Below are 144179 nucleotides of genomic sequence, written 5' to 3'. Positions count from 1 at the left end.
ATATATCGTACAGTCTTCAGACAATAATTGATCTGTACTCACATCACTTACAGTGGGTAAAATAAGCATTGAACACGTCACCATTTTTCCTCAGTAAACATTTTACTACGGGCTACTGTTGACATGAAATTTTCTACCAGATGTCGGTTGACTACACAAGCTAATCTATATATTCAACGAACAACAAAAACAAATAAGGTCAGAAAATGTTTAAGTAGGATAACACGTGTGTAATTAATAAGATGGAATGGCCCAATGCAGGAAAAGTATAGAAAACACTTTTTCCGAAATGTATTTACTACTTTGTACGTAAAAAGCATTTGTGGTTAAATGAGAGCTTCAAGACGCCCTCCTGTATGGAGAAACTAGTCGTATTGCTTGCTCAGAAACGCTTTTGGCCCCTTCTTGCACAGACACACAACATCTGGAAGGCTTGTGCGGTTCTTGTGGGCCTCTGCGTATGAACTCTGGATCGGCATTTCTTGTACCATAACATGTTCTTATTGATGGTGGCAGGTCAGGTGCTTGGCTGGGCCATTCGAAGCAGCTGTACTTTCTTGCTCTGACAACCAACTGAGAGTTTCCTCGGCCTTGTGTCAGGAATCATTGGATGGCTGAAATGTCACCACGTGTTTCATCTTCTCATCATCCTGGTCGATGGCAGGTAGATTTTTATCACGTATGTCTCGGTGACCTTTTTCCATTCATCCTTCCTTCAATTATATGAATCACACATTGGTCATGAGTCACCTTTTTATAGGCCATCAGTTGGGACTGAAACGAGAATATTAATTTCCACTGACTAGGGGCAGGATTGCTTTAATTACTGATAGATTTCTGCTGGTGTCTTGGCTTTCCATGCCTTTGCCGTCCCTTTCTTCAAGTGTTCAATACTTTTCCTGTGTCGACCACTTTATTGCATGGAACATTTCTGAACTTATTTTTTTTTGCTTTCTTTGAATGTATGGATTACTTGGATTGTTACCGACATCTAGTGAAAATTCCATGTCAACAGCACCTTTAGAAATATTTTCACTGAGAAAAATGGTGACGTGTTCATTACTTATTTTACCTGCTGTAGCTCTTCACTTAACTGTTTTGAAATAATTTATTTTAGTCTGTGATGTAATCATGTTTTCCTCTCCTCACAAATTTCCGTGTGAGGAATGTACTGTTTTTTGGACCCATTTACCTTGGTTAACTGCCTAAACTGACAATGCTGGAGGGGTTCCTTCTGTTGAGAATCTCTAGTATGTGCTGTCTCCACAACTGTCTCTTTATTTAAAACTAGGCATGGTGCCACATTGACAGGATCTCTGGCTTTTATGGCGAAGTTTGGGAATTGTGTTTTAGCTCTGTTCATATGCTGGTCTACTTGTACTGCTTCTTTCACCTAGCATTGCCTTTCTTCAGAATTTTGAATGCAGATGTGATTTTAAGACTATTTACATGATACATATTCTGTGCACATTTGTTTATTCCATTATATTCTAAAATATATTTATATAATCAACATTTTATAACATTTAACTGTTTTAATACTTTCATTTTAATAACGAATGGTGTGAAATTTAAATAAACAAAATAAAAAATTGTATATAATTGTATACATTTTCAATTTGCCATCACTACAAATTTAGTAAAGCAATTTAACATTTCAAACAGAACAGACTAAGAGACTTAAAATGTTAATTTCCATTGTGAAGCCTCTGTGATCAACACTGTCTGCGGGGGAATTTATGTTCCCTAGTAAACTTCATTTCTGTTTATACTTAAGCACTATAAACATGCACAGAAAAAAAAAACAAAAAAAAAAAAACAATGCACTAACTTAACACATCCTCCTAATTTTCTATGGTTTGGCCAAACACCACAATTAAATAATGGCCATTCCCCAGGCATAACATGCAGTTTGTTGGATCAAGAAAGAAGAGACAATGAGTCGGGGGTGAAGATTAATAGTCCTTTTATTAATGTCACCTTACTGGTCAAGTGTCAGATGAGAAGTGGCCCAGATCACAGAAATCACTACCTACATATATCTCCCTCTCTGTCTGCTCAAGCATTAGCATAACTCCCAGTTCCTGGTTGCAACATGTACTTGTTGATCAGTTCTTAACGGAAACATAGGAGGTAGTTCAGCCTTGCATATAAAAATATTACACAGTATGAGAAGAATAAAGACTGAAAATAAAAGTATATATGACCCTACATTTACAATATGCCAATACATAATACAGTACAATACAAAACAATGGCAAAAAGGAAGATGGTAACTGTTAAACAAAAAGCAATAATACTATCCAGACTGCTGACTGTGAAAGCAACAACTTTAAATATGGGGGATTTTGGGTACATACATAGCTTTCAACTGGCAATACTAAAGATTACTTAGTCTGGTTGATGTAGAGAACAGACTCCATCTAATGTCAATCAAAGCACTGTCTTATGTACAGACACAGGCTTTTTCTCATTATGAGACAGAAGGATCATAACAATACAAATTTAAATAAAAATATTTTATATATAAAAATAAGAAAAATAATATATGCAAACAAATATAAAGAAAAGAGATAAAAAATAACATTATAGATTATTTCAATCTGTGTTATGTAGCCCACAAAAATTTAAAATTTTTTTAGTTTAGACTTTCAGTTGTATCTTTGACATCACATTTATAAGCAATTTTCAGTTGCTTCATTAGGATGAGTTAACCCAAAACATCATGAGTAGACTTAAACTGAAACTACACTAACAATAAGCATTCAACATTACCACATGCTTCTTTTAAATACTGCATTATTTCATTTGAAGGTCTGAGCCTTTTCCACCTGTAAACTTTCGATTTGTTAAGCAGCTATTTGAAGTTGTAGTTGCTTTAAGTTTGGTTTTTTTTGTATTCTTAATTGCTTTTTAGTAATATCTCGGCAAATTACCACCACACATATTGATTTATTACAGTACTAAATGGAGAACCTTCTGATAATTTCCCTCATCTAGCGGTGACCTTTTCTTATTCTGTTGATTCCACAGGATCCTCCTGAGCTTTAGTCAAGGATGTTAACCACCCACCAAAGCTACCAATGCTAGTTACACCAGCTCTCCAGCTGAGCAAATGTTCTTTCTCCAAGCTGCTTGGGAGGGCCCAGAGAAGAGAGACCAAAAGAGTTGAGTAGAACAAGTTTGAAATGGTTAATATATTTTAAAATTGTTTTTTGCAAACAAAAGTAGACTTTGTACGCAAAATAATTTCTATAATCATTTTAGTTACTGATTTTAAACTATTTGACACACATTTAAAACAATATATGTTTTGAAATATAATACATTTAAAACAATTTACATGATGTTTGTTTGTTTGTATTGGCCGCAATGTTAGGATGTTTACTCACCTCAGGTTTACAGTTTGAGTCTTGCAGCACATCAATTTCTGCTACTTTGGAGTCTCCTATTTTATTGTTACTCAGATCAAGCTCTTTTAAAAACAGCAGTACTTTTTTTCCGCCAAAGACCTTTAGCCCAACAAGCAACATCTGTATGCCCCACCAGTCATTTAGGCCTAGAAAGGAGAAAGACAAACAACCCGAGGAAGAAAAATAGTTTTTTATCCTTTTCACCCAGAGGGCACAGTTTACCGGTGTGGCACTTGCACTGTTGCTTTCGGCATGCAGTGTCTCCTGTCATTCAACCCGTAGGAGTGAAGAAGACAGACTGAATGAAAATGGAGTTCACTCTCTGACAGAGAGGTGCTCATTGAACAGGGTTTTCCTCCCCCGAAAACCCACAGAAAAAATAGACCTGTGCACTTCTGTTTCTGACATGAAGGTTTCACAGAGGAGAAAGGAAGTCAAACAGTCAATTTATGTGTTTTCAAACATCCACTCAGCTTTTTGTATTCACTATGGTGTTGAACCACTAATACTTAGCATTTTTTCAAACATTTATTTTTGACTTTAACATATTCACATTTCACACTAAAAACATGTCAAAAATATATTTTTTATATTATTTAATTAAGCTGTGTACTTGCACTTTAACCTGTTTGAAACATTTGATTATTTCACCATTTTTGTGTCTGCTATATTGTATTTCACCACAAATCGCTTATGGTTAAAGATTTTGTTTTAATGGAAATTGTTTTTAACCTTTAGACAAAATTCTAAGAAACGTGTTGAGGTTTTTATTGTTTTGTCTGTGTTATGTTCACGCCCTGCTGTTTCTTGCCCCCGGCGGTGCATGAGGAGCTGATGAAGTCATGGATGGCCACTTGTTCACCTGGAAGCCACTCGTCCCGCCTCTTCCATCCGCACTACCCTCGAGGCTGTGCTAGGGGGTACGTTGAACATTCCCCAGGTTCAGAGTGTGGGTGCTGGTTGCACCTGTGCCTGCAACATGCAGACCACTTGGAGGCCGTCTCCGGTCCAAAGTTCGTAAGATGACGGTGGATCTCACCCCAAGCTTACAGTGCGTGCGGGCATGCCACCTCTGTCCTGCATTCACATGGCGTCCGTCTGATCCCCGGGGGAAAGCCAAGACACTCAAACAAATGTAGCGAGGTAAGTACCCCGACCAGGGTTGATGCAGGGAGCTGGCGCTCGGCGGGACCAAAACTACCTCTCTCTTGGCGACACCAAGGTCATGGCAACGGTTCCTCGGGAAGTCAATGTGCCCTATGCGCGCATATATTCTGGCCAGCCATGTACCACTTTTCTTGACGTCTTTTAAGTTCCCAGGCTGGTGGGCTATTCAGCGACACTGTTTGAGGACTTCACCCAGCAGTTCCGGCAGTAAAAGGCAGACTGAGGCTATCCAGCACATCCTGCCCCAGCTTATCCTCGCACCTGCCACCGTTCCCTGCCCCGGGCCCCCCCCCACACCTCAGCCTACCTGTCACCGACGGGCGCCCTCCTGCGGCTCGCTTCCGCCCCGTGCTGAGCCCATGTCGAGCCTGGTCCGTTGATCCTTGCACTGGGAACGCGGCGCCCTCACCCCCTGTGGTCAGCCAGCCCCTAAGTCCATCCCAGGAAGAGGACGAGGCGGCCTGCCCTGACACAACCCGGAGATGCGGGGAACTGTTTTTTCTTCTGGAGATTGGCAAGGAGAGTGGCCACTCCGTCCCCCCTGAGGAGGGCCGGATGAGGAATCTTTTGTTTCATTTGTTCAGTTCCGCTGCTGGGCCCAAGAGCCAGCGGAACCACATTCTCAAAGAAAGAGCAGTTTCCTTTTCCTCTGGGCCGTCAAACTCATGGGTTAACAGTGAGCAACGCAACTGCCTCCTCACTCTCTCACCCACGACGCAACCCTATTGCCAGCGGCCAAGAAATTTGCGGTTCGTGGGACGCAATGCCTTCCCACGCATCTCCAGCTGGCCTCTTCGGGGGACATGGGGGAGTCCTGTTGTGGACGACCCAGAAACACTGTGCTTTCTGGGCCGTCCAGCATGACTTCCCACTGCTGCGCCACTGGGGGTATGTTGATTGTCCCTTTTGGTGCCACTCGCACAGAGTTTAAGGGCGTGGCTCACACTGCCCAACCTGTCCCACTGGCTCATTTGGACAGTCTGACTCGGCGAACTAAGCGATTCGTTCAGTTCGCCAGGCGAACCCCATTCATCCCCCCTGTTTCAGCGACATCCTCGAGACATTGGTGGCAGTCCGAGAACGCCCTCTGTCTTGTGTTGAGGATTGCTGTCCAATGGCAAGGGGACGCAATTGACGCCTGTCCCTCCAGCTGAGATGAGGCAGGGATTTTACCGACCCTACTCCATTGTACCCAAGAAAGATGGTGGCCCTCGGCCAATCCTGGATCTGCGAGTCTTGAATCGGGCCCTTCTAATATTCCATTGAAGATGCTGACGCAGAAGCGCATCATTAGATGCATACAGCCCAGGATTGGGTTGGCAGCGGTCGACCTGAAGGACACTTACATTCATGTCTCGATTCTTCCTCGACACAGCCATTCTTATGGGTTTCATTCGGAGGTCGGGCATGGTTGTACAGGGTCCCTCCTCTTCGAGCTATCCCATGCCTTTTTCGAAAGTCGAGGGGGTGCCCTTGTCTCGTTACAGGAACTGGGCAGCAGGAATCCGGCACCTCAGCCAGTTGGGCCTTCGGATCAACTGAGAAAAGAGCAAGCTCTCCCTCGTGCAGAGAGTCTCTTTTTTCAATATGGAGTTAGCATGAACATCATGCCACATGTTCACTTATCAGAGGTTTCTGATGTTTTTTTGTTGTATGGGTTTTGTTTAAAACAAGTTTCCCTGAGCAATGAATTCTTACTTTGGCTGTCCACAATGAATGCCAACACAGTTGCAAAAACTATACACACACATACACAAACTATACACTATACAAGCTATACACACATACTTTAATACAATGTAAGTAAAATGTTAGAAAGATAATGATGAGGTATTAAGAATATAGACTATGAAAAAATAGAAAATATAGACTATATATTTCTATATATGTGTAGTATAGAGTAGGAATATAGAATGTGAAAAATAGGAAATATAGACTATGTATATGAGATATATATATATATATATATATATATATATATATATATATATATTATATATAATCAGGTGCTGGTCATATAATTAGAATAGCATCAAAAAGTTGATTTCACTAATTCCATTCAAAAAAGTGAAACTTGTATATTATATTTAATTCATTACACACAGACTGATATATTTCAAATGTTTATTACTTTTAATTTTGATGATTATAACTGACAACTAAGGAAAATCCCAAATTCAGTATCTCAGAAAATTAGAATATTACAATACAAAGAAAGGATTTTTAGAAATCTTGGCCAACTGAAAAGTATGACACATGAAAAGTATGAGCATGTACAGCACTCAATACTTAGTTGGGGATCCTTTTGCCTGAATTACTGCAGCAATGCGGTGTGGCATGGAGTCAAATCAGTCTGTGGGCACTGCTCAGGTGTTATGAGAGTCCAGGTTGCTCTGATAGTGGCCTTCAGCTCTTCTGCATTGTTGGGTCTGGCATATCGCATCTTCCTCTTCACAAATACCCAATAGATTTTCTATGGGGTTGGGGATCAGGCGTGTTTGCGGGCCAATTAAGAACAGGGATACCATGATCCTTAAACCAGGTACTGGTAGCTTTGGCACTGTGTGCAGGTGCCAAGTCCTGTTGGAAAATGAAATCTGCAACATCTCCATAAAGTTGGTCACAGCAGGAAGCATGAAGTGCTCTAAAACTTCCTGGTATACGTCTGCGTTGACCTTGGACCTCAGAAAACACAGTGGACCAACCCCAGCAGATGACATGGCACCCCAAACCATCACTGACTGTGGAAACTTTACAACTGGACCTCAAGCAACGTGGATTGTGTGCTCTCCTTTCTTCCTCCAGACTCTGGGACCCTGATTTTCAAAGGAAATGCAAAATTTACTTTCATCAGAGAACATAACTTTGGACCACCACTCAGCACGCAGTCCAGTCCTTTTTTCTTTAGCCAAGGCAAGACGCTTCTGACAATGTCTGTTGTTCAAGAGTGGCTTGACACAAGGAATGCGACAGCTGAAACCCGTGTCTTGCATACGTCTGTGCGTAGTGGTTCTTGAAGCACTGACTCCAGCTGCAGTCCACTCTTTGTGAATCTCCCCCACATTTTTTTGAATGGGTTTTGTTTCACAATCCTCTCCAGGGTGCGGTTATCCCTATTGCTTGTACACTTTTTTTCTACCACATCTTTTCCTTCTCTTCGCCTCTCTATTAATGTGCTGACACAGAGCTCTGTGAACAGCCATTGCCTCTTTTGCAATGAACCTTTTTGTGTCTTGCCCTCCTTGTGCAAGGTGTCAATGGTCGTCTTTTGGACAACTGTCAAGTCAGCAGTCTTCCCCATGATTGTGTAACCTACAGAACTAGACTGAGAGACCATTTAAAGGCCTTTGCAGGAGTTTTGAGTTAATTAGCTGATTAGAGTGTGGCCCAGGTGTCTTCAATATTGAACCTTTTCAATATATTCTAATTTTCTGAGATACTGAATTTGGGAATTTTCCTTAGTTGTCAGTTATAATCATCAAAATAAAAAGAAATAAACATTTGAAAATATATCAGTCTGTGTGTAATGAATGAATATAATATACAAGTTTCACTTTTTGAATGAAATTAGTGAAATAAATTAACTTTTTGATGCTATTCTAATTATATGACCAAGCACCTGTATATGTATATATATATATATATATATATATATATTATATATATATATATATATATATAATATATGAATGTACAGTATTAACTTTGTGTGCAAAAAAATGATAGTGCAAGTGACGTGCAAATTGAGTGCAACTACATGATAACAATAGCAGCAGTAACAGTGAACAGTAACAGATGTGCAAATTGAGATGAGGCTACATGAGTAATATTAACAGATATACAATGGTAGTAATAACAGCAATAACATATGGCCGCTCATTCAGCCCCTTGGACAGACCTCGTCTTTCTACGGGTCGGGGTACCCTTAGAACAAGTCTCTTGGCATGTCGTTGTAACGATTGGATGCCTCCAGTGGTGGGCTGGTGCGATACATGCAGTGGGTAGGCAGCCTCGTGGTTCTGGACAGGCCCTCGACTGCTTTGGCACGTCAACTGCCTCAAGTTGTTTGGCAGTGCTACTATTTTTTTTTACTTGCGGCGGTCCGGCCTCTACTGCGTGGCTAACACGTGTGGTCCTCTTTTGTACATCAACTGGCAGGGTTGTCTACTATCATGTCGCATGTCACAACTCGCCTGCCATCTCCTCCTCTGCAGTCCAGACGCGGCGCAAGTCACTGCCTGCCATCCACATCCGGGGGAGCTCAATCGGTGGTCTGGCTGTTCTGGAGTCAATTCGGGGGAAGCTCAGGTAAACCTGGGTGCCTCCCACGAGTCCTCCCATGGCCAGTTGTATGACTCCTGACCTAGGCCCCCTCGGCACGGACGCACTGGGACACAGCTGGCCTTGGTTTTTAAAGCAAGTATGCGTTTCCCACAGTGAGCCTTCTCGCACAGACACTGTGCAAGGTCAGCGAGGACGAGGGACAGGCCCTGCCAGTTGCGCCATATTGGCCCACCCAGACCTGGTTTTCGGAACTCATGCTCCTCGTGATAGTCCCTCCTGGCGCAATTCCTCTGAGGAAAGCACATCCAGCACCATGTGGCACCCGCGTCCAGATCTCAGAACCTCCATATGTGGCTCCTGGATGAGACGCGGCAGACTTGTCCACCAGCGGTGGAAAACACTATCACTCAGGCCAGAGCCCTCTCTACGAGGCAAACTTTTGCCTTGGAGTGGAGTCTGTTCGCGATCAGGTTTTCTTCTCGCCAAGAAGACCCCCGAAGATGCATGATTGGAGTAGTGCTTTCTTTCCTGCAAGAGAGGTTGGAGCGTAGGCTGTTAGCAGTGCTTAATTTGTAAATTGCGAGGTCCCAGAACAAAGCAGGGTAACTGATCTAGAATGTGATTAGAGGAGGGAGAGGTAACGGAGCATTTGTGCAGTCATTTGGTGGACCATTTTAAGTGATTAACAGCGTGCATCAGTTTATTTTATTAAAGTTTCATATGGTCATGGAAAACCTGGTAAAGCCATGAATCTTTAAACCAGCAAATTACAGACCTTAATTGCCATATGGAGTTATTTTTCATAGTTTGTTGAGCTTAAGCAGCCAAATACACACAAAATTACATAAAAATGGGCCGTCCTGGTGAGTATCCTCGTAAGCAGTCGGTTTTGTCTTAAATGTAAACAGTTTGAGAAAGAAAAACGCATGTGTATCCGTGCATTCGGTCTTATGAAAGCAGCCTTTTGCATGCTCAAGTTCATTTCAAATGTACAGCTAGCAGGCTCATAATATAAGATTTTTTTTAAAGAAACATATCATATGCACGTTATAGATCAGCACACAACCCTGACACGGGTGTGTGAGGAGGGGGATCTGCCAAAATGAGGTGCCGGATCGGATTTTCGTCATGTTATGGCAACATAAAAAAAACTAAAAAACCCTGTCTGTCACCCTCCACCTTGAAAGCATATGTGGCTGCTATCGCAGCACATCGCGATGCAGTGGATGGCCGGTCCCTGGGAAAGCACGATCTCGTCATGAGGTTCCTGAGCCGGTGCCTGGAGGTTACATCCTCCTAGGCCACCCTGGTGCCCTCCTGGGATCTCGCTATTGTCCTGGCTGGACTGCAGAGGGGGTCCCTTTGAGCTGCTGGATTCAATTGAGCTTAAATTCCTGTCTGCTATAAGACAGCTCTCATGACCGCGCTCTCATCCATCAAGAGGTCGGGGACCTCCAAGCATTTTCGATGAGCGAAGAGTAGGGCTGGCCTACTCTCACGTTGTCCCCTGAGACCCGGCCTGGATGTGTGCCCAAGGTTCCCACTATGCCTTTTCATGGTCAGGTGGTGAACCTGCAAGCACTGCCCTCGGAGGAGGCAGATCCAGCCTTGGCTTTGCTGTCCGCCCGTAAGAGCACTGCGCATATACGTGGACCACACCTGGAGCTTCGGAAGCTCAGAGAAGCTCTTTGTCTGATACTGAGTCCAGCAGAAAGGGAAGGTTGTCTCCAAGCAGAGCTTGGCCCACTGGATAGTGGATGGCATCACCTTGGTGTACAAATTCCAAGGCAAGCCATTCCCCCTAGGGGTGAGGGCTCACTCCACGTGGAGTGTTGCCTCCTCCTAGGCGTTGGCGCCTCTTGGCAGACATCTGTAGAGATGCAGGCTGGGGTGACACCGAACATCTTCACGAGATTTACAGGCTCCACATTGAACCAGTTTCTTCCCGTGTGTGGGGTAACAGGTTCTTCACGAGATTTACAGGCTCGTGTCACGCTTACTGTGCCATTCCCCCTCACCCGTGATGCGAGCGCCGCTTTCCTCCTCCAGTAAAGTTCCCCGGACGGCGAACCCTGGTGGAGTATCCTCAAGCACCCGCGGCAGTCAGACTGGGTGGAGCAGTCTGACTGCAGGCCCAGTGTTGGTGTTAGCTTGCCCAGTTCTCCGGTCAGCTCCTGTACTGGGCTAGGTGGCTATATGGATTGATTCCCTTCGGGATATCCCATATGTATGTTCTTCCACAGTAAGGGTTCCCTCTCTGTAAACCCATGTCTTCCCTTTGACAGACCATTCTGCCAGGCTCTGCTGGCAGCCGTTCCTCCCTACTCCTAGGTCCCACCTGCATCAGAGGCTCATTCCATCTGTAGTACTGCCCCAGGCCTGGGTCAGTCCAGATTAGTGTCTCCACGGTGTCACCTGTAGTGCATCTGTAGCGCCCTTATGATGTGAACCCAGACTCATTATGAGATATTGAGTAAAAGTGTTTGTTAAATTGCAACTGTTTGAAACGATTTTGAGCATTTCCTTATGTATGTGAGTGTCACTGACCTCAGTCTCTCCAGTTTACAGTGTGAATATTTCAGTATGTCACACAGGATCTGCACTCCTTTGTTTTCTATTTTATTCCCACTGAGTTCCAGCTCTCTCAGGTGTGAAAGGTTTGAACACAGTTCTGAAGTGAGGATGAGACAATGTTTCTCTGTAATTCTGCACCCACACAGACTGAAGACAGAAAGAGAAAAGACAATGAATCATATCCATGTTAGGTTTGTGTGAGTTAAATGCATCATAACTAAATTTCATATAGCACACTAATACAACAGCAGAACATGAAAACCTAATTAAAGAACCATAAACAAATTCCTAGCTAGGATTTGAGGATACTAGATTCATTCCAAGTTTGGACAATTATCACTCAGTCAAAAAAAAAAAAAAAAAAATTGAATTATAAATGTAGATGTACAAATTTGTGTACTGTAGAACTGATTGAAACATTTCAGTTGACTATTTTCCACATTCTTACTGTGAGAAAATCACAGTTTCAATTTAAAGTCATTTAAGTGTAGTTTACTGTTCTTTCCTATTTAAATGGAATATAAGTATATTTAATCCTACCGTTCACAATGGTGACCGTAAAGAAGGTTTTCATTTATAAAGCTCTAAAAATCTTACTGACTGATGTTTTAGTGCATTCCCTGCAAATATGGAAAAAATAAAGGGTCTCAATTAAATATGTGCATTTTCACATGGTTAGTGCAAATTATCACATGACCAGAGCAGTTCTGCCCTGCAAAGGCAATGTTTTTTTAGTTTTTTTGTTGAAATTATCACATGAATGGATTTGTTGTTTTTTGCTTGTGCAGGAAAATTTAATTGCTAGAGGACACTGGAAATTTAACAGTTAGATGTTTTACTAATGAAAATTGTCTACATTAAAAAAAAAAAATTGAGCTTAAACTTGATTTCTACCCCTATTTTGAAGTTAATGTACTGTACTCTGCCTTTGCATTGTCTGCAAAACGTGAGAAGTCACACCAAGGCAAAAGGCAGTCACTTCAACATTATCATTATTTGGTTGCTGATCACCATTTATCATCATCATAATTATTTACAAAATCGTTATAGTAACACCTGTATAAAATCTAGTGATCATGGGCTGTCTCATATAGGCTATTGCATATAGTAATGTGACTGTATTAATATTTTTGTTGTTTGTTTGTTTTTTGACCATAACAAGCAGACTAAAAATTAAACGTGAGTGGATACCATGGATACCATTTTATTTGCTATGCTCAGTAACGTAAAAGAATGTAGACATAGCATATTTATATGATAATTGCTTTTATATTGACTGCCTAACCTAAAAGAACGACTTGTGGATTGATGTGAATGCCAGCAAGCAGGAATAATGCTCAGAATGCTTGTGTATTAAACACCTCCAATGACGTTCATCACCATGGATTGATTTTAATCGGGTTACAAGAAAAGGTAGGATATGGATTTAATTGAGAACTGTTAGTAGGATACTGATTTTATGATTGATCATGCTAGCTACGGCATTCGAGTCCACACGCGTCCAATGAGAAGTGACTGCCTGGTGAATAATCAGCATTACAAATTTAAGTATTTAATAATAATAATAATAATAATATATATTTAAAATGCAGGTTATTCATGATTACGTATTGCTGCCAATGAATCTAGTCTTTACAGTGCTTTGTTTTATGGAGCTGTTTGGTAGATTGTGATCTATCTATTTGTTTTGTCTGTAATTTAATTGAGGTGGGGTTTAATGGACAGTAAAACAAAGACAGAACACCGTAAAACTGCAAGCCGGCACTGTAACTTCATTTTGACACACGGCTAAACAAAGTCACAATGCTGTAAACTCAATTTTTGAAACAAAGTGAAAGAGCGGGTAACTGGTGTTATACAGTGCTCTGCCTTGGTTTCTCCAGGGCTTTTCGAAGTTATGATTGAGACGAGCCATTATTTTCTCTGAAAAACACAGAAATTGACTCAAGATACTTATAACACATGATAAAGGATGTCTTGAATGTCCCTAAAATATCAATAACTCATTTTCGACAAAAAAAATTTACGGCCTTTTGGTTTTGCACGACAGTGTTTGATATAAGATGATAAGTGTGTTTCAACTACAGGCTATAGATGGCAGAAACGAGATTAGCCAAGAGCAGCCGGGGGCGGAGTTGAGAATGAACACGTCAAGACACTTTCTCCTCCAGGTGTGACACTCACACAGTGTTTGCATATCCTATCACAGATGAAGTGAATTAATTGAATATTTGACAAATACACAGACTTTTCAGACACATTTTCATGAGCAAACAGATATGAGAAAACAGAAACACTTTTTATATACTGCTTAATACAGCGCCATCTGTTCAAAAAAATAAAGTTCAACATAAATATATACTCTTTAAATTCCAAAATGGGGGGAAATATACTTTTATCAGTACTTTATAAAAACGTGATTCAACATTGTGACTATAGTAAAAGAGCATTATTGGAATTGAGGATGTTAGAATAAACCTGAAACACACATGATGGTTGTCATGCAGTGAATTAAGATTTAGGTCTCTGCAGAGCAAAAGTGGGCATTTCTGACTTTGTGGGTGTTTTCAAACTGCTGGGTAGTGATGTCCAGTTTGCAAACTAATCATTCTTTTGAACAGTTTTTTTTTTTTTTTTTTTTTTTTTTTTGTGAACCGATCGAACCAATTCACCAAAATCGGACTGAATCATGAAAAAACAGTTAGCATCTAGAGTCAGCAATGATACACATTTTCTAAAGTTTCTCATTTTCAGACATGCCTTACAAACCCTACGATTTGATATAAACCAATCAAAGTATTCGTATACTCCTGTAACTCCAACAGTACTGCTGTTCACTGCTGTTAATGCACTGCTTCAAGTCAGATTTCGATCAATCTGTGCAGCGCTGCATGAAGTCGAACACACCAAATGACTGCATCAAAGCTCCAAAACAAAAGAATAGTAAAGTGTGTTAACAAAAATATGATAAAGATTTTTGGTCCAAATAATCTTTAAGGTGTCTGGTGTTTAATTTATGAATTTCACAATTATTTCATTTTGTTGAATGTTGTCATAAAATCAGTAAAAATGTTGATGATCAAAATGGTGGCCTGTGGGATAACAGTGAACATAAGTACACATATAAATCCTGTTGCAGTTGTTAGTGAAGGCTGCACTTAAATGTTGCAATGCCAAAATAATGCACTAAATTAAAAGTTCAAATGTTACAAATAAGTTACAATATTGATGTTGTAATACTGGTAGCACTAACATAACAATTTTATGATAAACTGTATGTTACAATAAAGTAAAAATTTTGAAGTATGTTGATGGTTGTATTTTTTTGTTGTTTATCTCAGTATTCCTATCAGTGTTGTATAAGGGTTTTTATGCATAACTGTAACATTAGAATGTGATCAAAAAGTTTTTAAAAGCTGTTTAAAATTTAAAAAATAATTATTGATTATTTAAAATGGTAACTAATGACACATCATCTGAATATTTTCATGCTAGCTACGGCATTCGAGTCCACACACGTCCAACTAGATGTGACTGCCTGGTGAATGGACTAGATGTGACTGAGAGTTTTGTTACTGTTGCTAATTATAAATCACAGTTGTCTGTGTTTCATAAGAAAACCTCCAGAAACATGCATTTCATTACCTCTTAAATTTCACGGAAAAGCTCCATCAGTGTTACAGAAGACATTTAACTCTGTCAGAATAATCTATTGTCATGCAAGTTTTTTGTACTGAGTAATGAAACTAACTGTATTTTTTTCCAGTTTGCATTCTGAACTTCCCAACAGAACACCAAGGTTTTCAACTCCAGAGTCTCCTAGTTGATTCACACTGAGGTTCAGCTCTCTCAGGTGTGATGGGTTTGATTTTAGAGCTGAAGTCAAGATGAGACATTGTTTCTCTGTGATACTGCATCTACACAGACTGAAGACAAGAGAAAAGACCATGTTAAGTTAACATGTGAGTTAAATGCATCGTGAATAAAAACCATAGTCACTAATACACCACCAAAAACCTGAAAACTTAATTAGATGACCATAAACCAAGAAACCATACAAATTTTGCCCAATAAGAACTGATTTAGTGAAAAGTAATATTAGTCCTGTAAAAGCCATGTTACTGTCAACATTTTTTTCTGTCATTCATGTTACATCAGTTTTTTGTCTATTCTTCTTCTTCATTTTATTTATTTTAATTTGTTTTTGCAGATAAGATTTTTCAGACTTCAGCCTGTGAAAATGTTACAGCCAAAAATGTCAAATTTGAGAGGTTTTGGAGGAGTTTGTTTTTATTTTAATAGCGTGCAGTTATTATAAAGTGTTACCAGTCCATCAGCTAATAGCATTATAAACTTTAATCACACTGTAACAGCTGTACAGTACAATGTTACTAACTCTAGTTTTTCCAGCTTGCATTGTGGATTCATCAGTATATCACAGAGGTTTGTTGCTCCCAACTGGCCAAGTTCATTCCCACTCAAGGCCAGCTCTCTCAGGTGTGATGACTTTGATTTCAGAGCGGAAGTCAGAGCTGAACAATCTTCAGGTTTTATAGCACAGTACCTTAACCTGCATTCAGAGAAATAAGATAACCTTTTCATTTTGTTTCTTTAAAATACCAAACACTAAATTGTTTGTTGTATGTGAAAGTTCCTCACCTCAATCTTTCCAGTTTTAATCGTGAATCCTTCAGTATATCATAAAATTTATTCACTCTTGTGTGTTTAAGTACATTTCCACTGAGGTCCAGTTCTCTCAGGTGTGATGGGTTTGATTTCAGAGCTGAAGTCAGGAAGACACACTGCTTCTCTTTAATACTGCATTTACACAGTCTGAAGACAAAAACAGCAAGATCAATGGTTCAGATCCTTGACGACTGTCTTATAAAAACAGCAAAAGTAGACATATAGCCTTCCATATAGTCTATAGTTGAGTTTTTAATGATTTTTTTAAGTTTTGAATACCAAAACCTGCTGTTTTTTTTTTTTTTTTTTTTTTTTTTTCGTTTTTTTTTTAAACTACAGACATTTTTTTGTCTCTTATTTATTGTTGCAGCAAAAGTGAATCTCATAAAATTTCTGCAGTAACATGTACACAACCAGTATATTTTATCAAATACTTTATTTTAATTATTTAGACACCTATTATTAAAGGTGACCTAAATGCAGTTGAATTATAGATGTAGTGCTAGGGTTTAAATACTGTAAACTGGGCCTCTTTGACTAAACAGTGACTTTCAATCAAACTGCTGTACAGTATAATGATACTAACGCTAGTATTTCCAGCTTGCATTCTGGGTTCTTCAGTAGATTGCTAATGTTTTCAAATCCAGAGTCTCCTAGTTTATTCTCACTCAGGTCCAGCTCTCTCAGGTGTGATGGGTTTGATTTCAGAGCTGAAGTCAGAGCAGAACATCCTTCATCTGTCATATCACAGCCTCTTAACTCATTAGGAAAAAGCAGAAAAATAAAACATTTTGTAAAGACAAATGAAGAGGAATCATTTTTATTTCACTAGATCACAAAATACTATCTCACAAAATGCTCTTTACAAGATACTGAGTATAAAGTGTCTCTGTTTAAAAACCTATCAAAGTGATTTTAAGCATTTTGTTTCTTGTATGTGAATGTTACTGACCTCAGTCTCTCCATTTTACAGTGGAAATCAATCAGTAGATCACATAAGTGCTTCACTCCTTTGTTTTCTATTTTATTTCCACTCAGGTCCAGTTCTCTCAGGTGTGATGGGTTTGATTTCAGAGTTGAAGTCAGGATGAAACACTGTTTCTCTGTAATACAGCATCCACACAGACTAAAGACAGAGAGAGAAAGAACAATTAATCAAATCTATGAAGATCATCTAAGGTTTTGGAGGATTTGGATTGTTTGCCTGACTATAATTTGTCATTTGAAAGTCACACTTGAAATTCTCTTGAACAGCAGTTATGAAACAGTAGTTCTATTCCAGGTGCATTCACTTGACATCAATTTTAAGACCAGTTCTTCAATATCAATTTCACCCTTTAGCTCAACACAGCAAATGTGTTTAGGTCTGCTGTTCCCAGCTACATACAGTAAGGTTTCTTTAGTTAATTACATTAGTTAACATGAATTAATGAAGAACAATACTTACTTTAGGTAAGGTTTGTTTATTTGTTTAGGTTTGTTAACATGAATTAATGAAGAACAATACTTCTACAGCATTTTTCAAATAATCATTATAGTATTGTATGTGTGCTTGCTGCCATTTCAAAAACCAAATCAATAAAAATTGAATTTAAGCAGGACTAAAACATTTAGTGTGAACATCAGCCAATAAGGACTGGTGGCCGATTAGTGGTACATCACTACTTTGCTTTGTTCTAAATCGCGCACTAAACTGTTTTGAGGGGTTTGTAAGTTCTGGAAAAAAATTGTCTCGGTTACGTACGTAACCCTCTTCCCTGAAGGAGGGAACAGAGACGTCAGACCAATGAATTGGGATCTCAGATAGAGAGATCAATGTACTTTGATTGTATACTAAATGCGCCAATGCACATTGGCATTCGATAATTGCATCCAGCTGCTGCTGATCGTAACACGAGTATAACTAGGCAGCGGATGCAATGCATAATCAGATTTTTTTGCTGAGGAGCAGAGCCGGTGACCCGGGCCGCTCAGCGGTGGAACGTGATGTCTCCGTTCCCTCCTTCCGGGAACAAGGGTTACATATGTAACCGAGACATTCCCTTTCAATCAGTCACTCCTAGTCACATCGGTGACCGCGACTAATTGGTATCCCTACCAAAACAAAGATAGGACAGGGCTTACGTGTAGCCTATTACTGTTTTTCCACTAGACCCATACAGTAAGACTTATTGGATAGCCCTGGGAAAGCATACCCTTTCCAGGGATGCTGCGGAATCCACATCCTGCCTGCAACCTAGCAACTTTACAGTTGTTAGGTCTGGTGCTGGACGCTCCGCCATGTTCGGCTGCCGAGGGTGACGGAGGAACTCCACAAGGTTCGCCTTGTGGGGGAACTGAACTGGAGAGCAGAATAAGCGCACATATCCAGTCCGTAGAGGGGAATGGCGCAGCAAACTAGACACTGAGCAGTCTCTCTGGTTCACTGGCTACTTGAGGCAAGTTCCCAAGAGGCCACTGGCTTTAAACGAAGGCTATAAAAACGTGTTTGGTGTCGCCCAGACCACAGCTCTACAGATATCTGTCAGTGAGGCGCCGTGCGCTAACGCCAAGAAGAAGCAACACTCCTTGTTAAGTGTGCTCTCAACCTAAGTGGCCATGGCATGCCTTGAGTTTGATACGCCAAGACGATAGGGGTTGCACGACTACTGATTTCTTCTAGTCGATTTCTTATTTTAAAAAAAAAATACTCGAGTTACTCGACTACTCGTGGTTCATGCTACTGTAAATGAATAGACATGAATAGCTCTTATCAATAAACATTAATTAATTAATAGCCTAATGCAACAATTACCTAACATACGTTAATTGTCAAAACTTCATAATTATGACATTACATACAGTATTTAAAATTTTCATGTAACAGCCAGTATTTGTATCTGCTTTGGATAAAACCAGGTGGAACTTCCTACAGTTACATGATAAGACCGTTATGATCATAGTTATTACTGAACAAGTATGGTGCTTTAAAGTAAAATAATTATTAATTTCTAAATATAAATTTATCATATAAGCATCATGTACACCAAGGAGTGGGAGGCCAACGGAGTTGCACTTGCCAGGTTTTCCCCCACTGTAACCCTCAGGCTATGCTGACTATTCACCAAAGTAGCCCTCCTCTGCAGAACAAAAGAGTGGCTAGATCGGGGTATAGGTAAGGAGACTCCATCTATTTTGATGTGTTGGGGAGGTCTCAGCAGCAAAACAGCAATGGCCATACTGCCACAATGATGGCATGACATCTACAATTACATTATCATATTACATTGTAACATATCGTATAGGTCGTTTGTCCAAATCCCTGAAATACGACCCATCAGAGCGTATACTACAATTGCGCCCCTATCGGCAAAAGGTCGTTTTCATATTTATGTTTTGTACTCTTTTATTTGCACTGTGATTTGCGTTTCGTGTAGCTCAGTTGGTAGATTATTGCGTTATACCTTGATATGCAATCATGCTATCATGGGTTCGATCCCAGAGAACGGACGTGCAAGTAAAATGTATATGCTCAATAAATCATAATTTAGCATGATTTCTGTGAGGGTTAGGTTTAGGGGGTGGGGTTAGGTTTGGTCATTCGAACGAATAAGCCACCTAGTAAAATATGTACGAACTACTGTGAGATTGGTGTAATAAGTCCACACATTGCATTTAAATAAATGTGCGTTTTGATTGGTAATGACGTTATACGTCATTTCATGAAGACAGACGCAATGCTATACTGTCATTATTTTGTTGCCCGCTAGAGGCCGCTTAACTTTAAAATGTAAATATAGGTCGTAATAAGGTGCTTGCACAAACGACCTATATGGTAGAGTTTTTTGTTGGAGGACAGGCTCCAACATGCAACATCACACCCGTGTAATGCTCTTTTAGGGAAATTAGCTCTTTCAGAAGTACTGAAGCGCACAGGGGAACAACCACTGCAGAGCCGTCACACCAACACCAGGTGTTGAAGAAGCCTCTTCTAAAGAGCGCTCATTGACTCGTCAGAATTCCTCTCAGATGAAAAGGAAGAGCAGAAAAATAGAATCGCTCTGCTCAGAATTGAAAAGCTGAGTATGCATTGCACCCACTGCCTAAAGATACTCGAGCTGCGATCAGCAGCAGCTGGATGCAATCATCAATGTGCATTGGCTCATTTAGTTTTACACTCAAAATATATTGGTCTCACAATGCAAGATCCCAATACATCGGTCACCAACCTCCCTCGGAGTAACTGACTCAAAGGGAACCATTGTGTTCTTCCCTCTACAGTAAATTAAATAATTACTGACCCAATATCAAACTTACTTGGCCTAAATTTTAAGGCTAAATTCCATTTTATAATTATTTGTGTTTTTAATGGCCTGTTTAATTGTAATACTTCATATTATGACACCTCTGGCTCAAACAAATGAGAAAATAATATTATCAAATACATGTTAAATTATATAAGATACTCACATTAGTGTGTTGAGTTTACAGTGTTTATCCTGCAGTAGAGCAGCGATCTGATTCTCACGTGTGTCTCCTAGTTCATGTTCACTCAGATTCAGTTCTTTCAGGAGTAATGGGTTTTCACCCTGAACTTTAATCACATATTGGCAGGCTTCATCTGCAGCAGGACCCAAAAACCTGAAAAAAGTAGGATTCAGTTATTCTGAACTAAATGTTCATTGCCATACAATACATGTTGTCAAGACAGAATACATTATTGTTTCTAATGACAAGCTCTAGTTACTGTTTTACTTTGAATATAAAAAATGACTTTTTGACGTCCAAATATTTATTTTAAAGAAACAGTGTAACAGAGCAAATGTCCCGAAGAGCAGAAGGACAAAAATATTGATTTTCAGTACAAATATGGACAATGACATTAGCATTCTGATTGGTCTCAATATCATTCTAGACACAGCATGTTTGTGAAGAACCGGAGACTCACAGATCTGCTGCAGAGCGACACGGTGTTGAGAATCTGGGCTTGTTGGAAATGATGTGCGTTCAGAAAAAGTTAATACCAAACTACTGAATATCACCAAATCTATAATGTCTTTTTAACCTGTAGTGTTGCTTGTACCATAACTAAACTGTGCTGACATTTGTCACTAATGGCACAGAACACTTAGATGCACCAAATTGAAGATAATTGTATTACTGAAATAATATCTGCATGAATATTGAGCCTACATAACATTTATATTGTATTATTTTATCACATCTCACCTCAGTGTCTTCAGGTGACAGTTTGGATCCTGTAGTAAATCAGTGAGCTGCTTCACTCCTGATTGTCCAGGATCATTTCCTGTGAGATCCAGCTCTATCAGGTGTGAAGGTTTGATCTAAGAGCTGAAGCCAGAGCTTTATAACCTTCTTCAGTGATACTGCAGTCTAAAAGTCTAGAGGAAGACAAAAGCAATGTCTCAAATGTATTCAGTTACTCATTTAGTAAAAACAAGATTTTATTTTTCAGATTATGGTATTTATAATTATATGTGCCCAAAAAATGCAACATGTGACAATGTTGCCAAAATGTTTTAAGACAAAATCATACTACTAATTTTTACTACTGTAAAATATATTACTGACAGAAATTTTCTGTTCATGTTTAAATTCTCCAAATCCTAACCTGAGTATCTGCAGTGTGCACTGAGAGTTTGCCAGTAGAGTGGAGATTTCAGTCACTCCAGAGTTTCCGAGTTTATTTTCACTCAGATCCAGCTCTATAAGGTTTGAAGGGTTTGAATTAAATGCTGATGCCAGAGCAGCACAAACCTTCTTCTGTAATACTGATGCAATTAAACCTGTAGAAAAGAGAAAAACAAATAAGCTTTACATACAATTGTGCAACTAGTAACTTTGGCTATTACTATTTTAGTCCACCAACATGAGATACTTACATCAGTTTTGCAGACTACATTTTTCATTCTTAAACAGAGTTGAGAAGATTTTCATTCCTGAGTTTCTGAGTTTAGTCCCACTCAGATTCAGTTCTGTCAGATTTGAAGGGTTTGAATTTAAAGCTGAAGTCAGAATACAACAATCTTCTTCTGTGATATCGCTGTTATTCAGACTGTGTTTACAGAAAATACAGATACAAATAAAAAGCAGTTTCAACTAAATATTTATCAAGAGTTAGTTAAAAGTCAACATGCTCTAGTAAACAATACATAAAACACACCCAGCAGCAAGTTCAAATGTATTACAAATTATCATGATAATGTTAAAACTTACATCAGTTTGTTGAGTTTACAGTGTTTATCCTGCAGTACCGCAGGGAGTCCTAAGAGTCCTAGTTCACTCAGATTCAGCTCTCTTAGCAGTAACAGGTTTTTACCCAGAACTCTATTCACATCCTGACAGGCTTTATCTGCAGCAGTACCCAAAAACCTGCAGAACAGATGATGAAGCATGATTCGATTCAACTAAACTTGGTTTAATAAAAATAGCATCTGATTCTGATGGGAAACAATAAGAAATGGTTTATCTTGAATTTACCTTGGCACAAAATATTGCTTTAGTCAAATAATATTTGTATTAAAAATTAAACAGAATGCCATTTATTTTGCATTATTTCATTACATCTCACCTCAGTGTGTTGAGTTGACAGTTTGGATCCTGTAGTAAATCACTGAGTTGCTTCACTCCTGATTGTCCAGGATCATTTTCTGTGAGATCCAGCTCTATCAGGTGTGAAGGGTTTGATCTCAGAGCTGAAGACAGAGCTTTATAACCTTCTTCAGTGATACTGCAGTTTGAAAGTCTGCAGAAAGACAAAAACAAAGATCAAAACATGAATTCATTACTATTAGCATTCCTCACACCAGTTGGATATTTATATTTCCCAGCACCTCAAAAATGCATTCTGTTTATCAATACTTTATAAATATTTCCACACAATCATGTTTTTCACTACTGTAAGTAACATTACTGACTTGTTCCTTGTTACACAATGCCAGTTTGCAGACCAGTTGGAGCTTTAGCTGTACACTGATTCATGTTTACATTAACTAAATTCAGACCTGAGTATCTGTAGTGTGCATTGTGAATTTCTCAGCAGACTGGAGATTTCTGTTACTCCCAAGTTTCCTAGTTGATTCTCGCTCAGATCCAGGTCTCTGAGGTTTGAATTAAATGCTGATGCCAGAGCAGCACAACCTTCACCTGTAATACTGATGAAGTTCAACCTGTAGAAGAGAGAACAAATAAAAAAATAATCTATACACAATTATGCAACTAATGGGTTTAGCTATTACTTTTATCCACCAATATGAGATTTGCGATGATAATCATACTGTAAAGTAAGGCTACTTCCACACAAAGCCAGAGCTTTCCCTATCCAATCTTTTTTTTGTCCCCCTCATCTCAAGAAATATCTACTGTATGTCCACACAAAACCACAAAACCGACACAAAATGATGTAGTATACATGCCAGACCAATATGTGGCGCTGTAATTCTACCACAGAGATACACCAAAACAGAGAAGAAGACTTTGATTGTGCGCATAAACCTTGCACGTGGTATACAAACAAACATGGAACAATAAATTTATTAATCTGTGTTATTGTTAGTTAATAAAAAGACAATCATTCAGTTTTTTTGTTGTGTTTTGTTGCTGTTACATGACATAGTGGTGTCTGACTAAGGTGCGAGATGTGGGCTGATGACGTCATCGTTTCAGAAAATATACGGATTTCTGTCCACACGAAAAACACAAGGGCAGCGTTTTCAGATTTATCCACTCTGGGACCCCGGTTTTAAAAAATATTGGTTTCGCTCTCCCAAAACACCGGATCCGTGTGGACGAAACACCTATACGATACAAAATGTATGCGTATACAGCTAAATGTGTCTCCATGTGGATGGGGCCTCGAAACACCTATACGATACAAAATGTATTTTATGTCAAAATACTTAAGCCTAACCATGTTCACAACCCTACACTGAACAAGCAGTTTGGAGAATGTTTGGAATGATACAGTTATAATAGTAGTATTTACGTCTTATTTCTTTATCTTCGAATGTTAAAGCCTCAAGCTTTTTATTTTGGTGTAAAACTGCACAGTGACCTTTAAATCTTTGTGTTTAGTTCACATCAGGACTATAAAAACTTTGATACAAATCTGGTGAAATGCTGTAAACATTAGTCCACAAAAATTTTGGAAATTCTGCAAATGTAAAATTAAGTGAACCTTCCAAATGCCCATTATAAGCAGTTTAATTAATGGGTTACACTTTTAAAATACTTACTTCAGCTTTTCCAGTCTACACTGTACATTTTCAAACAGAGTCAAAATAATCTTCATTCCTGAGTTTCCTAGATTATTCTTACTCAGATCCAGCTCTTTCAGATTTGATGGATTTGAATTCAGAGCTGCAGCCAGAACATGACAACCTTCTTCTGTGATACCGCTGTTATTCAGACTGCAGATTTGAGAAAACAGATTTAGTTTCATCTTAATATTTCCCAGTATGTATTAGTTGACAGTTGAATATTACATGTGGGGATGATGATGATTATATGCACATTACAGTCCTATATGGTATTTCAGTCAGCACGCTCTTATAAAAGATAGCTAAAACAAACATAGCAGCAAGATTTTAAGTGTCACTGTAACAAATATATATATAAAAAAACTTACATCAGTGTGTTGAGTTTACAGTGTTTATCCTGCAAGTAGCAAGCGATCTGATTCACTCGTGTGTCTTCTAGTTCATGTTCACTCAGATTCAGTTCTCTCAGGAGTAACGGGTTTTTACCCACAATTCCAGTCACATACTGACAGGCTTCATTTGCATCAGGTCCCAAGAACCTAAAGAAAGAAAGATGAAGCAGAATTTCATAAATAATTTACCTGCACATTATTTGTTTTGTAATACTTTATCACATGACGTAAGTATGAGCCTGCATTTCATTTATATTTTGTTATTACACCACATCTCACCTCAGTGTCTTCAGTTTACAATTTGGATCCTGTAGTAAATCACCGAGCTCCTTCACTCCTGATTGTCCAGGATCATTTCCTGTGAGATCCAGCTCTATCAGGTGTGAAGGGTTTGATCTCAGAGCTGAAGCCAGAGCTTTATAACCTTCTTCTGTGATACTGCAGTCTGAAAGTCTAGAGGAAGACAAAAGTAATGTGTTATATAATTAATGTTATTACAAAACATTTTAATATCAAAAAATGTCTAATGTATTTTGTTTATTCTTTCCTCTTCTGTTCAGAGGAGAAAAACATGATTCATCATCTGACACCAAGCATGCCTTTCCCTCTTCTTTGGTTTACTACAGTAATTTTTCTTGATCAAAATAAATAATTATTAAAACTCAAAAGACATAGTTATTGTTATTATTAAAATCAAACACTAGTTCACCCAAGTTTCTCCAGTGTGCAGTTTGTATCTTCTAATCCGTTCTGGAGTTTCTTCACTCCCGAATCCTGCAAATTATTGTTGCTCATGTCAAGTTCTTTCAGAATGGAGTTTGATCTCAGGACTGTAGCGAGAGCTGAACAACTTTCCTCTGTTAGACCACAACCACGCAGCCTAACATTTTAAACAGGAGAGGGAGAATTTACAAACACAAAGTGCTCGATTCCAACATTTCGTGATTACTGAGAACTCTGTTTAGGTCACCTGATTTCTTTAACATAGATTAAATGTGCAATAAAAACTACATTAATAATACTCACTGTAGTGTGTCGAGTTTACAGTGTTTATCCTGCAGTAGAGCAGTGATCTGATTCACTCGTGTGTCTCCTAGTTCATTTTCACTCAGATTCAGTTCTGTCAGGAGTAATGGATTTTACCCACACATCCAGTCACATACTGACAGGCTTCTTCTGCATCAGGACTCAAAAACCTGCAGAAGAGATGAACGTAGGATATAATTTAATTCCCAAATAAACTTGATGAAAAAAAAAAAAACATCCAAATATGATGGACAGAAGTGTGAAATAGTTTTTCTTGAATTTACATTAATACAGCAGGTTTGCATTAGTGATATAATATTTATATAAACAATTCACCTGCATTTAATTTATTTTGTATTATTTCATCACGTCTCACCTCAGTGTCTTCAGTCGACAGTTTGGATCCTGTAGTAAATCATTGAGCTCCTTCACTCCTGATTGTCCAGGATCATTTCCTGTGAGATCCAGCTCTATCAGGTGTGAAGGGTTAGATCTCAGAGCTGAAGCCAGAGCTTTATAACCCTCTTCAGTGATACCACAGTCAGAGAGTCTAGAAAAGGAATGAAAAACGTAAAATTAAACGAATTAATCAGCTTTTCTATAATTTAGCTTAACTCGTTTAACACTGACAGCGTTTTTTAACATTTTCACTAAAATTCCATTGTACCCAGAAATTTTTGTTGTACGACTATCTGAACATGCAATACATAAAAATAAAGAACAGACCCTCTAATTTTAAACAAAATTTTCTTTTTTTTATTAACACTTGAATGTAAGTACATTTTGTAAAAAAGCAACATTTTGAGCAAAAAGCTGAAAAAAAAAAAAAAACTTTTTTTTATCAAAGACTGCATCTGGATCATATCAGTATGATGATCAAAGCATGTATTAAGCAGATTGCATCCATCAGCACTCCAAAAAGCTTTCACAGTCCTTTACCACTTCCTGGATTGACATTTTACTCTATAACATTAGGTAGTTTTTCTTTATATGCTGTTAAAGGGATAGTTCACCCAAAAATCAAAATTATGTCATTAATGACTCACCCTCATGTCGTTCCAAACCCGTGAGACCTCCGTTCATCTTCGGAACACAGTATAAGATATTTTAGATTTAGTCTGAGAGCTTTCTGTCTCTCCATTGAGAATGTATGTACGGTATACTGTCCATGTCCAGAAAGGTAATAAAAACATCTTCAAAGTAGTCGATGTGACATCAGAGGGTCCGTTAGAATTTTTTGAAGCATCGAAAAGTACATTTTGGTCCAAAAATATCAAAAAACTACGACTTTATTCAGCATTGACTTCTCTCCAGGGTCTGTTATGAGCGCGTTCACAGCACATCCGGTTCGCGAACGAATCACTCGATGTAACCGGATCTTCTTGAACCAGTTCACCAAATCGAACTGAATCGTTTGAAACGGTTCGCGTCAACAATAAGCATTAATCCACAAATGACTTAAGCTGTTAACTTTTTTAACATGGCTGACAGTCCCTCTGAGTTCAAATAAACCAATATCCCGGAGTAATTCATTTACTCAAAACAGTACACTGACTGAACCGAGCCAGATAACGAACGAAACATTTACTCGTTCTCGAGTCAAGAACCTTTTCTGTCGGACGCGTCCGATTCGAGAACCGAGGAGCTGATGATACTGCGCATGCGTGAAGCAGACGGACACACAGCGCGTCTGAACTGAACTGGTTCTTTTGGTGATTGATTCTGAACTGATTCTGTGCTAATGTTATGAGCAAGGGTAAACCGAAGGCTTGAATCAAGGGCAATCATCGCCAATGAAGTCATTACGTCGCGCGCAAAAGAACTGGTGAACCATTTTCGGCAACCGGTTTATTGAATCAAACTGTCCGAAAGAACCGGTTCGCGGAGAAGAACAGAACTTCCCCATCACTACCGGTGATCCGAAAACCGATGCAACCGGTTCTTGACTCGAGAAACGAGTCAATGTTTCGTTCGTTATCTGGCTCGGTCATCAGTTCAGTCAGTGTACTGTTTGAGTAAATGAATTACTCCGGGATATTGATTTATTTGAACTCAGAGGGAGTGTCAGCCATGTTAAAGAGTTTATGTTTTTTTGTTTTTTTTGGATTAATGCTTATTGTTGACGCGAACCGTTTCAAACGATTCAGTTCGATTTGGTGAACTGGTTCAAGAAGATCCGGTTACATCGAGTGATTCGTTCGCGAACCGGATGTGCTGTGAACGCGCGCTCATAACAGACCCGGGAGAGAAGTCAATGCTGAATAAAGTCGTAGTTTTTGATATTTTTTGGACCAAAATGTATTTTCGATGCTTCAAAAAATTCTAACGGACCCTCTGATGTCACATGGACTACTTTGAAGATGTTTTTATTACCTTTCTGGACGTGGACAGTATACCGTACATACATTCTAAATGGATGGGACAGAAAGCTCTCGGACTAAATGTAAAATATCTTATACTGTGTTCCGAAGATGAACGGAGGTCTCACGGGTTTTGGAACGACATGAGGGTGAGTCATTAATGACATAATTTTGATTTTTTGGGTGAACTATCCCTTTAACTGTTGATGATTGCATTATTTTTCATATGCATCTGCTTACACATGAGATCGCTCGTTTCTGCGTCTTCATCGTCTGTGCTTTTGATCAGGAAATTCTGGTCTCATTCAATAGATGTATAATAGTGCCACCGAGCATATAACAGTTGAAAATACAGAAAGCCGTAAAATCTCATATTTGGCAGTAAGCGTTTTCTCATGAAAGATGAGATAACTTGTCAGTGGTGGGGAAAGAGTTAACAATATTAATCCCTAAAGACATCTTCTACAATGAATTCTACAATGAAAAGTGTAAACTGATATATACACAAACATCTATGCAGAGTTAAGTAACTTACTGTAAATGAATGACTTTTCCTGGTAATGCAGTAAAGTAATGCGTTAAGTTTAAAATGTATGTAATTTGGTTACTTATGTCAATAAAATTATGTTACTTAAGTTACAAATGCAGTGTTAAAAATTATGAAGTAAAAATCATGTTTTGTGCTTTAGTATGCCCTTTAAAATGCCCCATTATGGATTTTTGAAAATGACATTTCATGAGGTGTGTAACGCAGTTTTAAGCAAAAGCAAAAGTTTTAAATCTGAAAGTGCACAGTGTATAAAGATATTGTTTCTCAAAAGAAAGAGTCGACTCTGAATCATTTTTAAAACGAATCCCAAGTCATTTCACGTTGACGTCAATAGGAAACATTAGCATATTGCCCACCCACTAGTTGGTCTTTTTGCATTGGTATGAATTAAAATGCTAATTCATTCTTTGCCACTAGGTGCCGATTTTGGAGCAGTAAAATAGTGGTCTCCCTGGTAACACTATACACAAAGCAGAACTGTGCTCACAAACACTGCTTTATTGAGACTGAGGTCACTGCAGAGCAAAAGTGGACATTTCTGAATTTATGGGTGTTTTCAAACTCCAGGGGGTTTCTCAATAATGCAATCAAAATGATCCCCCTTACCTAACCCCACCCATAAACCAACGTTTTCATGAGCAACAGAAACACTTTTTTATACTGCTAAATACAGTGCCATCTGTTTAAGAATAAAGTTCAACATAAATATATACTATTTAAATACTAATAAAGTGAGGGTATATATGCTTTCATCAGTGTTTTATGATAAACATGACTCAATATAACATTGCGACTACAGTATAAAAGCTTTAACTGTTTTAAAAACACAGATTTGTGAGCAGTTTTAGATTTGAAGATGTTAGAAACACACGTCATTGTTGTCATGTGGTGAATTTGGCCAATCGTGAAACAGCTGTGTCGTTATCACCACTCCTACAGCTGAGTTAGCTGGCTGCTCTCGAAATGCTATTGTGGTACTTTGATGCCACGCGTGACAGTGACGTGGTGTCGGTTCAAGTCAGACAAAATTTCTAACTGGCATGCACTTCTTCAAGTCAGCCACTGATCGGTCTGCGCAGTGCTGCATGAAGTCGAACACACCTCAATACTTGGCTTTATCAGGCATTACAGGCATGATGAAATAAAAATGAAACCAATCGGACCAATCACTGCAGATTAGCATCAGTTGTTTGGAAAAATGAATCGTTGAACAAATAATTTGTGAGTCGTTGAGCAAGTAAGGTAAAAATAAATGCATATTATAAGACAATGAACGTGTTATTTTGACCATGCATGCATGTCAACCGGTTGTTGGGGACTCACAAAACCAAAATATAAACCTTTCGTTACCCATAATAGGGGCACTTTAATAAATCACCAGAGAATGTGAGCTAAAATGCAGACGAGTCCTACAACATTAAGATGCAATGAAATGTTGTATTTCAATTTGTATGAATCATATTTCAAAATGTTGCACTCAACATATTTTAGTCTGGCATTATAGTTTGGAAAATGTGTAAACAAGTTAATGTGTACAAGTTTATGTCACACAGTAACACTAATATAAGTAAAAATAAATGACTCCATCAGAATGAGATCATCCGAGAGAAGAGGAGAATGATCACATGAGCTCTGTCGTCTTCTTCCAAATTGGCTGTCGCTCCCGAAAGTCGCTCTTCATTTGCATAAAGTTGAAGAATTCTCAACTTTGTCGCATCACTGGACATGCCCCATCCAGTCACCAATAGCCCGCTGCCCCTGTTGTTGCTGGAAATCGCCAGCTCTCCATTGAAATTAATAAGATCGTGTCACTTTGTCGCTTGTAGTGTGAACGTTGTTTTATTCCTCACAGGGTCTTTTTCCAAAAACGTAAAGTAGACGAGATGAACTTGAATTTTTCTTTGTATACGAAGGTGATGTGGACATTTACATATTTGTGCATCTGAACCCCTGGTTTCTCTTGGATGATTATCTTATAGCGCGTGATGTGCGTGGGCGTGATCACATTATATCTGAGCTCAGACGGAAAAGACTGTACCTCGCGTTGGTTTCATATGGATTATTATTCGTTTCAAACGATTAATTCGTTTCAAACGATATTTAATGATAGACACTTCAAGCTTTCTTTAGATATACTGTATTTCTCATGTCATTTTTGTTAATTTTAGTGACTTGTTTCAGCAAGATATTCATGGAGACTGAGAATGCAGAAAGAAGAAAGTGAAGTGACGTGACGTGTGGCCAAATATGGTGTCACTTACAGTACTTGGAATTTGTGCTCTGCATTTAAACCATCCAAGTGCACACACACAGCTGTAAACGCACATATGGAGCAGTGGGCAGCCATATTGCTGCAATGCCCAGGGAGCAGTGGGGGGTTCGGTGCCTTGCTCAAGGGTCTCACCTCAGTCGTGGTACTGAAGGTGCAGAGAGTTCTGGTTTTGCACTCCCGCCACCGACATTTCCTGCTGGACCTGACACTCGGGCCCAAAACCTTTGGGTTAAAAGTCCGACTCTCTATCCAATAGGCCACAACTGCACCCCCTCACCCCTTCCAAAAAAAGAAAGTGCACCCTATTTGTTTTCTGCTTTCAATCGGCCATTGGCCAACGTCGGGCCAACAGAGAGTGACGGTCGGGTTAGTTTGTTTGGTGTGTTCCACTCGTCGTCTCTTTGGGCTCACGATGGCAGCACGTTTGCCGATTCAAAATGTTGAATCAGCGTCGGGGCCATCGGGACCAATGGCGAGAATGAGAGCTCTGATTGGATGTTCAGTTTAGTGAACGAGTCAGTGCCTGAGAATTAATGCGAAAGTGATGAAAACAAGCACGTAAATGAAGGCAGTACAGGTAGAAGGCTGTTTAAATGTTACGAGATCTTTCCCAATCATTCTAATACGCGTTGTTTGTTAATTAATGTATGCCTCTAGTTTGAGCTCCGTCACGTTATTCTCTATCTTCTATTTTTTTATTGTTGAAATCTATTTTTTATACACCATCATTTTCGTTTCTATAACGTGTGAATATATCCTCTATCGTATTCTACAACAAAAACAATCAGAGCGCCTTGTTATCACTAGTTTTATTTTGATTTCCCGAGTCCGCTAGTAGCTTATAGCTCATTAGCATCACCAGCGTGGTTGTCGCTAAACCCGCGTGCATCGCTAATACTCTATTCACACACATTACAATTGCTTTACTAACTGTTACTTGCTTTAATGGCGGATGTTTGTCTACCTTTGAGTGCAGGTGACGACACGTTCGAGCTGCATTCGGTGCAGCTCGAGCTGGAGGCCGTGGAGAAGCAAATTCGGGTCCTGGAGCAGAGGGCAGTCCCAGCTGAGAGAGCGGAGAGCCGCGCTGGAAACCTCCCGGGCTGACGCTCACAAGTCCAGGGTAAGTATACAGCGCGCTGCTAACAGTCCCACCACCTCCACCCCGTGTGTTTCTCTGCACAGGCCCGGTGCACCCAGGACGCGATCTGCCCAGTTGTCCTTTACGCCGGCGCGGGGACACCACGGACCCTGGGTGCATCCGCAGCGGAGGACGCGAGCCCAGGCCCCGGGCGACGACTTCTCCCCCTCCGGTCTTCGAGATCTCCACACGGAACCGCTTCTCTCCCCTCCGCGAGACGGAACGCGACGCTGTGATCGTCGGAGACTCCATCGTCCGACACGTCCCTGCTACGTTAGCCGAAGGTAAAGTGCACACTCACTGTCTCCCTGGTGCTCGTGTTCTCGATGTTTCTGCGCAGATACCCGCGATCCTGAAGGCCGACGAGAGCCCCAGAGCGGTCGTGCTTCACGCCGGGGTTAACGACACCACGCAGCGGCAGACGGAGACGCTGAAGAGGGACTTCAGGAGCCTGATCGAGACTGTTCGCAGCACGACGCCCGCGGCGACGATCATCGTGTCAGGACCGCTGCCCACGTATCGACAAGGACACGAAAGGTTCAGTAGACTTTTTGCTTTAAATGAATGGTTATTGTCATGGTGTAAAGAACAGAAACTGCTCTTTGTTAATAATTGGAATCTTTTCTGGGAGCGACCTAGGCTTTTTCGCGCTGATGGCCTGCACCCCAGCAGAGTCGGAGCAGGACTGCTGTCGGACAACATCTCCAGGACTCTACGCTCCATTTGACTAGTAAGCCAATTCTCAAATAACTGCTATGATGGATTTTGTTCTACACACTTAAATAGAAGTACTTGCGCTGTCCAATCTATTAAGACTGTGTCTGTTCCCCGAATAGTGAGGTCAAAATATAAATTTAATGTAGGATCTAGAAAAAAATCTTATCGTGATTAAACCAGAAAAAAAATAAAAAATGAACAAAAACAATTTTTAAAGTTTGGGCTCATAAACATTAGATCACTCACCACCCAAAGCAGTTATTGTAAATGAAATGATCACAGATAATAGTTTTGATGTACTCTGCTTGACTGAAACCTGGCTAAAACCAAATGATTATATTGGTCTAAATGAGTCTACTCCACCAAACTACTGTTATAAACATGAGCCCTGTCAGACTGGTCGTGGGGGAGGTGTTGCAACAATATATAGTGATATTCTTAGTGTTACCCAGAAAACAGGATACAGGTTTAAATCATTTGAAATACTTATGCTTAATGTTACACTGTCAGATATGCAAAAGAAATCTATCGTATCTCTTTCTCTGGCTACTGTGTATAGACCACCAGGGCCATATACAGAATTCCTAAAAGAATTTTGAGATTTCCTCTCAGACCTGTTGGTTACCGCTGATAAAGCGCTAATTTTCGGAGATTTTAACATTCATATTGATAATACAAATGATGCATTTGGACTTGCGTTTACTAACTTATTAAACTATTTTGGAGTAAAGCAAAATGTCACCGGGCCCCACTCATCATTTTAATCATACGCTAGACTTAATTATATCGCATGGAATCGATATTACTGACATAGATATCGTACCTCAAAGTGATGATGTTACTGACCATTTCCTTGTATCGTGCATTCTGCGTATTAATAATAATAACTATATAGCTTCGCGTTATCGTCCGGGCAGAACTATTGTTCCAGCCACCAAAGACAGATTCGCAAATAACCTGCCTGATTTATCTCAACTGCTCTGTGTACCCATAAATACACATGAACTAGACAAAATGACTGGCAATATGGGCACTATCTTCTCTAATACATTAGAAGCTGTTGCCCCCATCAAATTGAAAAAGGTTAGAGAAAAAAACGTACTGTGCCATGGTACAACAGTAATACCCAGGCTCTCAAGAAAGAAAACTCGTAGTCTTGAGCGCAAATGGAGAAAAACTAACTTGGAAGTTTTTAGAATTGCGTGGAAAAAAACAGTATGTCCAGCTATAGACAGGCTCTAAAAACTGCCAGGGCCGAGCATATCCGTAAACTCATAGAAAACAACCAAAACAATCCAAGGTTTTTATTTAGCACAGTGGCTAGATTAACAAATAACCAGACGCAACCCGATCTAAATATTCCCTCACAGTTAAATAGTAATGACTTTATGAATTTCTTCACTGATAAAATAGATAACATCAGAAATACAATAACAAATGTAGATTCTACAGCGTCTAATACTTTAGGTTTATCTATCGCACCCAAAGATAGACTGCAGTGCTTTACAACTATAGGACAGGAAGAGCTAAATAAACTTATCACTGCATCTAAACCAACAACATGTTTATTAGTTTTCCCTCACAGTTTATTACAGAAAGAGTTGTTACCTGTAGCAGAAGAACCGCTTCTCCATATTATTAACTCGTCGTTATCTTTAGGTCACGTCCCAAAACCATTCAAGCTGGCAGTTATTAAGCCTCTTGTTAAGAAACCACAACTAGATCCTAGTGAACTGGCAAATTACAGACCCATTTCAAATCTTCCCTTTATGTCTAAAATTTTAGAAAAAGTTGTGTCTGCTCAATTGTGCTCTTACCTGCCAAAAAAAAAATTATCTCTATGAAGAATTTCAGTCGGGTTTCAGGCCCCATCATAGCACAGAAACGGCACTTGTTAAAATTACAAATGACTTGCTTCTTGCATCAGACCAAGGCTGCATCTCATTGCTAGTTTTACTTGATCTTAGTGCTGCGTTTGACACCATAGATCACGACATACTCATAGATAGATTACAAAACAATACAGGTATCCAAGGGCAGGCTTTAAGATGGTTTAGATCCTGCCTGTCCGATCGCTACCACTTTGTTTATCTAAATGGGGAGTCATCTCATTTATCATCAGTAAAATATGGAGTGCCACAAGGATCTGTCCTAGGTCCTCTGCTATTTTCAATATACATGTTGCCCCTTGGTAATATCATTAGAAAATGCGGGATTAGTTTCCACTGTTATGCTGATGATACTCAACTATATATCTCAACAAGACCAGGTGAAACTTCTAAATTATCTAAGCTAACAGAGTGTGTTAAAAATGTAAAAGATTGGATGACCAATAATTTTCTCCTATTAAATTCAGATAAGACAGAGATATTACTTATTGGACCAGAAAACATTACACAGAATCTGGTAGATTACAATTTGCAACTAGACGGATGTACTGTTACTTCCTCTACTGTAAAAAATCTGGGGGTTATATTAGACAGTAACTTGTCTTTTGAAAATCATATTTCCCATGTTACAAAAACAGCATTCTTCCATCTTAGAAACATTGCCAAGCTACGAAACATGTTACCTGTTCCTGATGCAGAAAAGCTAGTTCATGCATTCATGACCTCTAGACTGGACTATTGTAATGCACTGCTAGGTGGTTGTCCTGCATCCTCAATAAACAAGCTACAGGTAGTCCAAAATGCAGCGGCTAGAGTCCTTACCAGGTCAAGAAAATATGATCATATTACCCCAATACTACAGTCTCTGCACTGGCTACCTATTAAGTTCCGTATCAGTTACAAAATATTATTACTTACTTATAAGGCCCTTAATGGCTTAGCTCCTGCGTACCTAACTAGTCTTCTACCACGCTACAACCCATCACGCTCCCTAAGGTCACAAAACGCTGGACTTTTGATAGTACCTAGGATAGCAAAGTCCACTAAAGGAGGTAGAGCTTTTTCGCATTTGGCTCCCAAACTCTGGAATAGCCTTCCTGATAATGTTCGGGGCTCAGACACACTCTCTCTGTTTAAATCTAGATTAAAAACACACCTCTTTGGCCAAGCATTCAAATAATGCATCTCATAATTTTGGACTGCAGTTATATCTGATCAAATGTGCATTATTATTCTTTAGCTTGGGTTAAACTAATTAATTTTACTTGGCTGGAACAGCAGCTACGCTAATTATGTCTCTATTTGTTTCTCTGCTTTGCCACGGGATTTACATCCCGTGGTAACTAGGATTTACACAAGCTCCAGTCTGGATCCAGAACACCTGAGAAGAGATGATGCCAGCCCCTCAGAGGACCTCAGATGATGCTAACCCAGAGACAACATACAGAACTACCACATTTTGCTATAAGTTTGATTGCATAATTGCTGTTAATAGTGTTAATCGTCTGTTTGTTTACGTCTTTTTATTGATTTTTCTGAACATTTCTGCTATATGCACATGAACTGACAGTCACCACTGATAAGCTACTACTAAATATTGTAGAAACTTAATTTTCTGTAAAGTTGCTTTGTAATGATTTGTATCGTAAATTGAATTGAATTGAATAACAACATGAGCCGCTTAAATGATCAAAATTGTCAACACTGATATTCAAAATGGTAAGCAAGCGCTGCTTTGTTTATGTTTTGCATATCTGCGTTTATCTCGTATATCTTTGTTCCTTTTGAATGACAAATAAATAATATTGATAGCTGCTGATATAGACAGTTAATTAATCTCACGCATGCGCAGAATGCATGTGTTAGTTTGCCATCGGCTGTAGTCTGTGCAGTGTGTTTGAGCGCAGCTTTTTGGTCCGATGCTGACAACGTGAGGCGACAAAACTGTCGGCTTTGTTGCCGCTAGTTCTTTGAAGTCGGCTTGGTGTGTCCTGGCCTTAAAACTCTATAGGTGTGAAAGTCTTTCATCTGAATGGTCCACAACATACAAGTAACTCTACATCAGAATAGTTGAAAAACAAAATGTAAGTTTTAGAATGGCCTAATCAAAGTCCACATTTATGGTGTGGAATTACCAGCAACATACCATTTTTGCTGGAAAGCAAAAAAACAAAACAAAAAAAAAAAAAAAAAAAAAAAAATCACTGAGCTAAAATAGTTAAGCCTTCCTTTCTGTGGTGGATTAACCAGATCAAAATTAATAAATGTATCTGAATTCTGACTCAATCCTAGAGCTGCATCTAATGGTTGCCTAAATATATAAATATAAAAAATAAAAGCAAAATAGAAATGTTAACTTGGAAGAATGTCTACAGTATATCAAAATGGTATACATCTATAAGGTCTTCTACATCCAATTACATATTGGATATATATATATATATATATATATATATATATATATATATATATATATGTGTGTGTGTGTGTGTGTGTGTGTGTGTGTGTGTGTGTGATTTAGCTGGTAGCAATGCTAAATGTTACCTAGTTGCTTTTAGTGTATATTATGAAATTTTGCTTTGCTACACCTTGATAATGAAAGTTAGACATTATTAGTCAAACAAAAGGAGATTTAAATTAATCATTTTGCATAATGCCCATATTTTTTTAACAAGGGAGATAGTAAACTGTGAAATTCATCATTTGTCTATTAAAATATGTCAAACAAAATCATAATCTTTAGGTTTGGTTGAGATCAGTTTTTTATTGGTCATCACACAACTTACCTCAGTATCTCCAGTTCACACTTTAAATTCTCCAGTCCAGTGCAGAGCAGCTTCACTCCTGGATCCTGCAGATTATTATTGTTCATGTTCAGCTCTTTCAGATTGGTATCTGAACCAAGAACTGTAGCCAGAGCTGAACAGCTTCTGTCTGTTAAGTCACAATCATTCAGCCTACAAGGAAAACAAGTCACATTAGATTGAATTCATACAGTATAATACAGTAAAATGCATGAACTAAATACAAATATTAAATGTATTATTAGGGGTGTGATGAGATCTCATGGCACGAGGTCTCGCGAGATCTGACTGGTCTCGCCAGAACGTGATGATATCCAAAATCCATGGAATTTGTAAAATTTTGAATTAATTAACCAAAAGTAGGTCATTACACTTAAATCAAATCATGATATGGACTTGTATCTGTAAATATAAAGCCACAAAAGTCATTTCAAATATGAATCCTGCATGTTCTGCCTGTCTCTGTTAATGAATTGTGCAGACGTGCAGTTTACACACACACACACACACACACACACACACACACACACTAAAGCGCATGATGCTCGCAGTGATTTCAGCGTCTGCCATCTCACTAAATGAGGACCTAAACACATTAACATCATCTACAGAACTGCTCTGAGAGTCACTTCATGAGCATTTTACCATTTGATTTGAGTAAAACTAGCGTCATATCACATACACAGAACTGTAAAGGTATTCATGTCAACCTGTCAAAATAAAAGTCCGGTTTGAAATAACGACAATGCGCCTATTACTATTTTTTAGTAGAATGTACATAGCCTCCTCCTACAACTACTAAAATGAAACAAACATTATTTTTAAGTAATAATCACACAACATTTCTTCCATTTTTTAATTGTAATAGTAAATCCCCTTTGTTTGCCAAAAAAAAATAAAGTTTGCTTAATTTTCAATAATTAAATGATAAATGATTAAATTAATGTTTTATGCCTTCATTTGATAACCAGAAAAATGTAAATACACAACACAGAATTAGGCTACTTTAAGAAAAAATTAAATTAATAAATTAAGTTGTTTTATGCATTCAAATAGTTAGACATGCTAAAACACATAATTTGGTAACAATATCTAAAGAATATGTTGAGAAAAAAATAAAACATTTCATAGGGTCCTAAATATGCAATTTTTGTTAAACTTTTAATAAATTGATGTGAAAATGTATGTTTCATGATTTCAATTAATTAGACATGATTTTTAATGAATACAATTTTATTTAACTATTAAAAAGGAGTTGAGAAAAATTAAATGTGGAAAATATTTTTTTTTTTTTATTTGGGTGTAAGTTTGTTTAATAATTAATTTGATTGACTGCTACTTTAAAGGGATATTTGTGTTGTTTATTATTTATTTTTATGTATACTATATAATTTTGTGCAGTTACTTGCCTGTCAGTTGAGTTTGTGGCAAAAACCTTTTGCAGTGTTTACATGTTGTTTATACCTGCATAAAATGTATTAAAATAGATGTTTAATTTCATAAAGTACAATTTAATTTCAAAACGCACCTACAAATTTTTTTTTTTTTTTTGCATTGTGTTTTTCAGTTGAATAAAAGACTATTTTTCCATAAATATTTCATCATTAAGGATTTCTTTAAAAAAAAAAAAGTCTAAAAATATTGTCTCGTCTCGTTCTCGTGAACCCAGTCTCGTGTCTCGTCTCATCTGGTGGGATAAGTGTCTCGTCACGCCCCATCTATCCATCTATTACTGTTACGTGATCATTAAAAATATTGTAAGATTGGTGGGCTAGACTGACATTGCAACTACAAAATCATTAGTATTTTTGATTAAGTCACAAATTTGCTACATAAACCAAACAAGAATACCATTTTAAGGTTTATAGCTTTACTGACAATGAGTTTTATATTTGAAAGCACTCCATTGTTTTTTGGGGTGGAGAATATGGAGGTTAATTATTAGTACACTGAGAAGTTTGAATTATCATTCAAAAAAAAAAAAAGAAGACTTAAATTAGGAAGTTGAGGTAAACAATAACTTCATATTGGAAAATAACAATGGAACAATGTTTTTATAATAAATATTATGTTCTTCTGCTACTAACAAAAAAACTGCTAAATAACCAAATTGTATTAAATGACTTACAGTGCTATTTTGGAGTTTTTGATGACTGCTGATAATCTAATGAGACACTCGTCTGATTTCTTAAATTTCTGAAGCTCAAACTCCTCCAGCTCTTCCTTTGATGTCAACAGCACAAAGGCCACAGCAGACCACTGGGCAGGTGAAAGCTCAACAGATGAGAGACTTCCTTTGCTAAGGTGAGTCTGAATCTCTTTGACCAGAGTTTGGTCGTTCAGTTCATTCAGACAGTAGAACAGATTGATGGATCTCTCTGGAGACAGATTAGCTTCAAATTTCTGCTTGACGTACTGAACAATTTCCTTTTTGCGTTGGTCATTTTCATCTTGCTGTGTCAACAGACCTTGTAACAGTAGTCGATTGGACTGTATTGACAGGCCAAGAAGAAAGCGAAGGAAAAGGTCCAGATGTCCATTGTCACTCTCAAGCGCTTTGTCAACTACAGTCTTGAGCAAATCAGTCAAGGTTTCCTTTTTGCTGTCCTGTTCTGTAGACTCATGAACAAACACACTTTTCTTGTTGATGTCTAGAAACAGATGTGCATAAAGGGCTGCAATGAACTCTTGAATGCTCAAGTGAACAAAGCAGTACATGGTACCAAGAATGATCCCTGTTTCCTCCTTAAAGATCTGGGTACACATGCCTGAATATACTGATGCTTTATAGACGTCAATACCACAGGCTTCCAGGTCTGATTCATAGAAGATCACATTGTTTCTTTCCAGCTGATGAAATGCAAGTTTCCCCAGTGAAAGGATGGCGTCTTTATCCCAGGAAACATCTGGTGTGTATTCTCCATCATATTTTCGTCTGCTCTGCTGGATCTGAAAGCGGAGAAAGTGTGTGTACATTTGTGTCAGAGTTTTGGGAGTGTCTTCAGTATTTGATTCCTGCAGTGTTTTGGAGGCATCATTACACTGATTGTTCTTCAGATCATTATTTGTTTTCATTTCCAAAATGTTTTGGAGAACAGTGGCTGAAATCCAGCAGAAGACTGGGATGTGGCACATGATAAAAAGACTTTTAGATTTTTTAACATGATCAATTATTTCTTTGGCCTGATTCTCATTTTTGAATCTTTTTCTGAAGTACTCCTCCTTTTGTGCATCATTGAATCCTCGTATCTCTGTTACCCGGTCGATACAGTCAGGAGGAATCTTACTGGCAGCTGCTGGTCTGGTGGTGATCCAGATGAGAGCAGAAGGAAGTAGATTTCCCTTGATGAGATTCGTCAGAAGAACATCCAGCGACGCTGGTGACAATACATCACACAATGTCTCATTATCCTTAAAGTTTAGAGGAAGACGAAATTCATCCAATCCATCAAGGATGAATAGGACTTTGTAAATATTCCTCTTTGCAAGGTTCAGTCCTTTTGTCTCTGGGAAAAACTGAGTTATAAGGTCCATCAAACTTTGTTTTTCTTTATCCTGTAAGTTCATCTCTCTGAATGGAAGAGGAAATATGAAGCTGATATCTTGATTTTCTTTTCCTTCAGCCCAATCCAGAACAAACTTTTGCACAGAGACTGATTTTCCGATTCCAGCAACTCCTTTTGTCAGTACAGTTCTGATCTTCTTTTCTTTTCTAGGTTTAAATAAATGTGTGCATTCAACCTGTATCTCTTGTGATTCATGACGCCTGGAAGTAACTTCAATCTGTCTTACCTCATGTTCAGTATTGACCTGTTCACTACCACCCTGAGTGATGTAGAGATCTGTGTAGATGTTATTCAGAAGTGTAGCGTCACCTTGTTTTGCAATTCCTTCAAACACACGTTGATACTTTTTCTTTAGGTTTGATTTGAGATGCATGAAGACCAGCTTATCTAAACACGGGAACAAAAATATATTTTCATTAAAATCTTCTACATTTACAAGTGACAATCTGTCAGTCTACATTCATAAGACTCTTACCTTCTAGAGTATCAGCAGCTTCATCTTGCTTCATATCTCTCAGGAAGTAGAGTGTGAGATCAAGAGCTGCTTCTTTGATACTGCACATGTCATCTTTATCTCTCACAAAGTATTGTGTGTTTTCCTTTTTTAATATTTTCTTAAACTTTTCCAGCTCGTACTTCAAAAATGTTATTATTTTGTCCTCAAGATCCTAAAAAGAAGCAAGAAAAAAGGTGTAGAACAAAAATTAACCAAATTGTATGTTCACATATCAAAAATTCTTTAAATATAAATAATTTACATATAGAACAAAAGTCCAAATGTCATCTAGAAGAAATTTAATTCCTACCTGGAATATGCTGTGGAGATTTTCTCTGAACTTCTTGTGGAAGTGGCACTTCTGAACCTTTGTGCCTGATTTCTCATGTTGAACCCTGTCAGGAAAATAAGGCTGGGCACTGATCATGTTAAACAAAGTAAAGAATAATCAGAATTACCAATAGGGTTTTATTTCTGGAAGTAATTAAGGATTTTTTTAAAAAACTAAACATTTAGGTACACATTCATTTTCAACCTTTTTGCCGATTGGGGATAAATATAAGTTACAAATAAAATTGGGTAAAAAAATATAAGTTCTTACTGCAAAGTACTGAATTTTGCTTCTGACAAACTTTTATTTTGTTTTAATATAATTATTAAACGTAGTTGATTGTTTTTTGTCAGTAAGTGCATTGTATTAAATAATTAATTTAAATGTAAGTACCCAGTAGTTAAAGACACTTACAGAAATATAAAGTGTAGGTCTACTTTTTCTGATCCAGGTAGGCTACATGTTAATAGTGTATAGGCATAATCATTTTAAGATATTAATATAGTTTTTTATAGTTAACTGATGGGTCTTGCTTTGTTTTTAAACATTTTTTTGTGATTTTTTATTCTCAAATATCATTTCTCACATATTTGCATATTTACAAAAGCCATAATTAGCATGGAATTGTGAGTCCAACACAAATTTTGCTTTGTAAGTGTATTTCATTCATTTACCTGACTGAAATGTCACGGGCTAATGTAAAAGTAACATAGACCTTAGTAATATTTTAAATAATGTTATGTAAAGCCTGTAAACATCTTTCATATATGTTTCACATATACTTTTTTATTTTTTTGGTTAATGTTATGTTGATGTTGTAATAAATTGGAATGAAGCTCCAGGCCAAGTTCACTAGAGTGAAGCAGCTTGCCAGACATTTCGTATTGTGTTTTATTGTTTTATTTAGTCATGTTCTCTCATATACACCAGAGTAGAGAAATTAGCCAATGTAGTGCTATAATGCAAACACATGAAATACCTTTTGTTTGGTGATGTTTTTTTCTCACTGAATTTCAGTGGTTCATCTTTTGAACGGTCACTCTTCACAGACACAGAGCTGAACACATGTAAGCCTGATCTTACACTAATGACACAAAGAACAGAGAGAAGACTCATGTCTGATGGCTGCACACATTCTCACTCTCTCATCCTCCACAGAAATATTTTTTACTAAGGAAAATGGAAAACAGCAATTTCCCCTCAACAAATCTGTTACTTCAGTTAAATTACATGTTTATCCAGTTTCTAACATCTGTTAATGAATGTCTAATTTAAAAACATAGATTATGTTCAACTCATTACTTCGGAATAATTTGCTTCAGTATACAGATACCCACTGCTAAGGTCTAGTTTGAACATGTCAATAAATTAACTGTCCTCAATACTGTGTTTGACTGCATCTGCCTTCTTTTTCACTACACAAAATATTTGGTGCTGAAAAAAAAAGTTCTGGTTAAATAATTTATGTTAGAAATCTTTTATTTATGTTTTTGATATTATTTTATGTTAGTCTTCAGCTTCAGTGGAACACAAAAATCTGATTTACTGTACAAATAGTCACATGATCAGTGTTGCTCATATTAGATTATCAGCTTCAGTGGAACACAAAAATCTTATATTATGTAGATTAAGTTAGATTATGTTTTTTTATTTTTTTATATTCTGAAACTGTTCCTGAAATGTTCTGGGTTTTGAAACCCAGATTTCTAATGTGGACTCAACAGCATATTCTGTCTGAACTGCTAGAATGAAATATAGCTTTGCTTTACCTTTGACAACTATTAATGCTGGAGAAACATACAAAATACCTTTTGGTAGGTGATGGTGTTTTCCCAATATAGTCTGGCATTGTTTTATTTAGTCACATTCTATCATATGCACCACAGTTGAGAAATTGGCTAATGCAATGGTAAAATGAAAAACACATGAAATACCTTTTGGTCGGTGCTGTTTTCTCACTGAAGTTTGGTAGGTTACCATCTTTTGAACGGTCACTCTTCACAGACACAGAACTGGACACATGTGAGCCTGATCTTACACTAATAACACAAAGAACAGAGAGAAAAAAGCTTTACTACAGAAGGTTGTCATGTCTGATATCTGCACATGCTCTCGCTATCTTGCCCTTCACAGAATTGCATGTTTGCAACCGCATTTAAGTTTGCGAATTCAGAATTCTTTTGGCTATAAATCAGCAGTGCACTGTCTTAAGTTTGCGAATTCAGAATTCTTTTGGCTATAAATCAGCAGTGCACTGTTAGTCACATGATCCACATATTAATTGTCAACCATATTTGATTGACCTAGAGATTTTGTTGTTTTTTTTTTTTATTAATTTTTGATTGTCAACCATATTTGATTGACCTAGAAATAGAGCAGAATTTCTTCTTAATTTTGAAACCCAGATTTCAGATTCTCCACTGTTCCAAAGCCTACTGAACAGCTAGAAAAAATATATACTTTGCTAACCTACCTTTGACAAACTACTAATGTTGGAGAAACTAACAAAATACCTTTTGGTAGATGATGGTTTTTTCTCACTGAAGTTTGTAAAATCTAAATCTTTTGACTGGTCACTCTTCACAGACACAAAGCTGGACACATGTGAGCCTGATCTTACACTAATGACAGAGAACAGAGAGGAAAAACACACCTTATTATAATAGGTTCCTCAGTAAATAATTAAATACAATAATTAAATATAGTATACAGTAAATGTGCATTTGATCATAAATATGGATGGATGGAAATGGATGTATGTTGGATGTATTTTTTTTGTTGTCTGATGTCTTTCCATGATGAATTTATGCCCCCTGGGGGTTTTCTGTGTAACTGAATTAATGAAAAGAAACTCCAGTCTATTAAAGAGTTAATTAAAGAGAGAAGCAGATTACATGACATGTCTTTCTGTGATGTATTGTTTTTATTTAATCAAGTTGTCTTACATATACCACAGTGCAGAAATTAGCTAAATAGTGTTATAAATGTAAAACAAATAAAGTACCTTTTAACAGATGACGTTTGTTTCTCTGTGATTTCCGGTGGCTCACCATCTTTTGACTGGTCACTCTTCACAGATACAGAGCTGGACACACGTGATCTTACACTGATGACACAAAGAATTAAGAGAGAAAAACATTTTATGACAATAGTTTCATCAAGCCCATATGAAGACATTTGATGTTGCAAATGGGAATTAAATACATTTGACCTTCAGCAATAACTGTGCCTTATCATTCTCAACTTAACCATAGGAAGATAAATTGAACAAAAGTATGTAATGTTTTGGACGCGTTCCTTAACTTTGTCTGTGTTTGATATTTGATTCAATGGAAATCTAAATAAAAAATCTTGTCATTCCACAGAGACTTCAGTGGGATGGGATCAAGATGTTTTTGTTCTGGAATTTAAATGTCTTTGGGTCTTAAATTATAATGTTTATGTGTTACATGCCTGTGTCTCTCTCTCTCTTTCCATCGCTCTCTGTAATTTTTCTTAGGCTCACCCGTTCTGATTTCTAGTTGGTTTGGGATGTTGTTATTAAACCTCATGATGTCAACTTCTCCACTGCCGATCAAGTTTCCCAGCAGCATATAAAAGCATGTTGAAATGAAAGAGAGAGGATCCTTGCTCCCCTGCTTGTTTGCCTTGTGTTGTGTTTTAGGATTGTTCTTTGAGCTAGTATCATTTGTTTGGTTACAGTTTTAATCCCTACCACTTTTAGTTTACCATCTCACTTGTTATTATTTAGCTATTCTTTCCCTTTTGTTTTTTCCCCTTCCTTTTTGTCGTTTTGATGGTGTTTGCTCTGTCCAAGGGAAACGCGATAGGTGATAAGTCACTTGACTTACATAGTGCAATATATAGATAACTCGACACCCCGGGTAAGAAAGTGAATGCCACCCTTTGTAAGTTTTGTTTGCTAGTTGGAGTAGGGATGTTTAGGGTTCTTGGCGCTAAATAATTGCTTTATTTTTATTTTTATTTGTCTGTTAATTTGGTTAGAAGTTGAATTATGAGTTAGATCTGATTTTCTGTTTTCTGTTTCTGTTTTGTTCATTTCTTTTCTTTGGTGTCACTTGCATCCCTCTTTCTCGTGTTTAAAATATAGTTTATTGATTAGAATTGTAAATATATGTATATATTCTGTTCATTTTTCATTGTTAAATATATGTTTATATTTTGTTAGTTTTTTTTATAAAGTACAAGCAGTCTTACCTCTGTTTCTCTGAGTGACTCATCTCAGATGGAGAGTCCGTTTACTTCAGATCACTTCAGAACATCCAATCACTCCTCACAACGCAGGCCTCTATCTATTTTTTTTATTATGCTGAAGTTATTAAGTGTTGTTATAATAAAAGGGGGGGAAAAAAAAAAATTATACTTATTTTGTTTTTTTTTAGTAGATAATTTATTCAGTTTTTTAATGAAATTCTTGTATCAGTCCTTTTCCCTTCGACCATTATTTAACAATTTACTTAACTTCAAATTATCTCACAATAATGATTTTTTTTTTCCAGTAATTATGATGTAAGTACTCCGTATATTATGTAACAAAAATATGCTATTTAGTCATACAACATCTGATTCGTTGCAATTTTTCTTTAACAACCCAAAAATACAGTAACAGAACCTTAAGAAATTTAATAGAACACATTCGCTGGGGTTTATTGACTTCTTTAAACGAAAGACTTGGGTAAAGTTGGTTTTAAATTCCCACATTCAAACTTCGCGTTCAAGAACTTTCTAATTATATGTGCAATAAAGTTAATGTTTGCAAATTCTAATCAGCGACATGATATTTCAAAACATGATACTGACCAGCGATTGTCAGTTAGCCTACTACATTCTTCACAATCTATAAAAGTATTGTTTTAATGGCATACTTACTTCCGAACATCCAAGTGGGTCCAGAATGTCTAACGTAGTGTGGCAAACAAGTTAGGGACCGTCTAAAAAGTTGTACTTTTTCCATTGTGTACAAACAGACAACTACATTTTAGACAACTACAGATGTACCAGCAAATATCAAACATTGTATGTTCTAATGCTAAAGATTTTCCTTTAGCAACAATAAAAATTGTATTATAATGATGCTGTTTAAAAAGATGTTTGGAAATGAAAAAGAATAACAAGTACATGAACTGTAATTTGGTAACAATCCAGACAGGTGGAGAATCAAGTGTGATCTCCTGAACATAGTTAACCGCTTAATTTTTGAAAACTGCTTTTATTTATTTATTTGCCTCAAAATGAACAAGTAAGGTACCAGGAGGGTTCAGTTCACTTTGTTTTGTCGTGGCCACAATCATATTAACTCGCCTTATATAGGCTAATATACTATAATTATAAATACCATTATGTTTCGTTGAGGAATTAATAATTTGCATAGTTTCATTTGTAAATGAAAACACAATGCTCATTTATCATCACATACGGGAGTAAATAATTATAAAGTCAAAACTTCATTGGCATAATTGTCAGGCGTTTACAGGATTTGCAAAATATATGGTAGCATATTAATAAATGCTCATTTATCATCACATACAGGAGTAAATAAAAGAGATACACTAATTAAAAGGGGAAATAAGCATATATAACAATAAATATGTAGCCCTAACCATTTAATATAATAATAATATTATTATTATTAAATTATTATAGTTATATAATAATAACAATAATAATAACAACAACAACAACTAATAATAACAATAATAATAACAACAAAAGACACAATCAGTTAACTGATTTGCAAGATAAGAAATTTTGTTCCCTTGACAGGGGAAATAGAGGTAGTTCCCTAGGATCTCATGCTGACTTCACATTGTGGCCCAGACCGTTTTTTTTTTTTTTTTTTTTTTTTTTTTTCAGACTACAGTACATGTTTTCATTCCCAACTTGGAAATAAAAGTGGAGACAGTGTGCTCTAGAAATTAAACCAATCAGAGTGTAGTCTGAGTTTAACAGCCAAATTAACTCTGAAAGAGTGTTTCGTGTCCATGCCATTTTAATTTAACAGCCAAACAAACACTGAAAGACTGTTTCGCATGTAGTGGGATGTATTCAGAACATCAGCAACAACGCAGGGCCGTGCACAGAAATTTTGAGGGGCAGTGGCCCAAATCAAAAACAAGAGCACTAAGGGTGTGGGTGCTTGTTGATACAAATTGTCCAGTTGTTACAAATATACAGTTAAAAGAGAAGACAGCACACTCTATGATAATTTCAGACTTTATTGTAGATGTGTTGATAAGAGTGGGCTCTCCCTCACTCTCTGAGCCTACTTCTGTCTCATCTTCCATAAAAGTAGGGGAGAGTGGGGTAAGTTGACCCACCCCGTGTATCTTGGCAACTGTACATTTTTACTGTCATGTGACCATGTATTTTTGAACCACCCATTATTTCTGCCAGACTGTGAAAAGGAGAAACACATGGCGGAGCGGAAGGCACCCATTTACTTGAAAAACTGTTTTTGGCTTCTCAATGTAATAACAGGTATAATGGTTGTTACAACAAAGCAAATTTATCAAGGTCTAAAAATATTTATGATACATATAGGTAATTAAGCAACATATAAAACCATGCAAATCATTTAACTAAATATTAGCCTGAATTAGTATTTTTTCTTTTCTTTCCTTTCCTTTCCTTTTCTTTTGGGGAAGTTGTGGCCTAGTGGTTAGAGAGTATGACTCCTAACCCTAAGGTTGTGGGTTCGAGTCTCAGGCCGGCAATACCATGACTGAGGTGCCCTTGAGCAAGGCACTGAACCCCCAACTGCTCCCCAGGTGGCGCAGCATAAATGGCTGCCCACTGTGTGTTCACGGTGTGGTGTGTGTTCACTGCTGTGTGTGTCCACTTTGGATGGGTTAAAAGCAGAGCACGAATTCTGAGTATGGGTCACCATACTTGGCTGTATGTCACATCACTTTCACTTTGTTTATTTTTTATTTATTTCTTCAAAATTGACTATGGGGCAAAGTCAGATAAATGCTGTGGGGTAAATTGAGTCTGCATTTAACTTACCCCACTGTAGTTAAGTTAAATCTCTGAATTGTAAACTGGTATTTTAAAGTGATATTATTGGTTTAGTTTATCATATAGCCTATACATATTTTTTATAGTTTATATGATAGGGAGAGTGTACAAGTGCACCAAATCATTCTCTGATAAGAACCAGAATGCTTTTTTATCACAATATAATCAGACATACATGTATCTTTCCGCCTGTAGTCACTAATGGCCAACAAACTCTCTGTTTAGTCTGTTTTAAGTAAGGTTACAACTTTGGTATGCAACATATTGTTTCAAAAAAATTTGAAATTTAAACTTCATTTGGTTGTTTTTATGTTGTTAAAGTTAATGTTATGAAAAAGAAATATGACTGTTTGTAAAAGGAAATTATTAAATTAGTGTATGCCGCCCTTAGTCACAATGCGAAGGCTGAGGTTCCTTTTTTCACAGATGTTTAATGCACTCATCGATATAGACGCCAAACATAGACAGCAACATCAACATCAACACCACAGAACTGAGTAAAAAGGACAAAATATACAACAAACACCAGTCACAAATTCAGTTACATCTAAAAACACACGTCACATTAAACTCGTAATAAAACAGAAAATACATCCACATACCACTTTTGCCTGCTTGTGTGCTAAGAGGGGATTATATCTTGAAGATTCTTGATCAGATGATTTACGATTATAGAGAAAAACACCTTTTAATTTTGCGATGATTAATTCTTTTTTTTTTTTTTTTTTTTTTTTTTTTTTATTATGAATGCAAACAATACAAAGATGACATCAATAATATACAACTTTGTGTAGAGTACAAAACATGTATCAACAATATGCCATCTGAATATACAAAACAAACATACAAACAATTTAACAATTGCTAAAAAAAGAAAAAAGAACATGAGGGTAAGATATTGATTTATATTTCAAGTAGAATATACAAATTAAAGTCATCACAAATTGAGGTTGTTTTCTCGCTTTCTTATTCACAGAGGATGAAATAGTATTAAGATACATTTTAAATTCTTTCAGAAAAACAAGAAAAATTGGTTTGTTGTTGGTGAATTTACATTTATGGATATAGAATTTGCCAAGAAAATAAATTAAATTTATAACAAAACAAGATTTGTTGTTATTTGATTTGTTGTTGGTGTGTGTCCAAAAATAATATCTATAAAAGTAACAGATATGTCTTGTTGGATTATTATTTTTAATAAATGTTTCCATATCTTTCCATAGATGTTCAGTATAGGAAACATGTCCAAAATAAATGATAAACAGTTTCTGTGTGAACTTGGCAAAATGAGCATCTTGTCTCAATATTGTTTTTTATATTTAATCATAAAAAAATTAACAGGGTAAAATTTATTTATTATTTTAAATGATACTTCTTTCACTTTATTGGTGAGAAAATATTTTTGTTGTAAAGACCAAATCTTTTTCCACTTTAAATTTTTAAATAAATTATTCCAGTAAGAGATTGCAGGAGATATTGAGATAATATCTTCAGTAAACAGGGATCTAACTTTCTTATTTCTATCTTTCTTTCCTGAAAAACATATTTGACCTATTGGAGTGTCTACTGGCTCAGGGAAAGCAGTAGTTATAGTAGTATGATTGGGTGTAATTTTTAAAAAGCATACAAATTCCTGATGGTATTGCTCCTATAACTATTGCAAATTCTTTGGGAGTAACTGGCATGTTGTATTCTGAAAGAAATTCTGCATAATTCATTAGTAATTCCTTTGTCATTAAATAGCTGACAAACTAAAAGTAATCCATTATTAAACCACCGATCAAAAAATAAAGTTCTATTTTTGTATAAAATATTTTGATTGTTCCAAATAAAGAATTTATGGGGAGAGAAATTATGTTTATATATTAAAGCCCATGCCAGAAGTACCTGTTGGTGGAAATTTGAAAGTTTGATAGGAATTTTTGATAAGTTATAGTTGCACATCAATAAAAAATTGTATACCTCCAATATATGAAAAAGTTTGTTGAGGGAAAATATTCCAGATGGAGTCTTGATTTTTCAAAAAATCGATGAAGCCAATTTATTTTGAAAGTGTAATTTAAGGAACTAAAATCAATAAAGTTTTAAACCACCTTTGTTGTAAGAATTTAAAATTACAGATTTCTTCATATAATGGCATTTATTTTTCCAGACAAAATCTGTTAGAGCTCTATCAATCAATTTACATGTATGCTTATCTACATAAAGAGATTGTGACGCATAAGAGAGGCGTGAAAGTCCCTCAGCCTTAGTGAGCAAAACTCTTCCTTTAATAGATAGATCCCTTTGAAGCCAGCAATTAAGTTTTTTCTTAGTTTTTTCAATAATCGGATTAAAGTTTGTTGCACATCTATTTTTTTCTTTCTTTAGTTATTTCTATACCAAGATATTTGACAGTGCTTTTAACAGCTATGCCACAGATTAAAGAGAGATTACAACTTTTAATGGGAAATAATTCACATTTATCAATATTGAGATTTAAACCAGAAACTTTAGAAAATGACTGAAGGATATTTAAGGCTACTGAGATTTGAGAGGAATCTTCCAAAAACAATGCTGTGTCGTCAGCCAATTGACTAATGATTAATTCTGCATTTCCAACAGTGATTCCTTTCAGGTTACTGTTTTTAATATGTAAATTGAGAAATTGCACCGCAATTAAAAACAGATAAGGAGACACTGGGCATCCTTGACGAACACCACGATTTAGAGAAAACCTGGGAGAGGTACCGTTTTTCAGTTTAATTTAACTATTTCCATTTACATATAACATTTTAACCATCTTACAAAAATAATCAACAAAACCAATTTTTTTTAAGTGCTTGAAATAAAAAACCATGTTCCAAAGTATCAAATGCTTTATAATAATCTAAAAAAAAGATAAAGCTGTCATTAGAAATTAAATCAGAATAATCTAAAATGTCTAATATTAATCTTATATTATTAGATATGTGTCTATTTGGCATAAAGCCAGATTGTGTTTCATCAATAATAGAAGGCAGCACTCCCTTTAATCTTTTGGCCAGTACTAAAGCAATTATTTTATAATCATTGTTTAACAACGTTATTGGACGCCAATTATCTAATAAAGTAATATTTTTACCTGGCTTGGGAATTAAAGTGATCAGCCCTTGGCATAATGTGGGTGGAAGAAAAGATTTATTTATGCTTTCCTTAAATACGTTTAACAAAAAAGGGGCTATGTTTTTACTGAACATATGATAGAATTCTGATGTTAGTCCGTCTGTACCAGGGGAACTTATTCATTTTTTTAAAGATTTAATTGCTTCCTCGATTTCTTTTAAGGTAATGGGAGAATCACAAATGGCTTGATCAGTGTTACTTAATTGATTAATGGAAAATAATGACTCAAAAAAATCATGAGCATGTTGTTTGTTAAATTTAGAGGTGTACAAATCGTGATAGAATTTAGCACAAAAATTTGCAATGGCCTTTTGGTCTTCACAGAGATATCCATTAATTAGAAGCTTTCCAATCAAATTTTTTTTCATTTGTAGTTTTTCTAGTCTAAAAAAATACGAAGAGTTTTGCTCACCTTCCTCAATCCATCTTTTTCGTGATCTTACAAATGCACCCTGAGCCTTTTGTTTATAAAACTCATCTAACGCATTTTGATGATGAACAAGCTCAACTTTTTCAGCATCATCAGTCAGAACCATTTTAGATAGAAGATTTGAGATTTTATATATTATAATGTTCTCTTCTTCATTTTTTTTTCTTTTTAGCCAATTTGCTACTAAAAGTACGCAAGTATTTACCAATTTCATGTTTCATCAATTCCCAATTACTACAAAAATTGTTTTCCTTATTAGCTTTTTCCCAATAATTATTGATTATGAAATTAATTTTATCCTTTATTGCGTTATAATTAAGTTATGTTTTGTTTAAATAGAATTATAATATATATAAACAAACAGAAAAATTATCTGAAAAGAGGAATGCGTATAGAGATGCATTTGTGATCAGAAAGTGGTGATGGAATAATATCAGAAGATACATTGTTTAAATCTCTAGAGATAAGCCACAAATCAATACGTGATTGGTTTGAGAAGGAATTATTGTTCCACGTAAATAGTTTTTGAGAAGGATGAGTTTCTCTCCAACTGTCAAGTAAAGAAAATCGCTGCATGCAAAACCTCTTTAAGTACAAACTAGAATTATCAGGAGACTTTGGAGGCCATCTGTCTAAGACGTTATCCAAAGCCACGTTAAAATCCCCTCCGAAAACTAAAAAAGAGTTTGGATATTTGGTTAGCAAATTTAACACGTTCTTCCACTTGATCAATAAGTTTCTCATTATCTTTTTGTTGATTAAACCCATAAATATTAACAATAATAATGGTTACATTCGAAAATTTCCAATACAAGACAAATGTAATGTCCCCCAGGATCACAATTAGAACATACAATCTTCCCATCAAAACGGTTTTTAAGAATACAGACACCAGCTGAGTTACTAGTTCCATGAGCCATCCATAAATCAGATCCCCACTGAGATCTCCAGAAATTACAATCCTCTTTGGTTGAGTGGCATTCTTGCAAAAAACAAAAGTCAGACTTAAATTGTTTAAGAAACAAAAAAAAAATGCTTTCCTTTTTGTAATGTTTCTTAACCCTCTAGTGTTAAAAGAAATTAAAGATAGAGACATAAAGGGAGAAAAAAAAGCTTACTATAGAAGTAGATTGATTTGGTCTCTGAAAATGTGTTAACACGTAATACGATGAGAACAGCAAACTCTATATTAATACAAATAAAGTAGTGCAATTCAGAATTTAGACATCAACATCTATAGAACATGAGTAATCTTTTATCTTATAACTTTCAAATTTCTTATGTAGTGTAAATACAGCCAATATAATAATAAAACCATCAATGTTATTGTCTTAGTTTTTAACCCTAACCCACAAGGAGAATACAAAAACATATTCCTGAGATTAGAATGCCTTTTAAGTTATAAGAAAAAAATAAAAAAAAAAAAAGTTTGCCAAAACAAAACTCCATAGTATCTTTTTCTCAAAATTATATAAGCAATTATAACTTAGCATGGCAGTAAATTATAATAAATTCCTTCAAAATACCAACTAAATATATAAATATATAAATATATAATATATATAATATATATATATATATATATATATATATATATATATATATACATATATATATACATACATATATATACATAGATATTTTTTTTGGACTTCGCCTTCTTTTAAAGGAAAAAAATAAATAAAACTTAAGGGCAACAATCTCTAAATTAAATAGCCTCTCGTTAGCCCACGATCTCGGCACATAGTGAAACAAGTTTCATGTATATCAGGTCAGCTAAATGAAGTTTCAGGCTGGAGGGAATATTTCAATTCCTTCTACAAACGCCCTACCTCCAATAAAGTAAGCACGTTTGTTATTTTGTCTTGCTTTTTCCACTGCCGGCCATAATTTGCTCCTCCTCTCTTTATCTGCTGGAGATAAGTCCTCAGATATTTTTAGGCCGTTTTCCCTGAGAAAAGTAGACTCCTTTGCTGCACGCCACACAGCGTCACGATAGAATCGGGAGGCAAATTGAACAATAACTCCTCTAGTTTTGTTCGGCTGCTTGCGACCAAGTCTGTGTACAATATCAATGGCGTTCGGAAGTTTGTCTCTGTCCTCTGGCAGGAGTCGCTGACACAACTGGATCACCTGTAGTCGAACATCTTCTCTCTCCTTCTCGGGGACTCCGTAAATTCTTAAATTCCAACGTCGCGAATAACTTTCCAGATGTGCTAGTCTTCTCTCCTGCTCAGAGGTAGTCTGCTCCATTTTGCCAATCTTGGATTCCACTGCACCGCACTTGGTTTTCAGACAGTTAACCTCCTCGCTCATAAATTCGATAGCTTCTTTGACACTTGTGATTTGCTTGGTGTTTTCATTTATTACCTCCTTCATGTTAGTAATCGCGCGTGTATTCTCTCCTATCATTTTCTCCAGGGAATCAGACCGAGTGTTTATTAACTGAGAAAGTGCTCCAAGTTGAGAGAGCACGTCAGCAATCTCAGATTGATTAGTCTTGCGGTGTTTGGCGGCAGGAGATTTGCGTGGCGTGTCTAAAAGTGAAGGAAATTCCTCCTCACACAACATGAACTCGTCAGAAATTGCATCTACCTGCAAGTCTGTCTTGACATAATCATGCAGGTTCTCTGTCGCAAGATTATTAGAGCCTTGCAGCGTTTCATGATTGGTTTTGGTAGCAGGACTAGTGGTAGCCTGTGAAGCGCTCTTTGTTTTCCTTTTTTCGGACTTGCCCATTATGTCACTCTTTACTAGAAGAACATTTGTTTAGAAATTGCAATTTGAAGTTAAAAGAAAGTAATTTAGACTTATTCTGACGGCACTAAAAGTAAATTTCACCGTTTGAGTTTGCAGAGCACATCAACTCACATGTTTCTAGAGCGCCATCTTGAACCGCCCCCCGCTACAAACATTCTCCTGATCTGTATTTCCATCCTTCAAAGCGTCACGCCGCATCTCACTCAACACAATTTGGCATGTCGCAAACGATCTATGGTGGTCGCAAATCACAAGTGACAGCACGTCAATGCCGCAAACCAGCGTCGTTGTGTAGAAGCGGCAATTTTGAAAGTTTTAACGGATGAGACGGCAGCTATCTACTGTTATTAATGTATAATGATTATATTATGGAAAACGAATCTTTTTCTCACACGGTGGTATCGTACAACTTCTGAAGACTTGGTATAAAATGCACAAAATAATGGACTACGTTTATGGTGCGTTTTCATGTTATGGTGAGCAGCTGTCCCATGGGAAACAAAATAAAAAATAAACAATTAAGTGCTGATTAAATCGTGGCACAGTGTTAATTTATTTATTTAAAAAAATAATAAGTTCAAGCTTGGGTAAAGTGATGGAATGAGATGGATCATGTAACAGGAAGATCTGCAAATGATATGTATCACATTTACAAGTGATGAATAGTTTACACTTTAGATTAAGGGATGCAGAAAGCTTTGTAAATGATTTATTCATGCGTTGACACACATCATCTATAACAGGTGTTGAACACTTTGTAGTGTGTACTAAGTTCTGACTGGTGAGGGTCTAGACAGCTCTCTTCTCTGACACACATGGAGTCTGTGCACCTGATGTAAGCTTCAGTGGAAGGGGTTCACTTCATCACTAGATCCACACACTCCACACAGAACACAAGTCTGTGCTGATTAGAGAAAGGATTTAACACAAGCCACTGGAATCATCTGACTAAGACATTTATAAATGTTTATCCACTTCAAAACAAATGAATTACTCTTCTTAAAAAATAGTGCTTTAGCATACCTGCATGTTTGTGCTTTTGAACACAGACCAGCTAACAACTTTATCAATAAATCATATACTGATCATTTACTAATGGTTTATTCATCATTTGTTCATGATTAACAATTGTTTATTGAGATAATTATACAAAACAATTTTGACATAAATACTTCAGTGATTTATAAGTGATAAATAATGCATCAACTAATAACTTATAAACCATCTACTAATGATCTGTTTGATTTACTTCAGTGATTCATACTTTTTTAAGATAACTTACAACACATTTGTAAATCGTTAGCATACCACTCATTAATCATTTATGAACATATAGTCATGTTTTGTAAATGATTCGTTCATCATTAACTAATAACTTATAAGTGACTTATAACTGAATTAATAAAACATTACTAAAATGTTAACTTATTACTTATTAATCATTTATGAAAGTATAGTCATGTTTTGAAAATGATTCGTTCATCATTAACTAATGATTTATAAATAACTTATAACAGAACGTTATTATAAAGTGTTACCCATAATGACAACCATCTTAATTGTTATTTTGGTTATGCTTCACATTACAGGACATAAATGATCTCATCAAGAAAATCTTAATTAAAGATGGAAATCCTGCTCTATATCGTCTGCAAACAAAGACAGACAATTTGAATCAATATGAATCATTTAGGAAATTTACGTTTGGAGAGAGAGACAAAATCAAACCCCATAAAACCATTCTGATGGCTGGAGAAACAGGAACAGGAAAATCAACCCTGATCAATGCGATGATCAACTACATGTTGGGTGTGAAGAGAGAAGACAAGATCTGGTTTGAGATCACAGATGATCAGAGCGACCGAACATCAGCTCACAGTCAGACCTCCAGAGTCACTGTTTATGAGTTTTATCTACAAGAGAGTAAAACTGATTTAACAATCATCGACACACTGGGATATGGAGACACTCGTGGAGTTGATCTTGATAAAGATATCACCAAGAGTTTGCACAGTTTAAGTAAATCTGCAGAAGGGATTCATGAACTACATGCAGTGTGTCTGGTGATTAAAGCATCACAGAATCGACTCTCTGACAGACAAAAATACATATTTGATGCTGTTCAGTCTTTATTTGGAAGAGATTTTGCTGAAAACATTGTCTTACTCTTCACACACTCAGATGGGATGCATCCTATAAATGATGTGATGGCTGTTGTTGAGGATGATATAATGTGTTGTGTGGTTGATGAGAAGAAGCAGGTCGTTTTTTTTGTTTAACAATCGTCAGTCAGAACCTGCTGATGAAGAATATGAAATGATACAGGAACTATCATGGGATCTCAGTTTTAGAGAAATGACAGGATTGTTCAGGTTTCTTGACACAATAAAACCAAAATCTTTATAGATGACTGGAGATGTGTTACAACAACAAAAGTAGTTGGAAGCAAATGTCTCCAATTTATATTCACGTGTTCAAATGACAGAACTAAAGCAAAATGAGCTGAAAAAAATTCATAAAGCTCTGAAGTAGAGCAAGGGATATGTCGAAGACAATATAAACTGAGTATGAAGTTGAAGGGACCCACAAAGAAAGGGTCGATACTAATCATGCTGTAGCCAAAATGGCAACATGCTGCACCGTCTGTGAGGAGAACTGTGATTATCCTGGATGCTGGTGGATCAGGGGTCTCTCATGGTGCAGTGTGATGAGAAATAATCACTGTACAGTTTGCACAAATATGCCATCACAGCAAACATGTCAAGGAAGCAAAAATATATGTAACAAAGAAAAAAGCTGCTGCTACCAGCTTTATTGATTATTACAATTTCCTGCTATATGTTTGTGTCAAAAGCCCTATTCGGACAGTCATTGTTTCTCATGTGGATGTCTGTAAAGATAAATTTACATGGCACCTCATTGATAAAAGTCATGGATTTGGATGATTTCTTCACAGTGGAGAAGCGAGTTCTGTGATCTAACGAAGCCCAGGAACACTGCTCACGTGGCCAGTCACATGTTCGTCTGCTGTAAATAAAATGTCATGTGCTCAGAATAATAAGAATAAATTTGTATTTAAATTTATTTTTTGATTATTTAAATCTCCTGTTTAAAAATAGGAAAACAGATGTGCTATAGTTGAAGTGGTTTTCTGTCTTGCATTCAGCTTCTCAAAATGATGGATGTCATTAAAAATGTGGAAATAAGCAGAAAGAAGTTAATGCAACCTCTTATTTGTAAAATACATATTATAACATATATTTTAAAATGTATGTTGCTGCCATAATAATGACCCATTTTCAAAAGTTCATGTGCTTTTCTTCTCTTTATTCTTTTGTTCTTAACAGCTCTCACTCGCTGTGGTGGAGCAGCTAAGAAATATTGTTCTTGTAAATATTTTCCAGCATTTCAGTAATAAGTATGCATGCAAATTACAGCAAAGTGCAACAGTTTCCATACGGTGTTCGGCAGTGGTCAAAAAGGATTTAAACATTAAATTTTTAATGAATTTCTTCTTGTAAACTTAGGGATGTAGATTCGGACGGCAATTAAATAACCATATGACCTTGGTGTTTATCAAAAAACAATTCAGTGATTCATGTGATATGGGTTTATATGAGACACACGTCTGTATAAAACATTATAGAGAACATCAGCGCAGGAAATTTCTAGTGTCTGTCACAAAATATCTGTGTTTATCATTTAGATAGAGCTTGTCCAGTTCACAAATAATGATCTTACTGACAAAACAGTATTAATGTCAAAAATATAACAGGGCTAAAAGGGTTTTACTTTCAGGGAAAAGTATTTGTCTCATAAACAGCAGTAATTCTCAAACAGTTTTCAGGGACGCTTTTAGCTTATTTCCCTTTATTAAGTCTTTAAAACATGCATATTCAATATTTTTAAATAAATAAGTAAATAAAAAATAAATAATACTTTAAAATGAAAAGATTAGGAATGTATTAACATTATTAAAATAATAAAATCCATTCATTTCTTGAATTCCTTGTGTTGTCTTTGTTAAATATATAAAAATAAATTATTTAAAAAAAATATCTTCATTTATTCATCTTTATTGAACACAACCCATTACACATTCACAGTGATGCAGAAAAAATAGGTGAAGTTTATGATTACTTTGGTGATTTTCATCTTGTTACCTGGATGACCATCAAGCAACCCTTTGTGTGTGTGTGTGTGTGTGTGTGTGTGTGTGTGTGTGTGTGTGTGTGTGTGTGTGTGAGTGATAAATATTATGAGTACTTTTCTGTTCTGAGCAGTTAAACTGCCCACTGAGCCTCAAAGAAGACTAGACATGGGCAAATTAACTAATTTAATTTAAAAATACAAAAGCGTAATGTTAAAAACACAAAACATTGCAACTTTAATCTGGCATTTACCATATAATAATTTGATTCTCTTTTTTATTATAAATAAACATAACATTGACCATCATTCACACATGTCCATCTTTATTGTTATTATTGTTTTATGCTTTACATACAGAACAACAATAGTTTCTTTGGATAAAAATCATCTGCTAAATTAACTTCTATAAATTACTGACTGTTTAGAGACTGTTTGAATTTTATTAAGCACTGCCACCTAGTGGCCATATAAGAAACTGCCGAGTACATTTCTTCAGTTCATCATTTATGGCAATTTTGGGCTTCACGTTTAAGTTAATTTCTCTTTGAAATGTTTATCTGAATATAACAGTGACCCCATTAGGACATCAACATGTGTCAACATACCATGTTGACCTTCAGCATGACAAGCAGATGGGGACTGTACAGGGATTCTCTGGGCGTAATGCTTTTTCTGCTGAATTTTTTTTTTTTTTTATCCCCCTACACCAACCCTACTCCTAAACCTACCCCTCACAGAAAACTACAGACATTTTTACATTCTCAAAAAACTCATTCTGTATGATTTATTAGCTTGTATCCTCATGGGAACACGAGTCCCCAGATATACTGGTTGCTGGACTGTCAATAAATATGCACAGACTGAATCATATATGCTATTATTATTTTTGCTGCTACTTGTGAGCAATGTTACATCAAATGTTACTTTGAACCATACACTCACAGTGTAATTATGTGCAATACACCCATTGTGCACACTATCCCCACTATGTGTATTTCTTGTATTATTCATATTTAGTTTAGAATAGTCTTTTATGGTGATATGTTTTTTTTTTCTTTTTTTCTGTCATGGTGTGTCTATAGTTTATTGTTGTTGTCTTGTTCGTACTGGCTATGTTGCTGTTTTATTCATGTCTGCAGTATTATGCACATTGAGCACTGGGCTCAGAGAAATGCAATTATGTTCTTCTGTACACTTCACTGTAGGACTAGAATGACAATAAATGTATTTAAACTTTGAACTTGGATTGACAACAGCAGGTGCATGTGTGTTTTGGATGGTTTCAGAGTTTTTCCTCCTTCTTATAGGACCTTTCCTAGATTTAGGAGATACTTTTAGTGATAAAATTAAAAGTAACACATTCACTAAGTTCTAGGAGTTGCTCATATATTTCCACATTGGGAGCAGCATTGTTTTGTAATTTTTTTTATGGCCCATTCTTTGACCTGTTTCAACACTACCCATGTGATCAGAAACCTTTTTACAACACTTGGCTTTCTGTCATACCTCTATTCTCGCTTGAGAAAAGAGAAAGGAATCAGCGATCAGTGACAAACGAAGAGAAAAACTTTCAAAAAGGATTTATGAGATGGGAAGTTTGTTTCTGAACAGACAGTAGGTCTTAGTGATTTTCATAGTTATTCATGTTTAAAACGGTCGTACAGAAGCTCAGAGTAAAGTTCAGATCGTTGGAGCTCAAACAGTGAAAATGGCTTCACTACACGTGTCTGCAGAAGAGCTTTCTTGTCCTGTGTGCTGTGAAATCTTCAAGGCTCCTGTTTTTCTGTCATGTAGTCACAGTGTCTGTAAAGAGTTTGTATCAGTTCTGGAGAGCCACAGATACTCAGGAGTGTCCTGTCTGCAGGAGAAGATCCTCAAAACTTGAACCTTCCGTTAATCTTGTGTTACAAAACCTGTGTGAGTCGTTCCTGAAGCAGAGAAATGAGAACGGTTCATCAGGATCTGAGGAGATCTGCAGTTTACACAGTGAGAAACTCAAACTCTTGTGTCTGGAGGACAAACAGCCGGTGTGTGTGGAGTGTGTTACTTCACAACAACACATCAATCACACATTCAGACCCATCAGTGAAGCGGTTCCATCCTATAAGGTAAGACAGATTTATTTCTGAGGAATAAAGCTTGTCATAAACATGCATATTTCTCAGTATTATTTTGCTTATATGTGTAATATAAATATGAACATATTACACAAAGATTTTTTATTTAAACTCTAGGAGGAGCTCTATACACCACTGAAGTCCTTACAAGAGAACCTTAAACACAAAGAAAGTGTTAAAGGAAAGTATGAGAAAACAGAACAACGCATCAAGGTGATATTCTTTTGACATATTCACAAATTTAATTAGAATTGTCTGATCTGATATTCCAATTGGCTAGCATTCTCCTTCTGCATTTTCACTTCAGCGAATTAACTCAGGTGAACGCAGACAATGTGATTAATATTTTTTGGACAATAAGTTTGTTAGTCCATGTTTTGAAAGCAGACAATGTGATTAATATTCATGAGCCCTCATAAAAAATGTATAAATAAACTGCATACTTGAGGTTTCTGCAACTATATTCAGTGACACAATAGTATTTCTAAAAAGTATAGTAGATTTGCTCTTCCACCATTGCATTTGCAAAATGCTGCCTATCTCACACTGAAACAGCAGCAGAGTGAAACAAATGAAGAGCAATCCCCGTGCTGATTAACTCGGGTGAAGTGTAACTATGGTCTATGCTGACAAGAGTGATGTAAAAGTTTTCACCCTGAAGTGATGTACAGAATAAAAACATATTTCACAGTAAATTATCTAATTTTCAGCAGCAACACAAAAAAGTGTTAGTTTGTTGTTTTGTAGAAAATCACAGTTATACATGATATGAGAACAGTAGGGCCTGTAGATAAGGAGTATGTGTTATTTAAGAGAAATATAACTATATTTTCAGAATTACATAATTTTTTTTTCTCAAACATAGTCTGTGGGGTAAAACGCTCCCAGTGGGCAGTGGGCAATTACTGTAGTTATTCTGTTCTGAACAACAAATCCTTTGTTTTTCCATCAAAGTAGGGCTGGGCGATATATCTAACGATATGATCATGCGCATCTAGTCAGTAAATCTGGTTCCGTGATTAGCGCTAAATCGCCATCACCTGCTTTTAAATGGAGCGGCATTTAATAGACAGAGCCGTAGTTCACTGACAAGGTACGCAATATCGCGTTCATTATCCCAGATGAATCGCCTTCGATAATCAACGCGATATTGCGTACCTTGTCAGTGAACTACGGCTCTGTCTATTAAATGCCGCTCCATTTGAAAGCAGGTGATGGCGATTTAGCGCTAATCACGGAACCAGATTTACTGACTAGATGCGCATGATCATATCATTAGATATATCGCCCAGCCCTACATCAAAGCAAATTGCTTTGTCAGACTGGGGGGCATTTTACCCCACCTGTGGTGCAAAAATTCAATTTTTGTTAAAAATCTAATAATATGAAAACACTGGACATTTTTCATACTTGGTTTATAATTTATATCATTGTCACTAAAACTATGATCACTTTTCTGAATACATGTAACTTTTGTTTCAGAGAAAAAAATTACACAGTCCTTAAGGGGGGTGTTTCCCCAACTCACATATCAGCACACCCAGAAGGCTTCTCAGCCAATCAGGTTCGAGGAGTGGGGTTAAAAACGTTAAACACAAAACACTATAATTCAAAAACTAAAAAATTACATTTAATATTTTAAAGGGAAATTACAAATAAAAATAAATGTATAATGATAACCTTTTCAGGTTTGAGTTACGTGAAAGGGCCTTTATTGTTAGGGATGTTGATGTTTATAAATTGATTAGGGTTTATAAGTATGTTCATCTGTATTTTTATTGCATTTTATTATTGTGTATTGCTTTATATACAGAACAAAAATGATCTCATCGAGAAAAGCATCTTATTTCAAGATGGAAATCCTGCTCGATACCGTCTGCAAACAAGTGCAGACAATTTGGATCAATCTGAACCATACAGAAACATTACATTTGGAGAAAGAGACAAAAACAAACCCCATAAAACCATTCTGATGGCTGGAGAAATAGAAACAGGAAAATCAACCCTGATCAATACAATGATCAACTACATGTTAGGTGTGAAGAGAGAAGACAAGGTTTGGTTTGAGATCACAGATGATCAGAGCGACCGAACATCAGCTCACAGTCAGACCTCCAGCGTCACTGTTTATGAGTTTTATCTACAAGAGAGTCCAATCCATTTAACAATCATCGACACTCCAGGATATGGAGACACACGTGGAGTTGAGCTTGATAAAGAGATTGCTGAGAGTTTGCTTAGTTTAAGTAAATCTGCAGAAGAGATCCATGAAATACATTAGGTGTGTGGTTTGTAAAGATAAAGAGATCGTCGTGTGTTTGAAAGGAATATGTTCATATTTGATGCTGTGCAGTCTTTATTTGGAAGAGATTTTGCTGAAAACATTGTCTTGCTCTTCACACACTCAGATGGGATGCATCCTAAAAATGTCCTGACGGCTGTTAAAGAGGCTAAAATCCAGTGTGCAGTGAATGACAAGAAACAGCCAGTGTTTTTCCTGTTTGATTTTTGTCATTTAGAGTTTGGTTATTGATTTATATGAATTGATAAAGTGTCAGTTGGATTGTGGTTTTGGTGTGTATGGATTGTTTGAGTTTCTTTTGGATTTAAAACCAAAATCCATGCATATGACTCTAGATGTTTTGCAGAAACGAAGCCAGTTGGAGGCAAATATCTCCAGTCTACAATCATGTGTTCAAATGATGGAACAAAAGACAAAAGAGCTGAAACAAACTCAAGAAGCTCTGGAGCAGAACAAGAAAGATGTCAAAGAAAATAACAACTTTGAGTATGAAGTTGAAGTGCCCTATAAAGAAAGGGTTGATATTAATCAAGCTATAGCCAGTGTGGCGATGTGCTGCACCTTCTGTGAGGAGAACTGTCATTATCCAGGATGCTGGTGGATCAGTGGACTCTCACTGTGTGAAGTGATGAAAGATGATCACTGTACAGTGTGCACTAATAAGTGCCACTACAGCAAACACGTCAAATCAGCAAAAATATATGTAGCAAAGACAAGGAAGGAGAAGAGGACATATGAAGATTTAAAGAAGAAATATGATGATAAGATTAATGATGGTGTGTCTTTGGTCAAGAAGATGACAGAAGAACTGCAAGAGTTAGAGAAAAAGAAAACAAAGCTTTTGAATGAAGCTTTTGACTGTGTGGGAACTCTGCAGATGATCTCTCTTAACACTGATTCACTGTTCACACTTCAGCACATTGATTTTCTGATTGAAAAGCTAAAGGAATTTGATGAACATGAAAAGGCCAAAACATTGGAAAACATCGGGAAGAGAGCAGGAGAAGAAAAACAAGGAGCACTTGGATACTTTACAAGATTTAAATAATAATAATAATAATAACAATAACACTGCTGACACCATGAAAACAGGATCCTGAAAATGTTTCTGTTTCTTTCAAAAACATGTTGTTAGTATGATGTAAGCTGTCAGATCCTCACACTTGTATTTTTTCTAATTTTTCTAGTTGCTTTGGATAAATAGCATTTGATAAATTAACTGATGTAAAATACTCTGGTGATTACTGTAGTACTCATCCTGGAATACATTACAAACTGGCAACATTAATCAGACTATACAGTAAGATGAATACAAAATATTGAAATGTATCATAAAATTATGTGTGTAATCATGGTCACTAAGCCGTTGTTTAGGGACTGTATAGATTTCCATTATTTCTAGAATATTCCTGTACAGGATGTCTTGTCAGAATTAAACTCATCCAATCTTGAGCCCAGTGTGTGTTGTGTGTAGATCAGTAGCAGTATGTGAATCATCCCGTCACTCTTTGTCTGTCTCTTAAAATAACCCACAGCAGCTGAAACAAATCCTGAGAGACTGGAACAGTTAATGCTGATGACTGAACTCACACAACTGAACAAAACATGACAACAATATAATATACAGTATATGAGGGCACAACAAGACCCTCTTCATACAGTCAATGGGATTCAGATTTTACAGGAGTCAAACTAATAATAGTTATATTAGTTAGATCTTGAGATGGCAAAAACCTGTTTTCCCAGCAGAAGAGCACCAGTGAAGAGGAAACTATCTGTAGTCCTGGACCGGGTCCTGTTTCATAGATCCTCCACGGTGTGTTTTCATGGGTCTGACCAATCATTGTCTGGGAATAAAGAGGAGTGGAGCTCTTGGCATCCCAGCCATGCAGTTTAAATTAGGCTTCATTTAATCTTTTCCTTCACAAACAGTCCCACTTAACAAAAACGTTATACTGAGTTTAACAGTCTAACAGAGTGTTTTTATTTGACATTGTGGAAATAACGTTTCTCTGTGTGACTCACGTTCATCTGAGCCAGTATCATCATTAAAAGCAGCTCTTCATCATGTTGTGTGTGAAGAGCTTCTGCAGGTTTGGAAACTCCTCATGTGTGTTACTCATCTGTATCTATGAGAAAAACACACCACACAAAAGGGAAACAGAAAGTGGATGTTAATGAAGCCACAGGCTCATGTGAATATGAGTTTATATGAGACACACGTTTATATAAAACACCAGAGAACATCAGCACAGGAAATCATCATTTAAATAAAACAATATTTCCATTAGGACAATTAAACACTAACTGCTAAATGTTCACGTATCTGTGTTTATTGTTTATAAATAGCCTGTCCAGTTCACAAATATTGATCTTAATAACAAACTACAGAACAAATAACACAAAAACAGACTTACAAATGTCAACAAATAATTAAAATAGAGCAGAAAATGATTTTTATTTTTATTTTATTTTTATTTGAAGGGGAATTATTTGTCTCATAAACAGCAGTGATTCTCAATCAGAAATATACTAACTGTTTCCAGGGATAATTTTTGCTTTGTTAAATCTTTCAAAAATAAATATACATAATTTTAAACAAATAAATAAAAACAAACAATTGAATAATACTTTAAAATAAAAATATTAGGGATTTATTAACATTATTAAAACAATAACACATTTTGCTTTTGTAATTCCTTGATCTTGAAATAGCTTTGCTAAATCTATAAAACATGTTTTTAAGAATAAATAATATATATATATATTTATAAAATATAAAACATTATTTTTTTGTAAACAGTGGTTTAACATTAATTTCTTGAATTATTTGATCTTGAAATGGCTTTTCTATAAAACATAAATTATATTTAAATAAATAAATATTCATTAAAATAAAATAAATAACGCTTTAGAACAAAATTAAAATTGAGTTATTAATATAAAAAAAGTTTTTCAGTTAAAAAACTGTAACACCTTTCATTTCTTGATTTCCATAAGTTTTAAATAGCACAATTCAACTTTTTTAATACTTAAACATTAAAGGGAATAATTCTAGTTATGCTTCATTGATGGGACTGTGAGCAATCAGGCACAAACTGGTCTATGTCCCATGGATCTGTTGTTTATATGAAGAAGCCCCGTTCATCTCTCAGCCAATGAGCGCAGCGCGTTCTGCACACATTCACGCCTCGGTGCGCGCGCTCACAAACTGTCAGATTAGCGGCGATGAATCACGGGTGTAAACCGTCTGAGCCCTGAAGTTCATCAGACACCGGACAGGTCAGACCCGTACGGACGCCCAACATGAGCGAGAGGTTCATGGTCGTACCGGTGGCGCACGCCGACAAGAGCGCGTTTGGAGACGAACCGGACGGAGACTCTGTGTTTGACGCCGGTGCCGGTGAGGAGCGGCGGGGATCGGTGCCCATCCTCCGGTACAGCAGAGAACCCAACAAATACGGTGAGACCGAGACGACTTGAGCTCAATCGAACAGACGGTCGGGTTTTTCATTAACGCAGAGCCTTTATGTTTATTATAACAGCAGCGTCGCGCGCGTCAGAGCGCAGTCAGAAGTTTGGCGCACCGCGTCAGTCGTGTACATTACAGTGTAAACAATCTGGAAGAAAGTGAAGAGAAACTTCACAATCGTTTTGGCTTTAATAAATGAAGTCACATACAAACTAACGTTTGCAGAAAGATCTGTGTGTTTTAATTGTTTAGTAAGTTCACTGAAGAGTGGAATATTGTTTATTGCAGACGGTTTGTTTTTACGCAGATCGCTCTCAGGAGGTTTAATTCTCTCAGGGCCGTTATGGAATATTGTTTATTGCAGACGGTTTGTTTTTACGCAGATCGCTCTCAGGAGGTTTAATTCTCTCAGGGCCGTTTTAAATGCTGAAATCTGATAACATGTTTAATTAAAAATGTATTTAAATATCTGATATGAGTTAAATGACTGAGTGTTTCAGACTAAATATAACTGTTTGTTTGTTTATTTTAACTTACAGTTTAACAGTAATTCGACATTTAGCTTTATAAGGTTTATTCTCATTAGTCAAATATCTGTGACATATCACAGTACTGTTTAATCTAAAATGTTGCAGTGTCTTGGTCTGATGAGACACAGGGCCAGTGCATCATCATCCTCAGTATTCTTTCCCTTGCAAAAATTAATCATAGTTGCAGCTCCAGTAAAACTGGTAACTTATTAATATTTATTATATGTATTATGTATTATATAATTAATATATATTATATGTAACAAAATGGAAATTGATTTTATTGTAGTGGTGACCAAGGTTTATAATTGTTGCAGCTATTTATTATTATTATTTATTTTTTTTTTTTTTACTTATAAGGATGCCATATTTGACTGTCTGTATTTTGCAGCATATTTATATTTTTAATCTTGTGTGTATTTGTATTAAATGCGGTTGTTTTATTGCATTTCCTTTATAATAGAAATAAGCACAGTAGGAGGGTTTGCTGGTGAAATTGTGCAGAAAAATATGCTTTAGTTTAGATCCTTATAATATTAAACAAAATGTGCATCTTTATTATTCTCATTTATACTCTTTATTTATTTATTTATTTTTAGTCCTGAGTGAAACGTGATGCTCTGATATCGTTTTATGAAACATGATGCCCTTTTGGTTTTACATGACTGCCTGATTTCAGAGGCTTGTCTAGACGTGTCTTGGAACACTTTTCATGCTCAGCTGTCTTCATTAATTACCATGACACATCTGTTTGTTTCCCAGCTTAGTATCTGAAAATACTAACAAAACAATGGTTTATGTGAGTGATTCTGGCCTCTTATAGTCTCTCTTTGCTCTTTCATTTATTTAATGAGGTCTGTGTCCATGTCGATTTAAGGAAGGAAATATATAACCAACTGCATTAATATAATGCATTTTATGGTCTCTCTGTCTGGTGTCGGTCTTTATCTTTAATAGATATGAAAGCTTAGAATTGACCTCTTCATTAATTTCAGGCCTCTTAAAACCAAAGTGCCTTTGATTATCTACTTAAGCACCAGTCACACAGTCTATAAAGAAGTTTAAAGAAGTGTGATTGTGAGAGCTGATCTTCTGCTGAAGGTCTGAAGCCCTTAAGAAGGTCCAAGTGATCCGGAGACAGCACTTACTTGAGGTGCGGTAATTAAATATAGGTTATACAAAATTGAAGTTCAACATCTTGTTTCAAAAGTTTTGATTGGTGTTAATCATATAAAGACAGTGTTAGTAAAGGGCACTTTTGATGATGTGCTTTCCAAAGCTTCCCAATGCATTGAGCTGATTCTAAGAGCAGATCAGACCTACAGACACATTAGTGACACATGAGTTTCATTTGTTGGCGTGTGAAGTGCCTTGGCTTTGGAGAAGTGCAAATGGGAGTCATTTTCCAGCTGGTTGGGCTGGGGAGCGTTGGATTGGGTTACACAATCATTATGGGAGTCAGGAACATCTCTATTCATATGTGTGGTGATGCTCTCAGACTTTACTCCCAGACCTAGAGCAATGCTGAGCAAGTTGCTCCTAAACATTAAGCAATGTTGAGGTCTTGCAGACCCTGAATAATACTAGATAAGGCCGCACATCCAAACCCAACCCAATGCGGAGACCTTATTCCAAATAATGCAGGCCAATGGTGTTGGGTTTTCATTTTAGAAGCATATTGCAGCTGCTGCCCACCATAACAATTACAAACGTACATGCAACCAAAAATAAATCCCTTTGTCTTAGAAATTAAAGAGATATTCCTGGTTAAATACAAACTGAAATATTGTGGATTACCACAGACTATAATATGGACTTCCATAATTTGTGAAAATAAAAGACTTTGATGCATATTGTATGCAAAAGTCTTTGTAATGTAAAACTATAGGGCGATCATCTAAGTTGAAAGTATTTGGTGTAAATTTGAATAAAAGCTAGTTTTGTAGTTTGTAGAAGCTGATGTTGTCTTAGGCCTAAATGGGTTTCATTTGATGCTGATAAAATGAAGAATTTCTATTATTTATTCTAATTGTTTATTATTATGTTTTGAATAAAAGCTAGTTTTTTAATAAGTGCCTATTTATATTTGACATTAAGCCATATTTAGAAATATGTAAGTAAAAGATTAAAAGCTACACAAACTATGGATCTGTAAATTTGTATTTTATTTTTATTTCTTTTTTTATATATACTCCTCACATGATGTATTCTTATATGTACAATATATTTGGTCCTTAATTAAATAAAAAAATATTCTATTCAAAAGAGCAGTAAAACTAAATGAAAGTAGTATTAAACCTGTAATTTTTGTGGTTTCATAGGCCATATGATACTGTACACTTAGTAAACATCACATGATATTTTTGTAAACACACCATGCTGAGTTAACAGATTTCTACAGTGAAGTTCTTGAAAGTGTATTTTTTAAACCACGTTTCATATGTGATCAGAGACGACGCTGTTATTGAAAGCTCATAGGTTTTTGATGATGTTAGAATATAGATCTGAAGGTCTTGGATGAGATGAGAATGTGCAAGCAAACACTGTCATTTTCTGCTGTTCAGTGGAAGTTTTTGCACCATGTGTGTTTCCACATCATGCTGTGGTCTCATCTCAGTGGCTGGAGGTCATGTGTTGGAGGGTGGTCTTCGGTCAAGGTCAGGGCAGATGAAAAAGAGAAGAGGGAATTATTTTTATTTAGCACATTTCTCCGTCAGGATACTGTGAACAGCTGACTCAAGCAACCCTGTTCTATTTGTGTTAGCTGTTTGTCTCACAAGTTTCTGTGCACCAACATTTCCAGTTACCAAAGCAAAGTTTCTTCTCTTCTTCTAACATATAAACACAATGGGTGCCGGGCAGTTTGTTTCTGTGCTTCTGGGCAGCAATAATTGGCTTCAGAGTACAGGAGTTATTTGTAATTTTATCGCTCTAATTGGCATCATAAGATGACAGTCATGTGACTGCGTGCTCCTGCATAGATGGTTATTTTGTTTATGCTTGCTTACTTTCAAACCCTGTTGAATTGCTTACCTAAGCAGCATTTTAAAGCTTCATGGAATGCTTCTGATGTAAAAAAAAAAAATAATAAAAAAAAAATTCAAACATAGGAAGCAAATTTATACTGCCCTTTAACCAGCCGTATTTTATGACTGCTAAACTGTTATACTATTTATAAAAAAAAAAAACTCCTTTACTTTTTCTTTTAGTAATTTCATTGTGTTTATGTATTTTTTATTTTTCATGTTAGTTATGTTAGTAATGTTGCCTTGGTAGCTAGCTTTTTTTTCCACATATTTTTATGGTTTTAGATTTAGTAAACAATAATAACCTGCTTTTTACATACCTTTTTAGGCAAAATTCTAAGCCAGCATCACCAAGCAATTGAATACAGAAATCCCAGAATGCACTGCAATGAATGCTAAAAATATACATAAATTTGATCTGATACTGGAAATATCACTAAAATGTTTAAAGTAGTCTATTTCGCTCAATATGGACATTGTGGAAACCTTGAGTAGAGCTGAACTTTTTTGCAAATGAGCATTTTGAAATAGAGCTACTGTTTTCCTCCTGGAGTGGTTTGTGTTTTTCCACTGCTTTTTTGCAGACAGACTTTAAGCACAATCACTGCATGACTCATCTCAGCCGATCTGAGTTGATTATTCTGTATGAAGTTACCCGGTTCCTCTTCCTCTCTGTTCTCACTGTGAGGAGTTTCATTCCCATCAGCTCTGTGCTAAAGAACAAAGTGCTGTTGTCTCAGGACTCTTGTTTTTCATGTCATCACGCTCCGTCTCTCAAACATTGCTCAGGCGTTGAAAGTAGCACATGGTCTCTTAATGCTAAATAAACTTTAGCAGTCAGAATCAGTTTGGTGTTATATCTGTGTTTGTGTTTTGGGGACATAGGGCACATAAACGGCTAAGAAAATATTTCACAGTTATCTGGTCTGTAATATGTGTATGTTAGCACAAAACCAATACTTAGACATCAGAACTTTTTTAGTGAAATGTTTTAGGTGGATGTTCGTCGAACATTTTTTAAATGTTAAGCTACTTATTTTAGAGTGTTTAGGTTCCCATAATGTTTGCAAAATTATAAAATGGAAAGTTCCCTTAATGTTTTCCTGTAATGTTCGCAAGAATGATTCACAGAACTTTGGCTAACGTTCTACCGAGGGTCTGTCAAAATTATGTAAAAACTACACTCCAGTAACGTTAATAAAACATTCAATCAAAGTTATCTGGTCTTATTATGTTAACAGCACACACAAAAAAACATTGTTTATACATTGTTTCTGGAACTATTTTTCTAAAATGTTGCTAAAATGTTTCTAAAACTAACTACTTGTTTCATAGAACATTCAAATAATGTTTGCAAAATTCTAAAATGGAACGTTCCCTAATATTTTCTGTAACATTCGCATAAACGAAACATTTTTAAAACAATTAAAAACTGGAGAGCAGAGAACTTCAGAGAACATTCCAAAATAAATCGAAACATTAGCACTACGTTCTCAGAACATATTTTTATTAGCTGGGAATGCACTAGCTTGATAGTGTCCATAATTAAATAGAAAATCCAGTAGGAACATTTTGCAAAAAAAAAAAAAAAAAAATGAAGACGTAGGACATTGTAATGACGTTGAATAAATGGTGACAAAATTTTATATAATTGAGTGATCTTCTATTTTGGGATTTTCTTTAAATGTGCCCTTTTCTCTAGTTCTGCTCTGTATAGGACATCAGTCTCTGTGTTTATACTAGGAACAGATTGTGAGTCACGTCTGGTGGTCACTGTCATGTCAGTCTTATAAAGTCGAAGGTGATAAACCTCACAATCATTAAGATAAACTGTGCTGCTGGCACCGTCACGGACACCAGGATCAAACTACACTCTTGGATAATCTAGAATGCTTTAGATATTTGTCTTCTGCTGCAGAAGAGCAGAAAAAGCCGTCACCTGATCCTGCAGTGTATGACGTACAGCTGAAGGGGAAGCGGGCATCTGCTCTGACATTTGAGATGGGCGGCTCTGCCAGAATGACTGAGCATCTGTCATCACCTGCTTACAGTCGCTTCGTTTTAGAGCGAAAACCTCTGCCAGTCTCCACCTGTTGACTGTAACGTGTTGAAAGTCGTTTATAGTAATTATTTTATACGTGCCGAATGGATTAGTGCAGATTCCTCGCGTGTCAGAGGCGCAATGGCGTGACATTTTGAGACCCCTCTGGTTTCCGTTTTTAAGCTCCCTGTAACGTTTGTACATTCAAGTCCGTTTTAGAAACAGAGATATGCAGTGGATGGGGGTCAAAATCTGCTGTAATAGACATGCAATATGTGTGTGTGAACTAATACTGTCTGGTTACAGTTAGTCTGAAGTTACAGTTTGTCTGGGTCAGATTAAACTAGTAAATGACCGATATAGATGCCAGTTTAAGGTGTCAGATTAAAAAAAAAAATAATGTAATAAATAATATGCATTATAGGGAAATATTGTGTAAAATAAGTGTTTGTAAATTTGTATATGGTGCATTTGTCATCATTACTCACCTATCATTTTAGTATCATTAATATACTATTATAGTTTTTTTTATTAATATTTTTAATTAGTTTTTATTTTTACATTTTCTGTTTTCATTTTAGTTTTGTCATTATTGGTTTTGTGTTTATATTAGGTCTGTAATGATTCAAAAATCTCACTATACGATAATATGGCGATATGAAGTCCATGATACGATATTTATATTTTGTTTTTTAATAAAAAAAATATAAAAATAAAAAATTAAAGATTTGGTAAAAATTAAAATTTTTTAAGTTTTGGAGTTAATTATAATTTTGTACATTTTAAAGTTAAATCTAATGCATCTAATGCACTTTTGAGGATTCAAAATTAAGAGCAATGGCCCAAAAACACAACCTTTTAAAGTTACCTTTTACATGTTAAAAGTCATTTAGAAGTTTAAATATATTTAAAGCGACTTACAAATGAGGACATGGAATCATCAATCAACAAAAGACATGATAATAATCTAAGACAAGTCTCAGTTTTGCTATCGCTTTTAAATAAACATCACGATATTGATAATAGCTAGTGTAATAGAGGTCCTTTTTATTTGTATACAGAGAAAATGCTAGACTACTGTATAGCTTTTTTTTTTTACTGCTGTGTGAGGCTAAAGTTGGCGGTCAAATAAAGATGGAAAATAAGACGATTCTTGAAGATGGCTAAGGACTCAGCTGTTTGGATGATTATAAAAAATTAGTATAAAATGACTTTTAGTCTGAAGTAATGAAGTTAGTAATTTTCAACCAGTGGTGTTTTGTATGCAAACATCAATGCCTAAAATAAGAATGTTAAAATTTGTATGCAAACATCAATGCCTAAAATAAGAATGTTAAAATAAGAATGTTTAATTATTTATTTTAATTATTTATTTATTTTATTTTACTTATTTTAATGACAGTTTTTTGCTATCGCGACATCAAAATTTGATAATTCATTAATACATCCCTAGTTTATACAGATGCTACTCTTGTGCTCTGTGGTTGTTTTTTTACAGATTACAAAATACATTAAAAAAAATAATATTTTATTTCATTTTTAGTCCATTCATTTTAGTACTTTCCAAGTCAAACTAAGTGACAAATCAATGTAAAATTCCTTGTTTGTCAGTATATTGAGTTGTTTTTACAGATTTTTTACATTTTTTTTATTTCTATTTATTATTTCTACTTCGTCAAATCTAATCTAAAATGAAATTTTGTCTTATTTATTGCCTATATATCTATCTATCTATCTATCTATCTATATATATTTACTATTTCATGTAATTTTTTTTTTTTACGATAATTGATAAAGATGATAATTGTCCCCTACTCTCTCTATGTTAACACTGGCATCACTATTAAAAACTCTATATCAGTCGACCACTAGTTAAAGCGTAACTAAAATGGTTAAGTTCTCTTTTAGTGCCTAAACCGAGACAAATGAGTCTGTTTGTTTACTCTATAAATGTAGCATGGAAATATTACTGCAGGCCTAAAGAATCTTTGTGTAAAACCTTGTCAACAAGTGGAAAGTTGGGTTTTGTGGATGTTGTGATGCCAGGAAAAGTTTCTCTACATGCACTTTGTGGACTAACCCTGTACTGTTGATAGGTATAAAATCATCAATCTGACTGAACCGTCATGCCAGACAAGCACAGAATACATACAGAGATGATCTGAAAGATGTCCAATTCAGTTTACCAAAGAACATCAGCAGGTGGCAGCACATTTCTTCCTGATGCTATTTTACATAACAGCTTTAAATTCTCAGCGCACTTGTTTCTTCCAACTTCAACTAACTAAAGTTTCTTAACTGTTGTGAATGAATGTTCAGAGCACACTGGTATTATTTTGTGCTTGGCTCAGGAGTGCAGTAATGTTTACACAAAGCTGTGATGTGTTATATGTGAGACTGAACTTGCAACATGACTATTTATGGTTTGTTTTATGTTGGAAGAAACAACCACTCTTACATTTCATTTGGTTAATCTTTAAATGACCTTACATAGAGTAAAATTATATGTGAGACTGAACTTGATTATATATATATATATATATATATATATATATATATATATATATATAATGTTTTACTATAATTTTTTTTAAATAAATAATATGGATACTTTGAAATACAGTGCAATTTGTGACTTTTTTTAGTATATGTTTCTTTTTTGTTATCTGCTATGTGCATTGTTTTAACACTTATTTCTATTATGGTTTATACTATATTATGACAGTATGTTATATGTATGTAGTGTTTTGTTTTTAGTTCTCTGTAGCTGTTTTGTGTGTTGATGTGCTTGTGTTGTATCTTTCTCATTGGTTGTGATTAACCTGATGTCTCTGGTGTCTGATTCTGCATTATGTATCTGTTCTGACTACCAATGTGACCCACAATTCACTTGTTTGACCCGTCTGACATCTCAAAACGCAATCTCTCACAACTGTCTGTGTCTGTATTGTACATCAGTGATTGTGTTAGCCTGTGCAAGATTTTACCGTTTATTTATAATTGGTTTATGCATCAGTAAAGTTTTAGATGCAGTCTAGCCTTCAAAGAGCAGGAAATGAGGCCCGGACAAAACAGATCCAGCTTCATAAATGAACTCAGCTGGACGTCTAAATCACACTGTTTCTGACCAGATCTGAATTTGTGATACTATGGTGGATCTTACCTGCTGTATTTGGGATAAGCCAGCTGGAGGAAGTACGTTTCCTTCCAAAAACTGGATGTCCTGTACAGTAGTTTGTACTGCTCACTGAATCCAGATACCCACAGCTTTGGACGTTTTGCCATTTAAAGGTCAGTGCACAGGTGGAACCAATTCATTAGAGCGAATTCCTGGCAGCTTTAACGTTTTCCTGTTGCTCTTTACTCATTTTTGGGGAAGCCTATCAAGAACAGATGAGATCTTTGGATTTGTGGTTTTAGGTACAGTAATTTCATTGTAATTATTTTGGATTATTTCATACTGCGTTATGATAAAATGCCTTCAGGGCAACATAACTACCATTTTTTTGTTTTTATGTGTTTCAGGTTTAAGTCTCAGCTAGTTGTGGCCTGTTCAGATGGATATGTGAAGGAACACAAAGTCCATCATAATTGGAAATTCCTTATGGTGATAACTGAGCAAAACTCGTTCACCTTTTTGCTGTTATGTATTCAGTCTCTGTCAATTGTCATATCTGTGAGCACACAGATATTGCTAATGTTGCTTGGTGCCTTACAAAGACTTGCTGCTGAAACATTGGTAAAAATAAGCTTAAAAGTGAGTGTGCAGTTATATATTGTAGTCTTTTCCCTAACTTGCTGTGCGTTTGCTATAATGCTTCAATAAAGATATGTTGCCTGGTATCATAAACAGCTTTCAGTTCACTGTGTCTATATAGGATGCAAGTGGCATGACGAATCAAAGGACTAATAAACCCCCAAATTAAAATTTGCTAGAAATGTACTCACCTTCAGGCCACCAATGATGTAGATGAGTGTGTTTCTTCATCAGATTTGTAGAAATGTAGCATTGCATCAGTGTCTCATCAATGGATGCTCTGCAGTGAATGGGTGCCGTCAGAATGAGAGCCAAACAGCTGATAAAAACATCACAATAATCCACAGCACTCCAGTCCATCAGTTAACATCTGGAGAAGACAAAAAAAGTGTGTTTGTAAAAAAAACAAAAAAAAAACATACATATGTGTTTTTAACTTCAAACCATTGTTTCTGGCTAAAATATGATTCCATGATCCATAATAAGGCTTCCTCCAGTGAAAAAGACCATCTCCTCTTGTCTCTCACATTAAAAAGTACACACATATTCATTTAGAGCTGTTTTAGGTTGTGAATGGTGCTTGATCTGTGCAGATTTCCCTCCTGATTCAGATGATTAGGTTTTGAATGGTGTTAGTTTTGTTTGAACTTTTCTGCTGATTCAGGTGTTACTTTTTTGATTTTTATCATGAGCAAGTTATGCAATGCTACATTTCTCCAAATCTGATGAAGAAACAAACTCATCTGCATCTTGGAAGCCCTGGGGTCATGGACATTTTCAGCAAATGTTTATTTTTGGGTAAACTATTCCTTTAACTCTGTCGAGGTTTAATTGTGAGTAATGTGTGTTGGGCAATGATGCATAAGAAAACAGCATCAGTGCATCCCTGAATCCCTGTGTTTTTGGTCCGTTAGTCAGCCCATGTTATTTTTATCACTATGACCCGGTCGGTTTGACCGTTGAATCCTCCAGTGGGCCGTTGCTGTTCTTGAGTCTGTCTGTTCTGAGCACTGCAGTGTAATTCAATCTGACTCCCAGAACACCCTGAACATGAGAGCATCCTTTGTGTGAGTGCAGCTTCACATTAAACTGGTGCCTTTTGGTCTTTCTTGGAGAAATGAATGGTCCACATGTCATGTTAACAGTGCGGAATGTGGAATAAATCACATTACTGATATCTGCGCTGTCTTCCTCTTTGCTGTTCTTTAATGGCTCCAGTTTGTGCTCCAGACATGAATTATTGCTCAGATCATGTGTTGTTGAGGAAAGTTGTTCTGTTTCTTTACTAAGTGATCAGATGCACCATTTTAACCTGCTGTACCAGAAAACAGCTGGAAAACCATCCTATATAGGGTTTATCTGTGAAGATTGTGGTATCAGGATTCTTGTATCCCCTTTTCACAAGAAACATTGACAGAACTTTACCGCATTAAGCCACTTTCAGATAAGTTTATCAGTCAAGCCATTGACTTTCATAGAAGACATAATGAAGCTCTCATTTGTTTTTCAGGGAAAAAATTACTTTGTTTCTACAAATAAAATGCCTGTTGTGTTAAACTTAAAAAAAAAAAAAAAAAAATTATTCTTCTCTCCTAAATGTGTGCATTCCTTGTGAAAATAAGTGCACTTTGTATTGAATGTGCACTTGTGATGTACGTCAAATCTTAAAATGATAATAAAAAATGCACTTGATAATATAAAATGATAATTTAATATCATAATCATATATTAATATATAATAATATAATATTAATGACTTAAAATGCTACTTAAGTGTACTTAAATTGAGTACACCTTCATGACAATTTTTTCTTATAAAGTACAGTTTTAAAAAGTGCACTTTGTAATAAAATCAAATTAACAACATTAAAATTAAATAAAAAGTTTAAAAAGTAAATTTTACTTTAAAGTGCATTTTAAATTGTAATCTTTTGCCATGCTTCAATGTGGACTAACATACTAATGAACATGTGATATACTTAATTATAATTTGATTATAACAGTATAGTGCGTTAATCAATATTACATTTAAAGTTAGTATATTTTTAAATACTAAATTGCAACTTCATTATTACAAATGTGTTATTCACTAATACATGACATAAAATTTTCAATTGAAATGACAATAAATATATTTTAATTTAACAAAAATGCTTGTCTGTATATTTGGCAGTACACTTTAACTGTAAGCCTAATTCAGTAGAAGTAATTCTAAAATTATATATAAAGATGCACTTAAGTCTAATAATACATTTTTATTTATTTGCATTTTTATTTATTAAGTGTCTGAAAGCGTTACATTCAGTTTGCAATTAAGTATATTCTTATTTCTGTAATAAGTACTCTTTATAAAAGTAGGCTAAAGTTTACTTGTTTTTCACAAGGGATGTTTGATCCAGATGAAGCACATTGAAGAGTGCTGCAGGTGTTTCTTCATTCCACCGATCATCTTAATTCCTAGAATCACAAAAACAGAGTCTCTGTTGCGTAACTCAGCTGAAAAAATTCACATAACCATCACGTAAGCAAACAAGCAGAAACATAACCAGTATTTTTAGTAAACTTGTTTCAGATCTGACTAGATTTAATAGATTTGAATAACCTTTAAGACACTTTTCATTTTCATCTGTAAGTTTCTTAATCTAAACCTCTGTTCGATGTAAATCTAGACGTTTCCACGCAGCCAGTGCAGGCTTGTCTTTACTCTGCACTGAACTGCGTGTCAAGGGTCATGAAGACAAAACAGCTCACGACTCGTGCTGCACGGGAACTATTGCAGCCCTGCGTTACTACAAAAGATCCTACCGTATGCCAAGTCTTGTATTGTTCGTGTGGAATGAGCGCTTCTTATAAATAACCGTCTGTAAGCACGGAGCTATGCTGTTCGGCTGCTTTAATGACAGGCTGCTGTGTTCATGGGCTTGTGTTTGCTTTGTGCACATGGGCGAGTGTGATTACATGTGCATGGTTCACAAACCGTTTACAGTAATGTTTATTACTGCTTTGATGTTAAAATACTTTCTTCTATTCCAGGATAATATGCAGTCATTTGTAGTTTTTGCAATTTAATTTAGTACCGTGATTGCTGCAGAAATAACACACTTCACATGCTTTTTGGTCACAAATGGGTTTGCAACATTTTACATTTGTAGTATGACTTACACTACTTTTCAAATGGTTTTTTCTTTCATTCATTTTTCCCCTTTTATTTAGCAAAGGACATTAAATTGATAAATAGCGACAGTAAATGTAATTATAATGTTAGAAAAGATTTCTATTTCAAATGTATGCTGTTCTTTTAAACTTTCTATTCATCAAAGAATCATGAAAAATAAAATGTATCCACAAAAATATTGTGCAGCACAACTGTTTTCAACATTGATAATAATCAGAAATGTTCCTTGAGCAGCAAATCAGTATATTAGAATGATTTCTGAAGATCATGTGACACTGAAGACTGGAGTAATGATGCTGAAAATACAGCGCTGCATCACAGAAATAAATTACATTTTAAAATGTATTCACATAGAAAATTTTTAATTGTTGTAATATTTCACAATATTACCATTTTTACTGTATTTTGTTTCGAATAAATGCAGCCTTGGTGAGCATAAGAGACTTCTTTCAAAAACAATATTTTTATCAAAAAAGATTTTCATTGATAAGGATTTTAAATTTTAATTCATTATATTGCTTTCTAAACTGAGGTTTGCATGGAAATGCAGGGGATTAGTGAGTTGATAAAAAAGTAGTAATTTAATTTAATCATGAAAATGTAAATGAAGATAAATAATTTACAATCAAAATAAAACACTTACTAAAAAGATGAAATATTTAATTTGTTCACCTGCATGTCATGTGAACATTAACCGACATTAGAGAACCATGAATATGCGAATATGGTATTAAATTGTTTAAATATTTTCTTTAAATTTTCTGAATTTTTGTTTAATTTTTAGTAAATTTTTGTTAGTTTTTTTTAAATAGCCTTTATAGTTTTTTTTATTATTATTATTATTTAATTATGTTGTAGTTATTTCACTCTTTTAGGTAAAATACACAAAAATTAGGAATGTTTTCTTGGCAACTAGTCAAAATAAAATAAGTAGTTTGTTTTTATATATTTTTTAACTTCCGGTTAACATTTATTTTCCTTCAAGTACAACAAATCAGATTTTAATGGTTTTAGTTTTATTAAATGATGATAACCCTGTTGACCCGGGAGGAAGTTTCTAGAAGAGGTTTGTAATCAATAGCTTCCTTTATCTGGTGTGTTGTTGTGTCTGTGGAGGTTCACTCTGCTGCAGGCGAGAAAGGAGACGGCTGCCCCTGTGTGTGTTAAGGACGGCCCACGGGGCGGGGCTTCCCTGCTTCCTTATATGGAGGCAGGCTGGTCACATGGTCAAGCCGGTGTCAAAGAGATAGGAGCGCAACTGAGAACTTCGAACCACTCAAACAAGCCAGCGCAGAGGAGGAGAGGCAGAGGGTGAGACAGACAGATAAGAAGAAAGACAGACGCCTCACATGGTGAGAAAATGCCCACCAACTTCACCGTGGTCCCCGTGGATGATGGCAGAAAGTCCTCTCAGGAAGACTCCGATGACAACAACGTCCTGAAGGAGGAGGATGAAGAAACCATAGGTGAGATGTTCCCTCTGAGAATTTTCCAGACTGAATCCAAACAGCTCGGCTGGATCTGGAGTAACGTGCTGCTTCAGGTTAACTGAGCGGGTCACTGTCCGGAGTTTGTTTGTCTTTCTCTCTCTCTCTGCGCTGAGAGAACACGCCTTCTCTTTTCCTCTTTTCACATGGGTGAGAGAAGCATGTGCTGAAGACAAGCTCATGTGATGTTGTTCAGGATTGTTTCCTGCATCTTTTCTTATGAGCTTTGTGTTGGTCATTTAATGCTTCTTTTAGTGCACGTCATCACTGGATGCCCTGAATGGAGTCAATATTTGTGCGTTTATTGCATAAACGTTGGCAGTAAACGGAGTAGCTCTTATTTCTACATTCAGTTTAACAGCATCTTTCTTGTGCCAAATAAAGCAGGGTGATATATTGAATATGTATGAAAACTTCACTGAGTTTTGCTGGCAACTTAAATTGATGCTGCAATATTCTAACGCACTTTTAAAGTTTTCTAAAAGATTTAATAATTAGACTAGTTTTGTGATCTTTGTCTTTTGAGGACAGTAGGATAGAAATGATAATTAGTTTTGTTTCATAATCAGTATTCATGTTAAATTCACTGTAATTTTTGTGAGTAAAAAAACAAAACATTGAATCACCATAATGCTTATTACAATATTTTGTTCCTATATGCTTACTGAAAGCCTTTGTCATTAAACTACAGTAATTGTGAGCCTTTTGTTTTGAGGGCAGTAGGATAATAATGTTATTAAATGCCTTTTTATATTAAACATTCAAGATAAAAGCATCATCATGAATAGTGTAATTTTTATGCACTTATTATTTGGATGCTAAGTTTTCTGAAAGACTTAATTATTGCACTAATTTTGTGTTTCATGTCTCTTGAGGACATCAGGATAGAAATGTTTTTAGTAATTTAATATTTAAAGTTCAGTCAAAGTTCTAAGCAGTAGGATTCATTAATGTGAATCAATTTCAGTGAATCGAGTCTCTGATTCAGTGAATCATTTGCATTGTCATTCTGATTCTGAAGTGTTTCCTGTGACACTTGACTTTAAGAAAAAATGTTTCAACAACAAAAATGTAAATACTTAAAAAAAAGCTATTGCAATTTTTTTATCCATGTATTATTTATTCTTATGTTCATTTAATGACAAACAGTGTTGAACACAAGCATGGCTTATCTTAAACTAGTTATTTACAGTATTTTACTTAATGCATTAAAGATTTTGAATATATTCACTTAGATGTAGGTTGAAATTATGGTTCCTCTGTTTGAGAAAAACATTGATTTCTTTCCAGTTTTTACTAGCACCAGTGCCAGTCTCTGAGTTATAAAGTGCATTATGCTGTGTAAAAAGCCCAGGTCATTGAGTTCATCTTCAGAAACTGACCCTCATTACACGATTCACCAGCTGATGGTTTTTCTCCTGCTAATTGCTACCCTGGCTTACAATTACGGCCCAAATTTTACAGACTCAGTAGAGCAACTAAATGCATATTAAGTGTTATGTAAGCGGGCAGTTTTCAGTGTTGTGCAATGGCTGTTTTTCTTCTCTGACTCTCCTGCGAGATGAACATGGACTCAGATTCCAGTCAATGCTATTGATTTGTCATGTTGCTTGCTTCCTGTTGGTTCCCGCCGGTGGGAGTTTAAGACCCCACCCTTCACATTCACCGTAATCTCTGGAGCTGCTCTTTGTCTGTATATCTTTTGGGACATTACAGATGAAGGTCACGGCTCACGGTGTCCACACAGAGCTGATTTCAGGCCGTAACTACAAGAGGCTTCTGATAGATAAGGGCGCTCTCACTCCCTGCGTTTCTGCCTGATTACATATTACTAGGATACGGCACTGCGGCCGACATCTGTATCCAATTATTCCAGATCTCCACCCATGAAAAAGGCAACCTGAAATTGAATAACAGTGTAACTGTAAACCCTCTCAGCGTGTGCTTTATCTACTCAAAGCTTTCAGCTCAGCGAGAATAAATATAGTTATATGGACTTGCATTGCTGGATTAAGTTTTATTAAACATCATTTTAGGTCTAGCATATGCAAAGCTGCAGAAAACACTGTAAGTGTGATGTTAATTAAACTGAAATCAGCAGGTTTGGTTCACATTTGTCTCAGTTTTCTGCTGATTCTATGGCGAAAAGCAAGATGATTATTAAAAACGTCCACATCTTAAACAGCACAGCAGATTGTGCGTATGATAACCATTGTTAGTGGCTCTAAAATATAATTTTTGATGATTCCAGGGCAGTGAATCACGATTCCACCCTGTGTTGGAAACCTCTTTACTCATTAGTAAGTCCATACTTAAGGTTAGCAGCGTCAACTTTTGCAAGACATGCATTTTTAATGCTGTGAAAACACAGATGTTTTGTCTCTAAGTGGAGTAGGCAGTGTTTGTTTAATGCATAGGGAGGATTTTGAAAGTATGCATGGAAAATAATGAATTTCTACATGGATGTGAAGTGGTTGGTGGTTAGGTGAACTCATTTTTAAGGTCAGTTCTCATGCATAGTGTGTGTAATGAGGGAGGCTTCAAATGTCTGTGTGTCACCGGTTGGTTACGAAACCACGACTGCTTAGAAGAGAAAGACCGGGCAAACTGAGTGCACATTGAATTTCTGCTTTCTGAAGAGATTATTTTGCGTGTCGAGATTGAATGCTACCGTTTGAGGAACTTTAAAGATTGATACAAAATCTTTGTCTCATTGTAAAAAAAAAAAAAATTTTTAAAGTGTTTTATTGTTTGTTTTATTGATTGTTTTATGGTATTTTTTTTAATTTTTTGTTGTTATTTTTGCTAGAATGTTTTTATTAAAAAAAAGGTTTTTATTACATTTTTATTATTCAAGGAAGCGCAAAAAGGTTTAAGTTTTTGAAAATTTTGGTTGAAAAAAAAAGACTCAAAATAGTAATAATAATGTTGTTTAGTATCTAAATTTTGTTTTGTTTATGGATTCTAATTGTTTTGTTTTTTTGAAACATTTGAGTGCTATACTTTATGTCTGTAAAAACCTTAAAAACGTAAAATGTTTTTCTTTTTGGACACGTCCCACTCGATATTTTCATAACGCTTAATGTTTCTTCTGCCGTTTTCACATGTAATTAATGAATAATGAATGAATAGAGAAGTCCTTACAGCTGACGATATCCATGCAAAGTCTACCACCACAGAAAAAAAATCATTTTATTTCTCTTTTATTTACAATTTTCATTGAATAAGTCTAAAATCAATGCAAAAACAGTTTTACATTATGAAACACTTGAGATGGAAACAAAAAAATCTGAAATATTGATTTGAAATTCTGATTGGACGAGCTGTATTGCAAGGAAATTCCGTCCAATTGAATTCCACATTGGGCTTACACTTAAAAGAACATGTTTCCATAAATTGAATTGTTTGGGACACATCCCACTGTGTATTTTTCTAATACTCCATGTTTCTTCTCTCCTTTTCCCATGTAAATAATGTAAAACAGTCCTTACCACTGACATCACAGTGTAAATGTTACAAAGCATCAGACACATTTGTACCAGCTAAACTTGAACCTGAACTAACTTGCCAAAGACAGTGTTATTAATCAAATGAAGTCTTGGTTATGAGCTTCATCAGCAGTCCTGCATATTCACTGCTGTTTGTGTCTCTCAGTATCTGTGGGCTGTGCTTGATATCAGCGAGAGCACAAAGACTCGTTCGATCTTCTAGGATGTGTTTTGTAGTTTTTGTCTTCCCATGACGTCATGATCTGCAGACCTCCCCTCTGTCACTGTAACTCCAACCAGATGTGGAGAATGTAGAAATCCTGCAGTGAGTTTGTGTGTCAGTGTTCACACCGCACCCTCTTTACACAACATCAGCGCCCACGGCTGCGTCTGCACGTGAGACAAACCCTAACGTCGTACATTCCACTTCATGCATCTGATAAACCAGCCATGTTTGTTTCTGATTACATAATCACAGCTAAGACATTCTGACATTATTTTGCTTACACATCCATGTGTGTTACTTAAAGCAATAGATCACCCAAAAGTCTCATTATTGCATGTAAATTCAACCCTGTATGCTGTTTTTGTGGATCACAAAAGGAGAATTTTTAGATGTTTTCTGAGGTCAGTTTATAGTTTTATGTGAGGAACAGACCAAAATTTAGGTTATTCATGGAAAACATTTCCAAACTCATCCAAAGCATTTGGAATTAGGATATTTGGTTTTTGTTTGTTGTTTTTTTTGTATTCACATAAAGCTATGACTTGGAATATGGTTCATGTGTATTAATGTTTTTGTTTTTTTTTTGTTTCTTTTTGTTGTTGTGTGTTTTTTTTCTTCTAAATTCTAAATAAGTATTGTCTTGTTTTCCAGTACAAATATTCATAAATCAACACTGCAGGCAGAAAAAATAAAAAAACCAGCAGAAAAATAGTAGTAATTTCTTGCTTGGACATTTTCTGTTAAGTTTATAGACATTTCAACTAAATGCAATACATCATTCAAAATATGGGTAAAAAAAAGCCTGTGAAAAATCAGTACGATAAATTCATATTAACACGGTACCTTTAGCACTAATTTACAGATGTTTTATGTGAAGATACACTTACTTAAAAAACAAAATTACTGAAGATATTAGGTGAACAAATATCAAAAACAAACAAGTTTGTGCTTAAAACAGACACTGGTTTATTTACTTATATTATTTTGCTTCTTTAGTAAATTGATTTTGATTTAAGAATTGTTGTGCTGGAAAACAAGACAAAAATACTGAGGAAGAAAATCATTGTTGTTTACGGTAAGGAGCCACATTTTTGTGTGTTTACCAGAAAAAGTGATATACTGTATGGATTTGGAATAACAAGAAGGCAGTGTTATTTTACTGTTTTTTTTTAATAATATTATAGTTGTTATTCATATTTTAGAATTAGCTTTTATTTTTTCAAATTTTAGTAATTTTGTTATATGCTTTTTAATTTTTTATTAGTTTTAGTTTAATTTAAATATTTATATTTAGGTTTAATTTAACCCTTTTTTAGTTCAAGTTTTATTTCAGTTGTATTATTATTTTTTCCAGTTAGTAATTTTAGTGATTCAACTTAAACTATATGAAAATTAGAACTAATGAAATGGGTTTTTCCTCTAATATCTATATTTTATTTCATTTCAACTTCATTTCAATGAACAGACACGTCTTAATAATTTTAGTTTAGTTAATGTTAATAACACTGCATGAAGGTGAATAAATAATGAGATTTCTTTTAATACTGGCAATCAAGTATTGCAATCGAGTTTTTAAATGAAATGCATGGGTAACACCAACAAGAGATGATCTGAATCCCTCGTACAGTTTGTTTCAGGAGTGTTGAGCACATTTTTTGCCAATCTGTTGTCATTCAGAAGCTTGTACTTCCTGTTTCCTGTCAGGCCGATTCTGGCCTCCATGTGCTGCGGCTGATAAGAGTCTGTGTGTGTTTCCCTGCCGCTGTGACACATTGAGCGCTGACCCGCCGGCTCCACATCCTCTGATGGACACTTTCCCTTTCCCAGCTTCAGTTCCTCCAGAAAACTGCTTGCTACCCAAACTTTCATTTTTACAGCCTAAAAGTCTGAGAAAGCAATGGCTAAACATTTTGTATTTTCCTTCAGCAGGTTGGCGGCTTCCTCAGAAGCCAACAGCCTGAAATAACCTTCAAGTCATGAGCATTTAAACCAGATAACAGTGCACAATCAGCCTTATAAATGTAGTGCCTGTGCTAATAATAAGACACACTGAACGTCCCGCTGCCTTGTAAGGGTTTGAATGTTTAACAGGCCTGGTTCTGCTCAGGGTTCATTTAATTGGGTTTCTTTTCTTGTTCATATGTTGGTCACATGACTCACGTCAGTCAAAATGTTTAGACAAACACTGACTCCTTTGACATTTCTCTTTTTGAGTATCTTATTGTGTAGCAAACTATTTTAAAAGAGAAAGCATGAATCATGTACTTTATTTAAAGTTGTTTCCCTACATTTCTACTTACACATACAGTTTTGGTCTTTGCCTACTTGTTCCTTGCAGTGTTATTTTAGTAACATTTATAGTTTTTCCCCTTATAATTTGATTTTTCTCTTTTTTCTATAATTACAGATACACATACAGCCTGATTGATAACATGTATATGTACTTATAACTCTTAATATGTGAATGATTTCTCTTTCCAATAAACAGGTCCATGCAGCAAATGGGAATAGAACAAGGTTAACTCGAAGTAGAAAGAAAAACAGAGTTATACGATAAAGGATCTATCATGTGATGCAAATTATGCATGAGCAGCATTCTACATTAAATAAAAGGGAAGGAGAAAATGCAATACTAACAGAAATACTTACACTCTACACAAACAGCAACAAAACAACAACCACTAAAAAGGGTATTTAATAACATAATGACAGTAAAATAAACAGTTTAATAAATAAAATGTAAATAAATATATATATTTCAGCTAGTTGTCAAAACAACATTTCTCATTTTCATTTATCTTGATAATAACTAAGAATAACAATAAATAATGCAACTGAATTAAAAATGAATAAAAAGTCACATTGTTAAAAAGTAACAAAAAAACCCCTAAGTTTCACTGAAATTAACTGACACAAATAAAACTAACTACAATTAAAAAGAAAACTAAATATGAAATTAAAAACTTGATACATAAAAATAAACAATTTAAAACCTTGGCAATTAGATGAAAAAAAGTTGACGTTTTTAATTTTTTTTTTTTTTAGATGTTTATTTTATTTTAAGAAATTAAATGTTTTTTATTTTATTTTAAGGTTTTAGTTTTATGTTTAGTTAACTGCAATAACCCTGGTTCTAAAAAAGAACATTATTTGGTGTATTTTGTGTAATGAAATGTGTTTACGCGGTTTAAGGTTTAAAAAACACATTATTTTCCACGTACTGTACATTATGCCTCCATAAAATGCACTGCACATGTCTGAATATTTGGGTTGAACTATTCTGGAATAGTGTTGAAATACAACTTAACCACTGATTTCTAGTCGTGTCATCTTTTGGAAGGCCAAACAAAGTATTTTCGCTTTCACAACAAAACACACAGCGTCTCCACGACATGGCAGCAGCGGCAACAATACTACAGCGAGAATAAACGTTACGCCTTCATTGCATGAACATTTGGGCGCCGTTATGCAAATCTTCCCACACAGTGATGTAGACATGTGGGGGCGTGTTTAAACGAGGCATTTTAGGAGTGTGTGGACGAGTCTTAACTTTTATAAAGAATATCTCTTTGGGTTTGAGACTTTAGTCTTTGCAACTTTAGAGATCTTATCTATTCACGAACAGCTTGTAACACTCCAAAGAGAAAGAAAAACTTGAAATCGAATCATATGACGCCTTTAAATAACTCGGCAAGGCAAGTTCTGTGTATTTCATGCACAATGGTAACTGAAAGTGCTTTACATAAAAAGCATTTAAAAATAATCTAAGTCAGGGCAGGGTTAGCTTTAGTTTTTTCCCTTCCATCAGATCAGAAGTCTGGAATGTAGATGGGCTACAAAATGAATTCTTCTCATAAACTGCCTCAAGATTATCCCCCGAGAATAGCCAAAAGCAAGGTTTCAGTCGTGATTTCTGACCCCCCTGGGATTTCCGCCTATGATCAGAGTGCACAAGAAATAAGAAGTCAAAGTTGGTGTGGAGTTTGTTCTGGAACACAGACCTTCATGCAAAACACCACTTAGTCCTGCTCTGTCATGTCTGTAATGGACTCTTTAATAGCTAGTCATGCAGAGCTGCAGTGTGATTGTGTGCAGGAGTATCTGGACCTGGACACACTGAAAACAGCTCACTAAATCACTCCAGTCAATCTTTGCATGGCATTCTTTGCCCTCTCTGGCAGTAGCTGCTCTCCGTTTAAACGTGGGTTTAATCTGTGCTTGTTATTCCCGCTGCGCTGATTCACTGCTGCCATTGCATCAAGATGAAGTTACTCCTCAGTTTAACAGCTCTAACTGACGCACAGAAATCCCCGGCTGGAAACACAGCTGCTGGAGCCCATTAGAAACTCAATTAGAAATCTTAATGAACAGACATTTTTGCAGGAATATACAAGGAAAAACATTGACTTTTGCATTACTTAAGCATGTCATTTTGCATGTTTATTGTCTTTTTCAAGGCTGTTCAGATATTAAGTCAATAACGAGGTGATTTCACTTCCAGTTCATTCATTCCACTGGAAATGGAAGGTGAAGTCCATTATTCCATCATTCGTGCATAGCCTACACAAAACCTGCATGCTGTGCACTGTATATGTACACTTTACACTTAGGCAGTAGTGTGAGTAGTTTGCAATATGAACATTGTTCAGGTAATAGTAGGACAGACTGATTTAAAGCTTTGTCAGTGACTCACTGATCCCCTCTGCTGGAGAAACCTTACTCTTGTTAAAACATTTAGAGCGATAAGATCTTGCATTTGCACAAGTGATATCTTTGTTTTTGACTTTAGGCTTCACTTGTTAGTCACTTTGTTTAGCTTGTTTTTTTTTTTTTGAATGATGCTGCTTGTTAAAATGCATGGAATTGTTTTTAAGGTTTGTTTGATTTAGTCATATGGTTGATTTCTGTTCTCATAATAGTGACTGTGTTGAATGAAATAACATCCTTGTGTCCTGGTTCTTTATTTTCTGTAGGTCAGAGCAAATACGTGGGATATGAAGAGTTTGTGACAGACAGAAATAATGACTGTCAGACAGAATTAAAATCCTCAGCTTTGGGCTTTAGGCTACAGTTCTTTTGCCACATGATTATTAAAGCAAGATTGCAACATTTAAATCGGTCTTGATCCTTCTAAAGGGGTCATATTCTACATAATAATAATAATTATTATAATAATAATAATAATAATAATAATAAAAATAATGCCAAAATATGAATATTGAATATAATTGTAAGTATTAAAAGTAATGAAGTATTAAAATCAGTATTGTTTTAATTGTAATTATTAAATATAATATTATTTTAATGTCAATATTTTTTTATTATTATTATTTATTTTATTATTATAATTTTTAATTTTTATTTATTTTATTATTAATAGATATTATGTATTTGTGTTTTTTAATTTTATTATAATATAAACATTTACTAACTTATATAATAGTTAAATTTATTAAAAATAATATTAAATACTATAATATAATATTAATATAATATAAAAATATATAAAAAAATAATTAAAATAATATAATATATTTATAAGTAACTATTTATAATAAAATAATAATTATAATAATAATTAATATACAATTAAAAATTTATAAAAAGTAAATAAAAGTAAATATTACCAAAGTACTAAGTTATTAATATTAAATATGAAATTATTTAATTATTTAATTTATTATAAATATAAATTGTATCATTATTTTTTGTTATTATTTGTTTTTCATTTTTATATTTTTTGTTGTTGTAATTATTATTATTAATTAATAAATTATTAATTTTTTATAAAATAATATTGTAATGCCAAAATTTTTATATTAAATATTTAAGTATAACCATTAGTTTTTATTATTTGTTGTTATTATTTATGATTGTAATTACTGTAATAATAACAACAAATTTTATTAAAAATATATAATTTGTAACATAATTTATAATATTATAATACGATGATAATATGAAGAATTTGACTACTTCAGGTGAATGAATGCATATTTTATTTCTACACACAGTATATAGATTACCGTACAGATGATCTATATTATAATAAAACAGATGTGATTTAGTTTTTTGTGCTGATGCAGTACCTGATGAAATGCAGCGGTTCACACTCATGAAGCTGAAGTCACACTGGGGTTAAATGAGTGTCTCTTGAGTGTGTGAGATCACTGAACTCCCCCTCACGGCCCCCGCAATCCCAGCATGCTCTGTTACGTAACACGCTCCTTTACCTGAAGGCTTTAACGGCTTACAGCGCCGCGGCTGACGTTTGACCAACCCACGGAAAAATCAGATATTTTAAAACAGTAAAAAAAGAAAGCCTGTGTCTATAACTTTTTAATCACATATTGTGAAGATTTCCATTTTTGGGTCACTGTTTGGATTTAAACAGAGGGTTTAGTGTCTGTTTCTTAAGTACACTAAACATACAGATAAGCTGCAACCTCCTCTCTTGTGTTTAGGTCTGTTTTTAGGTCAGAGTTGTAAATGAAGAGTTCCTGTCTGTGTAGGCCTTCCTTCCTCAGGTCCTGCTTCGCTTTCTAAACAGGACAGGATTTGGTTAATCTGGTTAAGTGATTACTACCTAGTTCACATACTGATGAAGAGCCACTAGATGAGTAGCAATTAATATGGCACTCGTAAAGTGAGTTCCTGCAATAAAGCAATAATCTATAATCTAGTGTGTGTGTGTGTATACATGCACACTATATTTATACACATATTTTTACATAAATATATAATAAACTTTCATATATAATAACCATTTAACATAAGATTAATGAGGCAAAAATGTGAATTTAAATGATGAAAAATCTTGTTGACGTAAAAAAATAATAATATTGCAACAAATTTCATTTTAAACAAATGCATTTCAAATAAATGTTAATTTAAAAAAATAATTGATTTACTATAATATAAAATATTAAATTTATTTAATGTATATTTATGTATAATTTATAATGGAAATGCTATGCATTTTTTGCTAAGCTATGCAATTTCATTACTAATTAAATATATTAAATAAATGCATTTTAAATAAATAAATACATTTATTTACTGCAATATATAAATAATTAAAAAATATAATTATATAAATTATTTAAATAATAATATGATATTAAAAATAATAATATGATTATACACATTATTATTATTATTATTATTATTATAATTTTTGACATAGAGTGGTGACCCAACACAGTACCGATGCATGTTATTTTTCTTGCTTTTTTATATCAGATATGCCTGTTAGAAAGTGTCTAATTATTATTTCTGATGCACTTATTTCTAATGATACTGAGCGTATCTTTAGTGTGGTGACACGCCGTCTCTCTCTCTCTCTCTGTGGCCTCCATCAATCACTTTCCCACCTTTATATCTCTTTATCCCTCTCTCTCTCTCTCTCTCTCTCTCTCTCTCTCTCGCTCCTCCCCCGTGTCTGGGTGAGTGGTTTAAGATCACAGGGATCAAGCGCTCAGGGACTGATGTCTCTGGCGTTTTATTGGCAGCGTCACAGGCGCTGATCATCAGAGCACAGATAGTTGAGACCCTCGGCAGACCCATCTCAGCCTCTCTCTCCATCAGCATGGAGCCGGGGTCGAGCTCCTGTCCGCGGGGTAAGTGTTCGGCGTCAGTGTTCATAGTGCTGCTCTATTGTAATTAATGCCAATGTTCTTACTTCAGTTATCGTTTTAAGCGGTGTTCTTGAAAGTTGCGATCGTCTCTGTTGAGCTGGACCTCGTTTTTACTTCAACAAATGTACAACTGCACTTCTGGATCGTCTCAGGTGGTTGCTGTTTTAATTTTGTCAACCAGAATAACCTTTCCTAAAATGACTGTCAGTGACATTTGGAAAGATGTGACTAGTTGCATTTTTAATATGAATATTAAGCCAAGAATATAACCTGAACAGCTTCTCTAAAGCAACCAGTTGCATTGAGCTCGTCTTCATTCTTTCGTCAGTAGATGTGATATTGCTGTTCTGAAACATCACAGGTATCTAAAATGAGATATTTTGCCGTTTTAATGTTGTCAACCAGAATCTAACCTTTTCTGATTGGACTTTACGTGATATGTTTGAAGATGCCGAGCTAGATCTTGTTTATTTGCTTCAGTAGATGTACAATTACCCTTCTGGAACATCTCAAGTAGATGTTTTTCCATTTTAATGTTGTCAGCCAGAGAAGAAGCATGTCTAAAATGACTTTAAGTGACGTTTTGAAGGATGTGACTAGTTGCATTGAACTAGTTGTAGTTGTTACTTTAGTAAATGTGGAATTGCTGTTCTGGGACTTGATAATTATAGCTAGAATTAGATATTTTGTCATTTTAATGTCATCGACCAGAATATAACCTAGATATTTTTCCGTTTTAATGTTAGTCAGACCATAAGCAAGTCTAAACCGACTTTAAGCGATGTTCTGAATGATGTGACTAGTTGCATTGAACAAGTCATTGTCCATACTTTATTTACTTATATCAGTCATCTAGAACAAGATCGTTTTCCATTTTAATGTTGTCAGCCAGAGTATAAGCCTGTCTAAACAGACTTTAAGTGATGTTCTGAATGATGTGACGAGTTGCATTGAGCTAGTCTTTGTTTTTACTTTAGTAGATGTTTATTTGCTGTTCTGGAACTTTGCAGTTTATCCACAATGATATATTTTGGTGATTTCTTTTTTTAAGTGTCTTTTTAAACTTTACTTATATTAGCTATATTATCTTAGCTCTTAGTAATACTTAAGTTTTAATACATAAAAACTCCCTTAGAAGTTGTTTGAACTTTCTAGAATATATTTTGCTATTTAAATGTTGATGATCAGAATATTGTAAACTGACTTTGAGCACAATCAGCTAGAATAAGATATTTTAATGTTATCATTCAGAATTTTACCACAATTTATCCTCTAAGCTCACTTAAAAGTGATCATTTAAAGCAGTGACAAGTTGCTTTAAGCTATTTTTTTTATTATTTTTTTTAATAGACATTAAAGTTACTTTGTAGATCTTCAAAGGCAACTGAAACAATATATTTTGGGTATAAATGTTGCACAACAGAATATAAATGATAATGTTTTATACATTTGTGGAACTTCTCAAATATAAGATAGTTTGGTGTTTAAATGTAAGTCAGAAAATAGCCTAAACATCTTTTCTAAGCTGACTTTAAGTGACTTTTTTAAGGTTTGAAATCAACTGAGCTGCAAACAAGAAAAAGAAAATCATTTATAAATTTATATTATTTTGTAACATTACCTTGTTTTAGGGATGTTAATCTTTTTATTTATTTATTTATTTATTTATTGCTGGATACCCATTCAAAAGAATCTCCCGACAAACAAAGAAAACATCTACAGTTTTTCATCTACCTGGAGCCAAATGTCCATCCGTTTATTCATCGATTCATCTCTGCTTTCTGTTTTGCTCGCTCATTGATTCATTCATTGATTCATTCATTCTTTTTGACGATCTGAATCTTGTGAACTGAGTTTGAGTGTCATTTTAAAGGCTGTGTCCAGAGAGCGGCAGCATTACTATCATCAGTTGTAGACTGTGTTTATTTACTTCGTCAGACTTCAGGGTCTTCTAACTGCTGGACATCCGTGTTGGATAACGGGATTGGAGTGACTCTTTCTGCCAGCGTCTCTTGCTCAGTCAGCCGGTGTAAAACAAGCTCTCGTAGGCCGCTTACAGATCAGAACGAGAGAGAGCTTAGCTGATATAAATAGAGTATGTGGCCATTTATTACCATAGAGACTGTGATTCACGGTCCTTGTTAATGCCCTGCTCTACCTGAGATGTTAATTTCAACCTTTCTTGTGACAATTGTTTCGTGCGTCTATTGTAAAAGAGTCATCAAGAAGGTTCTTAGTTGTATTGTTGAAAACTCAAACTGTTATGTGCCTGGAAAGGAAACCATTAACATGGATTCTTAATGTGAGAATTAATGGTAAATCAAAGGTGTGTTTGCATGCCTGTGCCTCAATGTTTCACATTTGCATGACCTCCCTGCGCTGAGTGTCAGATCCACTGGACCATTAAATGGAGCGATTTTCAGGTGGAGCTGTTGTCTGTTCTGATGTTAAATACAGAAATCCTCAGCTGTGTCATCTCAGTGAGTCTGTATCGAAGGATTGATGAACTCAAGGGCTTGACGGTCAGCTCAGATCCCCGTCAGCGTTGCCCTGAGAAGACGTGAGACTCTGCTGTGTTGGTTTGCACTGGTGGCTTATTATGAGCAGTTAGTGCAGGTGATTTATTTTCTTTTATTTTAATTTTAAAATTAATTTTGATTCTATTTCATATTCTTCTCATTTTGTTCTGTTTTTTTTAATTTTATTTGACATTTTGCTTCTTATTTTGTTTTATGATGTATTTTATTTTATTTCTAATTTTTCATTCTGTTTTATTTATTTTATATATTTTATTTCTGGTTTTTATTTTATTTGACTTCATTTTATTTATTTAGTTTTATTTTATTCAGTTTTACTTATTATTTGGTTTTGTTTTATACTGTTATTTTATTTGTAATTTTTCATTCTGTTTTATTTCTTATTTATTTTGTTTTTTATTTAACTTAAATTCATTTAACTATGTTTTGTGTTGTATTTATTTTTTATTTAATTGTTTTAGTTTAATTTTATTTTGTATTTTGTTTCATTTATTTCATTCTGTATTTTATTTTATTTTATTTTATTTTATTTTATTTTATTTTATTTTATTTTATTTTATTTTATTTTATTATTTTATTTTATTTTATTTTATTTTATTTTATTTTATTTTATTTTATTACATTTTTCAATTATGTGAAAAATGTGACTTCAGGATTTTATTTTAGAATTTTTTTTTACCTGTTTTATATCCAGCAGGTGAAAATGGTGCAGTTGATCATGTATTAAATTAACAAGAGAGATGGATGTTTCCTCAAATCATGTGTCAACTGCTGCAGAACAACTTACTCCAGTAAATAAATTATTATTTGCTGTATTAAAGGCATGCATTTGGCCATCTATGATGTTGTCACTTGCAAAAGAAGGGTTACTTTTATTAGAATCAATTGATAATCCATCATTGTTGTCACCACCAGCATCCAGTTTAGTCTCGGTAGTTAAGGAGGCTGAATTCTCGCTGAGATTATTGCTATATTTGATCTTTTACGTCCATGATGTCTACAATTAGAGTGTTTGTAAACACTGGGCCGAAGCGCCTCCTCTGTCGTGCCTGGAAGAGGAATCGTCTTAAGCCACGAACATGCAGTGCAGCGCTGCTGATGGGATGAACTCAGTGATCTTGTTGGTAATTTTGGCTGTTACCATCAGAGCCGTCTGGTTCTTCCATGGTTTCACCTGAGACTGATTGTAATGGAACTATAAAACCTCCCCGAGTTTCCAGTTGCAGTAGAGTTTATGACAGCTAGGCATGGCATGTTTTCCAGCTTATGCAGAGTTGTTTAGATGGTTAACAAGAATTACACTTTTTTTTTTTTTTGTCTTTTTTTCCCTGTGATCATGCAAATCTTCAGCAACATTTCCTCAGCAGATACGGCAAAAATAACTTTTCTTAATAGTATTTTTATCTTTTTTTTTTCCAGTAAAAAATATATGCACATCCTTTGGAAAAGAAGCATAAAATTTTAAGACATGTTTCAGACAATGTATATTGACTCAATTTTTAAAAATCTTTCTTTAAACTAAATTTGCATACTTTTTTTATGCATTTGTTTTTGTAACTTGCTAATAATTTTTGTTGAAGGTTTTTATTTATTTATTTAGTTCCCTGGAAAATCACACAAAATACAGAGTAAAAGAAAAGCTAACATTTTTTTTGGAGCCAAATGTCCATCCATTTATTCATCGTTTCTGTTCTGCTTTCTGTTTTGCTCACTCGTTTATTCTCCGTGCGTGTATCTCTGGATGAAAGGAGCACATTGTGCAGCATTTGAATGAAGTTCAGTTGAATGAAGGGCTGTGATGTCTGCAGTGATATAAGCATGTCTGTAATCTAGGTCATTTTGATGAAAGTGGATCACGTCTCGTGAGATTTGGCATTACTGTATCAAATGTCTGTAGTCATAGATGCATATGTGAGTGTGAAATTTTGTGTAGTTTTGGATTGATTTGTCAATTGTCTGTATATATTGTTGATTGTTAGATTTTTAAGTGAGTAGATGGGTTTACACTTCACAATGTCAAATCAAAATCACAATAGACCTCTATGGTTCTGTATAGGAATAGGTTACCCACAAAAACTGCTGAAAAACCTTCAATCTAAAGATACATATAACCTCAGGCCTTGAAATTCTGATAAAGATGTAGATGAAGTAGGTCTGAATCATCTGAAGCAGATTTGGAGAAATGTAGCCATGTTTCCCATCAAGTTGTTCTCAATATATCCTCTGCCGTTTTTTTAATGGGTCTAAGAATGTAGAGTTACCTTACAATATTTTCAAGACAAAAACATGTTCAAGTTTTCTATAACAAAGAGGGTATGGAGACAGATTAACCCTTTTCAATTCTAAAGATACAACACGATTCAACCTGCCTTTTGAGTTTATTGATATATATAAAGTCAAGAAAGTTAATTGGATAGTGATTATGGTATGAAGTTTTTTCTTTCTATATATAGATATATATTACGAAAGGCACTTGAAACGTGATTCTGATAAAAAGTTTGGCCTACATGAAGTTACTAAAATGTTTTATACTATCCTGAATGTTCACGTGGGTCTGGTCGTACTTTTAGCCAATAATTGTACCAATCCACCCAATCATATCAAAAAATAAGAATGCATGCACACATAGAGAGAAACCTGAAGGGAATGTTCCATAATTTATAATACTTACTTTGCAAACATAACTGTGAAGATCGGTTCTCTGCAAGATTTACGATGGCAGTTTTCTACAACTAGATTTAAGTCAGACAGGTTTGCTAATCAGTTTAGTTGGATGTTTCTGGCGTCAGAAAGATTAGTCTCAAATATAATTCCACACGCAAAAAGTTTCCAGTTTGGGTCGCGATTCACACATGATTACTAGTAACAATTCATTATGCATGCAAACCTAATGGTTTATGATATGATTGGTTTCTGAATGGTTAAGCTCGCATCTGATTGGCTAAAGAGTACGACAGACCCACGTGGGAAGAGAGCTCTGCCAGGAAAATCTCAAAAACACACACACACAAATCCGAGTGGATTCGTAGTAAATGACGATTTGTACATTCAGACACTCGTACATTTTAAACATTCAAAGGTTTTTGTGCACAGTTGTATATCTACGAATTGTGTTTTGCATTTGTGAAATGTATTTTATGAATATATAATTTTATTTTGCGCATGTGAATTGCTTTTTGTGAATATATTTTTTTTTTCATGCACGTGAATTTTTTTTTGTGTGTACGTGAATTAGGTTTCATGCATGTGAGATTGTTTACGCATGTGTGAATCGTGTTTTTTGCGTGAATTATATTTGAGACTAATCTGTCTCCATAGATGTTTGTCTGTTTTTTTTTTTAAATGTTCCAGTCAGACAAAATGTTACATAAACAATGTATAAATCATGTTTTTGTGCTAATGCATTGAGAATGCTGTTAAATACCAGATAACATTTAACGAACATTTTATTAATGTTACTAGAAGAATGTTTTGTTATGTTCATAACTTTTCTAGAACATTCCCTGTTAGGAACCTGTTCACCTGTTTTCTTAGGGCTTTATATCTTTTAGGTGTTTATAGTTGCTTCGATTCTGCATAGTCATCATAGTTAAACACCTCACCCAGGTTCTTACCATCTTAGCCAGTATGTTTTGTCCTGGTGTAGTTGTAGAACTGGAGATTGTGGCTCAACCGGTAGAAACATGACGCTAAAACACACACTTACTGATTAATGTCTATGTTGAATGCATGTAAAGGTGCTTTAAATAAAAATGTCAGTCAGATGCATTTGTGTAAATGTCATGCATTCATGTATTTAGAGTGAGCTGTGACTTCAGAATCACTTTGAATACATCTTCTCCTTGGAATTATTTCATAAATGTGTTTCAAACCAGTTTGCAAATGCACTATTGTTTCAGACGGTATGAAAAATGACTCTTATGCACATTAGAGCATCTTGTGGTTTCATTGCATAATCATACATTTACATTTATGTGTTTTGCTGATGCTTTTATCCGAAAAGAACCGAGAAGCAAGCCAACAATAATCATAACATACAATGCCAGACTTATTAGACAACATGCACAGATTTTGATGGATCTTCGAGCTAGAAAACAGTCACATTTGTAGTTTCCAAAAGCTTTTTTTCTTTACCATTAATTATACTCTTGGACTTCGCTGTCTACAAAGTTAAACTGTTCAAACGTATTTAATTCAGCATCTGCGGCGTTACAAAAGATTAATCTAAGAAACTCTTGGAACAGCATGTCGTTCTGAAGCTGAATTATATGCTGCTTGGAAATTATAGGTCTGAGGAAATGAATAAAGCGATGTAATCTGAAAATAAATCCTATAGTGACGCAGCCCAGTCCAGATGTTTATTTAAATCACTGCAATTTAGCATCTATGTATAAGCACAAGCCCAGGCGGATCAGTGAGCGAGCGCCGTCCACCTCCGAGTAATTGCATGTTTTCAGCTATACGTTTTGAGGTTTTAGAAGTGCTTTAGTGACATCAGATTCTCTGAATGTCACAGAGATTGACCAGTGAACCGGAGGACATTGATCACCATCATGCTCTAATTATAGAAAAATCATTACGTCTGACCGGCGGCGATGATAGGAAGTTTATTTTTCCTAATTTACCCAAGAGAGCACAGATAACAGACCATAAACGCCTCTCTCTTCACAAGCAAACAGCATTTTAGTGGCAAATCTCCTGCAGTCAGCTGTAATCATGTCTTCTCTCTCTTTCTCTCTTGTTCTGTTGCTCTCTCCATCTGTCTGTCTGATACAGGTGATGGAAACCCAAGGGAAAGCAGCCCGTTCATCAATAACGCAGATGATGATAAGGGAACTCTGTATGATGGGAAAAACATGGCACTTTTTGAGGTATCTTCAAACTTAACTTCAATATTATTGAATACGTTTATTTTATTTATGTTTGTATTTTTGCAAATGATTTGTTTGTATTTTACTTTTTTTTTTGGTTCCATTGCAATTTTGCACATTTATACTCAAATTTTTAATTTCAGCAAATCATCTTGACGGTTTAGTTTAGCTTTTTTTTTTTTTTTTTTTTTTTTTTTTTAATTTAAATTAGGCATTTTCATTTTTTATACTAATTAAGATAATAAAACACTAATTAGTATTTACAAACTAAATTCTAATTATAATATAAAATTATGATAACTAATTACCGATTCAATAATAATTTTAATAGTACAATAAATACCACTTTGACTTATATTTTATAATTTAAGTAATATAATAATATAACTTAAATATATAATATTTTTGGCATTACGGTAATATGAATTTCGGTGGCAATGAGCTAAAATAATGTAATACAATATATTAATAACAAAAAAAGTATTTTTTTTATTAACAAAATAAAAGTACTACATATATTTGCATTACAAAAACGTGATTTTTGGTGTAATAAGATCTAAAATAATGTCATTATTCAAGAATATTAATATTATAAAAATAAATAAATAAACAAACAAAAAACTGGCATAATATCTTTTTTTATTCTTTTGATTTTAGGGTGTAATATGAAGATGTTCTTAGTAAGATATTTGTGATATTTTTATTACTGCATTGAAGTCTGAACAAACTCTGTGTTTATTTTCAAGCCACCATGGCTTTTCTCTACTCTGTTTTCCACATTCTCGTTTCATGTTTATGATCACAAATAAAGTCATTCATGGGTCATGAAGTTTATTTTTGTATAATTTTATGATTTCGGACAGACAGAGCTGTTATTACGTCCTTTGATTTTGGTGCCTGCATGTATTTTTACTCTGGGTTTTTACGAGACATTGTTTGAAATGAGGTTTGAAATGCATCGCTTGTGTTTGTTGGTTTGCAGTTTTTCATCAAACACATGACCTTTACCCTTTCAGGAGGAGATGGACAGCAATCCCATGGTGTCTTCACTGCTCAACAAACTGGCCAACTACACGAACCTCACGCAGGGCGTCCGGGAACACGAGGAGGCCGACGAGGATGAAGGTGCCAAGAAGAAGACAGTCAAGGTAACAGACGGAGAGGATTTAGGTGTCATTAAGAAATTTGTCAAGGTAACAGAGACTTAAGTTTTCAGACCATTTCCTTCATCTCTAGACATGAAGTTACCTGAGTGAGAGACACATGTGAAGCCGAGCTTTCTGTAGGATGTTTGAGCTTTGTGTCTGTGTACTCTAATCGAAAACAAATCAGAGACACACATTCTCAGCATTCTTTAGCCTTTGTTGAAAAAACGACAGGAAATGAATACAGGTTCAGATCGTTTGGAATGTCTGATTACGGAAACATGTCGGAAATGACCTGAACTTCTCATAGTTACATTGTTTCATTTCACCATTCAGGAAATGCAATAAACCTTAGTCTGAACCAGGGTTATTATGAGTTGGCTAAAAAATATATATATATATTTTTTTTAAATCTTTGGAGATTAAGAGTTAATATAGTTAACTGCCACTAAAACTGAAATAAAATATTTAAAAAGCTCTTTAAATTATTTTATTTCAGCTAGTTGACAAGGCTGATTTTTTTTGTTTTATTTTAGTTTTTTCTATTTTGTACTAAAAAGCAAAAAAAAAACTAAAAATGAATAAACTGAAATGTAAAAAAATTACAGAACATTTCTGATTGTTTGTAAAACTAAAATCAGTTTTTGTTTTCTATTTTGTACTAAAAAGCAAAATTAGTAATATTTAAATAATGTTTAATAAATTTTTGATTTTTGTAAAAATGCTTTCAGCTAGTTGCCAAGGTATCATTTCTCATTTTGTCTTGATGTACTAAAATAATTACAACTAAAATAAAAATTAAAAAAAAAGTATATAGACATAAAAAAAAAATCGACTATAATCCACAACAAATTTACTAAAAACTAACATTTAAATGAAAACTGAAAATGTTAAAAAAAAGAAAAAAAAAGAAAAAAAAAGAAAAGCTAATTGAAATTATTAATAAAAACCAAAATAGTATCTTATTGATGCTAAAATAACACTAGATGCCATATGTATATCCAAAAAAACTTGATATGCCATAACACAGAACAGTATTTTACTCTCAGCCTCGTTTTATTCACATTAAATTAAATATGACGTCTAAGGTTCATCAATTGCAAATACTTATGCAAAGATGTATTAACACATGCACAAATGCAATGATTTTTCTTTGATTTCCATTTCAAGCCCAGCGGGCATCAACTTTTTGAGTTCTGGTGGTTATTGCTGACAGTCAGTAAAAATGTTGAAGCAATGGCCAGGCGATAGCCACAAACCACAGTCCCCAGCCAGTCTCCCCGTCACCGGACGTCTATCTGTGATTGGACAAACACGCTCTCGTTAGTCCTGAGATGATGGGCTTCAGATGCTCAGACTGCGTCAAACTGAGCAGTTCATCCACATTTTGCTCTCTGCATCAGGAAAGATCGCTGAAGCTCTTGGGTTCATCTGTATAGTGTATTTGACTAAAGCCGAATCAGCTCAACGCGGTATGCTTTTTTTTTTTTTTTTTGGTTGCACACAGGTTGGTTATGGTTTTTGTAGTTATGATGTTACTTGTGTATGAAGATTGAAGCAATCAGCTGATCAAGAACTCATGCCTGGAGTGTGAGTCTCAGAGTTGGATCATTTATGATTTGAATGGTTGACATGGATTACGTCTCTCGTAAGACTGAAAGCTTTAAATGTCCATTTAGATGCAACAGCACTTATGTATGAGATTGATATCTGGTTTGCATTGCATATATAGTGGTTGATGTTTTTAAATATGTATTCAAAATTTTAAACATTGCAAATTCCTCTTTAATCAAAGCACTTGTTTCTTCTATCAGGAGCTATTTCAGCTGTTTAGGTTCCTGGTTTGGTTGTATATTTGTTTGAAGATTAAAACATTGCTATTGATGCTTCATTACAGGTTCTTCAGATCAGTGTTTTGATTTCTGGGTTCTATCCAGTTATTAATTTTAACTGCACTGTAAAAAATAGAAAATCAAAGATCATTGGAGTACATTTTACAAGACAAGACTATTTTAGTTTTCTGTATCAAAATGTATAATTTAATTAAATGTGTTAATTGCTGTTTCTTAGTAATCAATTGCAAAATTTACAAGCAATTTCTAATTGTTTTTTTTTTCTGCAAAAAAACCCAAAACAAAAACAAACAAAAATTTTTGTTACTTGAAATAAAATAAATGTTAATGGAAATTAAATATAAAAAATAAGCTTTGAAAAACTTTTAGTATTGCTAATTGCTAGTAAATTTCTCAAATAATTACAAAGAAATTGCACATAACACACTGAATTAAACATCAAACTTTTTACTGAAATTCTACTTTCTTGCAAAATGTACTGCAAATCTTTTTTTTTTTGCAGTTATCTTCCTTTAGTTTAACTTGAAGTACTAAAATAACCAAAACTAAGCTGAAAAAAAATAAATAAAAAATAAATAAAAATAATAAAAACTACAAACATATGTGACCCTGGAGCACAAAACTCGTCTTAAGTCTCTGGGGTATATTTGTAGCAATAGCCAACAATACACTGTGTGGGTCAATATTAATGATTTTGCTTTTATGCCAAAAATCATTAGGATATTAAGTAAAGATCATGTTCCATGAAGATATTTTGTAAATTTCCTACTGTAAATATATCAAAATGTAATTTTTGATTAGTAATATGCATTGCTAAGAACTTCATTTGAACAACTTTAAAGGTGATTTTCTCAGTATTTTGATTTTTTTGCTCCCACAGATTCCAGATTTTCAAATAGTTGTATCTCAGCCAAATATTGTCCTCCTAACAAACCATACATCAATGGAAAGATGATTTATTCAGCTTTCAGATGATGTTGACCCTTATGACCCTTAAAAATGGACCCTTATGGCTGGTTTTGTGGTCCTGGGTCACGTATAAAAAAAATTAATAAACAAAAACTAATAAAAATGTCGAAAACACAATTTAGTTAAAAATTACTAAAACATTCACTAAAAAGTAATATGAAAACAGTACATTTAAAAATAGAAACTAATTCAGAATAATATAAACTATTATAACTGGTAAAATAACACTGCTGGTACATGTGTGTATTTTTTAAATACTAAAGAAAGAAAGTGGCATTAGTGTGCAAAACCTTTCTGGATTCTCATTTTTAGATTTTCTTTCTAATTATTGCATGCATGTGCGATCATTTCAAGCATGCATTTCTCATGCCGTCTCTTTTGCGATGTGTCTGTGTTTGTGTGCAGAGTCCACAGATGGGGACGTTTATCGGGGTCTACCTGCCCTGCCTGCAGAACATCCTGGGAGTGATTCTCTTCCTGCGAATGACGTGGATCGTGGGAACGGCGGGAATCCTGGAGTCCTTTATCATTGTGTCCATGTGCTGCTCGTGTGTAAGTCCAGACCGCACGACCGTACGAGTGCATGATTTCAGGGGTAGCTGATCCCGCCTCGCCCCTCTTTCATCTGAAATCTCCTGTGCTCGGAAGTCTCTAACACCGCTGATTATTTATAAACCACAGCGGACGAAGGGATCAAGCGTCTAATTCACCTCAACCTTCACTTACTAGTGTCCTTATATGATTCCGTCAGGATCTAAAGGTCTGGCTCTTACAGGAACCATCAACATCTCAGTGCTGCCGGTTTATGTAACGTCTGTTCGAGATAAATGACCGTTAGAGAGACGTTTCTAAGTGTGATTAAAGCTTGCATTGACGAGACGTATTTACTTCCTCGTTTAGGAAGGTAAATCAATACCAGAGCAGTGTTTACAGCCCGTTTGTCTTCCTTAATAGAACGCATTATTGAGTGGAACAGGATGGTCAACAAGAATGAAAAATGCAGGACTGCTGGACTTAATAGGAACTGACTGAATGAGGAAAAGTTTTTATTCATGACAAATGTTTAAAAGTTTCAAAAGGAGGTTATTTTGGAAGCAGATCGAGATGAAAAGATTACAATATGCAGAAATATTTTTTTTAGCTCAAAAATACACACACACACACACACACACACACACACACACACACACACACACATATATACAGTACAGGTCAAAAGTTTGGAAACATTACTATTTTTATCAAGCATGCATTTATTTGATCAAAAATACAGAAAAAAAAATGTAATATTGTGATATATTATTACAATTTAAAATAATTGTTTTTAATTTTTTTTATACTTTAAATTATCATTTATTTCTGTGATGCAAAGCTGAATTTTTAGGATCATTATCACATGATCCTTTAGAAATCATTCTAATATGATGATTCATATTTTTCTTGCTTTTTTTTTATGAATATTTAGTATCATTTTATTATGATAGTTTGTGTTAAATTGATAAAAAGTGATAGTAAAGAAAATATATTATTAGAATATATATATTATATATTTTTTTTTTTTATTTTGAAAAAATGCAGTTCTTTTTAACCTTTTACTTCGTCAAATATATTAGACAGCAGAACTGTTTCCAACACTCATAATAAATCAGAATATTAGAATGATTTCTAAATGATCATGTGATAGACTGGATGTTACATGTGACAATGAAGGCTGGAGTAATGATGCTGAAAATTCAGCTTTGCCATCACAGGAATAAATTATTTTTTTAAAGTATATTCAATAGAAAACTATTATTTTAAGTTGTAACAATATTTCACAATATTACTGTTTTTTTTCTGTATATTTTTGATCAAATAAATGCAGGCTTGATGAGCAGAAGAGACTTCTTTCAAAAACATTAAAAATAGTAATGTTTCCAAACTTTTGACCTGTACTGTATATATATATTCTAGATGTTTTTATTTTTTACAGGCAGGAATTAAATTAAAATTTCAGCCTTTTTTTTTTTTTAGAACTGATTGGAATATCAAAAGTTTTTCTTCCATTTTAATATTTCATTCTATTTAAATAATAATCTAAATAATGATGTATTTATCATTTATTTCTAAACCACTGTAGCATAATCTAACATGATCAGAATATAAGTTATTCCTATTAAATATACTGTATGTGTGACTGTGGATGTAATCAGAAACAGTGCTGATAAAAATGTCAGGCGCAGTGAAAGCTCTCTGTGTCTGTATTTGGCCAGTAAAGATCACTCTCATCTCCTTCATTCAGACAGCTTTATTTCCCTCGTTAAGCCTGTGGCTGTTAATTGGCTTTAGTCCAGGGATTTAGCTCGGGACGTTCGGCTCAAGGACACTCAGACACAGCGGGCAGATTGCATAACGGCCAGATGCAGATGACCTTTAACAGAACTAAACGTTCCTGGAAAAAGAAAAGGAGAACCTCATTATTGTGTTGTACATTGTTATCTTGATCTGACGCTGATTGAGTTTCATTGACGGTTTACTTTATTAATACATGTTCCTGGTCTGAATGTGAACGATTTTTATTCTAAAAATAATCTTTGTGATATCAAAATAACTGATGATAGTTGATCTTGATATGAAACTTCCTTAAAATATTATTTACAATATCATTACAGTATTATTTAAATTATAATTGTTAATATTATGTAAAATACTTTAATGTTTGGTAAATATAAACTAATGTAATATATTCTTCTTCTTTTTTCTTCTTAAATAATAAGAATAAATATTTGTAAAAATTAAATCAACATTATACTTAATATTGCATTGTTTTATATAAGACGCTTTTTATTTTTTTTTATAAGAAAACATCTTTTAAAATTTTGATTATTTTTCATTAAATAATGAGGAAAATATTTTAACAATGAAATCAACATGATACTAAATAAAACGTTACTTTATATAATCTTACACATTAGAATTTATGTGATATTCAGTTTTCTTATCCTTTTTTTATTAAATAAGAAAAATATTTTCAAATATAAATAATTGTAGTAAATATTAATTTATTGTATGTAATATTGCACATTAGAATTGGAATGATAATGATTTTTCTTATAATTATTTACATTTTATTTACAATTATTTACAAGACCTGTGGATATTTTTTTAAAAATATTTTGCAATTTAAATTTGAGTAAATATTGCATTATTTTATATAAAATAGAATTAGAATTTGATTATTTTTCTTTTCTTTTTTTTAAATAATAAGAAAAGCAATTTATTTAAAAAAATAATGTCTGAATTAATAGTAATTTGTTAAAATGTTTGCAATTTTTTGTGATTTTTTTTTATTCTGAATTAATAAAATACTGTGGACACTTTTTTTCAGACAATGTTGACAGCCATATCAATGAGTGCCATTGCTACAAACGGTGTTGTTCCAGGTAAGACATTTTCATATTAAATGTATCGCTCTCAACTTGTATTTAAACAGGAAATGACATCATGATCTGCATAAAACCAAATTAAACCTCAAATACCCAACCAGCATGAGCGATTATGGTGTTTATAGCAAATGTAGCGATGGTTTCCAGTAGAAATGCACTGCATGTGGTCGTCATGTTTCTGGTTTTACCCTCAAGGGCTTGTGTCACATTTCCACTGCTGATGTTTTTGTGCAGCTGGAGGCTCGTACTACATGATCTCTCGCTCTCTGGGCCCGGAGTTCGGAGGCGCTGTGGGTCTGTGTTTCTATCTGGGCACAACGTTCGCCGGCGCCATGTACATCCTCGGGACTATCGAGATCCTCTTGGTGAGTGTTAAATGTGGAACCGTTAAAGGTTACAGTCAGATTAGGGCCAGAAAATCCAAAGACAAGAGATTTTAGAAACCGCTAATTAGCTACCAGGACATAGTGATCATCTAAGAATAACTTTGAACTATCATTTGAGGAATTATCCAATGATTGCTGTGAATATTCATGAGATATTTTCAGTTAGTTTTTGCAATTGATATAAAACATGGTGAATTTTTATTTAATTTTATTTTATTTTATTTTATTTTATTTTATTTTCCTAAATTACATCTTTTTTATTTTATTTTATTTTATTTTATTTTATTTTATTTATTTTATTTTATTTTATTTTATTTTATTTTATTTTATTTTATTTTATTTTATTTTATTTAAGCACTTTTGTGTGACTTGCTGCCAATGTAAAATTGAGAAACATTGTGAATTTTATTTTAAGCACTTTTATTTAACTTGTCTTAAAAAAAAAAAACCACAAAATTACAAGGGTTCATGGAAAAGAGAAAACAGTGTAAAAATGTGACAATAAAAAGTTGTATTAACATTAATGTGTAAATTAATTAATTCAAATATAAATAAATGAAAATGCTTAAATTAAATAAATAATTAAAATAACATTAATTATTAAAATAAATGAAAATGCTTAAATTAAATAAATAACAAAAATCAGACTAAACAAATAATAAATTGAACAGTATAAAACAACTAAATATTTTCTAAATAATTTACACATGTAATATAGTGAGTGTTTTACAGTCTAAATGGGGTCTTTATATATAAAATGTCTTTATATGCTTATATGAGCATTCAAATTTAAAGCATCTTTTAAATTTTAGGATGAGAGTTAATCACCAAAGGATGGTCATATTTGGGAGTCTTTGGCATTAAATGATTAAAACTCTTATTTGTCAGAGACTGAATATGTCTAATAATGATTCCCAGTCCCATTCCCATCGTTTCCCCATGATTTCCTCGATATTCTGTTCTACAAAATGAAATGAACATCATCTTTCTGTGTTGTGTCACAGACGTACATAGTGCCCAGTGCTGCTATCTTTAAGGCGGAGGAGAAGGCGCAGGAGGCGGACGCTCTGCTGAATAACATGCGTGTTTATGGGACGTGCTGTCTGACGCTCATGGCTCTCGTAGTGTTCGTTGGTGTGAAGTACGTCAATAAGCTCGCGCTGGTCTTCCTGGCCTGTGTAGTGCTGTCCATCCTGGCCATCTACGCCGGGGTCATCAAAACCATCTTTGAACCTCCAATTTTTCCGTAAGTCATACATTTAAGGTTTTTTAGGTATTTTATTTTATTTTATTTTATTTTATGGATTTTATTGATTTAAATTTTTTATTTTATTTTATTTTATTTTATTTTATTTTTTAAGCATTTTTATATTACTTGCCTAATGATGACTAGATTTTTTTTAAATCATTTTTATTTCACTTACCTAAAAATAATGTTTATTTTGTTTTATTTTATTTTATTTTATTTTTTAATTTTTATTTCACTTACCTAAAAATAATGTTTATTTTGTTTTATTTTATTTTATTTTTTCACGGTACCTAAAAATAATGTTTTTTCATTTTGTTTATTTTTATTTTATTTGTGTTAAGCATTTTTTATATTACTTTGCCTAATGATGGACTAGATTTTTTTTAATCATTTTTATTTCAGTCACCTAAAAAAAAATTTGATTTTATTTTATATTTATTTTATTTTATTTTCTTTTATTTTATTTTATTCGTGATTTTTATTTTATTTTATTTTAAGCACGTTTGTTCACTTGCCTTAAAAGGACTAGATATTTTATTGTTAATTTTATTTTATTTTATTTTATTTTATTTTATTTATTTTTATTTCACTTACCTAAAAATATATTTTTTATTTTATTTTATATTTTTTAAGCGCTTTTATTTCACTTACCTAAAAATGACTAGATTTTTATTTTATTTTATTTTATTTTATTTTATTTTATTTTATTTTATTTTATTTTATTTTATTTTATTTTACTTTATTTCACTTACCTGAAAAAGCACATTTATTTATTTATTTATTTATTTTGTATTTTTAATATTTTTGCACTTTATTTTATTTTATTTTGTTTTTTTTTATTTTAAACGTCGGAGCCTCCTTGTATTGTATGTTTTACAGCATTGCCTATTTAAACTAAACAAAGCTTCTTTATAGATTGTAGCAGTGTCGGGCAGCTCTGGTTTTTGTGTGTTTTGTTGAACCACAAACATCCGCAGCAGTGTTTGTTTCACAGATGAACACAGGCTTTCTCAATGACCACAAGCCTCCTGACAGTAAACTCTGATTTAAATGTGCAGCTCGTGCTTTGAATTCTTTGTAAAGGCTCTTTTGTCCTCTCCAGGGTCTGTTTGTTGGGCAACCGCACCCTGCAGAAAGGATTTTTTGATGAGGTTTTTGAAGAGTGAATTAATAGAGAAATGTTAGAGTGATTGAGAGTGTTTGGTATGTTTTGTTTTATGTTCTGTGGATGGACGGAGGTTGAAGTGAGTTGTTATGAATAATTAACGTCACCGAGATCCAGGGCATTCCCGGCCTCACCAGCGGAGTCATTTCAGGTGAGAGCCTCTATTATATATACATAACCTTGAATATGCTCCAAGTTACACCTTGAAATACGTTTTAAAGAAGTAAAATAGGTTGCACGTGCCGTTTTGCATTCATTTTAACCCCAGTGTGTATTTGTAAAACCTTCTCTCATCATACACCATACGCTCATGTATTTAGTGATTGTTCATTAAGCCACTGTGGCTCTGAATGTCATTGATGAATTCTCCTGCTCCAGACCAGATCCTGCTGGATTTAACAAGCCAGGCCTGACATTAATATTGTATAAGGTTCATTGGTTAACCGAGAAAAAACAGGTTTTGGGAAGCAAGTCACATTATGGAAGTAAAATAAGGTTGCACAGCTTGCTTGTACTTTTACTGACATATGAGAGATTTTCATGCTTGAGCTTTGAACATCTTGAGCTTTTCTTCGACTTGCACAGAGAACATGTGGGGAAGCTACGGTCCTGCTGGCATGCTGGTGGAGAAAGCCATGCCCTCGGTGCCGGCGAGCGACGCGTCTCAGGACAAACACATGCCGTATGTGGTCAATGACATCACTGCCTTCTTCACGCTGCTGGTGGGAATCTACTTCCCCTCCGTCACAGGTACCTTCACAGCTAGTCTGATCTGGTCCTGATCTGTCTTATCTAGTGCTCTCAGATTCACAGTGAGCTCAGCAGGACGCGGGTGGACTCCCTGTAAACACAGCGATAGTGTTTCAGGACATGACCTTACTGTAATAACAGACTGAAGCATTAGAGCTGAGGGATGTAATCGTGTTAATTATATCATCTCTTCTGAAGTGACCTTAAAGGTTGATTTTATTTTGTTTTCAGAGGGACATTTGAAACAATTGGTTGTTTTAGTTCAATTAAAAACATTTGATGCAAACTACAGAAATTCATTTAATTTCACCAAATGAATACAAGGAATTTTCTTTATCCTGTACATGTGTGTAACACTATAAAACAACAATAAAAACCTTATTTTTATTTAATATTAATATTAAATTAATACTACTTTAGGCTATATACCTACAATATATTAGTTATATTTTTACTAAAAAAGGGTAATATATTCAAATTGAATTCATTAAACTTTTTTGAATGGTTTCTTTAATTAATAATGGTTTTAAATGAGAAATTCATAAAAATTCATTGGTTTCCCCAACTCTAACCAGTGTTATTTTAGAATTATTTCTATTATAGTAATAAAGTATACAGTGTAGAATTTATTATCATTTAAATTGTATAGTTTCAGTTTTCTTTTTAATTAAGTATAAGTTTTAGTAATTTTGCTGTGTGCTTTTGTCATTTTAATTTTTTTATTTTATTTAATTTTTATAAAAAAATTTTATTCTTATTTGTCTTTAATTAATTAATTTGTCTTTAATTTTATTTACATTTTAGTACTTCAATTTATTTTATTTTAATTATTGATTTATGTTTAGGTTTTTCATCTAGTGTGTATATATATATATATATGTGTGTCTGTGTGAGTGTGTATATTTGTATATATTTGTATATATATATATATATATATATATATATATATATATATATATATATATATTTTTAGTTCAGCTTTATTTCAATGAATGAAACTGAATTAGACTCAAAGAAATCATGCATTTTTGAATTTTTTTTTCTCTGTAACTTATGTTTTTCTCATCTGATAAGAATCTTATTTCACCTTCTGAAAAGCACACAGATGTAATTTCTGCATGTGTTTCTGCTGTGCAGGTATAATGGCTGGATCCAACAGATCCGGGGATCTGAGAGATGCTCAGAGGTCTATTCCCATCGGCACCATCCTCGCCATCGCAACCACCACCATCATCTGTATCCTTAGTCTAGACCAGTCTACAACGATACATATTTAACCATGTACTGGAATCATAACTGAATCAGCTGTAAAGCTAAATCCCTGAACCGTTAGTACTGTGTCTGTGAGAGACAGAGAGTGTAAGGCGAGATGCTGTTTGCTTTTCTTAGCAGTGTAACTTGTATCTGTGATGTGTGGTGATTTTTGGCGTGTTCGTTGAGTGGGTGTGTTGTTTGGTGATAAGTGAGAGGTGAGCGCCTTCTCATTTTCCACTCATAATATCCTCATTTTCCTGGCTAAACATACAGGCAATCCACTTTAATAACGGCAGATTGTTTGCGAGCAGCTCTGCACTGCGGTCAATGAACTCTTTATATGTAATACCTCAAGATTATATCACAGGAAAATGCTTGTGTCTGTTCCAAAACTACCTAGACAGCAATTACTTGTTCTAAAGATGCACAGATACACTGTAAAAAAAAAATGTTGAAATGAAACAAAGGTTGTTAGAGTGAATTTTCCAAGAAAATACTATTTCAGTCTTTCCACCTCAGTGTGTTACTTGCTGTTTCTTTGCCATTGTTTGTGAAATTAACTAGCAATTTCTGAGTGAAAAATAGTTTCAAAGCCTTTTTTTTCAGTGAAATGTTTTGATATTTCATTCAATACTGAAAGATATCAGTATTAAGTGGTTTAAATTAGTAATATTTTTGTTTACCTATATTTTATTATAAAATAGATTTTTAGTTTTGTGTATCAATAACAACAGAATCAGCGAATTAAAGTTTTAATACATTAGTCAAAGACATTAAGATGTCTGCATTGAAAGACATTTATGTCCATAGAGAGCACATTAAATATGAGTAAAGTTTATATTTTTAAGGTTTCAAAAAAGTTTTTGGAGAATAAAATGTCAAAATTTGGTTGAAATTGTTACATTGTCATTCAATTTAACACAATATTTATGTGAAAACAACATGCTTATTCTGACGTGTACATATTAAAATATATAAAAGAATAAGGGAGCATATTAAATTTGATTATATTTTAAATTAGTAAAAAAAAAATACTGATAATTGGGCAAAAACTAGGATAGTGGTAAATTTAAAAAATATAAAATTACAACTAATTAGTATTTGGGGTGAAAGTAATTAGTAAAGTAATTTTAATGTCATAAATTGATTTTTGTTGTAAATATAGATTTTAGTGGGTGTCTTCTGTAAATCAAGGAAAAATGTATGATATTTATTTTTTGCTCAGGAAAACAAATTGCAATTAAATTAAACATTAATGTTTTTTTTGGGGGGTGGGGGTGGGGGGCAACAACAGTTTAAAGCATTATTACACTTATTGTTTTCATGCTTAAACCCTTTTTCGTCTTTGACCCACGTATGGTTTTTCATTTAATATTTATTTCTGCTTTAATTCAGTTAACAATACATTTATAATAGTTCTAATAGATTTATGTAACAATAACACTTTTTGCTATTGAACTGTACATCAGAGATAGATTCATTTTATAAAGTTTATTAAAAAAATTTAAATACTAATGCTTCTTCAATTATTGATACTATTATAAAATCAATTGTTTCAAAGCCATTTTTTAGTGTACTATATAGGCTACAATCATGCTTCCCCCTAAGATTCCTAAATTTATATATTCCTAATATATATATAATTATATTTTTTTTCTTTTTTTTTTTGTATTTTGTATTAATATAAAGTGGTTTAATTTATTTATTTTTTTTTTTTTTGGTTTTGTTCTTTAGGTTTGGAGACTCTGTTAAAGGTAATTTAGTTATTGGCACATTGTCCTGGCCCTCGCCCTGGGTGATCGTGATCGGCTCGTTCTTCTCCTGCTGTGGGGCGGGGCTTCAGAGTCTCACCGGCGCCCCCCGGTTGCTGCAGGCCATTGCACGGGACGGGATCGTGCCCTTCCTCGAGGTATCATTCGCACTACATATGCATCAGATATCTCGTGATATCATATATGTGACCCTGGACCACAAAATCAGTCATAAGGGTCAGTTTCTTGAAACTGAGATTTATGCATCACTAAAAGCTAATAAATAATCTCTCCATTGATGTATGGTTTGTTAGGAGGACAATATTTGGCTGAGATGCAACTATTTCAACTATTTGAAAATCTGGAATCTGAGGGTGCAAAAAAAATCTAAATATTAATAAAATCATCTTTTGAGTTGTCCAAATGAAGTTCTTAGCAATGCATATTACTAATCAAAAATTAAGTTTTGAATATATTTACGGTAGGAAATTTACAAAATATCTTCATGGAACATGATCTTTTCTTAATATCCTAATGATTTTTGGCATTTAAAGAAAAATCGATAATTTTGACCCATACAATGTATTTTTGGTTATTGCTACAAAATATACTCCAGAGACTTAAGACTGCTTTTGTGCTCCAGTAACACACACATATATATATATATATATATATATATATATATATATTGAATATAGCTTATATATATATATATATAAAATTTTAAGCTTATATTGTTAATATTTTTAGATTTTAGTATTTTTGTTATGTGCATATGTCAGTTAAGTCACTTATATTAGTTTTTGTTTATAAGCTTTATTTTTATTTCGTTTTTAGTCATTTTAGTACTTCATATTAAACTTAGATTATATCAGTCAGTCACTTAAGTATTTCATCTTATATTTATATTAAATTTCCGCTTTATTTTAAGTAGTGAAACTGATTTTTTTTAAATACTTTATTTTAAGTAGTGAAACTGATTTTTTTTAAATACTTTTAGTTAAGATTTTTTTTTAGTTTAGATTTTTTTTAGTGATTTTGATTTTTTTTAAATAATTTTATTTTAGATTTTTTCTTTTAACAATAGAAACAGGGATGTGCATTTCATAATTTATTTAAAGAACAAAGTTTATTAGTTTTAGTTTCGGTTAAAAATTAAGTGGAAATATGGAAATTAAAATGGTATTTCCTTCAAATGGTGTAAGATGCTTTCAGAATATTTGATTTTTGTTAATGACAGTGCTGGTTAATACCAGATTACTAAGGTTTATTATAGTAGCAATAACTGTAATACTGTGTTTTTGTGTGGCAAGGTTTATTCATTCAATATCTTTTGAATAATTTCACATGTCCTAGTGTTATAATACACATAAGCCTCCACATATGCAGCCATACAGCGCTCTGACTGTCATCTGCTGGTCTCTCAGGTGTTTGGTCATGGAAAAGCCAACGGAGAGCCGACGTGGGCTCTTCTTCTGACGGCTGTGATCTGTGAAAGCGGGATTCTCATCGCTTCTCTGGACGCCGTGGCTCCAATCCTTTCCATGTGAGCCTCATGTCTGAGCTGTGTCTCCGTCAGTGTGGCGACAGACTGTGTGTTTGACTGTGTGTTGTCTCTCTTCAGGTTCTTCCTCATGTGTTATCTGTTCGTGAATCTGGCCTGTGCTTTGCAGACGCTGCTGAGGACGCCCAACTGGAGACCGCGATTCAAATACTACCACTGGTGAGAGACACAACACATCTGCTGTGTGGCTTTAGTTGGGGTCAGTTCGATTTAGAACTCTCTTCTGCTCACCAAGGCTGGTTAAAAATGCAATAAAATTTTGAAATATTATTTAAATTTAACCTTACTGTTTTCTATGTGAATATCTGTTAAACGATAATTTATTTCTGTGATGCAACGCTGAATTTTCAGCATCATTACTGCAGTCTTCAGTGTCACATGATCTTCAGAAATCATTCTAATATGATGATTTGCTGCTCAAGAAACATTTCTGATTATTATCAATGTTGAATACAGTTGTGCTGCACAATATTTTTGTGCAAACCATGATGCATTTAATCTTTCAGGATTATTTGGTGAATATAAAGTTCAAAAGAATAGCATTTATTTGAACTAGAAATCTTATGTAACATTAAAAATGTCTTTTTATTGACACTTTTCAATCAACTTTACGCATCCTTGATAAATAAAAGTATAAGTTTCTTAAAAAAACGTTACTGACCCGATTGTTTTAAATGGAAGTTTGTATTTTTTATGTATAATTGTATGTATTTATTTATTTAGATTTTATATATATATACAGTACAGACCAAAAGTTTGGAAACATTACTATTTTCAATGTTTTTGAAAGAAGTTTCTTCTGCTCATCAAGCCTGCATTTATTTGATCAAAATACAGAAAAAAAAATGTAATATTTGTGATAAATTATTACAATTTAAAATAATAGTTTTTTTAAATTTATTATACTTTAAATTATCATTTATTTCTGTGATGCAAAGCTGAATTTTTAGGATCATTATCACATGATCCTTTAGAAATCATTCTAATATGATGATTCATTATCAAAGTTGGAAACAGTTCTGCTGCTTAATATTTTTTCAGAACATGTGATACTTTTTTAGGATACTTTGATGAATAAAAAGTAAAAAAAATAAAATAAAAAGAAGCTATGTTTTTAAAATATAAATATTTTGTAATAACAATATACACTACTGGTCAGTAATTTGGGGTCAGTGATTTTTTTTTTTCTTTTTTTTTTTAAATAAAATCAAAACTTTTATTCAGCAAGGATGTGTTAAATTGATAAAAAGTGATAGTAAAGAAGATTTATATTATTAGAAAATATATATATTTTGAATAAATGCAGTTCTTTTTAACCTTTTATTCATCAAATATATTAGACAGCAGAACTGTTTCCAACACTCATAATAAATCAGAATATTAGAATGATTTCTAAATGATCATGTGATAGACTGGATGTTACATGTGACACTGAAGGGCTGGAGTAATGATGCTGAAAATTCAGCTTTGCATCACAGGAATAAATTATTTTTTTAAAGTATATTCAAATAGAAAACTATTATTTTAAGTTGTAATAATATTTCACAATATTACATTTTTTTCTGTATTTTTGATCAAATAAATGCAGGCTTGATGAGCAGAAGAGACTTCTTTCAAAAACATTAAAAATAGTAATGTTTCCAAACTTTTGGTCTGTACTGTATATATATCTTTTTTTTAATACTGTTTATTTGTACTTTTTTTGCATTTTTTTTTTTCACAGTCCATTCAATTCTGGCAACTCAGTTAATGACTCATTTTAATCTCTTTGGAGGTGTTTTATATACAAAAACTGGGGAACTAAAGTGCAATGACTTTGTAAATACTGAAGAATTATATATACACTGTAATATTACCCAGAGAAACATCTCATTGCTCAGGTGTTGCTATTTTTATACCTCAAGAAATTGGAATCTCAGTTAATGCCATTTAACAAGAATCAACATCTCAGATGCTATTCCTGAAATCCCTCGGGAGAAATAAAAATAGACCCGAATGACACAACGCTTGACATTGAGATCTCTTGTGAAACTCTAGAAGAGAAACAAGAAATTACTGGGGTCTTTTTCTTTTTTTTATTCTAATTTTCAATATGTTTGGTAATGTTAGGGTGCAGAAATGTCTCAATTTCTATTGCTTTCCATTAATTCTTATTGCTGTCTAGTTGTTCATTTTCTGCTTCCTCTGAGCTGGTGCTGCTGTTCTCCTTCATCAGGACTCTTTCGTTTCTCGGGATGAGTTTGTGTCTGGCTCTGATGTTTATTTCCTCCTGGTACTATGCTCTGGTGGCGATGCTCATCGCTGGATGCATCTACAAATACATCGAGTATCGCGGGTAAGAGCTGCAGAAGTGCATTACAGCCCACGCCGCGAGTCTGTGCAGACGCTAAGCTGATTACAGCTTCATCTGACTGAGTGAATGACTGCGGTGTCATTGTGAGTTTAAACTCAATGTTTATTCTGTGTTCAGGGCGGAGAAAGAGTGGGGCGACGGGATCCGCGGTCTGTCGCTCAACGCGGCGCGATACGCTCTCATTCGATTGGAGGAGGCGCCGCCGCACACCAAAAACTGGAGGTGAGGGTCACAAAATACACAAACCAGTAAATCCATTATAAAATAAACACCTGGACTGTATGCTCAGAAGTTTGGGATCAGTAAGATTTTTTTTTATTTCAAATGAATGCTGTTCTTTTGAACCTTCTATTCATCAAATAATCTGTATTTAAAATTCATAATAATCAGAAATGTTTCTTGAGCAGCAAATCATCATATTAGAATGATTTCTGAAGATCATGTGACACTGAAGACTGGAGGAATGATGCTGAAAATACAGCTGCACATCACAGAAATAAATTACAGTTTACTTTATATTCACATAGAAAACAGTTATTTTTAATTTGTAATAATATTTCAAATTTTTACTGTGTTTTTGATCAAATAAATGCAGCCTTGCAGAAAAAACTTCAAACATATTTAAAAAAAAACTTACTGAGCCCAAACTTTCAAACAGTAGTGTCATTTATCACAATATAAGTTTTATTCACTCTAAGTTAAATTTATTTTTGATTTTATTATTTATATATATATATATATATATATATATATATATTATATATATATATATATATAGATATAATATATTTTTTTTTTAAATTTTTTTTTTTTTTTTCAGATTTATTATATAAAATGTATTAAATGTTACTATGTTTTGGAAAGTTCAGTGAATTAAAAAAAATTATAATAGTTTAATTTTTTTTAACCAACCTTAATGATGCAAACATCACGAAGTAGTAAACATAATAAAAAAAAAAAAGAAAAGAAAAAATAGAAACAAACAGTAAAACCAGTTAAAAGCCAACCTAAAGAATAAAAGTATATCAGAATATAACTGGCAGTCAACACATTTCTATACCATCTTTCTTTCTTCACCGGTTCTCCTGTGGTGTAATCCAGAGAGAATCAGTTTGGGATTTTTCCCAGAGCTCTCAGTAATCTTTGATGGATTAAATAACCTGCATACAATGAGCTGCGATGAAACTTCAGCCGTCTTTCAGGAATCAGGTCAAACCTGTTCATTCCTCGTCCCAGCGCCTCTAATCCACGCCAGCAGAAACTCATCTGGGTTTTGTTCTGGGACATCTGTGAGCGGGCGGACGATCCCCACTGAAGGCCTTCTGAGTTTGTCCTGTGTCTAAACCTCTTTAGTATGCATTCGAGACACTTTGATTGACATGATGGCAGTCTGTCCATCAGATTCAGATTATTACAGTTAATTAAAATTAAAACCATAAAAAGTTTTTGTTAAAATAATTGTTAACTAAAATAAATTATTTAAGAAAAAAACTATATATATATAAAAATTATTGTTATATAAAGTTTTTTTTTTAATAATTGTTATATATATTTATTTATTTAAGAAATTTCAGCTAGTTGCCAAAGCAACTTCAAAAAACTATATATATATAAAAATAAAAAATTTCAGCTAGTTGCCAAAGCAACATTTCTCAACATATTTTTGTTTAAATTTAATTATGCATTTTGATGAATAAATAAATCTCAGTGATAATTCAAGAATAACACCACTGATCACATCTCACAAGAGCCAGAGTTATTATAGTTAACTAAAAGTAAAATTATAGTTAACTAAAATCAGTAAAAATAAAATAAAATAAAAAATAAAATATAATAAAATAATAAAATATATAAAATAAAATAAAAATAAAATATAAAAATAAATAAAAACATAAAAAAACAGTTAATTTTTATAAATTAATAAATTAATTTAAAAAAAATGTCTATTGTTTTAAATATGATTCAAATATATGTTAACTGAAATAAATTACTAAAACATAAATGCAAAAAACAATAAACAAGTCAAATTATTAATAAAAACCTTAATGGTATCTTAATGATATTAAAATGCCATGTTTCACGGCTCGGTTTGATCAGAATGAGTTTGTGAAATCATTTCCCACCTGCACTAGAATAACCCCAGTTGGAATTATTTTAATGGATTTTATTCAAACACTTTTTTTTTTCTGGATTCGATAAAGAGTAAATCATTAATGATAATGGCAGATCCTCTGAGCTTTTGACTTTTAGCCTCAGGTTAACATCATTCTCCTGAAAGCATCACACCTCTGATAGTCCCGCGTAAGCTTTTAATCCTGAGCCGCAAAAACCTCGACAGCTTGATTTCAGAGCTCAGAATCTTTTCCAATGCCTTCATTTTCACTGCATTATCCCTAGATTCAATCCAGCTTTGAGTCAGCGGTTCTTGAAAATAATTGTAACCAAGGTTATGCACTAATGCATACTATTCGGGAACATAAAGCATTAAAACACATATGCACTGCACTATATAAAGCTGTAATCATGAATAGGTAAGTATTAGATCGAATTATAGCCGTGGTTAGGAAAAGATGCATTACAGTGTGTATTTTAAAGCATGAAGAACATCTAAAAGTTCATTACATGCAGTTTCACACAACAGATCTTCAGTGAATTTTGTAAAGTTTTATATATATATGTGTGTGTACAATGTTTGTGTGCTGTCCAGGCCTCAGCTGCTGGTGCTGCTCAATCTGGACTCTGAGCTGTCTGTGAAACACCCTCGTCTCCTGTCCTTCACCACGCAGCTTAAAGCAGGCAAAGGTCTGACCATCGTGGGGTCAGTGCTGGAGGGAACGTTCCTCAGCAGAGAGAGCGACGCCAAGAGAGCAGAACAGGTCTAGTTCTACTGAAGTCTACTACTTCAAATTAACCTTTTGGAGGAAAAAAAAAAGATTAGTAATTAAAAATTATTTTAGGAAGAATATGATTCGTACACAAAATGTCAGTCAAAATTATCTTTTTTATATTGATTCTGTGTATAAAATAAATTCTGGAAAGTTTGACATCTCAGCAGGTAATTAACAATACGATAATAAGAATTTAAAATTATTATCTTCTTTATATTTTAATTATTTATTGTTGCTACATTAAAAATGGACTCGTTTTATTATGTTTTATTGTTTTTATTGTTGTTTTTAATTTACTTAATACATATAGTAATTTAATTTATTTACATAATTTATATAATTCTAATATATGTTTTTATTTTATCATCTATCCTTTTTTTTACCTGTTTTTTTGTGAAAGTATTTTCACGAAAGTGTGGAAAAACTATAGGGGGAAGAAGTTTTTTTTATTTTTGAAAATATCTTTTTTTTTTGTGTTTTTTTTAGTGTACATCTAAGTATAGATTATGAGAAGAAAAACTTAAAAATAAGAAAACAGAAATTAAAAAGACAATAATAAGATAAATTATTATCTGCTTATTTTTGCCATTTTTAACACATTTTTGAATTATAATATATTTTTATTTTTTTATTATTATTTTTGTATTAATTTGATACATTAAAATAGTATTTTAATTTTTAGATAATTTTTATATAATTTTTATATACTTTATTTTATATATATATATAGCATATATATATATAATTTTTTTTTTTTTTTTTTTTTTACGATTTGTATCTTATCTCCCCTTTAAAAACTTGAATCACTGCTCTTTTCATAAATTTATTATACATATCTACATATCTATAGAATATCTGAGTCGAGGAATACTGGCCATTTGAACTTTTCAGCATTCTTAAAAATAAAGAAGAACGAACTGAGAAGATTTTAACACTTATTATAATGTTCCCTTTGTAGCTAGAATCACAGCTTGTTTTTTGTAAAACCAGGGGGACGATTCTAATGGAAGAATCCCTCTTATGTAAAGTGATTATGGCTTGATATGCAACATACACAGTACAAGCAGTCAATGACACAATGTCAAGGCAGTTTCTGTCCTCAGATAAACTGAGTAAAGCGGTTTCACAGCAGATCCAGTCATTAAAGTCTGACACCTAGTGGCCACAGAGAGAACTGATGACTGCTCAGCTGTTCTAAAAAAAATGATTATTTCTCTACACTGCAGAGCATCAAATCAGCCATGGCCTCAGAGAAGACGAAGGGTTTCTGTCATGTTGTGGTGTCGTCAAACCTGCGCGACGGCTTCTCTCACCTCATCCAGTCAGCCGGACTCGGAGGAATGAAGCACAACTCTGTTCTGATGGCTTGGCCCACCAACTGGAAACAGTCCAGTGACCCGCAGTCCTGGAAGAACTTCATAGGTTTGAGTCTGACTTTATATCCGAACCTTACTGCTGTGACTCATTTAAAGAGAAAGAAACCTCGACGAGCGTAAAGAAGGACCCGTGTGATCTGTTCCTCCACAGAAACCATCCGAGAGACCACTGCCGCCCATCAGGCCCTGCTGGTGGCCAAGAACGTGGACAGCTTCCCTCATCAGGAGCGTCTCGCTGAAGGAACCATCGACGTGTGGTGGATCGTTCATGACGGAGGCTTGTTGATGCTCCTGCCGTTCTTGCTGCAGCAGCACAAGGTACGGCTCTCGGTGAACTGTTACAGCACTTCTGGATGAAACGTGCGTTTTAATGCTCTTCTGTGTCTCTCAGGTCTGGAGGAAGTGCAAGATGCGCATTTTCACCGTGGCTCAGTTGGATGACAACAGCATCCAGATGAAGAAAGACCTGCAGATGTTCCTCTACCACCTTCGTCTGAATGCTGAGGTGGAGGTCGTGGAAATGGTGAGGAGATGGATGTTTCTTGGCATCAGGATGTAAAGCTGGTTTTGTTGTGCAGCAGGACTGCAAAATATATTATATGGGACCCTGGACTACAAAACTTAAGTGTCTTAAGTGTCAATTTTTCAAAATTGAAAAAATATAATAGCTGAATAAATAATATTTCCATTGATGTATGGTTTGTTAGGAGGACAATATTTGCTAGGAGGATACAACTATTTGAAAATCTGGAATCTGAGGGTGCAAAAAAATCTAAATATTGGGAAAATCATCTTTAAAGTTGTTCAAATGAAGTTCTTAGCAATGCATATTACTAATCAAACATTAAGTTTTATAGTTATGGTAGGAAATTTACAAAGTATCTTCATGGAACATGATCTTTACTTAATATCCTAATGATTTTTGGCATAAAAGAAAAATCAATAATTTTGACCCATACAATGTATTTTTGACTATTGCTACAAATATACCCCAGAGACTTAAGACTGCTTTTGTGCTCCAGTATATTATATTATATTATATTATATTATATTATATTATATTATATTATATTATATTATATTATATTATATTATATTATATTATATTATATTATATTATTGTAGTAATTTGTTTAAAATTATAGTACTTGAAAATGTTATTGCACTATATTGTGATTATTTTAATTGTTTATTATTGCTAAATAATATTATAGTAGTAGTGGTAGTAGTATTAATTTATATAAAATGTATTATTTAATATTAATTTTAAAATTTTGCTATTAAATTGTACTACTATTTGTTTTTGCTACATATTGAATTAATATTATTATTAATTTATGTGGCATGCTAATTAATATTTACATTTGTTCATATAAATATATTTTTAATATACCTTTTTACATATATTTAATATAATTTTTTTTTTTTATTATGCAGTATAAACATGCTGTTATTTTATTATGCAATAGCAATCATTTATTTTCTTTAACACAGCTTTAATTTTCACTGAAAACCTTTTTGATTTTCTATGTGTTGTTGATAATTTTTTTATATGTTTATGTTGAGGCTGCTCCTCTGGTGTAACTGAGAGGGTTTCTCTGTGTTTCTGTGACTCCAGCATGACAGTGACATCTCAGCGTTCACCTACGAGAAGACGCTGGTGATGGAGCAGCGCTCACAGATGCTGAAGCAGATGCAGCTGTCGAGGACGGAGCGCGAGCGAGAGGTGATGCTTCATGACACTCGCTCTGTGCTGAAGGAATATGCAGTGACCATATTTGCTTTTAGTGTCTTCATTAATGCTACATGGCTGAATCTCACCAAAACAATCAAGAAATGTCCAAATATTTCACTCTAAAATCAAAAGAAAAAAATAAGAAATTATATTTTGTATTAAGATTTAATACAAAATAATAATTTGTGATAAAATATAAAAATAATACAAATATTAAATTAAAAATGTCTAACTATATATATATATAATATATCTATATATATATATATATATATATATATGTATAATAAATTAAGCACAGTTGCAAAGTACATTTAAGCATATATAATTTATATTATATATGTATAATTTTTTGTTATTTAAAAAATTTACATGTATAAATAGTCTAAATATATATATTTATATTTTATTTATTATTATTATTATTATTATTATTATTATTATTATTATTATTATTATTTATTATTATTTAAATATATTAAATTATAATATTAAATAAGCTTCTTTTTCCTTGTGCAAAAAATGTTTTCTTATTTTTAATTAATGGTGAAAATGCCCCAGACATTTCTTCCTGAGATTCTGAAGCATCTGAATATCTGTGGTTAATAATGTTGGACTGGTGGCGCTGTGTGACTTGTGGTCCTCTTTCATTTCTGCTGCTATCTGGGAAACACGTCTCTCAGATTCAAAGCATCACGGATGAGTCGCGTAGCTCCATTCGGAGGAAGAACCAGAGCGGCGCTCACGGCTCGGCCGTCAATAACCAGAACGCCCATCTAGATGACGATAAACAAGACGAGGTAGTGAATTCAAAGACCCAATCCTAAAACCAGCGTCCTGGATTACAGAGCCAGAAGAACTAGATCATCGCTTACTTCCTTTACACTGATTAATGTGTGCATTAGTGTTTGCATCGGCTCTGTAGCTCCTCCTTCAGAAACCTCTTCCCATCATGCATGTGTCAGTGATGTCATCATATCATGCACGACAACTCTTGTGACCCCACGTGAACGTGAACGACCCTTTCCTTTCATTCCCTCATGTTTTTCTGTATTTAGTTTTAACTATAAATAAATATAAAATAATTAATAAGCCATTCATTTTTTTTCCTTATTTATTTTTCTCCTTTCATTCCATCATGTTTCTAACTAAATATATAAATGCTAAATAGATACTTTAATTTATTTTAATTTATTTGTTTTTATATTTCTTTTCCTTTTTCCTTTGATATTTCTTGTCCTTTTAGTTATAAATAAATAAATAAATACTTCGTTTATTTAATTTTTTGTTTTTTATTTTTCTTTCATTCTCTCATATTTCTCTCCATTTAGTAAATCAATATATAAATAATTAATAAGTCATTCATTTATTTGTTTGTTTGTTTCTTTATTTTTCTTTTTTTATTTATTTTTCTTCTTTATTTATATAATGTTTATTAATTTCTTTTTTTTTTTAGTTATTTATTTTGTTTATTTGTTTTTATATTTCTTGTCCTTTTAGCTATAAATAAATACTTTTTTTTTTCATTCTCTCATGTTTCTCTCCATTTAGTTTTGACTCTAAATAAATATATAAATAATTAATAATTTCATTCTCTCATGTTTCTCTCCATTTAGTTTTTTCTTTATTTATTTATTTCTCTTTTTTATTTCTTTCTTTCTCTTTCATTCTTTTCTTTCTTTCTTTCTTCTTCTTTCTTTCTTTCTTTCTTTCCTTCTTTCTTTCTTTCTTTATTTTTCTCCTTTCATTCCATCATGTTTCTAAATATATAAATGATAAATAAATACTTTTTTATTTTATTTATTATATATATATATATTTATTTGTTTGTTTTTATATTTCTTCTAATTTCTCCTTTTATATTTCTTGTTCTTTGAACTACAAATTAAAATAATAATAATAATTTTTATATATTTATTTTCCTTTTTTTCCCTTTTCTTTCATTTTCTAATTTCTCTCCATTTAGTTTTGACTATAAATAAATAAATTAATAAATAAATAGGTAATAAATAAACACATTATTTATTATTTATTTTTTTCCTTTCATTCCCCCATTTTTTCGTTTATTTATTTGTTTATTTTTAATTTTTTATTTATCTTTTTTATTGCTATTACATGTTTGTATGATTTGTTGTCTGTTGGATTTTGTCAGTCTGATTAAGTTGCATGTGTGTAGTCTGCATAGTAGACGAACTAAAACATTAATCTGACATGCTCTGCATGTATATAGAATTGTTTGCATTGAAGTACCATTTAATATAGATACATAACAGTTGTTTACATAATTTAAGAAGCAGTTTGTAGATACACAGAAAATTAAAATAAGTCTTAATGTGTGATTGTGGTAACTGCACAGGCTCAGCTGATCCACGACAGAAACACGGCGTCTCACGCGGCTCTGAACGACAAGCCCGACGTGTCACCGGAGCGAGTCCACATGACCTGGACCAAAGACAAGTTCTGCACCGAGCGCAACCGCAACCGAGACCACAGCGCAAACATGGCGGTGCGAGACCTGTTCAGCATGAAACCGTAAGTCACCTGAACACACTGACTCTGGTCTGCAGCACTGCAGCGTTTGGTGCTTCGTGGGTTTAATACTGGGATGTAAAGAGGGAAAGGTTGCATGTTCAGACACGAGCCCAAAGGCTGCTGGGTATTTCAGGACACAGTCTGCATCTGATCTGCATGACCACAGTGTGTCTGTCATCGTGTATAACGGTCACACGTCCACCATGTGTCTGCGTGTCTGTGTTTCTCCATTCATATACATCTGCCCATTAGATTTACTGACATGGTTTTGGTCTTCATATAAGATTAATAGTAATATTCCTCTCAGTGATGATACTAATAGGTTAAATGATTTAAGAGGGAAATCTCACAAAAACATGTAGATCGTGATTTAGGCAAAAAGATAAATTAATAATTATTTATTATAGGACGATTGGGATATTTTGGCATTATTTTCATAACATTTCAGCACATTTCTCAACATTTTCATTATTGTAATGCCTACAGGTATTTTACCTTAGAAATCTTATGATGTGAATGACAAAACACAGTGATTTTTTTCATAGTAAATTTGTGACAAAGATTTTTAAATCGCCATAAATTAAAGGAAGTACAACAAATACAACCAGAAATAAACAAATATGTGACCCTGGACCACAAAACCTGTCATAAGGGTCGAAATTGAGATTTATACATCATCTGAAAGCTGAATAAATAAGCTTTCCATTGATGTATGGTTTATTATGATAGGATAATATTACAACTATTTGAAAATCTGGAATCTGAGGGTGCAAAAAAATCTAAATATTGAGAAAATCGTCTTTAAAGTTGTTCAAATGAATTCTTAGCAATGCATATTACTATTCAAAAATTAAGTTTTGATATATTTATGGTAGGAAATTTACAAAATATCTTAATGGAACATGATCTTTACTTAATATCCTAAGGATTTTTGGCATAAAAGAAAAATGGATCATTTTGACCCATACAATGTATTTGTGTCTATTGCTACAAATATACCCCAGAGACTTAAGACTGCTTTTGTGCTCCAGGGTCACATATTAATATTTTTCATTTATTTATTTAAAGTCATGAATGCCTTTGTGGTATATTTATGTACTTATTGTGTTTGTTATCATGAATTGTCTTATTACTTTATTTTAAAATGTGATCTAAAGGTTGATGCAAGTCTGTCCCAAACATACTTTTTATTAAGATCCTATTTTCCTATGATTTATTTGAGAAGAATTATCAAAAAAAAAAAAAAAAAAAAAAAATGTGCTGGGCAAACAAACTGAAAAGCTGTCATAAACATAGGGGCTGTTGCTGTGAGAGATTTCTGTGATGGTGTGGGTGTTTAAGCCTGTCTCTGTTGTTCTGTCCTGTTTTCCTCCTTCTAGCGAATGGGAGAGTCTGTAAGTCACATTTCTCTGTACTGTAGCTGTTTGTCCGTCTGTAACTGTCCCGTCTCAAACCCTGCAGCACACTGGATTATTCATACATATATGTTTATATATGAGCTTTGATATGTGTGTTAGCATCCATGTGTTTATGTCCCAGCATTCCCTCACGTCCATCCCCGCTCGTCCCGAGAGCTGCAGACGCTGATATGTGCAGCATGATCTCAATTTTTGCCACATGCAAGAATCATTGTGCTTCACCTGTTGTGCCAAGGATAATCTTAAAATTACAATTAATGTTTTTTTAAAACATTATTTCACAATAATAATAATAATTTAATTCTAAATTATTTAATAAATTCTAGATAAATATTTTTTATAAAATTATTTGTTATTATTTGTTTTATTATACTAATTTATTTTATTATATATTATAAAAATATTTTAATATTATTGTAAAAAAAATGTATTATTATTGATTGTATTTAAAATATTATAAAATAATTGTAATATACAAATAATTGTTTTTTGGTATATTTACTGTGGTTTATTGATTGGCACCAGGTGGCGCTGAGGAGCACAAGTTTAGATTTTTTTTTTGTGTGTGTGTGGCATATTTGTGATGTCATCATTAAAGGGGGTCATATGATGTGATTTAAATTTTTCCTTTCTCTTTGGAGAGTTACAAGCTCTTGGTGCATAAAGAAGATCTGTAAAGTTGCAAAGACTAAAGTCTCAAATCCAAAGAGATGTTCTTTATAAAAGTCAAGACTCTGCCACGCCCCCCTAAAACGCCTCGTTTAAACACACCCCCACATCTCTACATCACTGTGTGGAAATATTTGCATAATGCCGCCCAGATGTTCACGCAAAGAAAGAAGGCATAGTTTCAGTAGCAGTTAGTGTTGAAGCAGCATGTCAGGGAGATGCTGTGTGTATCTAAGAGAAAGAAAAAGCACTTTATTTGGCCTTCCGAAAGTAGATGCATTTAGGAATCTTTAGAAGGAGGGACTTTGTAGAAAACGACGGGTTTGAGAGAGGCGGGGCATAGAGGACCTACACTAATGTGCAGTATTTGAAAAAATAATGTGTTTTTTGAACATGTTTTTTTTTATTATTTTGGACTGTATACATATTATATTATGATCTTTTAAAAAAGATTATTATGTTTAATTTAATGATTATTTGAGGGCTTTTGTGTTTGATTTGGGTGTTGTGTATGAGCTGTGTGCTCACTAACCACAATAGGGCTTTATTATTTAACTAATATGTAATGTAACCAATGCTTGAATTAAAGTGCAAATGCAATTATAATGCCATACTCAGCAGCATTGCAAAGCTTATGTATTATTTAAAGCACAGCTTTCCTGGACAATGAAGTGTTACACTGTACAGTTTAGCATTATTATACACAAATATTTGACTACTGAATAACCATTGAACAATCCAAATCAAATATCACTGTAATAATAGAGGCATTTGCATTTGACCTCAGAGATCACAGTAAACGATGAATATGAGGCTGTGCTTTGCAAACACTGAATTTATATTATAATTGGAGTGTACGGTGAGGCAGAAAAAGATGATTATTTGTTGTTTGTTTTTTTTTTGCAATGACTTTTATTTCTTGTTTCTGTCCTTCATCACATGGCTGTGTGTCGCAGGAATCAGTCTAATGTGCGCTGCATGCACACGGCCATCAAACTCAATGAAGTGGTGGCCAATAAGTCTCAGGGAGCTCATCTGGTGCTCCTCAACATGCCTGGACCACCCAAGAACAGAGGCGGCGATGAAAACTGTATCCTTACACTGACAGAGCACACTTTGATGAAAACAGATTAATCTCGGAATCTGAGTGGATGAGCCACAGATGAATCAGGGTTATTATTGTTAATAAACAGAGGTGGATATGGGTTATTTTTGTTATCAAAAATTATATACTATATTTTATTATATTTTTATTATTATTATATAGATATATAAATATGTGTGTTTTTTTTGTAATACATTAAATGTATTTTTATATATGGTATATATATATAACCTAAGTAGTAATACATTAAACTTAAAATTATAAAACATTAAAACTACCGTAAATTAAAAAAAATAAAAAAGAGTGAGATAAAATTTAATATGACATTAAACCTAAGTAGTATTTAAAAAATAATAAAAAAGAGAAAATTTAAATGAAAAAAATAATAATAGCTAATTCAAAATTTTTAAGATTAATTAAGTTAAAATAAAAATATTAATATTAATATTAAATATAAAACAAATTTAAGCAACTAAATGAAATAAGTTTAATTTTTAAGGCTAAACTTATTAACTGAAACTAAATACAAGCTGAAATAAATAGATTAAACCTAAATTGTAATATATAAAAAAAAAACATAACAAAATTGAATGCAACTCTACATATTAGTACAAATTATAATAGCATTTTCAACATTTCTGATAACAATTTATGTTTTTATTTTTTAATGTTTAACATTTTAAAATAAAAAATAAAAAATTTTATAATGTTTTTTTGTGTTTATTTGTAATATATACACATTATGTATATATATCATTTTAATCACAAAGTTTTTCCTTGACTGATGCGACTCAGACATGGAGTTTCTGGAGGTTTTGATGGAGGGTCTCAACCGGGTCCTGTTGGTGCGCGGCGGCGGTCGTGAAGTCATCACCATATACTCATAAAGCGGATTGTAGCACGACGCCCCGCAGGCAGGAATTCAGTTTTTATTTTTCCCACAGCAAAGCCGGACATCATGGAGAAAGCTAGCGGTCGGGGTTTACAGCGGCGTTATGTCCCGCTGCGTTCATTACAGGACATTGACTTTTGCGGCCCTCCTGAAGAGAGACAACGTGACGAAACCGAGACGAGCGATGATCCGATTCGTAACGCGACACTTTAATTTATGACTCTTTTATTGTTTTCTTTTGTGTGTTCGTACAGTCTAGTTTTTATGTCTGTTTATTGTGCAACATCGTTTGGTTTTTCAAGAAGCTGAAGACTTTTTGAACCACGTACGATCCGAAGGCTTAAAGCAGGTGTGTTTTATTAAAGTAAAATTTGAGTTTGTTGCTAATGCCTGTTTAATATCGATCCGCTCGTCTCCATTCTGCATTGCTTTTTATTTGTGTATGCCAGCTACGATTCAAGCTGTCGCTTAATACCCAAAATAACATCTACTTTTAGCGAACCAGGCTGTGAAACGAGTGTATTCTTGTGGCAAATCCATATCTGAGTTGCGAAAACGCACTTTTACTGTTATCAAAGGAATGTTTGAGTTTTTCACGTCGGCTAATTTTAACAATAATGCAGCGCGGATGATGAATGTGACGGATGACGTTACAGACTTCACGATACGGATTGTGCAATAACTTTTATTCATTATCAAGTCATCACTAGCCGAGCGTGACGTCCACTTGTCGAGGGTTTTGTGTTATAAAAGTTGAAATGTTTAACGCGAACAGCGTATAAGGAGAAAAGCCATAATAGTTGGTCTCGTCATTGAGTACCGAGGTTTTGTTTTGGCTTCATCTCGGCATGAATCACAGAAATCAGTTTAACTGGGATGATTTCAGCTGTATTTGCACTTTTTTATTAGATTTTTCCGTTAATCGTGTGATGAAAGCACAGGGCACGGATAACCTGTCCAGCACAATGCTTGCTGATGATCAGAACCAGCACTGCGAAATCTACTTCTCTCAGCAATAAATGTGTTTTCCCATGAGCTGGAATGAAATTTAGTCTTTGTCTTGACATTCATGATGTTAAACATGGAGAATCCTTAATTAACCGGCATTACTAATAGAGAAAAGTTTAAAAGCGACTAGTTAACGAAAGCAATTTGTTAGGATTGAAGCTGAAGTGTGTTAATCCTAGTGGCATCAACTGGAACTGCAGTTTGTTTGAGTGACGAGAGCTGGACATTTGCTCAACCAATGGAGTAAATTGGGGGGCAGAGCTATTGGTTTCTGACCAATAGCAAATTGGGGGAGTGTTTAATATTTGTTTGAAAAACCTTTTACGTTTGGAAATGACACACTTCATCTTAAACAGGTTTAGAAATGATTGTGTTTAGATTTGGACAATCAGAAAGCAATTTTAGAAAGATTTACATTTTATTTTTGTTGCTTGTTTTTTTCTTATACACTGTGTCCTAACCAGGTGATAAAGCAACAAGCAGTAAGTCTTATCCACTGTGACGCATCTGATTGGTCCAGAATCACTGCATATTAAACAGCTGATGTGTTCTGATTGGCTGTGACTTTTGTTTTCTGCATTAATTCATCTTGGTTAGGACACGGTGTCACATGTAACTTACACTACCGTTCAAAAGATTTATTTATTTTTCAAAATAAATATACTTTTATTTAGCAAGGATGCATTAAACTGATTAAAAGTGACAGTAAAGACATTTATAATGTTACAAAGTATTTCTATTTCAAATAAATGCTGTTCATTTAAACTTTCTATTCACCAAAGAATCCTAGGGGGAAAAAAAGTCATGGTTTCCACAAAAATATGAACAGTTTTCAACACTGGTAATAATCATAAATGTATTTTGAGCAGCGAATCAGCATATTAGAATAATTTCTGAAGATCATGTGACACTGAACACTGGAGTAATGATGCTGAAAATTACAATCAATCACATATTCACAAAGAAAAGAGTTATTTTAAATTCTAAATGTATTTCACATTTTTACTGCGTTTTTGATCAAATAAATGCAGCCTTGGTGAGCAGAGGAGACTTTTGAATGGTAGCATCTGATTCAGAGTTATAGGAAGATGTGTGCCAAAAATAAATAAACCGCATCAGCTGCTGCTCCTTCAGTGGGTTTGTTTCCATCAGTTTGAGATGCTGAAGGTCCGTCTCAGTGTTTATACCCGGCAGTTTCTCTGAAACCCCTGTTAGCGGTGCAGTGTTTTGTTACCAGGACATTATTACTGTATTTTCTACAGTGTGTCGTGACGTAGAGGAGACAGTTGGGTGTGCATAGATCGTCTTATCTTATGTTCTCTGAGGATGTAGTTTAAGCACTGCTCATCTTTGGTGAATGCTTCCCTTTAGAGCAAATTGTGAATATTAGGGCATGGAAAATCTGAGGATATTGTGTTGTTTTTCTTTTAAATATGTTTTTATTTTACTTCACGTGGTCATTTCTGTCATTCATTCTACATGCCATAGTTTTCTGTCTTTGCAAATGGAAACTTTGAGGAGTTTTTATTTTTGTTTTTTTTATTTTTAAAGGACTTGAAGGTTCTTGAACCGATTCAACATACATGTGTACAGTTACAGATTTCCCTTTCTTTGTTCTTTCGTTCACCAAAGATACACTGAGGTGTTTGTGTCATCTGTGACCTCACTGAAAGATATGGAGATCAAAATGTAAATATCAGAATAAAACAACAGCTGAAGAGCAGATGATGATGATGATGATGATGAAGGCTATTGGGATTTCCTCATATAGTGTGTTTAATCGTAGACAGACCCAGTCTGAAACTCTGTGGATTTACATAGAATTCTAATTCTGCATAGAATTCTAAGTTCTATGCAAATTTCTGGCACAATTTATTGCAATATTTTGAGAATATATAACCAGTGGGGTTCAAAACTCAGAGATCAGTTTGTTTAAAATTATTTCATGTTTATGCACACACACACACACACACACACACACACACACACACACACACACACACACACACACACGAGTATATATATATCACCAATAAATTATAACATTATAACAAGTGCTGTACACAACGATTCATCGCGAGTTAATCGATTAATAAAATAAAAGTTTTTGTTTACATGATATATGTATGTGTACTGTGTTTATTTATTATGCATATATAAATACACACACATACAGTATATATTCTGAAAATATTTACACGTATATACATTTATATATTTATATCATTACATTTCATATTATACATAAATATATTTAATATTCAAACAACATATTTTTCTTAAATATATACATGTATGTGTTTATTTATATATACATAATAAATACACAGTACACACTCATATTATATAAACAAAAACTTATTTCGGATGTGATTAATCGCGATTCATCGCGTGACAGCACTTATAATAACATAACATTTTCTGTTTTTAAAATTCGTTTATTTCCAGGTTTAAATTAGAATTTGAAAATGGCAGATTCTCAGATTTTTAAATCCCTCTGGTATGTGTACACCATATATTGATAGATACTGAGTATTGTCAGTTTCATTTAACACATTTGACCATGTTTCGTGTTTTTACTCGTGTTCAAATCCATGTTTTCTTCACAATGAGCACAGAAGTGTGAACAGGCTGTATGTTCTGTCTGTAGGTCACTCAGTGTCATCTACCTCACAGTGTGTGATGGTTTTACTCGTGTCCACTGTTGTACGATGGGTCATGCTTGTGGTTTTTATTTTGTTTAAATAAGATGTATCTGTTATTTCAGAACCCCGTCTGTTTGAAAGAAGACCACATGGGTGTGTTGTGTGTGTGTGTGTGAGACCTGAATGTACTGATTGTGTGAATGCTGCTCTCTGGTCATGAACTGATCTGAGATCTGCATCATGAAAAGCTCTCAGCGAGCGTCACAGACTCTGGTAGGATGTTACTCGTGGGTGTGTAGCGAAGGATCTCCCTTTAAGTGAAATTCGTGCCTCTGAGTAATTGAAATAAAAGTGCTACACTATCTCAGAGCCTGTGAGTCTTGATTTCAGTGCTTTCTGACTCATTTCATCTCGATGCACAGGAAGAAGAAGTAGCTCCAGGAATTGTGCAACGGGGGAATTTTGCAGAGCATTTCAGTGTAGGTGGGTAGATTAAACTAAAAAAATAGTAAAATCTTTAAAATAAATAAATAAATAAATTTTTGTATAATTATTATATATGCAGTTTGAGTATGAGCTTAAATTATCATGATTGCATTGTGTGTGTAGTGCCTAGTCTGCATTAAAACATTACAATAAAAAAAGTTTTGCATGTATCCAACACCAGGTGGCGCTAAAATAGTGGCTTTAAACTCAAAGTAAAGGTGTGGGTTCAGTCCAGCTGCAGATACTGGTTGTGTTTTAGTGTCTTTTTTTTCTATTTAAATGCATTTATTGACTTTTGACTGTCTGAGATCTAGAACCATCAACCAAATCAATATTTGTTCTTTGTTTTGTTTGGTTTCAGGATACATGAATACACAATGTAAAACCTGCCCAACCCATATATACTGTATATACTCCTATTTTTTCAGTATTTTTTACTAAATGTTCATTTTATAATCCTATTATTTGAGAATAGTTGTGTGTGATACTATTAGGATTAATTCCAAATGATGATTCCATAGCCTTCCTTTATTGCGATCTCTTTCTAAAGCAAATGTTTACCTACCAATTCATGCTAATTATTATATGAGCCAAGCAGAGTTTGTTTGTGGAGTCTCAGTGATCACTATTATTCAATAGAACACAGTGTATATAAAACAATACATCCCCGTGTGTTTTAGGGTCTGTTTCACACTCACGTGAACATCACATGATCCACAGCATCTCACAGTCAGATCAGAGACACGAGCGGCTGATTAAATCATTTAGAACAGAGTCAAAGACAAACATACTGGGTAGAAAGTTATCTGATACCCAAAAACTCACATGCAATGAGTATAAAAGAGTGCATTTACACTTAATTTTTTTAAATTCTTTTCATTAATGCTACTATTTCCAGCAACAATGAAGAGTGAGTTTTGAGCTCTTCTGATGAGGTGCGATGAGAAGGTCACAGGTCAAAGTGAAGTTAATGTGTTTCTGAGACTGTCTGTCCAGTGATTAATCATCCTCCTCCTCCTCCTCAGTTTTGCCACAAGTGAGTTTTGGAACATGCAAAAACAGGGCCGTTATTGACTCACTGCTACTGTAGTTTCCATCTGAATATTGACTCATGGGGAGGTTTTGGAAATAACGATGCACTGTTTAGTGCTGTGTGATATTTTAATCTCGAGCACAGACACTCAAATGTATTATCTTAATATGTCATTGGTTTATTATACAAACTAATCCATGATAAATTATTTAAAATATTAAATATATAATAATATTTAGTTATTTTATATATAATATGTATTATATAATATAGAATATTTCTGTGTTTATGTGCATTTGCATATATATACATTTTATTTATTTATTTATTTATGTATTTTTTTTACCTTCTGTTGCTTTGATAGTCAATATGATCCCTTTATTGTCTGCACTGCCGTTTATTAAATGTTATTAACCTAATAATAACTCATTAGTCATCTCCTCGCTGGGTTATTGTGTTTCCATTCACGCAGTCACTGTCTCCCGCTGTGATCAAAAGAGCTGTATTCATAATTCCGCTGCCTTTTCCAATCCCACTACGGCGCAGGCTTTGCTTATGAATATTAATCGTCCAACTACGCTGTTGCTTGGTAACCTTCACGGCGTCCTGTTACGTAACGTATTTAATATTCACAAACCACGCCTGTGCCGCTTTCCGATTGGCCAGCAGACCCAGCGCCCACCCGCCGCCAGCCAATCAGATAGTCTTCTTTGTCGAACGTCACTCTGCGTAATTAATATTCACGCAGCAAGCCTTCGCGATAGTAGGATCGGTGAGTCCGGTTGTGAAGGGGTTAACGGGGAGGGCGGAACTCCGCGCCGGCCGCAGTAGATGATCGCAATATATTGATAGCGAGAGGTACAGAGACGCGACAGCGCACGGAGGAACGTTTTGGAAATACTATTTGGATTTAATTTGCACTGTGACGCGCACGCATTGACCTTGCGTTCGCGTCTTTCTGGATGATACAGTGACGCGTCGCGCAGATTCCGAAGCGGATACAAATGCATCTGTGAATGTATCGCGTGCGTTCAAACCGGGATCGCTTACAGATGCGCAGTGTGCAGGTGGATGATGATGATGATTGAGGAATGAATAATTATTGATTTACAGAGGTTTTACACAGCTGGGAGGAACCCAAAGGCGCAATGGTCATAGTTCATGCATCAGGGTTCGAACCCGCACCCGCCGGGTCACCCGCCTCCGGTGTGTGAGCATCCGCGCGCGACAGTCATGTTGCCCGGGGTGGGTGTGTTCGGCACCAGTCTGACCACCCGGGTCATCATCCCCCTGCTGAAGAACGAGGGCTTCTCGGTGAAGGCGCTGTGGGGTCGCACGCAGGAGGAGGCGGAGGAGCTCGCGCGCGACATGAACGTGCCCTTCTGCACTAACCGGATCGATGACGTGCTGCTGCATCCGGATGTGGATCTGGTGTGCATCAACCTGCCTCCGCCGCTCACGAGACAGATCGCCGTTAAGACTCTGGGTGAGTGGCACACTGTTCCTCTGATGGTTCTCATGAAGCAGCGCGCGTGTCAGATCTTGTTTCTGTCAGGTGTGGCTTTAATAAAGTATGACTACAAAAAAACAGACTGATTGCTTCACCAGCCGTTTCATCATAACTGTGTTTTTTTTGGTCATTAAGAAACCCACAATAGTGCAACTGACATTCATAGATTGGAGCATAAAGTCTGAACCAGTTCATCATACTTACATTAGTAACATCTGAGAGAGCTGCTACCTTAAATAAATCAATATATAGCCATAGTTTTTCACTCTTAAGAGCATTTATTACTATTATTTATTTTTTTCACTGAGGATGTAATAAGTGTGATCTTCTATAAAAATCTAGAGGTCGAAATCACTGATTTAGGACGTTCTCGGTTGTTTTTATAAGACAGGAGTGAAATCAAATAGAGAGCGAATGAAGAATGAAGAAGGCCACTTGTGTTTCCTGCTTCTCAGATGTTTCTCCTGAGAAAAAGACTGATGTCACGTGTCTCCGGATGAGTTTCAGAAGACATCTCAACAGTGTCTTTGCAGTCTGAGATCTCAATCATTTCTCATCAAATAATATTCACTTTAAAGCTCTGTATTCTTACCGGACGATGACGTGCTTGTGTGTTTTATTCTTTAAAGAAATTTTAGCAGAAGCGTTTGCGATGCAGGTGATACTTCTACGTTTTTCTCTGTGGCATCTCCTGAGCTTTGAAAGCGCTGTGCAATAATCTTTTTCTGTGAGGATGTACCATTTTCTAGATCTGCTAGAGGTCGGAGCGACTGGTTCAGGATCTTCAGAAGCTCTCCAGCTTGTGTTTTTGTCCGTTGCTCACTCATGTTTTGGTTCTGGAGACTGTTGTCTAGTCAGGAGATGAGACGGCAGACTGACGTTTGCAGGTGTCCGGTGACAGTCAGAAATAACCTGTGAGAATTATTCATCTCTGAGATCAGGAGCATGAGCCCAAAATAACCTCAGACGGGAACCAGAAACAGAGCGGATTATTCTCCTCAGTCTTTCTTCTGTCACGTCTCTCTGTGCTGAAATACCCAACAACAGCATTACATTCAGAAACAACAATAAATCACTAAATTTTTACATTTTCTGAAGAACACATGAGCCAAGTTTGTCTTAAAAGTGTGAGCAAATGAGTGAATCACTGTTGATGTATTTCCATCTTTGTTGTAGTTGTGTTGTGGTTCAATGGTTGTCTTGTAGTCTAGTGGTTTATTATGATGATAAGATGATAATTATTCTTTATTATATTATGTTGTTGTTTTCTGAGCTTGATTGTGGTGATAAAAACACGTCACACGGGTTTCCATGCACTCCCAGGACAACGTGTTTACCTTGTGCTTATAAAGGCCTTGCTGTAGAACCGAAATAGATATGCTTTCCATTGTTTTATTAGGCTGTGTGTTGTAGAATCTGGTGCTGGATTAGTTCACAGTCAAAGTTTACCCTGGTCAGGGTTGAGAAATGTGTCAGTAAGCGAGGTAAAGGACCGTTGTGAGTGTTCAGCTCTGAGTAAACGTACTTTAGAGCAAATATTTAAGCTGTGCTCGTGTCCATGTGTTCAGCTAATCCGTTTAAAACCGAAAGATTGATTTTTCTAGCTTTTTCTCATTAAGATAATGTTAAAGCGGGGAAAGAGGATCTATTTCGGTGTTTTATATTAACCGAGTGCACTCCATCAAATCTAGTGTGCTGCCTAAATAGACAGCATTTTAAAGGGATAGTTCTGAAAATTTACTGTAAATTCAGTCGCCCTCAAGCCTTCCAAGATGTAGCTATCTTTTTCATTCAGTAGAACAGTAAAGAAGATTTTTGGTGATTCAGAAAATGCAAGTCAATTGCTACCGGCACTTTGAGAGTCAAAAAAGTATATCAAGGAACTCAACATTAATACCCGCATCTCCTGATGATATATTATAGTCTTATGAAGCGAAATGATCAGTCGGTGCAAGAAACTGAAAATTATTTAGAGTTATTTACATTATTACCTGTGGGCTAATCCAGAGCCTCAGGCAGATGGGGAAATACGATTCTTTTCTGTGAACTGATTCTTTTGAACTGGAGCACTGAATTCATTCATCATAGGATCAGATAAGCTCTGTTTCGGCTCATTTGGAGTCGGAGTGACTGTCAGGCGTCTGAAAGTGAGTTTTGATTGAGTAGCTTGTAGATCTGTGCTGCTCGAGCTGCGTCCAGTCCGATTTGATGAGCAGGTTCAACTAGTTTTAGTGAACTAATTCTTTTTAGTTCACTAAAAAGAATCGGTTCAAAAGAATGACTCGTTCGTGAACCAGACATCACTCCGAGTCCGGACCATTTGTCTGAGGCTCTGCATTACAGGTAATAATGTTGTAAATAATGTTCAATTGCTTGCACAGATTGATTGTTTTGCTTCATAAGACCTCAGTATATCATCAGGAGCCACAGGGATTCATTATGTGTTCCCTGTATGTGCTTTTTTGACTCTCAAAGTGCCGCTAGCCACTGACTATTATTGTCTGAATCACCAAGGAGCACAGTTTCACCTAAAAATCTTTGTTTTACTGAAGAAAAAAGTCACCATCTCAGATGGCCTGAGGGTGAGTACATTAACAGCAAATCTTTATTTTTGGGAGAACTTTCCCTTTAAAGCAACATAGGCACTTTTCCCAGTTGTTGTAATGAGATAATAGTCATCTTTCTCATCTCATGATGATCAGATGCACTGACAGCAGCTGTACTGAAGTATAAACAGGCAGATTTCTCATTCAGAAACTAGTTTGAAAGCTGACTTCCTCTTTTGAAGGTTTTCAGCTCACGCGTCGCCCGTTTACTCTGTGTGCCGCGTCGATAAGGATAATGAGCAGGAATGTGAGCGGGGCGGGAGTTTGAGCTGAAGATCAGATAAATGAGATTGAACCTAGAGACAGAAACACATGTGAAGTCACTCAACAGGAGCCTGATGCAACTTGATTGCAAATCGTGTGTGAATCACATACAGCGTTCCTGTCTGGGCTGCGTTTGAGCGGGTCACTGAGGGGAAGTCTGGGAAGCTGCTGCATGTTTCTGAAGGCATTCTTCCTGGAGGGTCATCTGAGGGCAGTGACTGCAATTTAAAATGCAATTATATATATATATATATATATATATATATATATATATATATATATGGTTTGCTGTTCATGTTTGTAGTGCTGCAAAAAAATTTGACCCGACATTTATATCAATATGAAAATAATAATAATAATCAACTAGCTGTAAAAGGGTTTGAGTGTGCATTAACTGCATTTTTAAGTTTGTGATGGATTTAGATTTGTAAATAATAAAATAAATATAGTATTATTATACATTTTTAATGTTGTCGTTTATTGGATTGATTTTTTCTTTTTATTTTGAAGAAGATAAGACAATGAGTGATTGTGAGTTTGCGTTTGGTTTAGTTGAGACCTCTATTTCATCCTCCATTTTGGCTGTTGAATGATGTGCCGATGCAGTCCTCTATCAGGTCCTCTTCTCCTCTCACTCTGTTTCACGGCCTGTGCTGGCTCTTAGTGTTTCACGAGCAGGGGATTCTGAAAGCAGAGCTCTAGTGGCTCTAGTGGAATACATTAGCATTTCCAGTGCATCTGTCCCACAGGATTGATCAGCTTCACTGTGTGTGTGTGTTAAAGCAGCAGCGTCTCTGAATGCATTCTCAGTCGCTACACACACTGAAACTACACACTAAATGTTTTTCTTAAATACTTGATAGTTCAGAGAAAGATTTTTGTAATAATCCTGCCTTAAAGTAATACAATATATATTTTTTTTTTTGGTATATATATTTAATATTTGTAATAATATTTAATATAACTATAATTATATAATAATTAAATAATATAATACAAGATGATAATAATATAATAATTAAATATAATAATCTGTAATTTTTTTAATAACAATAACTATTATTTATTTATATATATATATAATTATATATATATATTATTCTATAATATATATATTATATATATCTACTTATATATAATATTAATGAATAATCATATGACAATAACTTTTAGGGCCCAGTGGGCATGAATCATATTGACATAACATTTTAGGCCCAGTTGTGCATGCTTACAAACAAGCACAACAAACCTGGTGTTCTTTCTTTATTAAAAACTGGAAATTTTAATTTCATTCATATAATATTATATTCTAACATTCTAATATTGCCAAATTGTGTTTTCTTATTGCATTTAATATCCCCCTCCTCCCTCAAAAATCATGCAGACCGATTTCAAAAACAATAAAACGAAATAGTTTTGTACTGAAAAAGGAATGTGAGTCCCCTTTATGAGACCTTTGTTATTGCTTGCTTAGGATTTTTTTTATATTAATTACATTTATTTATAATTTGACATGGATGAAAGCGAGGCTGTGAGGGATAGACTTTATAATATTGTACCAAAAGGTTTGGTCTGTGAAAATGAAACCTGACACTGAACGACTTCTGAACAGATTGTGCACGATGCAGACACCCACAACAACAACAAGCCATGCCACTCGATCGGTCTCTCACTCTAAACATGTAGTTTATAGTAAAGCATATAATGCACGGTCACAGACTCGGTGAAGTGTTTTTGCTGTGATGTGATGTGATTGAGTCCTGCAGTGTTGTGTGTGTCGTGAGTCGTGCTTCTGCGGCGTGTCGGATGTCAAGCTGGCTGTCGTTCACCGGCACAAACAGACGCTCGCTCATCTTTGAGAACTGGAGGGAGCGTCTAAGAATAGAGCAGTGAGTCCGTGATGTACAGTATGTGATGAATTATACTGTTTTCTAAAGGCAAAGGATGTCACAGCAGTGTGTATGTAGGGCCCTATGACTTTTTTTTTTCTTTTTTTTTCAAATGCTGCTTTTTCCAGTTTATTTTTTCTGGATTTGTTATTTATTTATTTGATCTATTTAATCTATGTATGTATAATGAATATCTATTATATATGTTTATATCTTTTATCTACGTATATCTATTGTAAGTTTATATTTTGCAAAAAATAAATTTTAGAAGTTTAACAAAAAATTTTTAGTTTTTTGTCAAAAATTTATGATTTTTTTTTTTTACGTATATCTTCCATTTTATTTTTCAAAATTATGTTTTTTTATTTTTTTTTTTTTTTTTTTTTATTTTTATTTTTATGGTTTAATTTGTTTTTATTACTTTAAATTATAAATTATAATTTAAATTTTTTTTTTAATTAACTTAATTGTCAATTCAAATTGGATGAATGAATACAATTCTTAAAAAAAATTTAAATTGCCTTTTTTAATTTTTAGAATACAAATGGTTGCAAATTAATATAAAAAATTAAAAAAAAAAAAAAAAAGAAATTAAATGATTTTAAAATATGCAGTTAATTTCTTGGCTGTAATAGTTTTGGCACATCTGTGTTATGCATTTGAGCTTGTGGCATAAAATTAAAAATTAATTTAAAATATTAGTAAAAATGAAATAGTATATCTTTAGTTATTCTAAAATAACACTGGTGTTAATGCAGTAATTCACTAAAAATACTTTAAAAAAAAAATGTTTTTTTTAACTTTTTTTTAAGGATAATATGACCCTATGAAGTCCTGTGTTTATTTGTTTTATGGTTTTTTTGATTTTTTATTATAATTTATGATGTGGTATTGTGGTGATGGCACAAAACACTTTTTCAGAACTGATTTTTCTTTTTTTTTAATGTAATCAAATAAAAAAATGTAACGCTTCCTTTTATGTTTAGTCCAAACATAGTTAGAAGTGCTGCACAAAAGACAATGACATTTTATTAATACTTTTTTTTTTTTTTTTTTTTCTTTTTTATTAGTACTGTTTTGTGTTGAATAGTATGATGTTTATTTGTAAGATATTTCTTTCACTATTTCTTCAACTTTAACCAAGCTTATTTTGGTGATTTTCATACAACCCTTATTTTGTTTTTTTATTCAAAAGTTTTTGTTCTTTTATTGTATACTTATTGTTGTTAATTTTACAGTTAATTTAAATGCAGTGCACTATGAATGTGTAGGTTTCACCAGAGACGTCTGATTCTAGTCCTTCTCAAATGACTGCTGTTTCTCCGTCTGAACACCTTATTAAAGGTCTTTCAGGTTCCTCACAGCATGACTTCCTTCATATGGTCTATATATGGTGTGAGACGGTCCCGTTCCCATGCTTCTGCTGAATACGGACGCTTGTTTGGGGAGACCCTGGCTCCACTATTAACATGCTAATGTCTGCTGAGAGAAACGCTCTCTGAGTCCTGTGAAATTCTCTTTGTTCGCTCCGATGAATCGCTTTCAGTTGCTTTCTCTGTGCACTGACAAGTGAGCATTCCTGAGCTCCTCATGTAGGGTTGATCTGTGACTGAACTCACACTAGTGCACTGCAGCAGGTTTGCACTTCATTTCTCAGCTGAAGTAGTTTTGGTTCGTCTGGGTTTTGTGCATTTGAGCTTGTGACACTCAGTAAATAAAGGCCTTTCTGCCTTATTGCATATGTTTGATATCGTATATAATGTAAGTTTGTAAGACAATAATTTACATGTTTTACACTCTTGTTTCTGCAAACATTATCATACAACTCATTGATGTTTTATATGTTTATCTCTCTGTTCATGTGATGTCAAACTCAAATTTTCCTACATTTTAACTAAAACTAATACTATAAAAAGCATTTCCATTACTTTTAATAAAATAAATGTTAACTGAAATAAAATTATATATATATTTCAAGTATAATATATATATATATAATATATTATATATATATATAGATATATATATATATATTTAATAAAATAAATGTTAACTTTAATTTTATAGTATGTAATATATATTGTATTGTTTTTTGTTTAATTAGTATTTAATATAAAAAGTTTGTACGTATTTTTAAAAAACA

The 144179-nt window shown here is 34.4% G+C and overlaps 3 protein-coding genes across 3 annotated transcripts in view; 2 read left to right on the top strand and 1 right to left on the bottom strand.

Moving 5' to 3' along the window:
• Window positions 1-22691: 22691 nt before the first annotated feature.
• On the bottom strand, window positions 22692-46167 carry LOC109090101 (NACHT, LRR and PYD domains-containing protein 12-like). Its single transcript, XM_042752231.1, has 13 exons — window positions 46145-46167; window positions 44931-45032; window positions 43861-43938; window positions 42906-43010; window positions 41906-41990; window positions 41575-41767; window positions 39662-41486; window positions 37516-37686; window positions 26177-26350; window positions 24751-24921; window positions 24359-24532; window positions 23129-23293; window positions 22692-22869 (listed from the first exon to the last, which is right to left on the bottom strand). Exons 1-13 carry the CDS (start codon window positions 46165-46167, stop codon window positions 22692-22694), a joined length of 3444 nt encoding a protein of 1147 aa, XP_042608165.1.
• Window positions 46168-67046: 20879 nt separating this feature from the next.
• Window positions 67047-132210, top strand: LOC109049302 (solute carrier family 12 member 7-like). Its single transcript, XM_042752473.1, is given in 27 exon segments — window positions 67047-67332; window positions 100022-100116; window positions 101133-101264; window positions 104489-104635; window positions 107451-107505; window positions 107743-107873; window positions 108899-109140; window positions 110246-110400; window positions 110403-110459; window positions 110894-111058; window positions 112196-112290; window positions 112457-112527; window positions 114047-114221; window positions 115491-115609; window positions 115688-115786; window positions 117843-117962; window positions 118098-118202; window positions 120688-120856; window positions 122095-122290; window positions 122396-122562; window positions 122636-122767; window positions 123863-123970; window positions 124663-124779; window positions 126336-126511; window positions 127891-127905; window positions 129555-129688; window positions 130499-132210. Coding segments are annotated over 27 exon segments (3426 nt in total). The 5' UTR covers window positions 67047-67175; the 3' UTR covers window positions 130591-132210.
• Window positions 132211-136537: 4327 nt separating this feature from the next.
• The window catches only part of LOC109062430 (glucose-fructose oxidoreductase domain-containing protein 1-like), a 23381-nt gene continuing 15739 nt past the window's right edge, over window positions 136538-144179 (top strand). Inside the window, exon 1 of the mRNA XM_019079520.2 lies at window positions 136538-137253. Within this exon, the coding sequence (XP_018935065.2) occupies window positions 136929-137253 (325 nt within the window). The 5' untranslated portion in view covers window positions 136538-136928. The remainder of the gene's footprint in view (window positions 137254-144179) is intronic.

The sequence above is a fragment of the Cyprinus carpio genome, chromosome B24 (assembly GCF_018340385.1).
Source record: "Cyprinus carpio isolate SPL01 chromosome B24, ASM1834038v1, whole genome shotgun sequence".
Lineage (NCBI taxonomy): Eukaryota > Metazoa > Chordata > Actinopteri > Cypriniformes > Cyprinidae > Cyprinus > Cyprinus carpio.
Note: the sequence above shows the minus strand (reverse complement) of the source record. Positions and strands in the feature narration are given on the sequence as shown.

Bases quoted from the DNA above. Each gene is read 5' to 3' on its own strand.
- LOC109090101 (XM_042752231.1), bottom strand. From the start codon at position 46,167: ATGAGTCACTCAGAGAAACAGAG. The intron at 43,011-43,860 runs GTATTTCATGTG...TTGTGTCATTAG, and splicing joins AAAACAGCACCGACCAAAAG to TGTAAGATCAGGCTTACATG. The intron at 23,294-24,358 runs GTAAGTATTTTA...TCTCTTCTACAG, and splicing joins TGTAGACTGGAAAAGCTGAA to GTTGAACTTCATCAGTATTA.